This window comes from Bos javanicus, chromosome 19 (assembly GCF_032452875.1).
Source record: "Bos javanicus breed banteng chromosome 19, ARS-OSU_banteng_1.0, whole genome shotgun sequence".
Taxonomy (NCBI): domain Eukaryota; kingdom Metazoa; phylum Chordata; class Mammalia; order Artiodactyla; family Bovidae; genus Bos; species Bos javanicus.
This window is the reverse complement of record NC_083886.1, coordinates 46,266,477-46,406,496: the sequence shown is the minus strand read 5'-3', so window position 1 is coordinate 46,406,496 and position 140,020 is coordinate 46,266,477. Positions and strand designations below refer to the sequence as shown.

The 140,020-nt window shown below is 50.7% G+C and overlaps 4 protein-coding genes and 4 long non-coding RNA genes across 12 annotated transcripts in view; 5 read left to right on the top strand and 3 right to left on the bottom strand.

Moving 5' to 3' along the window:
- Positions 1–34,980: 34,980 nt before the first annotated feature.
- MAP3K14 (mitogen-activated protein kinase kinase kinase 14) lies at positions 34,981–78,599 on the top strand. Its single transcript, XM_061392168.1, has 16 exons — positions 34,981–35,070; positions 57,463–57,738; positions 58,879–58,948; positions 60,819–61,029; positions 61,133–61,744; positions 62,871–63,008; positions 69,288–69,417; positions 69,647–69,778; positions 70,239–70,343; positions 72,076–72,239; positions 72,744–72,894; positions 74,325–74,699; positions 74,863–74,969; positions 75,410–75,554; positions 76,527–76,627; positions 76,998–78,599. The coding sequence occupies exons 2-16, from the start codon at positions 57,483–57,485 to the stop codon at positions 77,160–77,162; spliced, it is 2,862 nt and encodes a 953-aa protein (XP_061248152.1). The 5' UTR covers positions 34,981–35,070; positions 57,463–57,482; the 3' UTR covers positions 77,163–78,599.
- Positions 73,669–76,532, bottom strand: LOC133232577 (uncharacterized). Its single transcript, XR_009731399.1, has 2 exons — positions 75,706–76,532; positions 73,669–74,948 (listed from the first exon to the last, which is right to left on the bottom strand). It is a non-coding gene; the product is annotated as an uncharacterized LOC133232577 (long non-coding RNA).
- Positions 78,600–79,503: 904 nt separating the features above from the next.
- Positions 79,504–92,465, top strand: SPATA32 (spermatogenesis associated 32). 2 transcript variants are annotated; one of them, XM_061392172.1, is made up of 5 exons: positions 79,504–79,646; positions 89,533–89,587; positions 90,454–90,508; positions 90,858–91,747; positions 92,342–92,465. In XM_061392172.1, exons 2-5 carry the CDS (start codon positions 89,577–89,579, stop codon positions 92,424–92,426), a joined length of 1,041 nt encoding a protein of 346 aa, XP_061248156.1. In that variant the 5' UTR covers positions 79,504–79,646; positions 89,533–89,576; the 3' UTR covers positions 92,427–92,465. The 2 variants fall into 2 exon arrangements, with proteins under 2 accessions (XP_061248156.1, XP_061248154.1); XM_061392170.1 differs by having other exon boundaries at positions 79,504–79,665.
- On the top strand, positions 91,772–97,839 carry LOC133232575 (spermatogenesis-associated protein 21-like). Its single transcript, XM_061392169.1, has 10 exons — positions 91,772–91,957; positions 94,288–94,339; positions 94,535–94,759; positions 94,872–94,924; positions 95,737–95,880; positions 96,220–96,291; positions 96,380–96,500; positions 96,734–96,912; positions 97,018–97,176; positions 97,673–97,839. Exons 1-10 carry the CDS (start codon positions 91,951–91,953, stop codon positions 97,813–97,815), a joined length of 1,155 nt encoding a protein of 384 aa, XP_061248153.1. The 5' UTR covers positions 91,772–91,950; the 3' UTR covers positions 97,816–97,839.
- Positions 97,840–97,876: 37 nt separating this feature from the next.
- On the bottom strand, positions 97,877–124,406 carry FMNL1 (formin like 1). Of its 4 annotated transcripts, XM_061392165.1 has the most exons (28): positions 124,020–124,406; positions 114,887–114,970; positions 113,290–113,403; positions 112,496–112,569; positions 112,043–112,126; positions 111,573–111,710; positions 111,226–111,243; positions 108,662–108,770; positions 107,869–107,945; positions 107,583–107,676; positions 106,607–106,681; positions 106,182–106,292; positions 105,060–105,209; positions 104,374–104,475; positions 103,952–104,204; positions 103,392–103,736; positions 103,074–103,198; positions 102,225–102,427; positions 101,538–101,772; positions 101,308–101,376; positions 100,385–100,465; positions 100,167–100,296; positions 99,868–100,031; positions 99,514–99,615; positions 99,271–99,366; positions 98,878–98,998; positions 98,607–98,705; positions 98,274–98,359 (listed from the first exon to the last, which is right to left on the bottom strand). In XM_061392165.1, the coding sequence occupies exons 1-27, from the start codon at positions 124,146–124,148 to the stop codon at positions 98,614–98,616; spliced, it is 3,375 nt and encodes a 1,124-aa protein (XP_061248149.1). In that variant the 5' UTR covers positions 124,149–124,406; the 3' UTR covers positions 98,274–98,359; positions 98,607–98,613. The 4 variants fall into 4 exon arrangements, with proteins under 4 accessions (XP_061248148.1, XP_061248150.1, XP_061248149.1 ...); XM_061392164.1 differs by lacking the exon at positions 98,607–98,705 and having other exon boundaries at positions 97,877–98,359; positions 124,020–124,404; XM_061392167.1 differs by lacking the exon at positions 111,226–111,243 and having other exon boundaries at positions 124,020–124,404.
- LOC133232580 (uncharacterized) lies at positions 107,945–109,000 on the top strand. The gene is made up of 2 exons (XR_009731402.1): positions 107,945–108,045; positions 108,286–109,000. It is a non-coding gene; the product is annotated as an uncharacterized LOC133232580 (long non-coding RNA).
- Positions 124,407–124,533: 127 nt separating the features above from the next.
- On the top strand, positions 124,534–127,526 carry LOC133232578 (uncharacterized). The gene is made up of 2 exons (XR_009731400.1): positions 124,534–125,423; positions 127,230–127,526. It is a non-coding gene; the product is annotated as an uncharacterized LOC133232578 (long non-coding RNA).
- Positions 127,527–139,715: 12,189 nt separating this feature from the next.
- LOC133232579 (uncharacterized) overlaps positions 139,716–140,020 on the bottom strand; it is a 2,779-nt gene continuing 2,474 nt past the window's right edge. Inside the window, exon 2 of the long non-coding RNA XR_009731401.1 lies at positions 139,716–140,020. This exon is cut by the window's right edge and continues 104 nt beyond it. This is a non-coding gene — a long non-coding RNA (uncharacterized LOC133232579).

Below are 140,020 nucleotides of genomic sequence, written 5' to 3'. Positions count from 1 at the left end.
AGTTCCCCAGCCAGGGATCGAATGCAAACCCCTTGCAGAGGAAGTGTGGAGTCTTAACCCCTGGACAGCCAGGGAAGTCCCCGCACTTATTTTGTTAAATTTGTCCCTGAGTAATTTATTCTTTTTTATGCTATTGTCAATGGAATTATATTCTTTACGTTCAAATGGTTCATTACAACTGTATAGAAATACCATTGATTTTTGTATTCTGAAATCTTATCATGCTTGCTTATTAGTTCTACTAGTTTTTTAGTGAATTCCTTAGGATTTTCTATATAAAAGATCATGGTACCTGAGAATAGAGATACTTTTACTCCTTTTTTTCCAATATGGATGCCTTTTGTTTCATTTTCTTCCCTAATTGCCCAGGTTAGAACCTCCAAATCTATGGGGGATTTTTGAACAGATTTTTTGAGGTATAATTGATATACAAAAATCTGCAGATTTTTATTTAATGCATACAGTTTGATGAATTTGGACACATTGATGAATTGCATACACCCATGAAATCATTGCTGCTGCTGCTTCTAAGTCGCTTTAGTCATGTCTGACTCTTTGCTACCCAATGGACCATAGCCCACCAGGCTCCTCTGTCCATGGGATTCTCCAGGCAAGAATACTGGAGTGGGTTGTCATGTCCTCCTCCAGGGGATTTCCCAGACCCAGAATCAAACTTGAGTCTCTTACATCTCCTGCATTGGCAAGCAGGTTCTTCACCACCAGCACCACACAGGAAGCTCAACCATCACTATGGTCAAGGTAATAAATCTCCAAAAGTTCCTTCCTGGATTTTTGTTTTATTTTGTCTGTGTGTGTGTGTGGTAAGGACAGTGAAAATGAATAAAATCTACCCTCTTAACAAAGATTTTAAGCAAACAATGTTGTTGTTTAGCCACTAAGTTGTGTCCAACGTTTTTGCAACCCTGTAGACTAGCTCACCAGACTCCTCTGTCTATGGGATTTTCCAGGACAGAATACTGGAGTGAGTTGCCATTTCCTTCTCCAGGGGATCTTCCCCACCCAGGAATTGAACCTGTGTCTCCTGCATTGGCAGGCGGGTTCTTTACTACTGAGCCATCAGGGAAGCCACATACAATATGTTAACTCCAGGCACCATGTTTGTACAGCAGATCTCTAGAATTTAGTCATCTTGCATAACTGAAACTTTATGCCCATTGAACAACAGCTCCCTATTTCCCCTCCCTCAGCCCCTGGCAACCACCATTCTACACTTTGCTGAGTACAGTGTTGAATAGAAAAGGCAAAAGTAATCATATTTGTTTTGTATTCTGATCTCAGAGGGAAACCATTCAGTCTTTCACCATTAAAAAAACCTACTGTGGGGTTTTCGTAGATTCCTTTTATCAAGTTATGGAAATTCTTTATTATTGCTAGCTTGAGTGTTTTTTCCATGAAGGGATGTTGGATTTTGTCAAATGCTTTTTTTGTATGTATTGACATAATCATATGCTTTTTGTTTTTAATTCTTTTGGTACCATATATTAATTAATTTGGAGATGTTAAACCAATCTTGCATTTTTAGGGTAAATCCCACTTGGTCATGGTGTATAATCCTTTTGACATGTTGCTGGATTTAGTCTGCTAGCATTTGGACGAGGATTTTTTTCATGTATATTCATGATCTATATTGGTCTGCAGTTTTCATGTGGTGTCTTTGCCTGGTTTTGTTATTAGCACAATATTAGCCTTGTAGAATGAGTTGGAATTGTCTAGGTTTCTTTTTCACTCATCTTTTGGTCAAGTTTATCTCTTGATCTTACAGTATTCTGAGAAAATACCCAAGGCCTGGGAAGGTTTATCTGGGGTTCTTAACTTGAGCATGTATCACGATCAACTGGGAGCTTGTTCAAAGCAAATTCCTGGAGCATGGCTCCAGAGACTGACTCAGGAAGTTTGCAGGACAAGTGACTCTGTATTTCTAACAAAGATTCCCCTAGAGCATCTGAGATGAGGCTCTCTCACTTCGATTCAAGAAACACTGATAAAATTGCCCAAGCTGATCCAGTTTAGTAGCCTCAGAGGCTAGGCTAAGAAAGTAATGTTTCCTTTTTCTTGAACTATTTTTTTAAAATATATATTTATTTGTTTTGGCTATGCTAGGTCTTAGTTGCAGCACGTGGGATCTAGTTCCCTGACCAGGAATGGATCCCCCTGCATTGGGAGCACAGAGTCTTAGCCACTGGACCACCAGGGAAGTCCCAAGAAAGCATGTTTCTTTATATAGGAGTCTCAGAGCCTTCAGAGTGTTCATGTCCCTCATGAATATCTAAAGGGGAAGTAAAGTATGCACTGTTTCCCACACTTATTGTCCACAAAACCTTTTATTTGGTGAGGAGCAACACACAGAACTGATGTTCCATAGAGCATTCTCTGGGAAACACTGCCCCCAGAATTACTCAAATGTCCCTCTGAACTCTCAGGGAGCTTTGTTCTAAACACTCACCCCTCTGGCCAGCAGTTGCTTGTATATGTGTGGCTGTGTCAGAGGTCTATCCAAGCTTCAATTAGGGTTAGATAAGTTAGGCATTTGCCTCAAGAGCAAAATTTCAGGAAGTGCCAAAAACTCAATAATCAAGATAAATTATTATTTAGAGGATATTTGGAGGATGGGTCGACCAGATAGCCCATCAGTCAGTCCATGGGATATGGGGGGAATAATAGTGCAGGGGGGCTTAATGATCACTCTGTGTAGGACCAAGAGCCAGGGTCTGTCCAGGTGGAGTCAAGTCCCAGAGCAGCAGAATAGTGGAGCCAGGTCTGTTGTGTGTCTCCCCCATGGACTGTGACCCTTTCCAGAGTTGGAGCAAGTCTTTCTCACCTCTGAACCCCATTCTGAATCCCCAGTGCCCGAAGCACAAACTGGTCCCACTTCCTTACAGGGAGAGCACAAAGATAAGGCTACGTTTCCTCACCTCCAACTCCTCCTTGAGCATCTAACCTAGAGTTCAACACAAGGAGATTCAGCCACTTCATATTCTGAGGTGACTGAAAGCTTCCCCAGGCTATCTGAGCTGTCTTCATTATGGTGCCTCACTTTGGATGGGCTCCCAAATCTGAACTGGGGAGAGAGGGGCTAGGTGCCAGAGAATTTCTGGGAAAAGTCTGTCCTTTCCCAAATACCCTTCCTCTCTGTGTCCAACAGAGCTTGACCTCAATGTGCAAGTTCTAACATTCAAAAAGCTTGGGCTGATTGGGCTGACGCTAGATGTTTGTGATTTGTGCAATCATCATGGCCTGACTGGGCTCTGTGACAGGAAGGCCATCAGCCCTGACCTGGGAAAAAAATCTGAAAGCCAAGAGTGGTTGCCCAGGGGTACCTTCCTGGGGCCATCCTTCAGGCTGATTCCAGGGCATTTCCCTACCTCAACCATACTCACTGTCTCATTAAAATTGCTTTCTAGGGACTTACCTGGTGGTCCAGGGCTAAGACTCTGAGCTCCCAACGCAGGGGCCCAGTTTGGATCCCTGGTCAGGGAACGAGATCCCAAGTGCCACAACTAAAGATCCCGCATGCCGCAATTAAGACCAGATGCGGCCAAATAAATAAATATTTAAAAAATAAAATTGCTTCCTAGGCCTCCTGTCTCTTCCTTGGAATTTCCATTTCTTCTTTCTTCCAAGAACTATACAATCTCGTAAATTAACTGATTACCCCTGGAATAAGAACAGGGTTCCCTTTAAATAACTTTTGTCAAAATCATTACAGGGGCTCCATGTTGACCTGCTCAAGAAGAGAGGAAACATGTTCACTCTCTTAGGCAACATCTAAGTAGATAAGCCTCCAGCTGATTATAGAAGATTCTCATCTATCCCATAAAAAGCTGATCCCCCGTGACCTCTACTTATCAACACCTCATAAGTTTACTATGAGTTGCTTCATAACCTCAAAAGTACACTGATGGCTTCTGGGAATTCAGCTTTATAATAACTCAGTCATGTTAAATAAACTTCAGGAAGCAGAGCAAGCTAGAATCCAGGGGATCTATGTGGGTGAGTGGGTTTTAGGATAGCTGGAAGGCTGGTTCTCAGGGATTGTGGAATTGGACCTAGCTCTAGGATGCTGGCTTTCATAAGAATGTCATTTCATTGAGGGCTTACTGAGACCCAGGTTGGGGGAGAAGAGCAATTTATTCATATTTGCACTGTGGCAAAACTGAGGTTAAGATGTGGGTCTCAGGACTTCCCTGGGAGTCCAGGGGTTAAGACTGTGCCTTCCAATGCAGGAGGCATGGGTTTGATTCCTGGTCAGGGAACTAAGGTCCCATAAACCATGGGGTGTGACCAAAAATTTTTAAAAAAAAGAAAGAAAAAGATGTGAGTCTCCAGACACCAGATTCTCTTTCCCTTTCTCTTTCAACTCCCAAGACCCAGCCCCTCTGCTCAAATCCTCTTCCTGCTAGAAAGGCAGAAAAGAATCTGTCAGCTGACAGAGAGCATGTGTGGGAAAGAGATTCAGACATTTTCTCTCCTCAATTCATCCTCTGTATTTTAAGCCATTTATCTTTATTGTGCCATGAAAGTCTCTGTGCTGTGTCAAATGAACTTTAGGCAGGTGGGAAGATGGCGGTGAGAAGGTAGGGGGCCACTGGAGTCACACCTGGGCTAAGGCAGCAGGTCTCACGTTTGGCTGCATGTTAGAATCACTTGGGGCCATTTTAAAATTCCCGATGTCCAGGCCACACCCCAGATCCACTTCATCAGAATCTCTGGAACTGAAATCAGACATTAGGATTTTTTTTTTTTTAATTTATCTGATGTGGACCATTTTTTAAAAGTCTTTATTGAATTTGCTACAATATTGCTTGTGTTTTATGTTTTGGTTTTTTGGCCACGAGGCTTGTGGGATATATCTCCACACACCCACATAGAGCGGCTTCTCTGGTGGCTTAGTCAGTAAAGAATCTGCCTGCAATGCAAGAGACCACCTACAATGCAGGAGATGGGGGTTTGATCCCTGAATCTAGAAGATTCCCAGAAGAAGGAAATGGCAAACCTCTCCAGTATTCCTGCCTGGGAAATCCCACAGACAGAGGAGCCTAGTGGGCTACAGCCCATGAGGTCGCAAGAGTTGGACATGACCTAGCGACTAAAGCACCACCACCATGGGCAGAGAGGGATAGAGGGGGATTAGTATCTCAACTTTTTTCATTAATGTCTTGTCCAAGGAAAAAATTAAAGTTAAAATTTAAGTAACGACTTACAACAGAACCCAGGTCCGTAGGACTCCTAAGCTTATCTTCCAGCAAATAGTTGTTGATGTCATTATTCTATAGACTAATACTATATGCTTAGGACTTCGCTGGTGGTCCAGTGGATAAGAATCTGCCCCTCAATGCAGGAGACACAAGTTGGATCCCTGGGCTGGGAAGATCCCACATGTCACGAAGTAGCTGAGCCCGAGCACCTCAACTACTGAGCCCGTAAACCTAGAGCCTGTTTTCTTCAACAGGAGGAGCCACCGCAATAAGAAGCCCGCGCACGGCAACGAAGAGTAACCCCCCACTTGCCACAACTAGAGAAAGCCTGCACACAGCAACAAAGACCCAGCACAGCCAAAAATGTTAAGAAAATCACTATATGTGTAAATATAATAATGGTGTCAAGGAATATTTCCCACATGCCTCTTATAGGCTGGTCCTGAGCTGGGAGCTGGGTGTAGAGTGGTGTGCAGGACCAGTCAGGGCCTGGCCGTCAGGGAGCTTACAACCCAGTGAGGCAGATGCACTCAATCCAAAGACTCTACACAAACACTGATGGACAGAAACAGGTCATTTCCAGATGCTGAAGGCTGGGAAGAATGTTGCAAGGAGGCTGGAATGGGAATAACAATCATGCGCCTGCTTCAGCCAGAGGGGCAGGAAGTGAGACACGGTGGAGGAGCCAGCTGGTTCCAGTGCGCAGGGGGCACAGTCCTGCTGCGCTGGGGAGGCACACGAGCCAGAAGGGCCCCTGAGGGTTTCAGGCAGAACAGTGACAGGATCAGATTTGGGTCATTCACCACCACCACCACCACCACCCCCCCCCACCCCACCCCCGCCTCAGCATTTCCTGTAGCTCAGACAGTTAAGAATCTGCTGGCAATGCAGGAGACCTAGGTTTGATTCCTGGGTTGGGAAGGTCCCCTGGAGAAGGAAATGGCAATCCACTCCAGTATTCTTGCCTGGAGAATCCCATGAACAGAGGATCCTGGTGGGCTACAGTCTGTGGGGTCGCAAAGAGTCGGACACGACTGAGCTACTGACACGACTAGAGACCACCCCCCTAGCCAGTGGATTCTCCTCCCATCTCGGCACCCATGAGCTGGGTGACCTGTCATCCCCACTCCCACCCTCTTCCTCTTCTGACAAAGGAGGGGCTAAATCAGTGGCATGTCAGGCCACCAGCCCACAGAGTCCATGGGCAAAGGGGTGAGGAGCACATTCGTCATCCAGCCCCAGCTTAGATTCTTAGGAAACACCAAAATAACAAGAGACCAAAGTGGCCTAATTCCGCTAGAGAAGCTGGGAGGTTTTAATTAGAAACATCACAGAAATAAAAAACCTTAACCCCAACCATCCCTACCAGCTGGCAATTCAGTCTCTGTTTCAAGGACTTTAAAAGGAGCTCTCTTTACACTACGCAGTAGAGAGTTTTTGTACTTAGACAGTATTTATGAGCTGGGAATTCATCTTAGTATTGAGCCTGACTTCTTTACTTAAATCTTACATGAACACCAACTCGCCAATATATTTCTATTTGTGAAATTATGTATGTTTGAAGATAGGAAATTGTTTTTCAATAAAAAAGTTAAAAAATGAATGATCCTAGAGCTCTAACATAAAACAGCGGCTGTTTCTCCCCTGGGTTCTAGACTCAGTAGGTACCTAACTATGTTGCTACTAAAGACACGGGGAATAAAGAGCAGAACACAGGAGGCAGGGAGGGGACAGAGGGGCGAATCCAGAGCAGTACAGCCAAGGGGTTAGTCCTGGCTGAGGCCCCAGGCAGGGCAAAGACAAAAGTCTAGATCCTCAGAGACCCCCGTGGGTGACAGCAAGAGCCAATTACATCTATGAACCCCTGTCAACACATCCCAGGAAGGTCCTGAGCCCTTCCCCAGTCCCTCCAATCCTTGCCACCTACTTTGTCAGAAGAGCCAACACACATATACACAAGTACACTGGTTGCCGTGGACACCTTGGGGTGTCAGGTTTAACAGAGCCAACTGAGGTCAAGGCTGACACATCTAAACCCTTGTCCCAGCTCTGTCCCTGCCAGTGTGACCTTGAACAAGTTACCTAACCTCTCTGATGGTCAGTGTCCACGCTGGGAAAATGGGAGGAATCATCGCATAAGACCTGCCTCCTGGGGCTGTTTTGAGGACTGATGGGGTCATGCGGTAAAGTGGTTTGTGAGCCAGACCCGCACCATTCATTAGGTTCACTGTTACCTGGGGTCTGACTCTGAAGCAGGGGTCCAAGAGGGCCAGACAGGATATGAGGGAGAAGTTAAAGATGTGGGAACCCCGGGAGTGTCCCCAAACCCCTTGGTCTCCCTCAGGCTCTGAGGCTCACGGACACTGTGAAAACAGCAGGGGAGCCTTAGGGCCAGGTCCTGTAGATACTTTTCACAGGATCTGACAATCTCATGCCTCCATTCTACAGAAGAGGAAACTGAGGCTCAGTGAAGTTCTGTTTCTAGGCTAAGCCAGACATTCCCCTCTAAAATCTGAATGCTAATATCTTTGCTATGGGACCACGTGCGGGGAACATGACTTTTTAGGCACAGGACCCATGATACTTTCAGGGGCCCATGTGAATATTTTCATTTTAATTTATCTTAAAACCAAAAGATAAATTGAATAAAATCATTTGATATTTCCTATTCACGTAATCATGAATCCATCTTGGATTATATTCATCTTTATATCAATGTAGGGCTTCCCTGATGGCTCAGTTGGTAAAGAATCCGCCTGCAATTCAGGAGACTCCAGTTCAATTCCTGGGTTGGGAAAATCCCCTGGAGAAGGGATAGGCTACCCACTCCAGTATTCTTGGGCTTCCCTTAGTATTCTTGGGCTTCCCTAAGTATTCTTGGGCTTCCCTTGTGGCTCAGCTGGTAGTCTGCCTGCAATGCGGAAGACCTGGGTTCAATCCCTGGATTGGGAAGATCCCCTGGAGAAGGGAAAAGCTACCCACTCCAGTATTTTGGCCTGGGTCCCAAAGAGTTGGATACAACTGAGAGACTTTTACTTTTCACTTTTATATCAATTCAGTTGTATCTTATATTTTTTAGTATTTTTTTAATGGAAAAAGGGGCTCACAAAGGCAAAAATCATCTGTGGGCCTGGTGCCCCATAATTTTGCTCCCACTGGGAGAGGAAGGCCAGGAGCTCTTCCTCCTGACTCCCCACTTCCTGGTCCCTGGGGGCGCTCAGCAAGGCCAGGCCAGAGCAAGACCAACCTCTGAGGCAAGCCCCTCAGCGGGGCACTGGGGCCCGGGGCACCCTGGCTTGGCCTAGAGCCCCTACCGCACATGCTGTCCCTTCTCCTGTCCCCAGGCTCCCCCTACCATTGCAGCATCCTCCAGCCCAGAGCTGAGGAAGGGTGTGTTCCGATTCCTGGCAGAGCCCAGCTTCCTGTTTTTCTCCAAGTAGACGAGGTCAGGCTGCTGCTGGAAAGAGACACGGGGACCCGTTATGGGCCAGCAGATCCCAGCCACGCGGATGGGCTCGGCAGCCGAGGGAGGAGGGGCAGGCAGGCAGGCACGCTGGGCTCTGGGACCCAGAGGGGGCCCTCTCTTCCTGACACCCCTGTGGACCTCCTCATAGACCTCCACAAGGCCTCCCTGTCCTCTCTGACCTTCTGGGCTTCAATTTGCTCAACTGTGAAACAGACAGGGAGGTCTGCAGTGCCTGCCCGCCTGTCTGCTGAGGATCCAAGTCATGCTGAGACAGCAGCAGAAGGGCCTTTGTCAACCGTAAAGACCCCCTCGGCCATCTGAGCAGTAGGACTAGTGACCAGGAACTGCAGTATAACAGTGTCCATTTATGCCTCCCTGCTCTGTGCAAGGCTTTGCCCCTGTGCAATTTCATGTCCACAAAGACCCTGTGAGGCTGGACTTACTATTCCTAGTTTCTGATGGAAGAGAGTGAAACTAGGTGCCTCGACTCTGGCCCCAGGGTAGGAAATGACCAATGTCAAGCTGTGCCCCCTCCACAGCCTCCTCCCTCCTCACACAGCAGGGGTGGGTCATGGGGACCAAGAACTGGTAAATTCAGATCTCCTGCTGACTGGTGGATTTCAGGGCCCTGATTAAGGTGGCTGAGGAATTACGGGGTGGGGAAGGTAAGATGCTTCACTAGCCAGTGCCAACAGACACCAGGAATTTATATAGTGTCAGTCCACAGCCTTCAGCCTCAACCCCCCTGAATCCCCATCCGTTCAATACTGTTTACTGATCACCGGCTGTACGACAGGCACACGCCCTCCTCCTCGGGATGATGCCCTTGTAGGACGTCTGCACCTTCTCCGCTCTAGGGAGTGGAGTCAGATTCTGAGTTCAAGTTCCAGGGCTGGCACTTACAAGCCATAAGGCTTTGGGCAAGTTTCATAACTCACCTTTGCTTCAGTCTCCTCCCCTGGAAAATGGGGATGATAACCATACTGACTTTCCAGGGCCATTATAGAGACTGAGGCATCAATGCGTTAAATTCATATCAAATGTTGTCATTGGCAACCTTCCTCCCTTCTTCCCTTTCAGCCCTTTTTTGCTTTTGCTTTTGTTTTTGCATGTGGGATCTCGCTTCCCCACACAAGGATTGAACCTGTGCCCCCTGCAGTGGAAGATGGACGTCTTAACCCCTGGACCACCAGAAAGTCTCTTTTACAACCTCTTGCCTCACTTGGCCTCACTTCTTTCTTCCACTTGCTCTGCCCCTTGCTCTCTTTGATTTCCCTCATCCCTTCCAGGGCCTTTCCTGACATCAGGCGAGACATCCAGAAAAAGAAGGCACAGGCCAGAGTACACAAGGCCATGGACAAGGTAGGATCCCCATGAAGAATGCAGTCTCATGAAAGAAGGGGGCTCCATGCTGCAAAGGACTTCCCCTCCCACTGAACCTTCCGGAGTCCAAGAGGAGGGATCTGTGGGGTCCTGCACTATGTTCAGTCTCAGCCAGTAGTAGCTGAGGTCTAAAAGGGAAGACATAGCCTTTCTTTGGGATTGGAATGAAAACTGACCTTTTCCAGTCCTGTGGCCACTGTTGAGTTTTCCAAATTTGCTGACATATTGAGTGCAGCACTTTCACAGCATCATCTTTTAGGATTTGAAATAGCTCAACTGGAATTCCATCACCTCCACTAGCTTTGTTCGTAGTGATGCTTCCTAAGGCCCACTTGACTTCACATTCCAGGATGTCTGGCTCTAGGTGAATGATCACACCATAGTGATTATCTCAGTCATGAAGATCTTTTTTGTACAGTTCTGTGTATTCTTGCCACCTCTTCTTAGCATCTTCTGCTTCTGTTAGGTCCATACCATTTCTGTCCTTTATTGAGTCCATCTTTGCATGAAATTGTTCCCTTGGTATCTTTAATTTTCTTGAAGAGATCTCTAGTCTTTGCCATTCCGTTGTTTTCCTCTTTTCTTTGCATTGATCACTGAGGAAGGCTTTCTTACCTCTCTTGCTATTCTTTGGAAATCTGCATTCAGATGCTTATATCTTTCCTTTTCTCGTTTGCTTTTCACTTCTCTTCTTTTCACAGCTATTTGTAAGGCCTCCTCAGACAGCCATTTTGCTTTTTTGCATTTCTTTTTTTGGTCTTGATTCCTGTCTCCTGTACAATGTCATGACCTCCATCCATAGTTCATCAGGCACTCTGTCTATCAGATCTAGTCCCTTAAATCTGTTTCTCACTTCCACTGTATAGTCATAAGGATTTGATTTAGGTCATACCTGAATGGTCTAGTGGTTTTCCCCACTTTCTTCAATTTAAGTCTGAATTTGGCAATAAGGAGTTCATGATCTGAGCCACGGTCAGTTCCCGGTCTTGTTTTTGCTGACTGTGTAGAGCTTCCCCATCTTTGGCTGCAAAGAATATAATCAATCTGATTTCGGTGTTGACCATCTGGTGATGTCCATATGTAGAGTCGTCTCTTGTGTTGTTGGATGAGGGTGTTTGCTATGACCAGTGCGTTCTCTTGGCAACACTCTATTAGCCTTTGCCCTGCTTCATTCTGTACTCCAAGGCCAAATTTGCCTGTTACTCCAGGTGTTTCTTGACTTCCTACTTTTCCATTTCAGTCCCCTATAATGAAAAGGACATCTTTTGGGGGTGTTAGTTCTAAAAGGTCTTGTCAGTTAGTCAGTTCAATCGCTCATTCGTGTCCGACTCTTTGTGACCCCATGAATCGCAGCACGCCAGGCCTCCCTGTCCATCACCATCTCCCGGAGTTTACTCAAACTCATGTCCATCGAGTCGGTGATGCCATCCAGCCATCTCATCCTCTGTCGTCCCATTCTCCTCCTGCCCCCAATCCCTCCCAGCATCAGGGTCTTTTCCAATGAGTCAACTCTTCACATGAGGTGGCCAAAGTATTGGAGTTTCAGCTTTAGTATCAATCCTTCCAATGAACACCCTGGACTGATATCCTTTAAAATGGACTGGTTGGATCTCCTTGCAGTCCAAGGGACTCTCAAGAGCCTTCTCCAACACCACAGTTCAAAAGCATCAATTCTACGGCACTCAGCTTTCTTCACAGTCCAACTCTCACATCCATACATGACCACAGGTCTTCAAAAAACCGTTCAACTTTAGCTTCTTCAGCATTACTCATCAGGGCATAGACTTGGATTACTGTGATATTGAATGGTTTGCCTTGGAAACGAACAGAGATAATTCTGTCATTTTTGAGATTGCATCCAAGTACTGCATTTCAGACTCTTTTGTTGACTTTGATGGCTACTCCATTTCTTCTAAGGGATTCCTTCCTACAGTAGTAGATATAACGGTCATCTAAGTTAAATTCACCCATTCAAGTCCATCTTAGTTTGCTGATTCCTAGAGTGTCGATGTTCACTCTTGCCATCTCCTGTTTGACCACTTCCAATTTGCCTTGATTCATGGACCTATCATTCCAGGTTCCTATGCAATATTGCCATTAAATTAAAAGACGCTTACTCCTTGGGAGGAAAGTTATGACCAACCTAGACAGCATATTAAAAAGCAGAGACGTTACTTTGTCAACAAAGATCTGTCTAGTCAAGGCTATGGTTTTTCCAGTAGTCATGTATGGATGTGAGAGTTGGACTGTGAAGAAGGCTGAGCACCGAAGAATTGATGCTTTTGAACTGTGGTGTTGGAGAAGACTCTTGAGAGTCCCTTGGACTGCAAGGAGGTCCAACCAGTCCATCCTAAAGGAGATCAGTCCTGGGTGTTCATTGGAAGGACTGACGTTGAGGCTGAAACTCCAATACTTTGGCCACCTGATGTGAAGAGCTGACTCATTGGAAAAGACCCTGATGCTGGGAAAGATTGAGGGCAGGAGGAGAAGGGGACATCAGAGGATGAGATGGTTGGATGGCATCACTGACTCAATGGACATGGGTTTGTGTAGACTCCAGGAGTTGGTGATGGAGGCCTGCTGTGCTGCAGTTCATGGGGTCACAAAGAGTCGGACACGACTGAGCAACTAAACTGAACTGAAAAGGGAGGACAAGAGGTAGCCAGGTCATATAGAAACTGGCTTTACATTTGGGTGACCCTGAGCACAAATAAGAAATGGGGGCTAGGGGAACAGGGCCCCTCATCTCCATGAAACGCAAACCCAAGGCAGGACTTTTGGGATGTTCAAGGATTTGTGGGATGTTCAGGATTTGTGGGATGCAGAAGATTGAAACAATAATTTAGTGCCTGGTACCCTGGGTAGGTACTCAAGAAATATATGTTGAATGGATAAACGAGTCGGGTCATGTGTGTAGGAGACAAGAACAGAAAGGAAAGCAGGACCAAGGAGTACCAACAGCCACATCTGCCATGCTAAATGTGGACCAAGATGGAAGATCCCAGGGTAATACTAATAGCTAACCCTGAAAGAGTACTTCCCACGTGCCCCAAGGACACTGCTCTAAATGTCAAACCCGCAGTTCTGTTACAATTACCTCTGTTGTACAGGGGGCTTCCCAGGTGCTGCTAGTGATAAAGAACCTGACTGCCAGTGCAGGAGACATAAGAGATGCAGGCTCGATCCCTGGGTTGGGAAAACCCCCTAGAGTAAGAATGGCAACCCACTGCAGTATTCTTGCCTAGAGAATGGACAGAGGAGCCTGATGGGCTAGTCTATAGGGTCACAAAGATTCGGACATGACTGAAGCAACTTAGCACGTGTGCACTGTTTTATAGACAAACTGAGACACAGAGAAATCAAGAAGCTGGCTCAAGTTTTCATAAACCTAAGCATTTCAACCTCTGTGGCCATGTCGCTAACCACTGTGATCCCCTGCCTCTCAGTTGACTCTAGAGAGGGAATACCCTCAACTTTCAGGTAATGTGCTGATTTTTTGATCAGGTATTGTGTTTGTGGCTTTTCTGAAGTTTGTTTAGCTCACAGGCTCTCCTTAAGACTCCTTCACTGGTCTCGCCTTTTTGTTGACATTGTCACCTGTCTCTTCAGCAGCTCCAAGCTGTTTGCCAATTTGGTTCAAAATCAAAACAATATCAGCAGTTAGGAAAGAGGCGGAGATGGAGAAACGGAACAGAATGAGGCTCTGTTTTGGAGATCACAGTCAAAGGACTTCCTAATAGTTCAGATGTGGGAGTGAGAATAAAAATTATACCCCCTGGGACTTCCCTGGTGGTTCAATGGTTAAGAGTCCGCCTGCCAATGCAAGACACACGGGTTCAATGCCTAGTCGGGAAGATCCCACATATTGTGGGGCACCTAAGCCCATGCAACCACAACTACTGAGCCAACACTCTAGAGCCCACGCTCTACAAGAGAAGTCACCGCAATGAGAAGCCCATGCACCACAACTAGAGAAAGCCCACGCAGCAATGAAGACCCACTGCAGCCAAAAATAAATAAGTAAATAAATAATTTTTTAAAAAATTACACCCTCCTCACTACAAATCAAATAACGATGTATACAAAGTGAAGGATATAATGACTGCAAAAGCCACCAGTGATGCCCTAAAGCAAAGGAAATAGAGGAAGGGAAGGAAGAGAGCTGGTGATTAAGAGCTTGCAGATTGAACCAGCCCTGAGGTGGTACCTGTTGCCTGGAGCTTCATGCCACCCTGAGCCAGTACAGGGTTCCAGCTGAAACCCCCAGCCGGTGCTCTTGCTGTGGGCACCAGGGACAGCCGGAGTTATGCTTATCACTTGGATAGAGTTGTCATCGAGTCCCTGTGGCAGATGCTGCGAGGTACCATCCAAATCCCCAGCTGTTGGGAAGGCCAACCAGAAGATGCCTTCAGCTGTCAGCCCTCTTTGGGCATCACCTCAACTGAAGGGAACAGTCTCCCCCAAGGTCACACCTCCTTCCAAAGGCCTCCGGTCTCCAGTAACCACTCATCGTTCCACATGATGTTATATAAGCCAGGACCCCTGGCCCGGCTGGCGATGAGGCTGAAGGGCTCTGGGCTCCCTGTGAGGCTGGTTGAGGCTTTCACTGAGACTCTGTCACATCTCAACCTCTCCCTCTGCCCCGTCTGGCTTCTGTTCCTTCCTTTTCACAGGTATTGATCCCCCAAACCCTCCTAATAATCTTTCTGCATGAGATCCAGCCCCTGGCCCCATCTTAGACTCTGCTTCCTGGGGAACTTAACATGCAGCAATCACTTTTACTCTCAGTGGTGTCCTAGTTAGAATACTAAATTGTACGGTCACCCTAGCTCCATGAGACCAACAGGTCACAACTCTTTGTAGTTACTTAATTAGTGACACTAGATTGGAAGCCTCCTGCAGCAGCCAATGTAGAATCATGCAGAATCCAGGACTTGTCATAGCAGGCACTCAATAAGTATTTGTTGAATGGATGGATTAAGGACCTTATCTGAGCGTTTAAAGACCAGGAGAGCTGGGGGGAAGGGGAGGGAGAACGAAGCTGCTCTGAGCCCCTAAAACACAGAGTGGCATCAGAACACATGCATCCACCACCTTCCAACAAAGGTTCATACAGTCAAAGCTTGCTTTTTCCAGTAGTCATGTCATGTAATCATGTAAAGAAGGCTGAGTACTGAAGAAATGATGCTTTTGAACTGTGGTGTTGGAGAAGACTCTTAAGAGTCCCTTGGACTGCAAGGAGATCAAACCAGTCATTCCTAAAGGAAATCAACCCTGAATACTCATTGAAAGGACTGAGGCTGAAGCTGAAGCTCCAGTACTTTGGCCACCTGATGCAAAGAGCCAACTCATTGGAAAAGACCCTGATGTTGGGAAAGATTGAGGGCAGGAGGAGAAGAGAATGACAGAAGATGAGATGGTTGGATGGCATCATTGATTCAATGGACATGAGTCTGAGCAAACCCCAGGAGATTCTGAAGGACAGTGGAAGCCTGGTATGCCGCAGTCCATGGGATCGCAGAGTTGGACACAACTGAGCGACTGAACAACAACAAGATGACAGGTACTGAATCATAAAAGTGGCCCTGGGTTCAGGGGTCCATTGCTTCCTGGGTAAAGGTCATGTTATGAAGCTGACCCTCTAGAGACAGTGGCCTCAGATTGGTAGCCTGTTCCACACCAGGTAGGCAGAGCGCTGGATGCTGGGTCAGAAGAGAACCTGCCTAGTAGATTGCCCCGCCCCTTGCACAGCAGGCAGCCACCCACCCTCCTGGATGTGGTTCTCAGGAAACCCAGGTCTCCAAAGCTGGAGGTGTCCCGGCCAAGCTGCCTCTCCACCCGCCCTGTCGCTTCCCATTCTTATCTCCTGTTAGTCAGAGGGGCCTTGGCAGCCGCGGGAAGCTCACACACAAAGCAGAATTCCAGGAACTCCAGGCTGAGCAGAGTCCTGGCTGTTTTCTCAGTTCCTTTTTGCTTCTTCTTAAAGGTCTCTGGTTAAGCCCTGTGACCTTCCAGGCAGAATCCTGGTTGATGGTCTTTGTGTTGCCTCCCTCCCTCCCCCACAATTACACTTCTCTTCAGCAGCTTCTGAGAATCCTAGAAGGTCACCCTGCTGGAAAGACCGCATATAGATAGTGAAAGAGGAAGCTGAGAGGCTCCTAAGGAGGCGGCCTCCATCTAACTGATTCCCACCTGCCCAGGCTGCATCTCCCCAGCATCCCCAGCCTCCAGAAATGCAGCCACTAATTAGGTACTAAGTAATACTGGGCACTGGAACAAGAACACCTTCACTCTTGCATGCCTGACCCTTTCTATAAGTGATGATGTAAAAAGGTGGGACAGAAAAGGGTAGAGGGGAGGATTGCTGATAACAATAAAAAGGCTGGGATATGAAAGGAAAAGGCAGAGAGGACTTTCCCTGGCGGTCCAGTGGTTAAGAATCTGCCTTCCAATGCAGGGGATGGGAGTTTGATCCCTGGTCTGGGAACTGACATCCTACATACCGTGGAGCAACTTAAGCCCACATGCCACAACTACAGAGAGGCCTTCACTGCAACAAAGAGCCTGCATCCTGCAACTAAAACCCCACATGATGCAACTAAGACCTACCTGATGCAGCCAAAAGTAAATAAATACATATTTTAAAAAAAGAGAGAGTTCCGCAGCCTACCCCAGCAGCACAAAGGAAAATGGAGATTTTTTCCAGAAGGATGAAGACTACCGAAACTGAGGGTATGAGTGCCAAGTGATGGGAAGATTAGGTATAGGTGACTTTGGGCAAAGAGAGAATGACCTGAATTGCTTTGAGGTTTTGCTGCTGCTGCTGCTAAGTCACTTCAGTCCTGTCCGACTCTGTGCGACCCCATAGACGGCAGCCCACCAAGCTCCCCTGTCCCTGGGATTCTCCAGGCAAGAACACTGGAGTAGGTTGCCATTTCCTTCTCCAATGCATGAAAGTGAAAAGTGAAAGTGAAGCCGCTCAGTCATGTCCGACTCCTAGCGACCCCATGGGCTGCAGCTCACCAGGCCCCTCCGTCCATAGGATTTTCCAGGCAAGAGTACTGGAGTGGGTTGCCATTGCCTTCTCCTTGGAGGTTTTAGGCAGAGACAATTCTAGCTTGTGATTCGTCCTATGATTTTGGTGATGCAACAGTTCAGAGCAAGTGTATATACGTGCATTATAACCCCTTTTCCTTGTCCCATCCCTACTCTTCCCTCTCTGGAGCCACAGAAAAAAACTCTGGGTAGGAGGGACTCATCCTGTCTTGGCATGAAATGTCCATATATTTATTGATTCATTTCTTCCTTCAGCAGATTTTTTTTTTTTTTAAGCGACTGTTTCAGATCTTGATGAAACTACTGGAACCAAGGTAGATGCAGTGTCTGCCCTCATGTCCAATGGGGACAATTAAATGATTTCACATGGGACTTTTCAGATGGTCCAGTGATTAAGACTCCACCCTCCAAATGCAGGGGGCTCAGGTTTGATCCATGATCAGGAAACTAGATCCCACATGCTGCAACTAAGAATTCTCATGCTGCAACTAAAGATCCCGAATGCCACAACTAAGACCTGGTGGATCTTCTCACAAAAAAATAAGTAAAAAAATTTAAATACACGTAACATAAAAAGGAGTACGTCAAGGCTGTATATTGTCCCCCTGCTTATTTAACTTATACGCAGAGTACATCATGAGAAACGCTGGGCTGGAAGAAGCACAAGATGGAATCAAGATTGCTGGGAGAAATATCAATAACCTCAGATATGCAGATGACACCACCCTTACGGCAGAAAATGAAGAGGAACGAAAAAGCCTCTTGATGAAAGTGAAAGAGGAGAGAGAAAAGTTGGCTTAAAGCTCAACATTCAGAAAATGAAGATCATGGCATCTGGTCCCATCACTTCATGGGAAATAGATGTGGAAACAGTGTCAGACTTTATTTTTTTGAGCTCCAAAATCACTGCAGATGGTGACTGCAGCCATGAAATTAGAAGATGCTTACTCCTTGGAAGGAAAGTTACGACCAAACTAGATAGCATATTGAAAAGCAGAGACATTACTTTGCAAACAAAGGACTGTCTAGTCCAAGCTATGTTTTTTCCTGTGGTCATGTGTGGACTGTGAAGAAAGCCGAGCGCCAAAGAATTGATGCTTTTGAGCTGTGGTGTTGTAGAAGACTCTTGAGAGTCCCTTGGACTGCAAGGAGATCCAACCAGTCCATTCTGAAAGAGATCAGCCCTGGGTTTTCTTTGGAAGGAATGCTGCTAAAGCTGAAACTCCAGTACTTAGGCCACCTCATGCAAAGAGTTGACTCATTGGAAAAGACTCTGATGCTGGGAGGGATTGGGGGCAGGAGGAGAAGGGGACGACAGAGGATGAGATGGCTGAATGGCATCACTGACTCGATGGACATGAGTCTGAGTGAACTCTGGGAGTTGGTGATGGACAGGGAGGCCTGTCGTGCTGCGATTCACGGGATCGCAAAGAGTCGAACACGACTGAGCGACTGAACTGAACTGAACATAAAATTTAAAACAACAACAACAACAAAAAAATACATTCCACAATAGTGTAGGTTAAAGTGCCATGTGGACAGAAAAAAGAGAGAGTGCTAAGGAAGCACAGATAAGGGAAACATCAGAGGGACCTGTGAGTGAGGGATGAAGTCAAGTCTAACCCAACCTAGGGGATGACAATGAGTTCATCAAATGACAATGCCTCAGACTCAGAGAAACTGTCTCCAAGATCATACATCTAGTGATGCTCCCTAGCTGAATCTCATCTCTATTAACTGTGTTTGAATCCTGACTTTGCCACTTTCTAGCAAAGTGTCCTCAGGTAAGTTACTTAATTCCTCAGTTTCCCCATCTGTAAAATTGGGATAATAAGATCCCTGCCTCATTCGACTGTTTGGAAAATTAAATGTATTAGCAATTCCTAAAGTGTGGTCCAGGGAGCCCTGCAAGTCCTCAGGATTTTGTCTGGGGGTCCAGGAAGTCAAAACTGTTTTCATAGTAATAGTAAAACATTATTTACCTTTATTGCTCTCCAGTGCTTTCCAGAGACCATATTATGTATGACAAGATTGAATGCAGAAGATGTGTGAATTCAGCCATTTTTGATTAAATTAGATGTTACAAAGAATCACAAAAATATTTTTTAGAAAAGAATGTCACCCTTTTTACTAAATAATTTTTTATTTTGGAAAATAACAGTTATTTTTGCAAAGAATGTTATTTATAGCAACATGCAATGGGTTTGTTATTAGTATTTTTAATGAATGCAATTTAAATTTTTCTCAGTTTCAATTTCTAATACCTTGCATGCGTGCTAAATCACTTCAGTCATGTCCAACTCTTTGTGACCCCATGGACTGCAGCCTGCCAGCCTCCTATGTCCACAGGATTCTCTAGGCAAGAATGCTGGAGTGGGTTGCCATTCCCCCCTTGAGGAGATCTTCCTGACCCAGGGAATGAACTCACATCTCCTGCGGCTTCTGCATTGCGGTGAATTCTTTACCGCTGAACAACTAGAGAAGCCCATTATCGGTAAACACTCCAGCGGTGTGCTGGGGTCGGCTTGCACTGGCTTGGGACTGTACTGGGACTTGTTGACTGTGCACATTTCTCCCCATTTCACATTTAGTTATTTCTGGGGGAATCTTAAAACGGGCCACAGTGGAAGAATTTACACCATGGGAATTGGCAAATACTACAAATCAGGATTTTTCTCCCAGAGAACCAGTTATTAAGCATCACACCACGAGATACAATCCACAGAACTAAAAGCTTTTTGGAGGTTCTCAAAAATTTTTGAGTCAGCAAAAAAGCTTGAGAACCACTGAGTTAAGTACTCACAAAATACTTAAATCAGTACCCAGTACAAGATAGGTCTGCAGTAATTAATTATCAATAATTACTCTCCACCAAATCCCAAAGTTCAAGGATTTAAGCGTTAATGGATGGCCTTATTTTTTTGTTTCTTTTTTTTTAACTTTATTTACTGTGACACGCAGACTCACTGGTTGCAGCAGGTTTAGTTGCTCCTCAGCACGTGAGATGCGAGTTCCCCCCTCCAGGGAGTGGACCCGTGTCCCCTGCATCACAAGACGGATTCTTCACCACTGGACAATCAGTTCAGTTTAGTCGCTCAGTCATGTCCGACTCCTTACTATCCCATGAATTGCAGCACAACAGGCCTCCCTGTCCATCACCAACTCCCGGAGTTCACCCAGACTCACTTCCATCGAGTCAGTGATGCCATTCAGCCATCTCATCCCCTGGCGTCCCCTTCTCCTCCTGCCCCAAATCTCTCCCAGCTTCAGAGTCTTTTCCAATGAGTCAACTCGTCGCATGAGGTGGCCAAAGTACTGGAGTTTCAGCTTTAGCATCATTCCTTCCAAAGAAAACCCAGGGCTGATCTCTTTCAGAATGGACTGGTTGGATCTCCTTGCAGTCCAAGGGACTCTCAAGAGTCTTCTCCAACACCACAGCTCAAAAGCATCAACTCTTGGGTGCTCAGCCTTCTTCACAGCCCAACTCTCACATCCACACATGACCACAGGAAAAACCATAGCCTTGACTAGATGAACCTTTTTTGGCAAAGTAATGTCTCTGCTTTTGAATATGCTATTTAGCTTGGTCATAACTTGCCTTCCAAGGAGTAAGTAAATCTTTTAATTTCATGGCTGCAGTCACCACCTGCAGTGATTTTGGAGCCCAAAAAATAAAGTCTGACACTGTTTCCACTGTTTCCCCATCTATTTCCCATGAAGTGATGGGACCAGATGCCATGATCTTCATTTTCTGAATGTTGAGCTTTAAGCCAACTTTTTCTCTCTCCTCTTTCACTTTCATCAAGAGGCTTTTTCATTCCTCTTCACTTTCTGCCCTAAGGGTGGTGTCATCTGCATATCTGAGGTTATTGGTATTTCTCCCAGCAATCTTGATTCCAGCTTGTGCTTCTTCCAGCCCAGCGTTTCTCATGATGTACTCTGCATAGAAGTTAAATAAGCAGGGTGACAATATACACCCTTGACGTACTCCTTTTCCTATTTGGAACCAGTTTGTTGTTTCATGTCTAGTTCTAATTGTTGCTTCCTGACCTGCATATAGGTTTCTCAAGAGGCAGGTCAGGTGCTCTGGTATTCCCATTTCTTTCAGAATTTTCCACAGTTTATTGTGATCCACACAGTCAAAGGCTTTGGCATAGTCAATAAAGCAGAAATAGATGTTTTTCTGGAACTCTCTTGCTTTTTCGATGATGCAGCGGATGTTGGCAATTTGATCTCTGGTTCGTCTGCCTTTTCTAAAACCAGCTTGAACATCTGGAAGTTCACGGTTCACGTATTGCTGAAGCCTGGCTTGGAGAATTTTGAGCATTACTTTACCAGTATGTGAGATGAGTGCAATTGTGCGGTAGTTTGAGCATTCTTTGGCATTGCCTTTCTTTGGGATTGGAATGAAAACTGACCTTTTCCAGTCCTGTGGCCACTGCTGAGTTTTCCAAATTTGCTGGCATATTGAGTGCAGCCCTTTCACAGCATCATCTTTCAGGATTTGAAATAGCTCCACTGGAATTCCATCACAACCAGGGAAGTCCCTTTTGTTTTTCAGTTTCCAAGCTCCTAGATGCTCCTTTGGGGCCCATATCTCTGCTTGCCCCCACCCCCAACCTCACCCCTCCAGGTGACTGTGGCCCCTCTCAGCTCCCTCAAGAAAGGTTCTCTGCTCCAGGGCCTTGAGGCACCACCCACCCTCTGACTACAGCTGACAACTCTGCCAGAAGCTTTCTACCACCTACTCAGCACAGAGAGCCCATTTGTGAAATATACTCTTGTTTACATTTGCAACCACCAAGCTAATTGTCTGTGTCTTTTGCTAACAAACTGTGGGTGATCACAGGCCCACTGGTGTTTGTAGGGATTGTGCAGAAGGTTCTGGCTTTGAGATCTCCTCAAAGGCCTACTTGGGTTTGGTCATTTCCTCATCTTATGCTTTAAGAGCATTATCGAGCAAGTCTCAACCAGATTAAGAAAATCCGACTAAGGGTGCTGTCTGAATCCCCCTGGCAAAGGCATTTCTAAATATCTCCAGAGCAGGCAATGACAAAGAGGCCAGGCATCTGGGGAATTCAAGTGGAAGAGCTTTTGTGAGCGAAAGCAAGTTGGAAACAGTTCATCCAAAAAAAAACAAACAATACAAAACCAAAAACCCTTTCATGACCAGAAGCTCAATGAAATCTAAGCATAAGAATTACCAAGCAGGAACTTCCCAGGTAGTCCAGTGGTTAAGGCTCTGTGCTGCCAATGCAGGGGATGTGGGTTCAATCCCTAGTGGGGGGACTAAGATCCCACATGCCATGATTAAAAAAAAATTACCAAGCAAGTAGTAAATGATAAACAAATAAGCTGTCTAGGAAGAAATATGGAGGCATGACCATTTCAACACCAAAGATGAGTGAGGATACAAAAATAAACATCGAGTACAGTATAGAAAGCCTCATCTTTTCGGCTTGCTTTGTTTCCATCAGTGCTTCCCAACCTGTCATTTGAATATCACCATCATGGTTTCCCTCCCTCCTCTGAAGTCCCACCTATGTTATTATTTATTTAGCATTCTTCTCTAAATTGACTCACCTTTTTTTTTTAACTTAAATTATTTTGAAAGGAACCTTCATACTTTGATTGTAGATGGAAAATATATGTAAAACTATAGCAAATAAGACCAAATATTGTTATTTTAAAATTCTAGCTAAGCTCTGGGATCTGCCAAAGTCTCTAAATCAAGACCAACACTCGCTGTCTTAAAGAGATTAGCAAGTATTAGAGAGTGCATTAAAGACATATTGACACTAAAGTGAGGCTTTCTCACCAAAGTGAGATTCTTCTTGACTTCATTAGAAGAATTGAAAGGAAGTGTGATCCACTTCTAGGAATTTATCCTGTGGCTTTCTGCACTACAGAATGTCACTCCCTGACGCAAGAACTGGATCTGTTATGCTCACTACTCTACACACACACACACACACACACACACACACACACCATGCCAAGAGCTGATCTGGTGCTACAAGAGCTCAGGAAACATTTGTGGAATGCATGGATAGATTAATATGCAAAATGAAATTGGTACAAAGATATTTATTGCAATAATTCTTCTAATAGGAAGTGGGTTGGAAACAAGTAAGTCCATCAATAGGGGGCCAGGTAAATTACATACCAGCTGTACAATAGGATAGAATGAGGCATGTACGATATGGAACTCACTGATATGTGAAGTGAAATAAAGTAAGAGCTGTTGTGTATAGCATGGTTCCATTTATTTTTTAAAAAGAGGACACATGAATTTATGTATTTGTAGATGCATGAAACACATCTGGAAAAATACACAAGAAACTGATTTGGGGAGTTATTTTTGTTTTGTTTTTTTAATATTTTCTTTTTCTTATTCTTTTTTTTTTTTTTTTAGTTTATTTTTTGGCCCTACCACATCAGCATGTGGGATCTTAGTTCCCCAACCAGGGATTGAACCTCAAGCTCCCCGCATTGGAAGTTTGGAGTTTTAACTGCTGGATTGCCAGGGAAGTCCCCAAACTGTGCATTTTTGAATGGTTGCTTCAAAAGAGAGAAATCTGGGGGCAGAGGTGGGAGAAGCACACACTTCTGAAATTTGTACATAGTACACATATCAACTATTCAAGGGATAGATAAACCTGAAGAACGAACTGGAAAGAAAACAGCTTTCTCTGCATGGGATCCAGTGACGCTGAGAGCTGTGAGCCACCATGCATTGTCCAGGTCACCACTGGAGAATCATGTGCCCACTTTGGGTCTATAGGAAAGCTTTACCCGGGTGGCACAGATTTCATGAAAGCACTCTCGTCTGCTCAGACATCTGCCCTAACCTCTGAATCTTAATGCCTGGGTTTCTCCTACACCTAATTTGAGCATATTTTATCTTGATTGGCTAAAGCATATCTTGGCCTTGACTGGTCCATCAGCAATGGAGTCATGCAGTCCTTGACTGACATTTCCAGCATCTTTTCCAGCTCATGAAGTCACTCAACTCCTTTCCAGGCAAGGTTCCCTTTCTCAGGAAATAAGAGTGGCACTCTCGGCTGACTTGGGCTACAGACCTGTCTTTCTTTACTATTTCCATGCATTACACAATCTCTCATAAGCAAATGCTCATCATACATTTAGGCTTTTGACACAGTGTGATTCCAGTCTGGGACTATTTTTCACCATTGGGAATTCTCAAGTGGGATAAATTTTTACCAACCTGGGAAAATGGTTGTAGGACAGTTTCATAAGGTCATCAGGAACTCAAGGCCCACATAGCTTTCAGCTCTCCCATCAGAGAATGGAGTTTTCACGTTTATGCTCAAACTCTGGCTGCTATACCTCCTAGCAGTGAGTATGCATTCTAGACTGAAGAAGAATGATAAAACAAAGGGTATGCGCCAGCTGCCCTGGTCCTCTTTACCAAGTTTTCCCAGGAACCCCACCCAGAGACTTCCATGTACATCTCACTGGCCAGCATTCTGTCGCATGAACTTCCTGGCTGCAAGGGAGTCCAGGAAGCATTTAAAATGAAGCAGGTCGCCACTATGAACAGAATTAGAATTTCAATTTTAAAGAACGACAGACAAGACAACCTGTGAGTGAAAGATAGTGCTATTATTATTATTATTATTTTGACTGTGCTAGGTCTTCATTGCAGTGTGAAGGCTATTAGTTGCATCACATAGGCTTTCTCTGATAGCTCAGTTGGTAAAGAATCCACCTGCAATGCAGGAGACCCCAGTTCAATTCCTGGGTCGGGAAGATTCCCTGGAGAAGGGATAGGCTACCCACTCCAGTATTGGGCTTCCCTTGTGGCTCAGTTGGCAAAGAACCCACCTGCAATGTGGGAGACCTGGGTTCAATCCCTGGGTTGGGAAGATCCCCTGGAGAAGAGAAAGGCTACTCACTCAAGTATTCTGGTCTAGAGAATTTCATGGACTTACTTAACTGCAATAGGCTTTCTCTAGTTGTGGCACACGGGCTCTAGAGCATGTGGGCTCAATGGCACGTGGGCTTAGTTGCCCCACAGCCGGTGGGATCTTAATCTCCTAATCAGGGATCCAACCCATGTCCCCTGCACTGGAAGGCGGATTCTTAACCACTGGACCACCAAGGAAGTCCCTAAAAGGTATCATTTTAAACTGACATTATATTAGTTATTATTTCTTGTGTGGCTCAGATGATAAAGAATCTGCCTGAAATGCGGGAGATCCGGGTTCGATCCCTGGATCAGGAAGATTCCCCTGGAGAAGGGAATAGCTACCCACTCCCGTATTCTTGCCTTGAGAATTCCATGGACAGAGGAGCCGGGCAGGATACAGTCCTTGAGGTTGCAAAGAATCAGACACAACTGAGTGATTAACACACTTCACTGCACTACATTAGTTTATTAGTAGGCTCAGTTTATCCATCCTGGTAGATAAGGGGAGGGAAGGCAGAATGGTATAGAGTCGAAATTGAATAAGGAATATATTGAGGGGAACAGTGGGGGAATAAAGTTAGAAGATGGAACCGGGGAAGCCACTAGGAACAGATTTGAAGTGGTGGACAATGGGGAGTCACAGCAGGTTCCGGATCTGAGGAATGGTTTTTGAGCCAATTCAGTTCAACACATATTTACTGAAGACCAATGCATTGCAGTGATGAAAAGCTGCCCTCTTAACAGACAGCCTCAGGGTGCTGTGTGTTAAGAGATGAGGCAGACACTGAACTGGGAACTGCAGTGAGTGGAGAGGAAGCATTTCATCAGGGCCTTGAAGGATGGGTGTGATTTGACCCACAGAGGCAGGAGAGACGCGTTTCTGTAGGCACAACAGCCTTGGGTCTAGACGCACAAGATGCAGGATGGTCTGGGACAATGGGAGTAGTACAGAAGGGTGTCTGCCGGGAAGTGGGGAAAATTAAGAGCAAAAAAAGTTATGCGGGGGCTGGATTGCAAGGACTGAGAGCCAGATAACACGAGTATACTTATCAGTAGGCAATGGAAAGTTTTGAGCGATAGAGAATCACAATAGACAATAGGAAGGATCATAATAGAAATGACAGGAAGCGAGAGGAAATGGTGGGACATCACGGGGATGCTGGCGGAAAAGGGGGCCGAAGGGAGGCCACAGGCAGGGCATTATGGAGGCAGGATCCACGTGACTCGAGTGAGCAGGCAAGAGGAGGAGAGGACACTCCTGAGAGGGATGGTGATGTCATCAACAGAACAAGATGCACAAGGCCCAGGTTTGGGGGACTACTTACAGGCAGAGCTTCTCTGATAGCTCAGTAGGTAAGGAATCCGCCTGCAATGCAGGAGACCCCAGTTTGATTCCTGGGTCAGGAAGATATGCTGGAGAAGGGATGGACTACCAGAGAAGGGATAGGCTTCCCACTCCAGTATTCTGGCCTGGAGAATTCCATGGACTCCATCGTCCATGCAGTCACAAAGAGTCGGACATGACTGAGTGACTTTCACTTTCTTTCACTTTTAGAGGCAGCAAGAAGTTGGAAATGCTCTCTGGGCCCCTCGAAATTCCAGTTTGCGGCTCAGGATCAAGGTCAGAGCTGAAGGTGTTCATGTGGAAGTGAACAATCAAAAAGGACAGGGCTAGATGCCCCTCAGATAAAATTAACTGGCCAAAGTTAACACTCCTCTTCCTCCCAGACCCTGTCTCCTCCTACGGCTCCTGACTTCAGCAGTATCAGCACGGATTAGCCGCCCCCATCTTCCATCCACACCTGAGGATCCGACTGACATTCTCAATTCTGAATCTCTCTGTATGTTGCTAGTCTCTCCTTACTCCCCATCCCCTTGCATTGTGGGAGTCCAGCCCCCATCGCCTGTCACCTGGTTTATGACAAAGCCTCTCCCACTGGCCTCCTAGTTTGTAGCCTGCTCCACCACCCCAACCCTTTCACACTGCAGAGAAACATCTCTAAAATTGTGTTCCAGAAATGTCTTTTCCCCAGTCCAGCCTAAGGACACATGGCTGTCTGAAGTTCAGATTGCAGTCTGAGGGGCCAGCCTGAGGCTCTCTCTCTCTTCATCCTTTGCATTCCACACCCAATTCCTCAATGCGCCTTGATGTGCCCCTTGGCTCCATGCCTTTGTACTTGTTATTCCTTCCACCTGAATGTTCTTCCCACTTCATTCACCTGGCTCACTGCTAGTGAACTTGGCAGCAGTCAGCTCCAGTGTCACCTCCTCCAGGAAGCTCTCTAAGCCTTCCTTGATCTCTTCTAAATGTTCTTTCTTCACCCAGGACTTCCTCCACCCTCCACATTGTATTGCAACCTTGTCTGTCTCCTCTTTGAGGGCAGGCCTCATGACTCATACATCCCTCACTATCATCAAAGGCTTTAATCAAGTGCCTCGCACACACAAGGCACTCAATTAATGCTTGTGGAATGATGGAATCAAGTCAGGAATAGATGAGATCTCCAAAGGAGAAAGTACAGAGAGGTAGGGGGTTTAGCACTGAAACTTGGGGTGTGTCTCAATCTTTAGGAATGGGAGAAAGAGGGGATTCCACCAGACTGAGATCCTGCGAGCCACAGCACAGCCAAAAAATAAAAGAATGAGAGAAAGAAATAGAGGCAGAAAGTACAGTATCTGTGAAACCTCAGGAAGAGAATGGGCAGAAAAAATACCATTTTTATTGTCTCCATAGTTTTGCCTTTTTCAGAATGTCATATAGTCGGGATCATATAATATGTAATCTTTTCATAGTCTTTCTCTTAATAATATATGCATTTAAGTCTTGTAAGTAATATGCATATAAATACATAAGTAATGTGCATTTAAGTCTTTTCATGTCAGATAGTTCATTTTAGCACTGAATAGTATTTCATTATCTGGATGTATCATAATTATATTTATTTATTACTATGGAGATAGTAAAAACATTAGTGGCTGCCAAGCTTTTGAGGGGTGGTGGGGTGGGAAGAGGGAGGAATGAACAGAGCACAGAGGATTTTTAGGGCAGTAAAAATACTCTGTATGATATAATAATGATGAATCATACACTTGTCCAAACCCACAGAATGTACAACAGCCAGAGTGAACTCTAATGGAAACTGTGGACTTCGGGTCATTACAATGTGTCGTGTAGGTTCATTGACTGTAAGAACAGAGGTACCACTCGGGTGGCTGATGTTGATAACGGGGAGGCTATGCATGTGTGGGGGCAGGAAGTAGATGGGAAATCTCTGCACCTTCTGTTCAGTTTTGCTGTGAACTTCAAATTGTTCTAAAAAATTGAAGTCTTTTTAAAATACCAGTGATTGCTGGGAACATTTTCTCCTCTAACTCCCCTTCACCCTGCAAATCTCAGCTTAGCTTCTCAGGGATGCCTTCTCTGAATCCCTTTCACTAAGTCAGTCCCTACCTCATCGTCTCCCATTCCATCCCTATGGTGGTCTTAGGCTGTTGCCCTCCCAATCCAGTCCTCACCTTCTCTGCTCTGCACTGCAGGTGACTGACCCTTGTAGGGTCTGAGCAGGAGACCAGAGGGTGGAAGGTGAAAGGAAAGGAGAATCTTCGCCTGGCTCAGTCCTGAGCGGTATCTGTGGAAGTGGATTGCATCTCTTCTGTGGTTTCAACTTCTTCCAAGTATCCCTGGCCACCAGCCACTGATTACACTGCTTTCTTTCAAGCCAGGGCTCATAGTGGATTCCTGGTTACCTCGTCATCTCCTCCTGGGCTTCTCAACTCTTCCATTCTCTGTATAACCAATTCCTTGTAGTAAATTCCATGTTTAAAAATTCAGAGTGAGTTCTGCTTCCCTGGCTGGCCCCTACCTGATGCAGTATACTCTGTCCATCCTCTCAACATCCTCATCATCTGAAATGACTTCAGTCCTCATCCGTAGTCACTTGTTCAAGGCCTGCACCCACGCCCCCCCCACACACACACATACACTAGACAGGAAGCTCCCTGAGGGCAGGGCAGGGTCAGGTCTGAAGGTCCCAAACTCCCTCCAGGGCCTGATACAGTAGGTGCTCAGAGCATCACAGCAGCAGCTGGCTGCAGATGGGAGCCACAAGAAGTCATCTAACTCTGATGCAATTAGTGAGGGTCTCTGGTGGCTCAGACAGTAAAGCATCTGCCTACAATGTGGGAGACCTCGGGTTCTATCCCTAGGTCAGGAAGATCCTCTGGAGAAGGAAATGGCAACCCACTCCAGTACTCTTGCCTGGAAAATCCCATGGACGGAGGGGCCTGGTGGGCTACAGTCCACGGGGTCCCAAAGAGTCGGACACAGCTGAGTGACTTCACTCTCTCTCTCCAGACAGAAAGGGTGGTGGGCAGAAAGCAACCCGCAGGCAGTACACGCCTTTGGGAGATGAAGTGGACACCAGGAGTACTGAGAAGTGTGGTGGCTAAGAGGGTAAAGGAGGCTGGGGAAGGTTTTTTTTTTCTTTTTTCTTCTTTGTTGGCCTGTTTTTAGGTTGGGTTGAGAAGAAAAAGCCAAAGGGGAGGAACTGAAGGGAAGGAGGTGCATGGATATTGGGGGTGGCACACATGACCTTCGGGGTCTCTCAGGAGGATTAAATCTACCGGAAGGGTTAAGGGTGATGTTAAGGTGAGTTAGAAGGGGATAACCAATCAGGAAGTGAGAAAAATTTGAGTCAAGCCTTAGCCCAAGGTTCCCGAAGAAGCCTAGGAAGGTTCCAAGTTCAGGAAGGGTCTTGCGGATGCCCAGGACCTGCTCTTGGGGACGTCATTTTTGCCCCGTGTTCGAGAATCCCCCCACCCCAGGCTCCATCCTTCGTGGAAATGGACACTTCTCTCCTCAGCCACGTCGCCAGGGCTCCTCCTCTTGTCCCATAGCTCTATGGCTTGCTGTGCCCTCTTCCATGTCCCCTTTGAAGCAGGATGTTTAAGGGGCAATCAGAGTCCAGAATCCACATACAATGGTGTGCTGGGAAATGTTGAACAGTCAGCTTGGGGGTAGGTAGCCTTGGTTTATATTGTCTGCCAATTCCCAAGGTGTAAATATTTACATCGTGTCTGATTTCAAGCAACGTGAATTCCTGATGGCAGCACAGGAAGAGAGTCCCAGCACAGCACTGTCTGCATCCATTCCCGGTCCTGCCTCCCTGGCCCCCCTTATACCTCTGGACTGTGTGGCAGCGATGGGGCAGATTCACGCCTGGGAGGACGACATCACCATGGCTGCAGCCGCGGCCAGGCCCGATGGCAAAAGAAAACTGCGTCTCCTTCAGGAACATCCACTGCCACCCCCTAGTCCCCTCTGATCTCAGCCTCATATGCGAATTCTTCTCAAGCATAACTTCAGGATCTCCCAAAAATGTGGGGCCTGAGATCCACAGACACACAGATGATTCACTGGCCAGTTTCTCACTAGACGTGGCTGGACACCATGAACTATGCTGACTAAGGCAATAAAAACAAGAATATAATTTCCTTTCTTCCAAAGCAAACAGAAATGGAGAAATGATTCAAGAATGGCACTCTCTCCCTGATGCACAAAATTCACTCAGTCTTCATCACTCTTCTACAGAAATGATTGGGCAATTTACTTCTTAAAGCCCACGGTGTCTTTGTAGAGTCCCGCATGCAGGAGAGCAGGAGCTCTGGGTCGCATATGGCTTGAAAGCCATATCTTCTATTACTGGAGTGTTACTGTTCTCTGAGCCTCAGTTTGTTCATCTGTGAAGTGGGGGTGGTAATAACAATAACCTATTCTATGAGGTTAAGGGTTCTCAACTGGGGCTAATTTTGCTCTCTTTGGGACATTTGTCAATGCCTGAAGACATTTTTTGTTGTCACAACTGGGTGTAGGAGGGTTGTGTTACTGGCATCAAGTGGGCAGAGGCCAGAAGAGCTTTTTTTCTTTTTTTAAACAAGGGATATAATCTCCCTTTTTATTTTTTAATTTATCTATTTTTATTTTAACTGCACTGGGTCTTCACTGAGGTGCATGGGCTCTCTAGCTATGGTGCTATGGCTCAGTAGTTGCTGCAAGTATACCTCTAATTGTGTCATGCAGGCTTAGTTGCCCCACAGCATGTGGGATCTTAGTTCCCTGCTGCTACTGCTAAGTCGCTTCAGTCGTGTCCGACTCTGTGTGACCCCATAGACGGCAGCCCACCAGGCTTCCCCGTCCCTGGGATTCTCCAGGCAAGAACACTGGAGTGGGTTGCCATTTCCTTCTCCAATGCAAGAAAGTGAAAAGTGAAAGTGAAGTTGCTCAGTCGTGTCCAACTCTAGCGACCCCATGGACTGCAGCCCACCAGGCTCCTCTGTCCACGGGATTTTCCAGGCAAGAGTACTGGAGTGGGGTGCCATTGCCTTCTCCCTGACCAGGGATCAAACCTGAGTCCACCTTGCATTGCAAGGTGGATTCTTAATCACTGGCCCTCTGGGGAAGTTCCCAGAAATGCTGTTAAACATCTTATAATATATATGATGCCCCCCTCCACAACAAAGAATTATCCAATCCAAAATGTCAGCAGTGCCAGGTTGGGAAACCCTGGACAGGAGTGAATATTTAGCGAGGTTATTATGCATACAAAGCATTTAGAGGGACTTCCCTGGTGGTCCAGTGGCTAAGACTGCTGCTGCTGCTGCTAAGTCGCTTCAGTCGTGTCCGACTCTGTATGACTCCATAGATGGCAGCCCACCAGGCTCCCCCGTCCCTGGGATTCTCCAGGCAAGAACACTGGAGTGGGTTGCCATTTCCTTCTCCAATGCATGAAAGTGAAAAGTGAAAGTGAAGGCACTCAATCATGTCTGACTCCTAGCGACCCCATGGACTGCAGCCTACCAGGCTTCTCTGTCCATGGGATTTTCCAGGCAAAAGTACTGGAGTGGGGTGCCATTGCCTTTTCCAGTGGCTAAGACTACACACTCCTATTGCAAGGGGCCCGGGTTCAATCCCTGATCAGAGAACTAGATTCCACACACTGCAGCTAAAGATCCTGGCACAATAAAAAAAAAAATTTTTTTTAAGCTTTTTAAAGCACTTATAAATAGCTGGTTTATTTTCTGTAAGCTCTCATAAAACAGAAGCTGTTATTCGTTTTGGAAAAGCAGTCTTGCCCTTCCATTTCCAGACTTGAAACGGAGGTGAGATGTGGAAATCCTTGACTGCTGAGAATCCAGCTCACTGCTCCAGGTGTGAGTCACCCCACAAATACCAGTTTATTTTATTTCGGGCAGAGCTGAGACTACACAAGTGACTTGGGGCTAGAAACCTTCCCAGGTTGTCGTGACTTAGCTGGCTGGGCTGGAAGGAAGTCATTTTACCCTGAAGCACTCCTTCCAAAAGATGCCAGCATTTCAAGGCCTGGAGTCTCTGTGGAGCTCAGAGTGGATGTTAGGCTGTGTCTTACCTCAGCCCACACACAGTGGATCTTGGAAAGGCCTGAGGAAATTAGCTGAAAAAAACCACCAGGCCCTGCTTGCCCCAAATATCTCCCTCACTAGCCTGTAGAGGCTCGCTCTCTCCTGCAACCTAATATGAAATTCCTTCTTGGAAGTTGCAACTCTGGATCAAGACATTCACTCACTCCCACTAATACACATTAGTGTTAGTGGATAGATTTTGCTGTTGTTGTTCAGTTGTGTCCAACTTTTTGCCACTGTTGAGTTTTTCAAAGTTTCTGGATAGATTTAAAGATAGATCATCTTGATTGCGGTGGGCGGTGGGGGGGGGCGATGGCTGGGGGGAGGGCATCCCACCAACCCAGAGAAGTGTCAAGGGAAGCTGGGTAGAGTACATGGGCACTGGGTGTCATAAAGAAGGAACAGTGAAAGAGGCAGAAGGCTAAGGCGGGCCAGGGAATGTCTGCAAACTCTGGCCCTGTGCCCATGTCTTTCCTGAGAAGCGATATGCCCAGAGGCAAACAGGTGGTGGAAGAGGCAAGCTCTGATTCCAGGCTTGCTGATAGCAACCATCTGGCCAAGCTCCGCCTCTCCCCGAGTCACTGAAATGAAAACCTTGGGGTTGGAAGCAGCTTTAAGGGCCCCCCAGCTTCTTCTTTGCCCAACATCTCCCACACCAGTCAGTAGCAGAGCCAGTTTATGCAACAGAGACTATCCAACTCTGAAGCATGGGCTCTATTGGGACCATAACCCCAAATGTCTCAGTAGCCAGGCAGATGACATAGGTTAAGTGGTTGAGAGCAAGACTGGGGGAGGGAGGTGGGGGTGTGCTGTGAGGAACTCCAGGCTCTGCTCTAAGGCATGCAAATTCAATTTTAAGAAAACATTGCACCAGCCAAACAAAACTAATCTATGGCCTGAGTGAGTGGATGAGGCCCTGAGGTTAAGTTTTCTGCCTGAATAAATGGTCTTTCGTATTCCCCACAACCAAGATGTCTGCTAGAGGCAGATCTCCAGAAACATACATCAAGCTATGAACGACTGTCCAAAAAGTGGTCCTGAGACTTCTCTGGCACCTCCATGGTTAAGATTCCGCACTTCCAATGCAGGGGGAGCACGGGTTTGACCCCTGGTCAAGTAACTAAGATACCCCATGCTGCGTGGTACAGGCTAAAAAAGCAAAACCTGAGCAGGTCTTTGCTCCAAGGCTTCCAGAGATGCTGCTGCTGCTGCTGCTGCTAAGTGGCTTCAGTCGTGTCCAACTCTGTGCGACCCCGTAGACGGCAGCCCGTCAGGCTCCACCGACTAGAGATGGGGTAATCCTTATTTCTCCAGGCGGCCTTGAATGGGGCCTGCTTACCTCTACCACTAGAGCCGCTTACCTCACTTGCCTGCCCTAGACCACTGATGGGGGGGAGTGCCCAGGTACCGTCATATCTTTTATTTTGCGAACTATTTTTTAAGTGTGGAATTTTTTTCTTTATCATAAATAAAAACAAGCTCACCGTGGAAACACTGGAAAATTTGGAAATGCAAAAGTTAGAAAATAAAAAATAGCCATACCTCCCTAAACCAACTCCCCAACCCCTTGGCCGCCCCATCCCCATTCAGAGAAGCACTGTTGACACCTTGGTGCATATTCAGACTCCAAGACCTTTTTATGCATAGGTAAAGCTCTAGTCTTCTTTCTGGCTCCATAACCTGTAAACCCAGAGAGGAGAGGCTTCACGCAGCGCTCACACCAGGTTACTTCTCTGACTGTGGGACGGGATTGCACCACGCCAGCCGCACGCTCTCACCAGATAAGGGTTTCAACACACAGGTGTAACCTGTATAAGCCTTTAGCTCCCCAAGCTTCTCGAAGGCAGGCACTAGAACCTATCTTAGCCTCAGAGACGCTACAGTGTCAGGTTCACAGTAAGTGCTCAATAAAATGTTTCTAAATACACAGCCCCGCCCCGCCTCTCTCCCCCCAACAGCCAACACACCTGCCTCAGCCGCCAAGGCTTGGAGCAAAGAGGAAACACAACCAAAACCTGGGGAGACTGCGCCTCGCGGTCTCCTAGGTAACCAGGTCTTAGGCTGGGGAGTGCCCACGCATGCGCACACTGGCCCTTCCTTCCCGTAACCTCCAGAGGAACGCAACCGGTAAGACTGCCAGAAGCCGAGCGCGCATGTGTGGTTCCACCAACACCCCAACCGCCTCCGCCTTCTGTCAGTCCGTCGGCCCAGCCATTTCTTTGCTATAAACACTGTCCGGAAATAGTGCCCATTTCTGGAAACAGGGCCTCGTTAACCAATCGTTGCTTGGGGCGGTAGGAAGGAACTGGATGGGACGCGCCGTCTCATTGGAAGATTGGGGGAGTGGGCGGGGCCAGAAGCTAGGTGCGGCCAAAGCAAGGAGGCGCGAAGCGAGGCAAATTTTCTGCCGCGGGTGGAGGCGTGGCCCCGGGGGTGGCCGGGAAGGCGGCGAGGGGGCGGGGTCCGGGGTGGGGCGGGGCGACCGTGGGCCCAGAGAGCAGCGGTCCGCGACAGGCGGCGGGAGATCGAGGGCGAGGCGAGCGCGACACTCGCTGGTGGGGGAGATCGGCGCTCGGCCGGTAGGTGACTAGAGCGAGTCCCGGGGCGAGGGGCAGAGAGGACGGGTCATTCCTCAACCCGGGGCCGGGCTGCGGCCTGGCTCGCCGCATCGGAATGGTGGGGTTGGCGGCGCGGCCCGGGGACCCACTCGCGCCGGTCCTCGGCTGTGGCAGCTGGCCGCCGGTGCGCCCTCCCTCACGCCGCCAGGGCCACGGTCGCACGCCGGGCTCGCCCTGCACACCCGCAGGCCACACGCTCTCCCGAAGCGCGCTTAAAGGCCCCTTCCTTCCCTTTCCCCGACATCCCCTGTTTCCCCGCTCCAGGCTGCCCCACCGCCCAGGCCTGCCCGTCCTGCTCGGTTCCCTGGATGTTCTCCAGAATGAGGGCTTACTTCGGCACTGTGCTTAAGGTGCCGAACGCCCCAGCTTGCCGGGTCCCTGCGTCCTCCCACCTGTCCAGGCAGTGAAACCCTCAGGTCTTTCCTGGGAAGTTCTCGGGGTCACACCCCGAGCCTGGGAGAAGAGATGGAGCCTCCGATTAGCACCCAGCGGGGCAGTGCTGGCTGGTCGCAGCATCCTTTCTCTCCCTGACCCCTCGATAATTCTTGCCACTCCACTCAGGACTTCCTCTGTCGGCTCAGATAAAATATCCCATCTTGGAAGTCCATCGTGGCCCTGGCAGCCTGCAGCCAGAGGCACCAGGCAGAAGGAGGCCCCTTGTAAAGAGCCCCACTTGCCCAGGATCCTCCTCTGTGCCGGGTAACTTAAGAAAAAGCAGTTTGTTTCCTAATTGAAGTTAAAATGTGGCTCCCAGTCCTAAAGGGTGGACTGGGGAATGAGTGGAGAAAAGAGACAGAAATCTGTGATATAAATTGTTTTAACTGGAGGACAATGAATGCCGTCCCTTGATGATGAATTCAAAAAGCAAGTGAAGTTAAATGGTGAGAGGTGGAATCTGATACAAAATAGCCTTCTGAAGTTTATTCCAGGAATAAATGTTGAAAACCCCCTGACTAGAAACATGGTCTCTCTGAAAGATTAGGAGATAGTATCTTAACATTAGTGATGTGTTTTTTTTTTACTTAGTATCTTCATACCTGTAACCTTTTTCCTTCAGATATGTGTGTAATAAGATAGATAATATTGTCCTGTTTTAGAGGTGAGGCACCTGAGGCAGGTGTGTGTTTGGCAGGGACTGGAGGTGGATAAATGGCTCTACCCAGTGCCTCACAGTTGAGACTCAGGGTGACGACTTTAATCTGGGCCACTGGAGTCTTTCCCCAGCTCCTTCCTTGAAGCAGAACCACGTTATGGAACTTGGTGCAGGACATGGGGAGAAATATTTGGTGTGGTATTTATGCTCTTAACATGAGAGAACAGGTGCTTGTCTCACTTACAAAGTGTTTGGATTTACTCTTGGTGTTTTTTAAGTGATGTCAAAGTCCGTTCCTTTGGTGCAGCGATGCCAGACCTCTGAGATTTTCAGATGCCTTGAGGACATCCTCTTTTATTTTGAAGGGTGTGGTAGTGAACTTCTCAGAAGGCCTCAAAATAAAAGTACTCATCTCTGACTTTAATTTTAGAAATCTATACCCAGGTACGTGTTCCAGCTCTTTGGTGAGACCAGACAGCAGTAAGCCACCAAGCTTCAGTCCCCTTCTGACTGTGTTCAGGTTATAAGGAGTAGTTCTGAAAGGGGGTTTTTCGCCCCTGATGCTGTCTGTTAGAGTTTGTGGGAGCAAGCGGCACCACAGACAGAGACCCTGCCAAATGAACCCTCATCTATTAAACAAAAATGTCTGGTTGGCCATTTCGCCTCCACAGACGGAGGTTTGGTTCCTCATTTTGTTTCTCCTATTGAACACTGACTCCATTGTGATCTGCTTGGAGTGTTTGTGTATCACTGAATGTTGAGAAGCGGGCTTGCCCTGATTGGTTGTCCACCTCCAGGCAACTGTTGTGGGTTTTGTTTGGTGCGTGGTAACGGTTCATCCTGGCCAGCGTCTGGTGTGAGATCTGTAGAGACGGGAGATGGGTAAAGACTGACCCAGGGCTGTTCTCCTCGTTGTTGGCCCCCTCTTAAGAGTGTCCCATCACTTTGGCCTGCGATGTCACTTTTAGTTTCCTATTTTTTTTCCTGTCTCAAGGGACAGCACATGAGCTTTCCTAACAGGCTTGCCTCCCTTGATGAAGAGCTGAGAGATTCATGTTGGTTGACCTAACAGATGGTCTTTCTGGGAGGGTAGTTAAGAAATCTTAAAACCAAGTTCGGCCCTAAATTAAAAGTGTAAGTTAGCTTGATACACACACAGGGAGCCTCTTTCTATCAATGGCTTCCATCATCTGAGAGCTGTTTTTTTTTTTTTTTCCTGGCAAAAGGTTAAAATGCAACTAAAATTCTGCTTTCATGATTAATAAGTCACTACCGCAGTTGTATCTGATGCTTCCTGTTTGCCCCATTTTAGTATTTCAGTTAAACTGGAAACATCTGAGCCTTATGGGCACTTTGGAAGACACCAGTGTGAAAGTGGTGGGGGAACAGTTCCCTGTCAGTGGATTTGGGAAGCTTTAAGGATAAGCCAGCTCCCCCTGGCCTCCACACGCTGAGATCCTTGGGCAGGGAAAGTAGTAGGGGTTGAGCACCTTCAAGGGGAAGGTGAGCTTTTAAATTGATGCACGTGTGAAGGCTCTGCATTTGCTGGGTGGTGCTGACTGAAATGTTGAAAGCAGTCAATTAGAAATGGAAGGCCAAACACAGGGCAGATCAAGTAGTAGAACATTTCAGTCGAGCTGAGCGAAGCACTGAACATCTGTTGGCTTTGGGGTCTTCAGTTCTGGCCTTGTCTTAACTACCTGAGTGACCATGCAGAGAAGAGTCACTTTTCTCAGTGGCCTGTGTGCCCGTCATTGTATTCTAGGTTAAAGGATCCCCTTCTCATGGTGGCCAAGGCAGAGGATGGGGGCAGAGGTGTAGATTGGGAGTTTGGGACCATCAGATACAAACTCTTACATAAAGATTGGATAAACAACAAGGTCCTTCTGTATAGCACAGGGAGCTATATTCAATATGCTGTAATAAATGTTAATGGGAAAAAATACATATATATGTATATATAAAATTGTACCACTTTTCTGTATACTAGAAACTAACACAACATTGTAAATCAACTATACTTCAGTAAAAAGATCCCCTTCTCTTCTTGCTATTTTATATCATTTAATCTCTTATCCTACTGGTGTGAATCCCTTGAGATTATATGGCATTGAGAGTAACGATCCTTGTGGCCATTCTCTGTGTTTCCTCACAGTCTTACAAAGGAAGGCAGGGACCAGGATCAGGAACATGAAGCCTAGTAAGGAGAGAGCAAGTGGACAAGATTACTTAGGAAATCAGTGTCACATCCAGAATCGAAACCCACATTTCTTGACGTCTAGTTCAGTGCTTTTTCTACTAACTTACATATAAAAGGATAAGTTGGGATTTTTTTTTTGTTTGTTTCCAAAACATGTCCATCTTGAATATAACTGAACCAGGGTAGCTGCTTTATTTTTCTATTTATGTACACAAGGATTAACTCAGAAGTGTTATCAAGTAATTAAGAGTTGATACTTATTATCCATAATAATTATTACGAAAAGTCTGAAAGATAAAGAGCACATCCTCTGGTCAAGTCTGCCGATCCCTATTTTACAGATGCAGAAATTAAAGCAGAGGGGTCAAGCAACCTGCCCAGAGCGGTAGAGCCAGTCCATGGCATCTTTGTGCCCTGTGTGGGGGTTCAGGCTGCCGGGTCAGAGAGAGACCCAGGTCGGGTCCAAGTCTGCCGCCGTCTGCCTGTGTGACACCAGGCACATCAGTTCACTTCTCTAAGCGTCCGGCGCCCCATCTGTAAACATTTCGTGGCGTTGTTTTGAGTAGAAAATGAGAGAATATATATAAAGTGCTGAGCTCGGCACGGAATAAGCCAGAGGACACAATGGCTGTAAATGTGGCTGGTGGTTGTAGTGGTAATCGCAGTACTGGTAGTTGGCGATTACCACTTTGACTGGACCTGTTTTCTGGAAGATGATGTCAGGAAGGGTCAGGCTGCCTGACTGGGCCTGTCATTTTCTCAGCAGGACCACCAGTGGGACATTTCTTCCATCTGGAGGTTCTAGCTGTCATGTTCTCCCTGTCTTACACTAAATTCTGCCCTCATCACCCTCCAAAGGAACCTAACAAGGCTCCAGCTCTGCCTGCTCAGAGCTGGTAAGCCTACGCCTGGGGCACCCTCGGCCGCCACCCAGGGGCAGGTACACCTGGGCCTTCTGGGGCCCTCCTGTGTCCCCCATACAGTGAAGCGGGTCTCAGCCTTAACTCTGGAGGGGAAAAAAGGAAAATACTGTGTACAATATAAGTCAACAAACACTTGTTCCTCTCTGTTCGGGAGACTAAAAGGGAAGCCTGGGTCCTGTGGGGCAAGGTTCCCACCACCATGTGGCACCCTGCCCTTTGTCATCTTTTCACTGGTCTGGGGGCCCTCAATCCGCAGTCAGCGACTCTCAGATTTCCCTTTAAATCACCCAAGGGAAAAAAAAAAGCAAAAAAACAGTTTCACATTACATTTTAAATTCTTTTTCTCCCCCCCTTTCTTAATAGAAAACAAAAATGCAAGCTCCCACCAGGCTGACGTTCCCTTTAAATAACATCTTGTTTTCTCTTGGGGAAGCTGTCTTCATGGCCAAAGAGTCATTTCTAAAGTGAACCTAGTTTTTAGAAAAAATAGATCACCGGATGTCAAGCCTCGTGTGGAGCTAACAGTTCAGATGAAAATGAAACCAGCAGGCCTGGAGTGGCAACTCCACACTTGACTTCAGACTGGAGGTGAGAGGCAGAGTGTGTCTGAGCCCAGGTCGGCAACTGGTTGGCCCCACAGACTGCATTTGATAGGTGCCTTAGTCATTTTCCAGGCAGCTTTGCTTAGGTGAGCAGAGCACTTTCTCTGGAAGGTGAGTCACACTTGCAGGGGTGTAGGTGACATGCGATTTATTCCCCAGCTCAGTCACAGGAAGTCTTGAGCAGACCTTGTGGAGAAGCTGTCTGCCAAAGCTCATGTTCATTTCAGTCCAGGGGCTTTGGAGGCAGGGGGGATAAGGAAGCCAGCTAGGGGCTCCCAGGGCTTGCCAAACGACAGAAAAATAGCTCCCCCAGCAGGGGGGTCATGTGGACCCGGCAGAGAGCCCAGATCAGCAGTGTCACCACGCTCTTGAGCCCAACCACCTTGAGGGTGGAAAATGGCCCATTTCCAATGACAGTCAACAAAGAAGCCCTAGGAGAGCTTTGGCTCCAGGGAGCTGGGAAACCCCTTGGCAAAAAGCAGAAAGATACAAACCACAACTTTGGTGTGAAAGGCCTTTCGGGGAACCCTTTTCTACCTGCTTTCCTTTTCACCACCTGAGTTGGAGGCTCTGAAGAGCTCCAGGGATTAGAAAGGCTGGATTGGACCTTGGCTTTCTGGAAACTTGCGAATTCTGAGCCTGCCACACTTCTGGAGCCAGTGTTTGGATTCAGAAAGATGCTGCAAAGGAAACTCCTGAGCCATCTCTTCCACGCAGTTTCTGGTTGCCGGACTTTCTGCCGACCCTCTTACCATTAAAGCCATGACCAGGTATCCTTCAAGGCACGGGGTTTGTTTCAGACTCTCTGTTCTAGACCAATACAGTTGGTGTTGAACTTATTGCTGAGGGTCAGAGACCTCTCAGTGTCCAGGTGGGCTTGACTTTATTGAAACCACAGGGGAAGAGCTAGTGTTACCTTGTTTCATTTATCCATCGCAGACTCCTCTCCAGCCCCCTGCCCACACCTCTTCCATCTAGACTAGCCAGCAGTCACTTTGGGTGGGCATGGCTAAATGACCTTAGGCCTGAACCTCTCTGTCAAGAAAGAGCTGTTGGGCTTCCCTGGTGGCTCAGTGGTAAAGAATGCACCTGCCAATGCAGGAGACATGGGTTTGATCCCTGATTTGGGAAGATCCCACATGCCACATGGCAACTAAGCCTGTGTGCCACAACTATTGAGCCTATGCTCTAGAGCCCAGGAGCCACAATTGCTGAAGCCTGTGCACCCAAGAGCCCATGCTCCATAGCAGGAGAAGCCACTGCAGTGAGAAGCCCGAGCATCACAACCAGATAATAGCCCCTGTTCACCGAAACTAGAGAAAAGCCCATGCAGCAACGAAGACCCAGCACAGCCATATAAATAAATAAAATTATAAAAATGTGTATTTTTTAAAAAAGAAAGAAATGTTTTGAGTTACAGCCTGGAAGTGATCATAACCGTTTACACACTTCTCTGTTTAACAAAAGAGAAAATGGTGAACTCAGGAAGTTAAGTGAGTTGCCCAGGGCCACACAGCTAGTTAATTGCAGGATCTGAGCTAAAGTCCAGGCTCTTTGTGCCGTGCTGTGCTGCCATTGAGCGAAGGAGATACTCCCGGAGCAGGGGTTACTCCTCCTTCATATCCCCACCCAACCCCATCACACTCAGCCTTTCTTCTAGCTCTGCCAGGCCTGGGGAGGGTGGAGCCAGAGCAATAGCCACCCTGAGTCTAAGAAAAAGTAAACAGAAAGCTATTTATTTGACACTCTCTTGTACCATGAGGTTCGTGTAACCACAGGAGGTGAAGGTTGATAAGAAAATACAATTCTGGGCAGGGTTACCTGGAAGTTTCAAAGGTTGTCTCTGCCTGTAGGGCACTGACCTACCTCACCAGGCAGTGTCTTACCCAGAGGTGGGCCTTCAGTAGCTATGAATGATTGATTGTGAGGCTGCAAACCCACCGGGTGCCAAGAAGGTCTTCTGTATCTTTTTCCTGTCATGGCCCATGGCATACAAGTGGCCCAAAGACCCAGAGTAGTTGGGCATCATTCCCTCTGGATCCATCCAGGTCCTCTCAGTGAAGAGGCTCTCCCTTGTCGGCAGAGCTTGATGTCACATCTGACTAATGTCCCCTCTAAGTCCAAAGAGTTGTCCTGTCTGAGATCCACCACCGTGCTCTGCCGTCTTTGACATTTCCTTTTACCAGACCAGAATTAGTCCCGTCACTACTAGGGAGAGCTGGGAGGCTTGGGACAAAGGGAGGCTTTGCCAGCTTCAAATGAGGATGCTCTTGCCAATTAAGATTAGAAATGGACTTCTCTAGCCCAAGAAGTTAGGTTGGATGAACCAGATAACTTGAGCCCATGCTCAGCAGTCCCAATTGGGAGATGCTGTACTTTGAGAGGCAGGAATAGATTTACAAAGATGAATATAAGGGACTTCCCTGGTGGTTCAGTGGTTAAGTTTCCATGCTTCCACTGCAGAGGGCACAGGTTCAATACCTGGTCAAGGAACCAAAATCCTGTACTCCCCGTCATGTGGCCAAAAGAAAAAAAAAAAAGATGAATGTAAAAGGCAGAGATTTGTGTGTGACCTCCCGTCTAACACATGTATGCAAATCTGAGCCCAGATGCATGCCATCCAGTTCAGAAGGGTCATCGTCTCGGGAATTGGAAATCATGTGTTTCTCTCGATGAGCATGTAGGAGTGAGCGTACATTCTCAGTTGCTCAGTTGTGTCTGACTCTTGTGACCCCTTGGACTGTAGCCTGCCAGGCTCCTCCGACCTTGGAGTTTTCCCAGGCAAGAATGCTGGAGTGGGTTGCCATTTCCTTCTCCAGCATTTAGGAGAAAGGATGACAAAGGTGGCTCAGTAGCCAGCTTGCAGGACTCCTCCTTGCTGGGGTGCAGGCATAATACAGCCACCATGCTGTGTGCATGGAGCTGACTTCTTCCCTCCAGCTCACCAGGCGACTGCACCACCTGGGGTCTCAGAGCCTATGGCACCCTCTGTCCTGCAGGAGTACATCAGGGATCCTTTCTCCCAGTCAGAGCTCACCAGGGGGACCAAATCCACTGGCTCTGCTAGGCACTAGCATCTGAAAACAAGGACAGCTGAGATGCTGTCCCTCATCAAGGTCACTGTGGTGGCAGAAAGATGGACATAAAGGCAGATACATTGTATGTGTGTTCAGTCACCAGGTCACGTCCAACTCCTTGCAACCCCATGGACTGCAGCATGAAAGGCCTCCCCATCCCTCACCATCTAGCAGAGTTTGCCCAAGTTCATGTACATTGACTCAGTGATGCCATCCAACCATCTCATTCTCTGTCACCCTTTTCTCCTTCTGCCTTCAGTCTTTCCCAATGTCAGGGTCTTTTTCAGTGAGTTGACTCTTCACTTCAGGTGACCAAAGTATTGGAGCTTCAACTTCAGCATCAGTCCTTCCAATGAGTATTCAGAGTGGATTGACTAGTTTGATCTGCTTGCTGTCCGAGGGACTCTTAAGAGTCTTCTCCAGCACCATAGTTCAAGACTATCAATTCTTTAGCACTCAACCTTCTTTTGTTGAGGTGCTGCCCCTCGACAAGCTTGCCATGGTGGCGGAAAGATGGACATAAAGGCAGACATATTACACGTGCCAAATTACGAACCATGGTTGTGGGAGCTGGAGGGGGCTGAGTAAGTCCCCTCGGATGGTGGCTCCCCTGCCCCAGCTCCCGTGGGGAGGAGCCCTGCCTTCCCATCCAGCATGTCTGGGCAGGCACACCCACAGTATTGCTCTCATCGTGGGCCCTTGTATCTCTTGGAATAGGAGCTTGAGAGCAGTCTGGAAACTTCAGCACTCCAGGGGAAAGGAGCACAATGGTGGAGGTATAGGCTGTCTTGTAGAAATGTGCTGGAATGTAGCTCAGAGCCAAAGCAGACAGCGAGTAAGTAAAAGGTGAAAAGTGAAGTCACTCAGTCATGTCCGACTCTTTGTGACCCCATGGAGTGTAGCCTACCACACTTCTCCGTCCATGGGATTTTCCAGGCAAGGGTACTGGAGTGGGTTGCCATTGCCTTCTCCAGAGGATCTTCCTGACCCAGGGATCGAAACTGGGTCTCCTGCGTTGTAGGCAGACACTTAACCGTCTGAGCCACCAGGAAACAGCAGGCCGTTAAAGACACAGCTGACTTATCCTAGCCTTCCAGGCTGGGGTGGAGAGGACAGTGGCTGCGCTTACCAATCCCATATGCTTGGGGCCACTCAGACAGAGGCGTAGGCAGATGGTCTGAGGCCTGACCCATGACAGTGGGTCTCAGTGACTGGGTTCCAACAGTGAGAACTCGAGACCATTTCTGCCTTGGTCACCCTCGTGTCTGCTCTGGCCAGCGCAGCACCTGGAGCGTGGTAGCCACTGGCTGTTTGTTGTGCGTGGAGGTGCAAAACTAGAATCCACGCTCCTCTTTCTGGGTCGTGCTGGCTGTGCATGGAAGTGCAAAACTAGAATCCACGCTCCTCTTTCTGGGTCGTGCTGGCCTGAGAGAGGCTAAGCCGCCACAGGCTGGCTCCTGGTGCCCCCTCCTTTACCAAGGAATTGATCTGGGATCCGCTGGGAATATTCCCTGTCTTAGTGTGGGTCCCAAGCCCCTTCCTCTGTCCTGGGGGAGGACAAAGAATGTGACCCCGTGTTAGAAAGAGGCATGTCCTCGAGGGACATGTCCATTCAGGCCAGTCTGTCAAAGGATGTGTAGGACAGCATCTGAAACGAGGCCATGGTCAGGGTTCAAGGCCATGGTCTGGTGCCACTGCCAAAGGGACCTTGTCCTTCCTTTCATATACCCCCGTGCGTTGGAAGCCTTCTGTGGAAAGCCAAGTTGTTTGGGTTTCTTGTTTATTCTGAAGTTCCTCAAACTAGTTCCTCAATTTCAGAACCAGTCACCAATAACTACAATGAACTTGAAGCCTCTTCCCTGCCGAAGAGGCTGAGCCCATCTCTTTCCAACTCCCCAACCAAACAGGTAGACCCTGCCTGAAGCCAGTCCCACCTGTGAAAAGCAGAGTTACCAACCAACCGAGGTGGGAGGGGTTGTGTTGCAGTGGGAATTGACCACAGCCCAGGGAACTGCTCCTTTCTCAGAACTCAGTCTGAAAAGTTAAATAACAAGTTTTTCACAAGCAGACCTTGCTCACGGTGATGACCTTAAGGCTTGGCAAGATCCAGAAGTGTGTTTTGACTCATCAAAGAAAGCCGGTTGTGTTTGGTTTGATTTTGGTGTGGAGGGCAGTTTATGGCCCTGTCATCAGAAACTGGTCATGATGGAGTGGTTCACACTGCAGCTGCCACTTCATCAGGGCACTCAGTTACACCAGATATCCCAACCTGCAGATTGCAGTGACTCTATGAAATTTTTTTGACATAACATACATTAAAAATTGCTTCCTACATATTGGATAAAACAAAGTACGCATGTGGTCAGGGTTTTTCTCAATACTACACCCTCCATCCTCCTGCATACCAGTCCCATAATTGTCTCTGGATCAGTGATGCTTCCAGTGGCATCTTTTCTATATGCTGTTGGCTCTCCTCATGCAAAAGATTTGAAAGTTGAATTGAAAATGTCCTTATAATATGTTTAAGGTTTATACAATATCCGATATCAGGAAACTGGGGACCAAGTAATAACCACATTTATGAATTTAGTAATTGATGCTCAAGGCTTTGCTATTAAAAATAAAGACAAACAAATGATAAACTAGGCTCAGGAAACCTGGAGCCAGGCTTTATAAAATGAACGATGAATTTGAACTTTGTCGTAGAATTGGCCCCTGGGATGGGCCCAGCTGAGGTAAGCACGGGTGGGCTAAGGAACACAGGCCTGCCACAAGCTTGGAGTCTTTGTTCCCCATTGCCATTTTAAAGTTGCTTTTTCCAGAACATAGGCCGGCTGTGCTTATGCTTCCTAATTGAGATGCTTCCTCCTGGGTCAGTCCCTGGGTTTCTCACTAACAAACATTTGGCTTGTGGCAGCTTCTCCATTTGGGTCCCGGTTTTTAAAACTTGGATCATTTGAAAGTGGATACAGTGTCATGGTTAAGAATATGGACTTTGACGTGAAAGAGACCCTTGTGCACATCCTGCTTCTGCCACTTCCTTGCAGTGTGACCTTGGGCAGATCACCTGATCTGCTGAGCCTCAGTTTATCCCTCTGTACAAGGGGAATGATAGTAGAGGTATTGTGAGGATTCAAGGAGTAATACACATGCATACATAGCAAACATTACCTAATATACCTAATACATAGCAAGCAATCTTAGCTGCCATTATTATTTTTTTTATTATTGACAACCAGCATGTAATTCTGTGCAGACATACAGCAGCAGGTTGTTGAAAACACCCAAAGATGTCCACAGGAGGACTGATTTCAGCTCTAGCTGCTGAGGAATCCTGGGCTCTGGTTCATCATGCACAGGCAGGTCATTGTTGAGTCCATTCAGAGCCGAGGCCTTGCCAACAGATGTAAGCAGCCAAAGAGGGGCCGGTGTTTTCCTCTCAGGTCCAGTTCTGCGGTTTCCCACTCTTTTTTTTAAATTTTTACTGGGGTATGGCTCATTTACAATGTTGTGTTGGTTCCTGCTGTACAGCAAAGTGAATCAGTTATACATATGCTCTTTTTTTACACGCATATCCACTTTTTTTTCCAATTTTTTTCTCGTATAGATCATTACAGAGTGCTGAGTAGTTCTCTGTGCTATGTAGCAGGTCCTTATTAATTATTCACATTTATAGTGGTGTGTATATGTCAGTCCCAAACTTCCAATTTATCCTTTTCCCCACTGGTAATCATAAGTTTGTTTTTTACATCTGTGACTCTTATTTTTGTTTTGGAAATACGTTCATTTGTACCGTTTGTTTCCCATTCTTTATGGGGCCACACGTGCCCACGAGCATGCCTTACATCTGGCATCTTCACCACTGCGTTAAGCTTGTCATTGGATGGTTATAAAGCAAAAGCAGGGAAGCGCTGGCCATCAGAGCTGGGGACCCATCTGTGAGCATCCTCCTGCTTCTTGAGTCACTGCAAATGAAACTCACAGTCCCCAGGGGAGAACAAGAAAGGGGGTGAAACGAAAACCAAAACCAGGAGGGACGAGCTTACCCATCTCCAGCTTTTGTGTTCACAGCCCTGCAGCCAGAACTCACTGATCAGCCCCAGGGGTTCTGGCAAGGTTTCCTCTGTGTGTGTGTGTGTGGGTGTGTGTGCAGGTGGGGGAAGCAACCATCCAGTACTTATGAAGCCCCAGTTACAAATGTGGACCCGATGCCTCCTAAATTCTCATTCCATATCGAGAGACCCTCTTTTAGTTTTAGCTTGGTTTCACCATAAAAGTAATACCCCAGAGAGAGCATCTCTAGAGGGACATGTAAGAAATAGGTAATGGGATCCCCTCAGAAGAATGGGAGAAGGGTGGGAGGGACTTATATTTCTCATTGTATATCTTTTCTGTATTTTATTTTTGCCACTTGGAAACATCTGTTAAAAAAATGAAGACTGAGGGAATTCCCTGGCAATCTAGTGGTTAGGGCTCTGCACTTTCACTACCAAGGGTCCAGGTTCTATCCCTGGTCAGAAAACTAAGATCCCACAAGCAGCATGGCATGACCAAAAAAGAAAAATGAAGACTGAGAAAAGCAGTACCTACTCACTGCAAAAAAAAAAAAAAGTGAAACTATTAGAAAAGTATAAAGAATATTAAAACACCACCAAGAGAGAACCATTGCTGCATATCTGTGCTAAGTGTCTACATTTTTATAAATGTTGATAAAATATACAGACACATGCTAGGTGGGATCATGTTGTCGTTCAGTCGCTCAGTTGTGTCCAACTCTTTGTGACCCCATGGACTGTAGCACACCAGGCTTCCTTGTCCTTCACCATCTCCCGGAGTTTGCTCAAACTCATGTCCATTGAATCGGTGATGTCATCCAACCATCTCATGCTCTGTCTTCCCCTTCTCTTTCTGCCTTCAATCTTTCCCGGTATCAGGGTCTTTTCCAATGAGTCGGCTCTTCGAATCAGGTGGCCAAAGTATTGGAACTTCAGCTTCAGCATCAGTCCTTCCAATGAATATTCAGGGTTGATTTCCTTTAGGATTGACTAAGGAAATCAGGTTTGATTTCCTTGCTGTCCAAGAGACTTTCAAGAGTTTATAATTCTGTGTCCTTTTTCTGTTAACATTGTATCCCATAAGCATTTTTCCATATAGCCAGATATTATTTGTAGATGTTTTTAATGGCTGTGCCATGACTTATTTAATATTATCCTCTCGTGTAATTAGACATTGTTATCTGAGTGTTTTACTGTTATAAAGATACACTGAACATCTTTGTACATCTTTTCCTGTATTTCTACATACATGCTCCGTACCTCCTAGATTGCAGTTCTGGAGTTGTGTGCACAAATGGCTATCTTCCCTTGGTGTATGATGATTTATCATACTTAGAGTTCTTTTATCTAGATTACTTCATATGATGAGTAAACGGAATAAGGGTGAGGAGAATTAAGGAGGCCGGGTGCCAACGGAAGGGACGCTGGACGTGGAAGGCCTGAGCTTCGCCTGGGAAGGATAAGCAGGATGGGCAGTGCAGTCCACACAAGGACGAGGTGCACACGGAGACTGTAGATCTGAGTAGCCAGCAGGGTCTGGAGAGCTCAGACTGGCCAAAGCCAAACCCTTTGTTTAGGGAAACAGTGGTGAGAGATTATGGACCACAGAGTTGGGACCGGGCCGTAAGCCATGCACAGCCGACAGATGTCTTTCAGCTTGAGGTTATCTTAAGGACATGATGATTTGAGATTAGCTTGGCCTCAGTGTGGGATGGGAGGGGTCAGGGAGAAGCTGAACGTGAGTAAGGCCTGTGGTAATAGAACAGGTGTGCGGTGATTTCGTGCCTTAAACACTGGAAAGGGCCTGGAGACAGCAGTGTTTCAGCACACGTGGGGCTAGTTAACATTGACATGTGGTAGGAACTGGGGATGGGCATAAATATTATTCCACACACTTCATCTACCCGGCAGTGTAACCTATGGAATTGGCAGCGAGACTGAGTTTTGTGGGCATGGCAGATTTCTTTTTCATAACTGACCTGTAAGATTTTAATGATTAATGTACATTCACATTTCATTTCCTCTTTAATGGGAAATGCTTAGGCAGAAATTGCTCTCCTGGGAAGCAGACCGCAAGCTGGCGAGGAGGCAGGTTTTGAGATTCCTGCAGCTGAGTTTCATTCCTTCCTGCAATGTCTTGTTTCTAGGTCCCAGTGCCCACTTCCTCTCTCTGCCAAAGGGAAATTCGCCATCCCTACAGAGGCGTGTAACTTGTGACTATCGGCCCGGGCTGGGCAGGTGAGGGAGTGGGTTCTGTCCCAGTGGAGGGTTTTCATTTAATGCCCAGTCTCCACCATCTGCCCCTACCCTGTAGGCTCCTCCACCTGGAACCCTGCCCCTGAATTAGACTGCTCTCGCTCTGCCGAGAGTTTCACCCCTGGGGGTGGATGAGGATCAAGCACAGTCCTATGGTCTGGTGCCTGAACTCCATCTGCAGCCTCATCTCCTGCAGCTCCCGACAAGCTTTGCTCACCAGTAACCTCAAGCTGTTAACTCCTACAGAGACTCATTTTGTTCCTTAACTTTTGCCGCCCCCTCGATTTGGAATGTTGTTTAGTCACTCAGTCGTGTCAATCTCTTTGTGACCCCATGGACTGTAGCCCACCAGACTCCTCTGTCCATGGGATTTCCAAGGCAAGGATACTGGAGTGGGTTGCCATTTCCTTCTCCACGGAATCTTCCTGACCCAGGGATCAAACCCCCATCTCCTGCTTGGAACACCCACTCCTTTTTCTTGAGAACTTATTGCTCACCCCTTGAGACCCACTCCGGGTATCCCCTGCTTTAGGAAGCCTTTCCTGATCTCCAACAGGCGGGGCTACTGTCTGTCCATGTGTTCCCACTGCATCTCGGTGTGTCCGTGCCCGTCATCGCATCACTGTTGTAAGCAGCTACTTGTCTCTTTCCCCAGGAGACTGTAAGCTCCTCAAGGGGCTGTGTCTTCTTCCTCAGCATACACCCCGCACTCAGCACTGGCTCCACACCCAGCAGACCAGTACATGTTCAAAGAACGCTGTGTCAGAAGATCCTGCAATTCTCTGTAATGTGACAGGACACTCTAAAGGCAAGACCTTCCTCATTCAGAAAGCTTCAACCTGCCTCTGGATTTAGAGGTGCTTTCTTGTGGGCATATAAGTGATTGTTATATCTTTCTGTTTTAAGTATTTTGTCTGCCATTAATAATACATGTTTTATTGAGTATTGGCCTGGCATATCTCTTTTCATCCTTTGTTCGCAATCTTTCTGTATAATTTTGTTTTGTCTCTTTTAGTTAGCATCTAGCTGGATCTTTTAAAATCCCGATTGTCTGACTTTTAATGTGAAGCGATCTTCATCTATGCGTGTGTATTGTGATTAATGATGTATTGATACTTTGGCTTGTTTTTGCCACCATAACTTGTGTTCTCATTTTATACTTACTGTTCTTTTTCTTTGCTTCTTTTTTCCTTCTCTCCCTGCCTTTTGTTAGAGTGATCAAGTTTTCTATTTTTCCTTCTTTACACTTTTGCTTTGGAAACTGACTTGTATTACTATTCTTATAGTTAGTTACTCTTAAATTTTAGCATACATACTTAGTTATAGTTTTTTTCTAATGAAATGTAAAATATTCATATGTAAATTTCACAAAATAGCAAAGCTCATATCACTCTACCCACTGGACAACCCACCCCACACTTCTTTCTTATCTATATTATCTAAAACTTAATGTAGTTTTGTTTTGAAGTAAATAGAACTAGAGAGAAGTTTATGTGTTTTAAAAAAAAAATTTTTTTTTTGTGCCTTGCAGCTTATAGGACCTTGGTTCTTTGACCAGGGATTGAACCTGGGCTGCGACAGTAAAAGCACTGGGTCCTAACTTCTGGACCACCAGGAAATTCCCTAAAACTTAATGTTTTAAAGTGGTTTAAACTGATTTTTTTTAACATTCAATTGTTGATTAAATTGACCAACATCGTATCAATTTCTGTGCCTACCATTGTTTCTTGCATCCCATTTCTTCTCTGGTTTACTTTTCTGCTTCCAAAAGCACATCCTTCAGTGGTTCTTTCAGTGAAGGTGGTACTGTCTTTCCTGGAACTCTTGTTTTTTTGTGCGTGTATTGTGTGGGTTTTTTGTTTTTTTTTTAATCGTTTTAAGAAAATGAAATGACCTGTTAAACCTTATCTAGTTAAAAATGGTAACATTTCCAGGAACATGTACTGGTGTAACTCCACCAGAAGTTTGACCAATTTACTGCTGAGCCAGCCCTTAGTGATGAGATCCCTCATTTTTAGTTCTTGTGCTTCCTGCCTACACAGACTAGTAAATTATTACCAACAGTGAGCAGACCCTGCGGGTAAAATAGGGGTAGTAATATGGACATGGGTAGTAATATTGCTCAATTCCTAGAGTTCCAGGTACCTTTGCCAACAAGTTGTTATCCTGGAAAGGAAATGAGGATGCTTAGGTTCCCGAGGAAGGGCCAGGAGTGTCCTGGTTTTAGCTTTAAAAACATGTTGATGCTCTAGTTGTATAAATTGGGCCTCATTTGTTTCTGCAGGTAGCTTACCTCTCAGAGCCTTAGTTTCGTCTGAAAAATATCATCAACCCTGCAGGGTGGTTGTTCATCAATTACATGGATAAAGCACCTAACACGTGCCCAGCACAGAGACCTTTAATGAATGGTGGTGACTATTACAGCCCTTGACACTTAGGAGACTCTCACTGATGATCTGCTGAGTGAGTGCAGGAGCATGCTAGCAAAGGGTTCGTTGAGGAGACAGGTTATAAAAGGTGAGATCTGGCAGATAGCAGTAATAAAGGAAGAAGATGCTGTTTACAGAAGCAGCAAAGTGAGCAGAGGAAAAATATCAAAGCTTACCCATTGCTGCTGAGGCAAGTGAAAGGATCAGTGTGACTGAAACAGAGACTGAAGGTAGGGGCTTGGAGAGGGTCGGCAGGGCAGGAAGGGGGCCTGGGGAACGCATGGGGATCTCTGGGTCCGCCTGGCCAGATGGCTGTTTTGCCTGGCCAGCTCACTGTGCCTGGCACTTGCCCTTGGTTCCCCTTCCTGCACACCCCTTGTTCTTGATAGGCAGAGGCTGGCCCAGTGTGGCCTAGTAGCCAGGCAAGCTGAAGGCTTAAAAGAGGAAGCAGCAGAAAGAGATTGGTTTTCAACTAATATCTTATTAAGGAAGTTGAGTCATTCTACTTCTGCTATTTGTCTCCTCTGGGCATTCAGAGAAGGACAAGTTTTTGCTTCCAGATGAAATATCATGAGAGGGATTTGCCCTGGTCTGCTCTGGCCCCTCAGTGAACATTTTGTAGATGGCCCTATATTTCTGTTTGATATACAGCAAACCAAGGCTTAAAGTGTTGAATGCCTTAGGTAAGGTTTGATGGCTTGGCTGTATGGTGCTGAAACAGAGAAGTCTCATTGTCTCAGTGATGGTGGTCGTGAGCTTGGTCACGGGTAAGGGAATGAACTTTGATTTAGCATCGTCTCTTGGCCAAGCAAGCTGACTGGAGAGGCAACAGCACGAGTCCAGCTGCACCTCTGCAGTTTGTCACCGTGTGACTGTTTTGGCAGGCTACTGAACTTCTCTAAACCTCAGTTTTCATTCTGAAATTGACACTAATAATGACGGTGCTTAGGAAATATTAACTGTCAGTCTGAATCGAGGTCATCCAGCCGTCAAAAAATCCTGACAAATCAGTGGCATTTGGGGAACTAGAAGGAACCTCGAATGATTTCCTGGGTCAGAGTCTTCAAACTCTTTTCCTTGAAGACCTAGGATGCTGGAGAGGTCCTTGGTGGATGGAGGCAAGCTGAGTGTGTGGGGCCCTTGCCCACCTTCAGCAGAGCAGCTGTCTCTAATTTGAGTTACGTGTCAGTTGCACGTTTCCAGGTCTTTTATATTGTGAAGGTTGAGGTATGATTTCTTTTAATAAAAATGGTCCTGTGGCTTTTTAATAAAAAGCTTCCACAGCTAGAACTCGTATCTTCTGGTCCCCAATCTGGTGTTTTTACTGTCCTTACTAAAACAGGGAACTGAAATATGATACATTTTAGAAAGGTCATCACCACTGAAGATCAAATTTTAAACATTACTCTGTGCCTCCCAGTTTAATCAAGCAATCATTTCATCTAAACCCCATCCCCATCCCAGAATCCTAGGAAGAGAAAGTATGCTGTCAGAGAAAGCATTGCTGTAATGGTCTCAGGCAGGAGCTGTCTAATAGCACTTTCTACAGTGATAGAGGTATTCTGTGTGAACTCTCCTATATGGTAGCTAGGATAACTGAAGAATTGATTTTTAAATTTTAGTTTAAATGAATTGATTTGAATGTCACCCACTGTACAGCACAGGGAACTCTGCCCAATGCTATGTGACAGCCTGAATGGGAAGAAGTTTGTGGGAGAATGGATACATGTATATGTATGGCTGAGTCCCTTTGCTGTCCATGTGAAACTATCACAACATTGTTAATCAGCTATACTCCAATACAAAGAGCCCGCCAGGCTCCTCTGTCCATGGGATTCTCTAGGTAAGAATACTGGAGTGGGTTGCCATTCTCTTCTCCAGGGGATCTTTCCCACCCAGGGATCAAACCCAGGTCTCCTACATTGGAGGCAGATTCTTTACCATCTGAGCCACCAGGAAAGCCTCCAATACAAAATAAAAGAAAAATAAATGTGAATAGCCATGTGGCCAGTGGCTGCCGTATTGACAGCGCAGCCTGACAGTATAGAGCAGGGGTTGGATGGCAGTCCCTGGCCACTGGGCATTAGAGTCATCCAGAGAACTTGTCAGAAGTACAGATTCTGGGCCTAATGCCCACTGACTGACTCAGTAGACATAGGGCAAGTACATTTGAGAACCCATCTAGTTATTGTAACTTAGGTAGGATAGCACTGCCTTGGTGAGCTCTTCCTTGGCATAGAAGAATTGAGCCAGAATCAGGCGTTTAGCCCTGGCCTTGGTCTTCTGGGGAGACTAGAACAACCTTCTGAGGAATGTCAGACCCTTGGGAAATATGGTGAAACCTATGGACCTCTTCCCTGGAGAAACACCAATAAAGTTCCTAGGGTTCCCAGACCTCCCTGAAGCCATCCTTGAACCCACGTTGAGAACTCCTCAGCTTGGACAGAAGATCTTTACTAAGCTGGAGAGGGAACAGAGCTGGAGCCCAGGAGCCTTGTCTACCCAGATGTGTCACACACGTGTGCCCAGGGGTTGACCTGGTGCTCTCCCCATCATTCCTACCCCCAGGCCCCTCCGGGGGGTCATGGAAGCCCCACAGAAGAAAGGACAGGCAGTGTACGTGGATCAGGCCCTACAAGAATACTGACTTAATTCTGCCCCTTTCCCTTCCCCTTGTGTGTTCATGGCCTGTGAGTGAGCTGAGCGGGTGTGGCTGTTGCCACTGCTCACATCCTCGGCTCTGACACATGGAGCAGAGGGAAGAGTACATCTAAGGCCTGAGTGGAGCTGTGGAGAGTGTCCAGCTGAGTAATGAATCAGGATTTTGACTTGCCTTCAAAGGCAGAAACACAGCAGGCTCCCACTTAGTCCTCACTTCCCGCGAGCTGCAGGAGCGAGAGAAGGGGCAGAGCTGCAGGGCTCCGGGCTGGGGCAGCAAGCCGGGACCCAAAGCCCAGAGACGGGCAGGCCCACCCAACCAGCAGTCCCAGGCTTAGTGCAGAACCCCACTTTTTGTAGATCAGAACCCACGTGGAAGTGGGGAGAGAGTGAGGAAACGAGCGTGTGTATATGTCGAGCGCTGCTGTCCGGCCAGAGTGTCCTGAGAATAGCCTCTTGAACTTGGAGACAGTCGATGAGAGTCTGAGTCATGGTCATGTGGCACTGGAAAGGCAGACACAGGAGAAGCTGTACAACTCCCGGGCCATGATTTCGTGCCCCCGGGAGGCGAGGGTCAGCCTGTTTTCCCCGTGCCCTTCACAGGTTCAGCAGCCAGCTGCTGGGTTAGCTTCTCAGGCTCCCTTGTTCCTCTCTCTCCCTGTCAGGCTGCCGGGTGAGTCATCAGGGCACTGCAGAGGAGGCAGCCCCGACCTCGGCTGCCTTGGCCTCGGTTTCTCTGGGACGGGGTGCCTAGAGTGCTCGCAGAGGAAGGACCAGGGCCCCTGGCCAGCTGCCCACCCAGCCACCAAGGTGAAAGGACAGCTTGTTGGGGAGGGGCGCCCCACAGCCTGTCTGGAGGAGCGCCAGCTCCGGGTGAGCCATGTCAGGCAGGAAAGGCCACATGAGCCCGAGTGCAGCTTAGCTCTAAACAGCCGGGTGCCTCAGAACAAGACTGACCACTGGCCATTCCTCTTGCTGTCTGGTGAAACTCTCTCTTCATCCCAAGATGCCCGGCATCATCCTTGATTCCCTCCTGCAGCCAGCACCCCCTGTGCCCTGCTCTGCTGCACACCAGGGACACGACCTCTGCCCTCAGGAGCCTTCTGCCCAGGGAGGCCCATGACATCCCCCCTTGCCTGCAGCCCAGGGACTGGGGAGTGAACAGCACAGCCCAATAGGCCCAGCTCCACACAGCCCCATGCAGACTGGTGATCTCCGGCAAGTCTCCGCCTAATTAAGCCTCCATAAAAATGAGGAGATTGAAGCAGTGTTCCTGTAGGCATACCTCTAATACTGTTAGGTTTGGAGTGCTGGGGGCTGTTTGTAAGGTCTCGTTTCTCTTATAAAGAGGCCCTGGATCAAGTCCTTTTGGAGAGGGACAGGGGCTGCAGGGTTGTGGAGTGGGATGAAAGCACCCTTACAAGTAGAACAGCCAGCTTGGAGGGCTTTCACCTAACTGAAGTCAGAGCACCCCTTAGACTTAAGGTCATCAAGAAACTGAGGCCACCCATTCAGCCGCCGGAGCATCCAGCCTGCAGGACCACACCGGCACCCAGGCTGAAAGCTGGAACCACTCTGAGTTCAAAGCTAGCAGGCCCTTGAAGGCAGAGATGTGGGCATCAAATTCATAGCAACCGACAAACCTTCCCCCACCCCCACACCCCAGTCAAGCTGCCTCAGCCTTTCGTGTCTGCTGTGGTGAGCCAGATGCTGTAGGCAGGAGGTCTCAGCCTAGAGTTTCCCAGTGTCCCACTGTCTCTCGGAAGCTTCCAGCCTGATCAGGCAAAAGGGCAGAAGTATAGAAGCCTGGCTTCCCACGGTCTGTCTTCATCCCTCAAGAGCAGATGGAGGCGTGATTCAGGATGAATGGAGCTACTGCAGAGAAGACCTCATCTGTTAGCAGCAGCTGAGGACCAAGCTGCCATCAAAGAGCATTTATGAAAGTATCTGCAATCAATGCCTTCTTAGGCTTTGTCGCAAACAAGTCATGACCCAGTAGGGCACTGCCCTTGGGAGTTGAGAGCCCCAGTCTTTAAAAAACTTCCCAACTGCTAACAATCTCAGGGCAGCGCTGTTCTCTTTTGTGACCACTCCAGCCCGCGTGCTCTTTGCACAGATTGTCACAACAGTACATTCTCTCTCCCATCTGGCTCTGTGGGAACGCAGAGCTGGGGGAGACGGAGCCCAGAGAGAGATGAATTCTTGTGCTTTGTCCTCATATTTCTAGAGGTGTCAGTTGGTGGTGGGGTGTGTGGGCTGTAATAGAAATTCCATTACTAATGTTGCCTGAAAGAAAAACGATCCCCAAAAGAGGTTTTCAGCAAGTGAGTTTGGACATTACAGAAGGAAGCCTGTCAGTCCCTTCTGGAAAGCCACAAACAGATGCAGCTCAGGAAAGGAGCCAAGTTCTGGTGTTGCTGCTTGCATGGTTTTTAGGTTTTACAAGATTTCATATGTGTCTCTATATAATGTGTACATATATAAATAGACATACACAAATCTATATATATACACGTATGCGTGTATATATATACACACACACACGCACATGCACTCATATGTACATGCATACCTCTACCTGTAACTTGGGAACAAAACTAAACCTCGATTCTCTCCGCTTGGAGAAGAGCCCTCAATGGGTGGCACAGGCATGTCTCTAAGAAGGCAAGGCTTGTGCAGAATCGGTGAGGTGACTAATGGCTTTGGAGTATGGGATCCACCCCCCTGTTCTGCGGAAGCAAAGTTCACCACAAAACAAACAGCAGAAGACGACTCAGCCATTATTTACAAAGGCAAGAAAGAACCAACCCAGACATTGATCCACAGACGTCCCAGAGGAGGCAGACTAGAGTTCTCCTTGTGGAGTGGAGGGGAAGAACTGGTAGGGCCGGGGGGCTCACCCCACATGAGACTGTGGCAAGGTTGCCATTGGGATCATTTGGAGGATAAATACATGTGGCCTGAGGGGGCAAAGGCCCTCTGCCCCCTGCTTTTCTCCTCCCACTGCAGCCTGCCCTGGGGTCTGGGGGTGACCTGCTCTGCGTGTGGTCTCTCTCGCAGGGTGAGCGTGAGCCTGGGAGATGGCAGTGATGGAAATGGCCTGCCCAGGCGCCCCCGGCTCCACGGTCGGGCAGCAGAAGGAGTTCGCCAAAGCCAAGGAGAAGACACAGGCGATGGGGAAGAAGCAGAGCTCCGTCCACAAGCTGGAGGCCGTGGAGAAGAGCCCCGTGTTCTGCGGGAAGTGGGAGATCCTGAACGACGTGATCACCAAAGGCACAGCCAAGGACGGCTCGGAGGCTGGGCCAGCTGCCATCTCCATCATCGCCCAGGCCGAATGTAAGAGCCCCGGGCTTCAGGGCAGGGGTGGGTGGCGGAGAGAGAGGTGGGGCACAGCGTTTGGACAAGGGTGATTCGCCATAGGTAGGGCTTGGCTCAGGGTCCCCTTGTGGAAGAGGGAGGTCAGGGCGACCACCATAGGAGACACTCACAAGATAGGACCGGAGGTTAAGCCAGCAATCAGTGTGCCATGGGAGCCAGGACAGTGCCAGGGAGGGACACACAGGAAGGGAGAGGTGGCCGACGAGGCATTGCCCATGGTGACCAGAGCAGGGGAAGGTAGCTGGGAGGCAGGGATACATGGGCTCCAAGGTGCTAGGGAGTCTGCAGGATCATCAGGCAGTCCCTCTGCCTTCTCCTGGGACCTCGGGCAGCCTGAGCATCTCTGGAGAGGCCCAGACAGGAAAGACCAGGTCTCCCAGAAAGCTGCTCTGGGGCATTAGGCTCTTCACCTCTTCCACCTCAAGGCGGCCCCCACCCCAAAGGATGAACACCTGCCCTCAGGCCTGCAGGGTGGGGTGAGGCCTGGTCTGGTCCTTCTGCTTCCGCTCACAAGACCTCAAGATGGCTCAGAATGATGGCTGCCACCAGAGCCTGAGAAACTCCCAAGGGGGCGGGAAGGGCCAGGAACCCCCTCCCTCCCCACACCTCCACCCCAGGAAGTTTCTGGGGTGGAGCCTGGTGAGACCGACAGCTGGTGACAGTATTTTCCCACGTACATCCATCCTTCCCCGCATCTTCCGCTTCCTTCTGGCTGGTCCTTGACGAGAGATGAGAGAGTAAAAATTAAAGCAAAGTGAGTGGCATGGTTATAGGTAGTTCAACCCACACACGTATGTAATAGTATATACTGAGCCGTGTGCGAGGCACCGTGTCGAGGGTTTTATATGGACCATCTCACTTACACCTCACAGTGTGTGAAGTGGGGTGGGCGCCCTTAAACGATCCCATGTTGTAAGCACATCCAGTGCCCTTGACCCCCAGGCTGGGAGGGCAGGGTGAGGTCACCGCTGTGAGAGGTGGTGAGCCGCGGGAAAGAGGAGTGGCCAGGAGGGCATCTGCAAAGTGCCACTCTCCTAAGTGCCGAATCCTCTTCTTTCTCCTTTCTGCTCGTCCAACCCCTTTTCCTTTAATTAAAAGGTGAGAACAGCCAAGAGTTCAGCCCCACCTTTTCAGAACGGATCTTCATCGCTGGTTCGAAACAGTACAGGTAAGACGGTCAGCCTGAGAGGGGCGCCCCGAGCTGACACAGCAGCAGTGTCCCCACCCCAGCTGCTCGCCCCAGCCGCTCCCAAATGACCTCTGGCTCCTGCCTTCAGCACCTGTGGTTCGGCTCTTGGAACCCACCCAGGCTTCCTGGCTGAGCCGCTCTCCCAGCCAAATAAGCTTTTCAAAAGCTGCTCCCAGCATGTGGATGACTGCCTCTGGGTCACATCAGCTTGACGTTTTATTTGTATTCTCCACGGAGCCCTTGATGCTCCCCTCGGTTCCCATCAGTAGGGAGGTGCTGGGAACAGGAGGCACCTTGCCGCTGGTGCGTGACCACAAGTGCAGGCCCAGAGAAGCCACTTGGTGAGAAACCTCACATGTCCTTCCCTCTATGAGACACACCCAGGGAGGGATGAGGGCTTGGAAACAGGCAGGGGCAGACTCGCAGCTCACTGGCCCTGTGGAAAGGAGGCTGAGTGAGGCTCCCCAGCCCCAAAGACTGGTTCTTGGCAACTGGAGGTTGAACCTGGACATAGGTCCTCCTCTCTCCCCAGGCAGACTTCCTGTATCACTGGAGTTTGGGAACCACTAGTGATGAAAAGGTTCTAGGAGGGCACCGGGCCTTGAACCAAGAAATGCTCCCTGCTTGGTCAGATTCCTTATGCCAGCCCGATGCCTTTTGACCCAGGGTTGGAGGTTTCTGATGGACTCACTTCTTTCCACTGCCTGAGAAACCGCAGGCCCCTAGCAATCCCCAGAACTGGGGTGAGTTGGCCTCCTTCGTGGGGGCAGGAGACGAGGCCATGGGAGAGCAGCTGAGGCCGTGGTTGGCTCCACAGCTGTTTGGCAGCAGCCCTTTCAGAAGGGCCACCGGGACCTTGATATCCAGAGGGGCGAGAGCCGAGTTAGAGCCATGGTGATGCTCAGCCTCCAGCTGTCAGAGCAGGGCGGGTTCCCCTGGTACCCGGGCACTAGCCCGGGCAAGGTGTCTGTTTATGCCGCTCCTCACATTCCTGGGGGAGCCCGGTGGGCCCAGGGCTGGTTGGGGTGGAGGTGACCAACATCAACTGTCCTTGCCCCAGAGGCCACAGAAACCAACTCAGAGCTGAGAATGCCTGCCATGGGGTGTGGCCTTCTGAGCCACATGCCCCCTTCTGGGCCCTCTCCATGGGCAGTCCCCCTAGTCTCTTTCCATCCACATCGAAAGAGCAATGTGCAGCCTCTCACCTTAGTAATAACCACTGTTTATCAGAGGCTTGCCTTGGGACCAGGCACCGAGGTAGCCTTTTTGTTTTTTTTAGTAATTATTTATTTATTTTTGGCTGTGCCGAGTCCTCAATGCTACACGGCCTTTTCTCTAGTTGCAGCAAGCAGGGGGCTGCTCTCTAGTTGCAATGCACAGGCTTCTCATTGCAGCAGCTTCTCCTGGTGTGGAGCACGGGCTCTAGGGCGCTAGGGCTTCAGTAGTTGTGGCCTGTGAGCTCAGTAGCTGTGGTTCCCGGGCTCCAGAGGGCAGGCTCTGTAGTTGCTCTATAGTTGCACTATAGCATGTGGGATCCTCCCGGACCAGGGATCAAACCCACGTCTCCCGCACCAGCAGGTGGACTTTACACCACTCAGCCACCAGGGAATCCCCCCAGGTAGCCTTTTTAAATGAGCTGTTTCATTTAAACCCCATCTCTGCCCCATCTGGCAGAAAAGACTACCTCCTCTTTACCAGTGAGGGCCCGGACCGTCCTTGGGGCTCAGGAACTGTCCCGCGTTCCCGCAAGTCCTGACTAAGCTGGGATGTGACCTCGGGTCTCTGTGAGTCCATCGCAGTTACCGGCACCTCCTCACACCCAGACGGCGTGTCTGTGTCTATCTGACAGCCAGTCCGAGAGTCTTGATCAGATCCCCAACAATGTGGCCCACTCGACTGAGGGCAAAATGGCCCGTGTGTGCTGGAAGGGGAAGCGCCGCAGCAAAGCCCGGAAGAAACGCAAGAAGAAGAGCTCCAAGTCCCCGGCTCAGGCGGGGGTGGCCTTGGCCAAACCCCTCCCCAGGACCCCCGAGCAGGAGAGCTGCACGGTCCCAGTGCAGGTGAGGCCTCCCCCGACCCCAGTCCCCGTGCCCGGCTCAGGGCCTGCAGAAGAACTGCACCATGACCGCAGCTCCGTGTCCTAATGCTGTGTTTCCCCTGCAGGAAGATGAGCCTCCACTGGGTCCCCCATATGTTAGAAATGCCCCGCAGTTCACCAAGCCTCTGAAGGAGCCGGGCCTTGGTCAGCTCTGGTTTAAGAAGCTTGGGGAGGGCCTGCGGCCAACGCTGCCTCGACCAGAACTCCACAAACTGATCAGCCCCCTGCAGTGTCTGAACCACGTGTGGAAAGTCCACCACCCACAGGACGCCAGCCCCCTGCCCCAGCCCTTCCCCTACAGCAGGCTGCCTCACCCCTTCCCATTCCACCCTCTCCAGCCCTGGAAGCCTCACCCACTAGAGTCCTTCTTCCTTGGCAAACTGACAAACTGTGTAGACGACCAGCAGCCCCTGCCTGGCCCTCACCTGGGCAGACTGGCCTGTGCAGATAGCCAGAAGCCCCTGCCCAGCCCTCACCTGAAGCCCAGCTTCCCGTCTCGTGGCTCAAGGGACAAGCTGTCCGTGGAGGAGTACCTGGTACATGCCTTGCAAGGCAGCGTGAGCTCTGGCCAGGCCCACAGCCTGGCCAGCCTGGCCAAGACCTGGTCAGTGGGGGGCTCCAGGCCCCAGGCGCCCAGCCCCGAAACTGAGGACAGCGAGGGGGTCCTACTCATCGAGGCAAGTAGTCCCCAAACACACGGACACATGCCATCACCACCCCCTCCACCTCCGCCTCCAGGGCCGCCCATCTTCTCTTCCCCCTTTCCTTCACCTTCCTCCTCTTGTTGTTCAGTCGCTAAGTCGTGTCTGACTCTTTGTGACCCCATGACTGCAGCACACCAGGCTTCCCTGTCCTTCACCATCTCCCAGAGTTTGCTCAAACTCATGTTCATTGAGTCAATGATGCCATCCAACCATCTCACCCTCTGTCGTCCCCTTCTCCTCCTGCCCTCAATCTTTCCCAGCATCAGGGTCTTTTCTAATGAGTCAGTTCTTTGCATCAGGTGGCCAAAGTATTGGAGCTTCAGCATCAGTCCTTCCAATGAATATTCAGGGTTGATTTCCTGGTATTGACTGGTTTGATCTCTTTCTTGTCCAGAAGACTCACAAAAGTCTTCTCCAACACCACAGTTTGAAAGTATCAATTCTTCGGCTCTCTGCCTTCTTTATGGTCCAGCTCTCACATCCGTATGTGACCACTAGAAAAACCATAGCTTTGACTATATAGGCCTTTGTCGGCAAAGTGATGTCTCTGCTTTTTAACATGCTGTCTAGGTTTGTCATAGCTTTGTTTCTCCCTCTCTAGTTTACTGGATAACTTTGTAACATTACATGATTTTCCCAAACTTAGATTTCTGGCTGTTAATCCCATCCATCTCTGACATTATCCCTTGTCCTCTGCCCCTCTTCATTGTCCTTCCCTTTCTTTTACCTTTTAGCTGAAGTCATGTTTTTTCACGGTCAAGGTCGTTGACAATTTCATTTCTGTCCCACAACCACAAATCTGGGGAGGAGGTTTTTTCATTGCAAGGATCAGATTGCCTCAGGCAGACCATGAAGCTCTCCTTTGCCTTCGCCTGATTCCTATCACCCCCTCTCTGGTAGTCCTGTCCCCCCACACCCCACCCCACCCTCTGCTGACCCCAAGCCCTGCCTGAGACCAGTTGGTGTCTTCTGTTGCGAGGGCTCAGCTCAGCCCAGCAGCCTGGCACGGGCCACCAGCTGGCAAGCCTTCCTCACTGTAACCTTCATCCCTCCACTGCCCTGGCCACTGAAACCGGCCTCTCTCTCCTGCCAACTCCAGAAACTCAAGCCGGTGGATTATGAGTACCGAGAGGAGGTCCACTGGGCCACGCGCCAGCCCTGCCTGGGCAGAGGCTCCTTTGGAGAGGTCCACAGGATGGAGGACAAGCAGACCGGCTTCCAGTGTGCCGTCAAAAAGGTATGCTGGGCTCCGAAGCTGAGGAGGGCAGCGGCCCGAGGCCCATCGTCTTCCCTTTGCCTTCTTTCAGGGTTAGTCACAGGGTGACCGTGGGTCTGACTCTCTTTAACGGAGCCTGGCTATCCTGGCTACCCTGGGTCAGCTGGCACTGGAAGGGGAGACAGTCCTGGTCACATGTCCCCACCTGTGAGCCGCACTTGGTGTGTGTGTGTGTATGTGAGAGGGAGCGTGAGGCTGTGTGTGCAGCCTGGGCCCCTCCTGATGCCAGGCCCCTTGGGCAAGTCAAAACCGGGAAGATCGTTGGATTGTCACAAAATTCATACTGAGCTGAAACTCTTAAACTTCACAGCGGATAGCAAGGTAATAGCAAGAGCACAGCCTCCCCCTAACAGGAGCCTCCCTAAGAGGAGCCCCCTGACAGGAGCCCTTTGGGAGCCAGATCTGACTCTGCCTCCTGTTGACTGGATGTAATCAGTCCTGGGAGATGGACTATATGAGGCAATGAGACTTAGTGAGAGCCCCAGGTAAATGGCAACCCACCCCTGAACTCTTGCCTGGAGAATCCCATGGACAGAGGAGCCTGGTAGGCTGCAGTCCATGGGGTTGCAAAGAGTCAGACACGACTGAGCGACTTCACTTCACTCACTTCATACTTTATCACTGGAGAAGGAAATGGCAACCCACTCCAATATTCTTGCCTGGAGAACCCCATGGACAACAGGGTCGCAGAGAGTCGGACACGACTGAAGTGACTAAGCACGCAAGTTTATCCAACTACAGAGTTTGGCTTTGACCCTCTCCTCAGGAAGGGGCAGGGGAGGAAGACTCGAGCTTCTAGGATTCTAATTAGAGGCAGGGGCCTGAGTCACATCTCCTACTCCCTCATCTCCGTGATGTTAGAACTGGAGACCAGAGAGGGTCTGCACCTTGCCCACAGCCCCACAACCGGGCCTGGACCCGAGGCCTCCTTCTGTCAAATCACACTGTCCAGGCCCAGCAAACCTTGGAGGGTGTCAGCCCTCCTCTCCTTCAGATATCCTTTCTTCTACCCCGACTCTTCCCCTCACCTTAATTGGAAACCACCTTGCCCTTGACCTTAAATTCAGCTAAGAATAAGGGCTAGCCCCAAAGACTTCCTAAGGTGGAAATCAGAAACATTTCTATGGGCCATTTCCTTGGCCCATGGGCAGCGTGAAATAAGCTAATTCAAAGATGGACCTTGTTTTCAGATGGCTTTTTTTCAGCACACTCTGATTCCCCAAAGGAAGGGGACCAAATAGCCAGAACAGGCAGGTACAGCCTGCTCGGGCCCCATGCAGAGTGGACACTGCTGGCACCACTGTCTTGGGTGCCTGCGACTTTAAGGGGTGAGGGGATTGCGATGTGAACAGGGCTGGCTTCCATGGCTGGTGCATGACCAGGTGTTACAGCTGGAGAGTCTGGGCCTCGGGGCAATGGGTTGAGAGAGGGGACTATCCTTAGGTATTACCCCAAACTTCAGACACACTGTGTCAAATAAGCCGGCTCCACCCCTGCCCACCCCACCACTGACCGAAGCACGTGCTTAGTTCTTGCCAGCATGGGTCATCATCTCCCGCTGGGATGCCAGGGCCACGTGCCTGACCGCCTCAGCTGCAGTCCCCTCCCCAGGCCACCAGAGAAGGCTCAGCTGTCCCTCCTGAGAGGCGGGTGGGAGGAGGGCAAGAGAGTGTGAAGTATCCTGGAGATGAACGCCTGTGCTGGGGAGCTTAGTCACCAGGCTTCTCAGCTGTTGCGCTGCTGAGGTTCTCAGAGTCCCAGGCAACAAGGTAAACAACCCTAATATAGTAGAAGAGGACAGGGACTCCACTCCTCACCTCCCCAGGGCAGCCAGACAAGCTCCAAGCACAACGCACGGACTTGCCAGGCCCAGACCTGCTGCTCAAGCCCCCCAAAGCCGGCCCCTCGGACCTCTGCCTCCCCCCAATCCAGGACCTCAGCAGGGTTGGCTTTGGGTGGCCCACACAGCTGCCTTTGGTCAGGCACACCACCCCTCCTTTCTCTCCAGGGGAGGGGAGTAAGGAAGGTTTCCTTTAGCATTTTCATCTGGAAGATCTGAGAAACAGATCTCTGCCAGGAGGGTAGGGGTGGAGGGTGAGGGCCAAGGATCAGAGGTCAAAGTGCACACAGGGTCAGAGCAAGTCTGCATACCCTCTGATGCTCCCCAGGGAGGATCCAGGATGTGGAGCATCACATGATGATGTCAGCACCCCGCTGGCCCCAGGTCAGATGCTAATTGGTTGCACACCCAGGCTTTAATGTCGAGTTTTGGGGGTTTTTTTAAGATTTTTTTTTATCTTACTTTTACTTTCAAATTAATAGAAACTCATTATAAAAGAATGGTACCCCAAAAACCAAAAGTCTCTCTGTCCCCCAGTCCTCTTCTGAGGTAACCACCCTTTGATACGCGGATATAAACATGTAGTTATGACTTTTATTAAAATGAGGCTGCGCTCATGTGTTCTGTACCATGTTTTTCCATGCAGCAGTGGATCATGGACAGATTTCCTCACTGGTCATATACACCTGTCTAGTGCCTTTTAACAGTCAGTGTAGAAGCTCTAATCCTAGTCGGTTCATTCATAAGACCCATGACCTCCTGGAACTGTATCCCACAAGTGGCGCGGGTGGGCCCACACACACTTTTTATTTACCAGATTTTCACAGGGCTCTGTGGCCCACAGAGGGTTAAGAACTGTTCGTTTGAGCACATCTGGCTGGAGTGTGGAGCTCTAGGAGCCTTTTGTTGCTCTGCCCTGATCTGGATTAGAGTGGCTTTGGCCAAGTCCAGCCAGCTGTTGTTACCAAGCCCCTGCTCTGTGCCGGATGCTAGGCCCAGGCTGGGGACAGAGGTGTGGGGCCCACACGCCTGACCTGAAGGAGCTCGGATTGTAATGGGGGTGGACACTCACATGGTGGAAGGATGGTAGAAGCAGCCATCAGCCGAGCACGTGGGTAAAGTCAGCCAGGACGAGTGTTGAGGAAATCAGGACAAGGACCAAGAGGAGACTGTCTCCATGATGATGAGGAAGTAAAGGACAAGACTGTATGCCTCTCACATATTATTGTTCCTGAGATCTTTAAAAGAACTTATAGAATTGCTTTTATTCCCTATATTTACTGATGAAATGAATATGAATACTAAAGAAAACAAGAGGGAGTGTTCCAAGAAGGAAAGAGAGACCCCTGGTATAAAGCGTGTGGGCAGTTAAGCAGAGGGAAATGGCCTGTGGATTTGGCGGTTAGGTGACTGCTGACCATGCTTCCACCTGGGCATGCATGGTCTTGAACTTCAGTAAAAAAAAAATGTCCAGGATGTAAAAGCTAATACCCCTAGAACGGCCTTCAGCAAGGTAGGGAGCTGGCAGCTCTGCAGTGAGGCTTACCCCCCCAAGACCCCAGCTCTGCCCCTTCTTATCCCGTGACCTTGAACAGGTCACCGGTCTGATCTTCAGCTTCTTTGTCTATAAAATGAGATGATATCACCGCCGAAGCTATTGTAAGATGCAAACAATGAATAAAGTTCTGAGCATAGTCCCTGGAATCTGTTAAGTGGGCATTAAATATTAGTTCTCATTAACATCCTCATCAGAGTCCAGCCCTCACTGCACAGATGAGGACACTGAAGTCCAGAGAGAAAAGGTGGCCAGATGGGCAGCTGGCCTGGATTAGAAGGGCAACCTTTCTCCCTTGAGAGCATCCTTTCAGCCTGCTCTCCCTGGGGCTGGCCCAGACTTCTAACACACCTTGTGTTTTGAAGTGTCCCTTCCAACTCCCTTTGATCAGAGTGGTTGGGAAGGGTTTTAATATCACTGGGGTGCTCTGAAAGACTTACGGATTTCTTCAGAATTAAAGCCTAAGCTTCCAGACTTCCTTGGTTCACAGCCCTTCATGTCATTTTTTCAAGGTGCCCCTAAAGCAAGTTTCATCTGTTAAATAATTGGGTCAAGTAATAAGTCTTTATCCTAACAATCTAGTAACTATTTGCATAACAACACACATAAATTGAAAGATAAATTTCCTTCTTAAACAACCATAATTACTAATGGAATGTGTATCCTGTTGGGCACGCACTTCTCCACCTTTGAAATCACTGGACACCATCCCCTTCACATCCTGCTCCACACTATCCCCCTAAAGAACCTTTTTGTCACAGCAGCCTCCAAAAACCCACCTTCCTAAAGATACATCCTCAAAAGAATGCAGTGCAGCTATTGAAACCGAAGTATCTTAAGCTAGTAGTCTAGGTGGCGTCCCCAGATGTCACCATCACTGCTCGCCTTGTGAGTTCTCTGCGGTGCGCGCTTCACCTCACAGTTTGGGAACAACAAGGTGAGAGACATTTGCTAATACAAGTCCTGTCGACAAATTAGTCCCAATTCAGGTTCAGAGCTGGAAACACTGACAGAGAGTCAAAGTTCGTGCAAGATGATCAACCAGATATTCTGCAAGTAATCAGAAGAGAGATTTTTCCACTGATAGGCAAAAGTCCAAAAGCCCAGGAGTCAGCAGGTCTCCGAAGACTGCCAGACCCTGACCGACTGCTTCCTGGCTAGTGTTGTTAGCACTCGCGCCCCCTGGTGGCACTTCTCAGGGCTAACAGGCAAGCCAACTGCAGCCGAAAGGAAAAACAAGTGTCTATTATAGGAAGTATAAGCATTTATTTTTTGGGCTCCAAAATCACTGCAGATAGTGACTGCAGCCATGAAATTAAAAGACGCTTACTCCTTGGAAGGAAAATTATGACCAACCTAGATAGCATATTCAAAAGCAGAGACATTACTTTGCCAACAAAGGTCCGTCTAGTCAAGCCTATGGTTTTTCCAGTGCCTTTGCCAACAAAGGTCCATCTAGTCAAGCCTATGGTTTTTCCAGTGGTCATGTATGGATGTGAGAGTTGGACTGTGAAGAAGGCTGAGCGCCCAAGAATTGATGCTTTTGAGCTGTGGTGAAGACTTCTTGAGAGTCCCTTGGACTGCAAGGAGATCCAACCAATCCATTCTAAAGGAGATCAGCCCTGGGTGTTCTTTGGAAGGAATGATGCTAAAGCTGAAACTCCAGTACTTTGGCCACCTCATGCGAAGAGTTGACTCATTGGAAAAGACTCTGATGCTGGGAGGGATTGGGGGCAGGAGGAAAAGGGGACAACAGAGGATGAGATGGCTGGATGGCATCACTGACTCGATGGACATGAGTTTGAATGAACTCCAGGAGTTGGTGAGGGACAGGGAGGCCTGGCATGCTGTGATTCATGGGGTCGCAAAGAGTCGGACACGACTGAGCAACTGAACTGAACTGAACTGAAGCATTTATTGAGCGGCTCTCATTTGAGCTGGAGGGAGAAGGCAGGAGCTGCCATACCTGAGCACCCACTGAGGCCTAGTGCTGGTTATCACCCCTCCAAACTCCTACCCTACACAGGAGCAGAGGCCACTGCCCCCACTATTCACATATGGAGACACATAGCTTAGAGGAAGTGATCCACCTTTGGAAACGGCCGAGCCAGGGTCTCAGCCCAGGATGCTTGTATCTAAGGCCTATTTCTTCCCTCCATGTCACGCTGGTCCCTGCAGAGGAGTGGGTGGTCCCCAGCCTGCCAGTCCATTGCAGACAGGGCCTGGGCCAAGCCCCCTCCCCGTAGGAGAATCCTCTCCTATGCCCAGATCCTGGGGAAACAGCTGCAAACAGAATAAACAAGCACTGTCGCATCTACATGGACATTTTAGCCTCAGGGGGAAAGGCAAACAATTATCAGCAAATAATAAGTGCTTAGAAGGATGCTGAGGATCCAGAGGCACTGACAGAGCCAGAATCTTGGCTCTACCAGCTCTGGGTACAGAAACATTTTAAGACGTGGATGTTGATAAACAAAAGGTCCCATAACCTAGAAACTGTCCAGACATTTGAGCTGGGGGAAAGAAAGTTCTGTGTTCAGCAGATCTGAGGGTGAGCAGCATGCCAGGGGCCTGGATAAGGATTGTCGTTTTTGTATGACTGTTTCCATAAACATCAGCACTGTAGAACTTTAGTCAAGTACTAGGCATTGACCCTGAGCGCCCCAGGGTTCACGCTTTAGTTTCTAAGTGTCCAGCAGGCCCTTCAGGGCCCTGCCTGGCCTCGGAATCATCACCGGGCCCATCCATGGTCTCCATGTAGGGAGCTCCAAGGGTCCAGATAGGAACCCAGGGAACCAGCCCTGGACCTTCAACTTGACTCCCACCCACCGCTGGGCCCTTCCAGGTGCGAGTTGAAGTATTTCGGGCAGAGGAGTTGATGGCATGTGCGGGACTGACCTCCCCCAGAATCGTCCCTTTGTATGGAGCTGTGAAGGAAGGGCCTTGGGTCAACATCTTCATGGAACTGCTGGAAGGTAAGGAGCCAGGGGCCACTCTTTCTACCTCCAAAGTCAGAGCCAAGGGTTTCTCCAAGTCTTGCCCAGGTTAATCTTGGTCCCCAGTCAATCCATTTTTAAACTCTTGACCTCATGACATCAGCAAGAAAGGCCTGCTTTCTACCACCTGCCGTTTGAAGTCTCTTGCCCTTGGCTGACTTGGAGGCCTGGAAAAGCTCCATGTAAAGACCAGCCATTGATCTCCTAGGTGGTTCGCTAGGCCAGCTCATAAAGCAGAAAGGCTGTCTGCCAGAGGACCGGGCCCTTTACTACCTGGGCCAGGCGCTGGAAGGGCTGGAATACCTCCATACCCGCAGGATTCTACATGGAGATGTGAAAGGTAAGGCTCAGGGCACGCATGGCCCTGGTCCCTATTGGGCTCTTTCCTCACCCCATCATGCCTGCTTCCTCCCAGATCTTCTGTACCTCTGTCAAGGTGGGTGGGCTGAGCCAGCAGGAGAGGAGAATGTGTTCTCCCAGCCCTCAGCCTGGCACTGTGATTTCCAGTGGGTGATGCCCACAGAAAACACTAATCAAGCTCCTACTTACTGGTGACCATGGGAGGGAAGGGCAGCAAGGCTGAGTGGCCATATCCCCCTACCCTCTAAGAGCCTGCCTGCTGCCTGCCTCCAGCCTGAACTGATCCCCGCCTCCCCCCTCCCTCCATGACTAATGAAACTAATCAGAAGCTGCAGCTGCCACGTAGGGTCAGCCAGAAAACTGCCCCGCCGGAGGTTCATATTGGGCTGGGGCCCTCGGTGACTCACCTGTTCCTCTTCTTCCCCGGGGTGGCCTGGCAGCCGACAACGTTCTCCTGTCCAGCGATGGGAGCCGCGCAGCCCTCTGCGACTTTGGCCACGCTGTGTGCCTTCAGCCCAACGGCCTGGGGAAGTCTTTGCTCACAGGTATGCCCTGCCCGCTACCCCTTCCCCCAAAGATAACAGCTGGGCAGCCTTCACGAAGCGTTAGCCCTGCGCCTCTTCCTGTACCTTCCTTAATGGCAATCAGAGATGTGAGCACTTTATGTCCATGAAGATTCTTAAGCCCCACAACCACCCTAGGTTATGAGGCTTTTGTTGTTAAGCTTAAATGCAATCATGCATGTCAGGTGCTTGCTTCTGATGTTCTTGTTACACAGAGGAGGGAACAAAAGAGGCTGGGTGCCACACCCAAGGTCCAAGGTCTGCTGTCCCCAAACCCCCGGGGCTCCAGGCCCCTTGGCCAGCCTTTCCCGGGGAGCTGTGCTCCAAGCCTGTGAGCTCAGCCCTCCCTCGCCTCTGAGAGCACGGTTTTGCAAAGCAGAATGAGATGGCTGACCAAAGGGCCTATGCTTTCTAGCTGGAGAAATGCCTGTTTTTAACTTATACTTTTCTGATTATTAATCTGTGTCTGCAGTAAAATATTGGATAACTACAGTGTTAAGTGGTTTGGAAGGGGAGTAAAAGGTCTTACCATTCCTCTTGCCCAGAGAGATAATCATGAATATTTTAGATAATTCCCTCCAGGTCTTTCCTTATTCATAATTTTTTTGATACTTTTCTGTATATAGTTAAGGTCATCATAACACACTTTTTGTGCCCTGCTTTTTTATTTATAGCGTTAGCATAAAATTATTTCATTTTGACCAAAGGAAAAGCAATCTTTAGAAGTGATTCTTGGTTGTCAAAGGACTCTTGATAATTCTGAAGATGTAATTTGAACACAGATACCTGTTTTCCACTTTGAAATAACTATAGTGTTATTATTATATTATAAAATATCTTTTATATCTTATATATATTATATTATACATAAATATCATATATTAACATTAGTATATTATTAATATTATACAATATATAATTATATAATATATTAATATAATATATATTATTATATAATATATACATTTATATCTTTTCTAATACCTTTCACAGAAAGTAGAGCTAAACAAAAATAAGAAACACAAACCACCAGAAAAATAATACTCTTCACATCTGGCATCAGTCTTTCTAGTCTTTTATGCATATGTTTTTTTTCCTTTTTTTTTTAAGTTACTAAAATTTCAGGAACATCATACTATTAATCCCTCCCCCCTTTTAGAAGGCATTTTGAGAGTTTGATCCAAAGGGCAGAGCCAGTGGGTTTTTTAATTAATTAATTTGTTTGTTTATTTTTTGGCTGTGCTGGGTTTTCGTCACTGCATAGACTTTCTCCATTTGCAATGAGCAGGAGCCACTCTTCTTAGCTGTGCGCGGGCTGGGCTTCCCATTGTGGTGACATCTCTTGTGGAGCACAGGCGCCGAAGTGCAGGCTTCTATAATTGTGGTGCACAGGCTTAGTTGCTCCATGGTCTATGGAATCTTCCTGGACTGGGGATCAAACTGTGTCCCCCGCACTGGTAGGCAGACTCTCAACCACTGGACCACTACAGACGTCCAGAGCCCTTGTTTTAGATGATATATTCTTTGTTCCCGTCCCCAGCACAATCCCCACCTTGGCTTATCCCCAGCAAGTTGGACCTGGAGGCTATATCTCTACTTACAGTACTTTGAGACAGAGTCAAGGTATATCAGGAACTGATTGGGGTGGTCATAGCCGAGGCTTCCGCCCATCAGAGCTCACAGTTGCCTTTTCTGCCTCACCTCACCTCTGCAGGGGACTACATCCCCGGGACAGAGACCCACATGGCGCCAGAGGTGGTGATGGGCAAGCCCTGCGATGCCAAGGTGGACGTCTGGAGCAGCTGTTGTATGATGCTGCACATGCTCAACGGCTGCCACCCCTGGACCCAGTACTTCCGAGGACCGCTCTGCCTCAAGGTCCGTGAGAGCCCCTGGGACGGCCAGCAGGCCACGGGCCCAGGCTGCGGGCTTGGTGGCGCCTCCCGTGTTGGCCGCTCTTTAGTGGCGGCAGGAGCAAGCAAGGGCCTCAGCAGAAATGTGGGATCCTGACTTAAATACTTGGCTACCCAAATTTAGGGTCCGAGGGCAGATCCTGGGTGAAGGGTCTTCTTGAGTTCATGGTTCAGGGCTCTCTTGTGTCCACACCCCAGGCCACCCCCGCCTGTCCTCCTGAGGGTTGTGGGGGTTGTGGGTGCCTGGGGGTTATGGGCGCCTCGCCTCCTGCTCTGTTCTGCCCTACCTAACCCCCTTTTCCCTTCTTCTTGGAAAAGTCCCAGCCCTCACTCTAGACCAGGCCATTCTAGTCCTTTTGACTGACCCCAGCACAGCAGGACAGGGGAGAGTGGGGAGGAGCAAGAAAAGGAAGTGAGGGGCAGGAAGTGATGGGGAGGCGAGTCTCATATGTTGCCTTTTGACTCCCAGATTGCCAGTGAGCCTCCACCTGTGAGGGAGATCCCGCCCTCCTGTGCCCCGCTCACGGCCCAGGCCATCCAGGAGGGGCTCAGGAAAGAGCCGGTCCACCGAGCATCTGCAGTGGAGCTGGGGGGGAAGGTCAGCCTGGCACTGCAGCACGGTAAGAGCCCCGCGCTGGCTGCAGGGAGTGAGAGGCGGTGGGGTCGTGTGGTGGTCAAGAACAAGATACTCAACATCTCAGAGCCTTGGCTTCCCCATCTAGAGCATGGGCATGACACCAACCTCAGGCCTGTTAGGAAGACTGAGGTCATGTGAGCCCAAGTGCTTAGTACTGTACCTTGATGCAGAGGCCATGCTCAGGAGATGGGGGAAAGAACTCACAACATAGAAAGGGGGCTTGAACTCATTAGTATCAGAGAGTGTGAAATAAAGCCAGGTATCACTTTCTAGCCATTTGTGTGGGAGAAAGTCAGAAAGCTGGCGGTGCCAACTATAGGTGGGGATATGGGACAGTGGCCCATAGGCTCTGCTGGAGGGCACCCGGCAGCACTCAGACAGATGTCTGCAGACCTGGGACCCTGCACCCTACTCCAGGGCACACTGCCAAAGAAACTCTGCCCAGATCCATGAGGGACGCACCTGGGGGTGTACACTGCAGTGTCATTTGTGAGAGGGGAGATGGGCGCAGTTGGGTGTCGCTCCTTGGGAACACGAAGAGGCCAGTGGTGGGAGTGGGATGGGGTCGGGTGGGGTGCGGGATGCTCCACGCAGCACCCACAGCAGTACAAGCGCCTCAGTGTTCACAGGGCAGCCTGGCTGGATCTTAAAACTGTAGTGCCTGGTGAAGCAGGGACCCACAGAGCAAGGCCTAGAATACAGTGCCGTTGTGTAAATTAAAAATCGATAAATAAAAACAACACACACTTAGCAAGAATTCAGTGAAACCTAAAGTGACATATTGCACTTTTGATGTCTACTGAAGATAGAACATCAGCGGGGTGCGAGGGAGGGAAGTGGCAGGGCTTGAAAGGCAGTGGTGAGGAGAACGAATAGGGATTGAGTAAAACAGGAGAGAGGCCTTGCCTGGCCCGCACCCCAAACGTAGATGGTAGTTAAATGGCCCCCCCATTTAAAATGGCTGAACTTCCTCCCCACTCCCGAGAAATAGTGCCCCCTCAGGAAGCACTGACTGTCAAGAAGGGAAGGGTAAGATACAGAGGGTCAGCGAGGCCCATTCTCCTGGAAGCTATGAGTGGGCATTACCCCAGAGCTATTTTTAAATCTTCCCTTTGTAATATTAACATTACAATTAATATTAACAAAGCCCTTCTCTGGAGCCAATTCTATAATTTTTAAATTTGCAACTGTTACCTGGAAGGAAAATAGAATAAAAGAAATACTGTTCTATTTTCATGAGAGGACCCCCCTTAAGGAAGAAGCCTCCTGTGAAGACCACGCAGCGCCCTCTGAAATCGTGTCCTGGCTGGGCGAGGGACCACCCTCCCTGCCCACTTCTGCCACTCCTCTGCTCAGAAAAGGCCACCGGCCTGGCCTGTTCCCTCCTCACCGCGTGTGCTCTCTGTTTTGTAGTGGGAGGTCTGAGGAGTCCCTGGAGAGGAGAGTACAAAGAACCAAGACATCCACTGCCACTCCAAGACCACCCACCGCCAAGCCAAGGCCACCCTCAGCGGACCCTGCATGCCCCACCAGGGGAGCTCTCACCAGGGGCCCCAGGGCTGCAGCCAGCTAAGGACGCAGCAGGCGGGGCCCCTAAGCTCCAGCCTCCTCCACCTCCAGACCCCCCAGAGCAGAGCAAGTCTCCCAGCCTGCACTGGGGCAAGGAGGAGTCTGGGACATGGGACCCACTGCCCCTGTCCTCCCTGGATCCTGCCCCCGCCAGGAACCCCACCTCACCCGAGCGAAAGGCAACCTTTCCTGAACAGGAGCTACAGCAGCTGGAGATAGGTATGGGCAGCTGCGGCCTCCAGGGCCTTGGACACAGGCCTGGGCGCTGCCCCAAGGCCTTGGCTTCATCCTCTCCATAGCCAGCCCCCACCCTGGGCTCAGCGATCTGTGCAGCGAGCCCAGACCCCTCCGGTTCACAGCCATCTTCTGCTTCTCTCTGCAGAGTTATTTCTGAACAGCCTGTCCCAGCCGTTCTCCCTGGAGGAGCAGGAGCAGATCCTCTCGTGCCTCAGCGTCGACAGCCTCTCCCTGTCAGATGACAGTGAGAAGGTGAGTGGGCCACAGACCAGGAGCCCGGGCACAGGGCTGGTGGCTTTGTGTCCACCCCGTGGAGGTGTTCAGTGCAGGCAGAGGGTAAAGGGCAGGTGATAGGGTCGCCCCTTTCTTATGGGAGGGGTCCTCGTTGGGGCTGGGGGGTCCTGGTTTCTCAGAATGAAACAGTCCATCTCCAGCACACCTGGGAATGCAGGACTGGTTTGGCGACTAAGATAGTGAGGGGAAAGGCTGGTCTTTAGTCCCCATAGAGAATAATCGTCACCTTCCTCCAGCCCTGGGGCCCCTCAAGAATTCAGCCCCGTGCTGAGTCCCAGCAGTGACCAGTAGAGCCACGCTCCAGCCCAAGCCAGGAGCACTCCCTCACCAAAGCAGACCAAGGCCAGAGAAGGTTCCCTGAGCCCAGGGACCTGAGTCTGTGCCCACTCTCGTTTCAGAACCCGTCCAAGGCTTCTCAGAGCTCGCGGGACACACTGAGTTCCGGCGTGCATTCGTGGAGCAGCCAGGCAGAGGCCCGCAGCTCCAGCTGGAACATGGTGCTGGCCCGGGGGCGGCCCACTGACACACCAAGCTATTTCAACGGTACAGTCCCCTGACCTCTGCCTGGGACTGGGGAGTCTGAGGGGCGGGCACAGTGGGGAAGGGAGAGGAGGAAGCTACCTGGCACCCAGAATTTGAGGTGCCTGGCCACTGAGTCAGTTTAGAGTAAACTAAACTCGGAGCCTGTCCTTACCGAGCAGTGAAGGACCATGGCCCCTCATGGGCAGCTGATGGAGTCCCAGAAGCCTCGCTGCGGGTGGAGAGCAGTCTCTCCTGGCTTGGAGTAAAAGCCTGAATTTCTGAAGGGAAAGGGAAGAACAGGAGCCCATGAGCATTTTAATCAAGAACGCAGCAAGAGGTACTTGCCCAGTGGTCCAGAGGTTAAGACTGCCTTCCATGCGGGGGGTGCAGGTTCAATCCCTGGGCAGGAAACTGGGATCTCACGTGCCGTGGGGTGTGGCCAAAAAATAGAAGAAAAAAGAGCTTAGCAATAGGTTTCCTGGGATCCTCCTCTGGGATTTGAAGTCAGAGGGTAAGAAAGACAGCACATGTGGAACTTCTTTGTTTTCAAGTGTGGTTGCAGAGGTCATTCTGTGATTTTAATAGCACAAGGGTTTAATTAGCACACAGTTCCCTGGCCTTTCCAGGGCCAGTGTGACTCATGGCATCAAGCCCCATGCCTGGCCAGAGGCTGTCCCACCTCAGGGAACATTACCATCTAAGTTGCCCACAAACCAATTTAAGAATCTTTGTTTCCAGTTCCTTTCTGCTTTTTGTGTGTAAGTTGGAATACTGCTTCCACACAGGAGCCAAGCTTAGCCCTTTGCATTGTGCAGGCCAGATTTCCGGTACTGACAGAACATGGCCATGAAGAGCTAGCAGGGGTATAACATTACAGCCCTTCCATCCTAAAGCCATCTCTGCAGCTTCTTCAGCCACCCTGCTTCCCCCTCCCTAGGGCACCTTAGGGAGCTTGCAGCCACTCTCCTTATGGTCACCTTGCCTGACTTCTAGGTGTGAAAGTCCAAATACAGTCTCTCAATGGCGAACACCTGCACATCCGGGAGTTCCACCGGGTCAAGGTGGGAGACATCGCAACAGGCATCAGCAGCCAGGTGAGGGGGCGGGTACCTGCTGAGGGGCAGACTCTCAGAATCCAGTGTGCCCAGCTCAGTCCTCCGGGAAGGAAGCTTTTGAATAAGTAGAAATGGCACCAGAGGGAATAGTTGGCCCTGTAATGTCTGCCCCCCAGGGTCCCAGGGCAAGACTGGCAGTGGTGACTGAGGGGTCCTCAGGATCCCCACCCACTTGGGCTGGGTGAGATTCTTCAAGTCTTCCAGAATGAAAGGCAGGTAATACTCCAAGGCTGCCCGCTGCGTTGTAGGGAAGTGTCTCCCAGTGCAGCAGGAAGCCATCAGCTCTGCTCTGCTGGGACCCTTCAGCACCCCAGCCGCTCTCAGGCCCCCTGGTTTGCTCTGCCCCCAGATCCCAGCTGCAGCCTTCAGCTTGGTGACCAAGGACGGGCAGCCCGTGCGCTACGACATGGAGGTGCCGGACTCAGGCATCGACCTGCAGTGCACCCTGGCCCCAGACGGCAGCTTCGCTTGGAGCTGGAGGGTCAAGCACGGCCAGCTGGAGAACAGGCCCTAAGCAGCCTTCCACCACTGGCTCCAGTCGGCCAGAAGTGGCCTTCCTTCTCGGTGCTCAGTGCTGCTCTGAGACACAGGCTCTGCCTGCTCCCGGAGCTCTGCCAGCCCGTGGCTCAGTGGTGGGACCAGGGGCTGGCAGCAGTAAGGTGGCGCCAGCAGGACACCTCCCAGGATCTTCCACCCGGGTCCTGCCTGAGCCCACCGGAGAGGAGGAGGAAGAAAGGAGGCCTCTTCCCACGAGGAACAAAGAGGGTCTTCTCTGCCTCGGTCCCGACAAGCTGGCCTGACCCAGTTAGGATCAGTGACCACCTGCTGGCAGTCAGGGGAGAGCGGCTTCCGGCCCAGGTCAGGAGAGGTGGGTGAGCTGTCCCTCAGTTTCCAGGCAGGTGTGAGCATCTAACGACCCCCGAACCAGGCCCAGGCCAGGACTGGGGCGGCCAGTGTGCCTCCCCTCGCGTTCATGGAGGGGCCCCTCTGACCCCCTTGTCCAGCTTTGCCTGGCCATCAACCCCTCTTCTAGCACTAGGAGCTTTTCAGGCCAGGGAGGGAGAGACGCCTGACATGGGGGTCTCCCTGGGAGAGAATGCCACTTCTCAGGGTGCCACAACTCAGGCCCTAAGCTGAGGTCAGCTTCAGAAGAACCAGAGAAGGCATTCAAGTGACACGGTTCTCAGCCCCCAAGCACGTGCCCCTTTGCCACCAGCCACCAGTCTGCCCCAGAGCAGCAGGCCCTGAGCCCAGCCGCAGGCCCAGCACTGCCCCTGCCCAGCTGGCACTCAGCTCGCTCAGCTGTGGAAGTGGAGGGTGACATGAGACCTACCTGACAGGAACGCTCTGAGGACAGAGCACGATCGACTCCGCAGAAAGCACCCGACGCAGGCGCTCCTGTTACCAGGCCCCGGCCCTCCACACCCTCACACAAGCCGCCCGGGACACTCACTCACCCTGCCAGCCCTGGTCTCCAGGGCACCGCCTGCTGCACTTTGCACTCTGATGACCTCAAAGCACTTTCATGGCTGCCCTTCAGGAGGGCAGGCCAGCGGTTCTGCATGGGCACAAGCAAGCCAGGAGATGGGGGGAAGGGACTGAGCTCTTGACCCTTCTTCATGCATGTGACCCCTCAAACGTCCTCCAGATTTCCTTAAGATGTGCCCCCCGAGGCCAGCCTCTTCTTTCGGGGGGCAGCTGATCAGGACTCATGTAGCATTAATCAACTGTGAATTGCTGTGGGGTAAGGGGGTATCCCTGAGATCCCACCTGGGGAGAAGCTCATCCCCACGTTTTGCCAGGTGACCTTTGCCCAGCTATCCACAATTTAGCCATTACTCCTCCCCAAGGAGAGACTCCCGGCCCCAGGATGTGAAGAACTGCAGCCTTTGCACTGCAGAGTTGACATGGTAGAAAACTTTGCAAGCAATAAAGTTTGAGATAATGACAAGTGTGTTTGGGCTGTGGTTGTCTCCACTCCCGCCTGCCTGTGCCTGAACCTCACATCCTACCAGCTGCTTCCCTCTGGCTTCTTGATGGGATCTTATCCAGTCTTGCCCCACCCTGGACAAAGACTGTTTTCAGCCCTTTCCCACCACTCCTCCCAGTGACACTTCCAGTCCTACCTCTGGGCTATCCATTCAGACCAGTTAGACAAGATGCCCCACGTGGTGACAGCTGGGAAGTCCCTGGCCGAACAGTGCCAGACTGAGGGGAGAAGGAGCAGGGTGCCAAGGGCTGGGTACTGACCAAGCAGGGGTAGTGGAGGCAAACTGCATGCCCAGAACCAAGACTGTCCCAGTCACTCCTCTGTCCCTGAGGCCTGGCTCCCAGGGAACTGGACTGGGAGTGGGCCTGAACTGCCAGCCTTTCCAGCCACCTGGGTGTCTGCACATGCTCAGAGATGACTTTCCCAAAGTACATTCCCTCGCGCTGGGACAGAACCTGAGGATGGACGTCGTTGGCACACAGGGTGCCTCGTCTAACCTGGCTCTACAACAGGAATCTATGTCCAAGTTCGGATGCACAGATACATGTGTACACTTTGGGGCAAAGGTGGCAAGCTCAGCAGGTTCTTGGAGGATCCTGGGCACGCAGAAGGTGCAGCGGCCTTCTGCCAGTATGCGCAGGGCAGATCAAAGCTCAGCCCAGCAGACCTCAGGCTTACCAGTCTCCATCGTCTACCCATCTGGGCCGGCAGCAGAGAGCAGCGCCTCCTGGATGTCTCTCAAGGAGGAGCTCCGGCTGCGGGGCAAGGAGGAGCCCCCTTCTCTGGAAGACTCCTCCACCAACTGCCAAGCCCAGCCACACGCCGGGGGGTAGCGTCACAGAGGCCGCGACATCACAGGCACCGGCGCCCCCCACCCCACCCCACCGCACTCCCCGCATCTCTCCCGCTCCCCACAGCCTGTCACCAAAGAGCGCACTGGAGGCGGAGGGGCAGCAGCCACCAGCCCGCTCCCCGCCTCCCGTACAGAGTCCAGAGTCCAGAGTCTCGGTCAGCATGGGGGTGACAGGTGGGAGCGGGCGGGCGCGCGGCGGGGCAGGGGCGGGGCCGGGCGGGAAAAATGAAAGTGAGGTAGGGGCTCGGGGGGCGGGGATCGGCCGAGGCGGGCGGGCGCCGGAGAGGAAGGTCGACCCCCAGCCAGACCCCCGCGGTCCCCGCGGATGATGGGCGGTGCTACCCTGGCCACCACGCCCAGCGTTGGCCCTGCGCGGCGCACGACTCTGTGTGTGTGTGTGTGTGTGTGTGTGTGTGTGTGTGTACAGATACACGTGCACACTGAGGGGTAAGGGCGTTCTGGACACACAGAGTAGAGGCCCCGTGCCCAGGAAGCGATATATGAATTACCCCAAACTGCAGAGGAAACACCCCCGCTCCAAATCAAATCAAGTGTTTCCGTGGTTGGTGCTTGAGGCTTTTGAAGAGAAAAGCAGTGTGCTTCAACAGGTATTTACTGATCCTCTTCGTCGTGCTTTGCACTTCTCTCTGTGCCCTTGAACAAAGATGGTTTCCCTTCAGGGCCCTGGATCTCCCAGGTGTCTAACAAGGGGGCCCAGATTTCCCCCACCCCCGGACTGGCGGCTTTCTTCTCAGAACTTTCTCTCCCAGGACGACTTGGGCCAGCCTTCAAAACGTGCCAAAAATCAACAACCAGAGAACAGCTTTCCCCTCAACAAACAAACGGATGCAGAGATCTTAAATCACTCCTGCAATGTTTATTGCATCCCCTTCTCTTTTTTCTTTTTTTTTATCTTAGAGAACTGTATTTTATTGTATTTTTAATTGAAGTATTGTTGATTTACAATGTGTTAATTTCAGGTGTACAACACAATGATTCAGTAAGATAGATAGATAGATAGATAGATAGATAGATATTCTTTTTCAGATCCTTTTATAGGTTATTGCAAAATATTGAGTATAGTTCCCTGTGCTCTACAGCTGCTTGGTTATCTATTTTAATATATAGCAGTGTGCATGTTATTCCTACCCACCCACCCCCTTGAAACTGAAAGTGTTAGTTGCTCAGTCCTTTTCAGTTCTTTGCAACCCCGTGGACTGTAGCCTACCAGGTTCCTCTGTCCATTGGATTCTCCAAGCCAGAATACTGGAATGGGCTGCCATTTCCTTCTCCAGGGCATCTTCCCAACCCAGGAATCAAACTCAGGTTTCTTGCATTGCAGGCAGGCTTTTTACCACCTGAGCCATCAGGGAAGTTGCTTTCCCCTTTGGTAACTATGCGTTTTCTGTGTCTGAGAGTCTCTGTTTTGTAAATAAGTTCGTTTGTTTGTTTTTAGTTTCCACATATAAGTCATATCATATTTGTCTTCCTCCGTCTGGCTTCTTCAGTAGTATAATAATCTCTAGGTCCATCCATGTTCCCTGGAGAAGGGAACGACTAAGAATACTGGAGTGGTCCAGTATTCTGGCCTGGAGAATTCCATGGACTGTATAGTCCATGGGGTCGTGAAGAGTCGGACACGACTAAGAGATTTTCACTCACTCACTTCATCCATGTTACTGTGAATGGTATTATTTCATTCTTTTTTATGACTGAATAATATTCCAGTGTGTGTGTGTGTATCACACCATCTTTATCCATTCATCTGTTGATGAACATTTAGGTTGCATCCATGTCTTGACTATTGTGAATGCTGTAATGAACATTGGGGTGCAGGTATCATTTCAAAATAGAGTTTTCTCCAGACATTCTCCAGTGGAATTGTAAGATCTTGTGGTAACTCTGTTTAGTTTTTAAAGGGATCTCCATACTGGTCTCAATGGGGACTGCACCAATTTACATTCCCACAAACAGCATAGGAGGGGTTTTTTTTTCTTCACACTCTCTCTAGCGTTTATTATTTGTCAGCACTTACTCTTACTCTGTGCTAGGCCCTGAGTCTAATGAGTCAACTAAAAATTAAAATTTGGGTTAGACAGCCAGGTATGTCACAGAGATAATGACAATGGAGATTTGAGTTGGGCTGTCAGGCATGAGTAGGATTTTTATCAGGAGAGAGACTTTCTGAGTATCAGAAACAGCATGTGCAAAGGCACTGAGGCACAAAAGTTCCCTCCACGCTCCAGGGCCTCTTGAGCTTGGGGCAAGGCAGGGAACTGGATACCCGGAGATGAAAAAAGGCAGAGATCAGACTATGCAGGATCTTTGAGGCCACCCTAGAGTCTGGATGTGAGCAGGTGTGATGCAACAGGCTTGTTCTGCAGTCATTGAAATGCCCGGGTTGGAGCCGGGGTCAGGGTGAATGTGGATCAGTAGCCTATGTTGTATTACATCAGCTAAAGGCCTAGAGAAATTTCAGCCAGCACAGTGGGTAGCACCATGGGGTTTGGAGCCGATCTGACTTGTGTTCAGGTCGTGGTGCTATTCTTAAGAGCTGTGTGACTTGAGCAAACTTCCTCATATATGAGAGGAGAGTCATGGCCACCTGTGCAGTGTGTGGCCCTGAGGGTTGAATGCATGCAAAGCACTCAAGCACCGAGTGTTGAGGGGATCATGAGTCCTGGGTTTGTATTGACTTTGGTGTCGGAAGAGGGGAGAGGCAGTGGGGATGGAGAAACGATGTGCACTGGGTCATTAATAGTGGTGGGAAGGTCAGGAGCTGGGGACATGAGGAGGTTGCAAGTGACCCAGGTCTCTAACTGGGATGATAGGATAAATGAAGAAACCAGGGAGAGGAGTTTATTAAGAGATGAGAGATTGGAAAGGAAGATGGGTCAAACATGCAGAACTGTGTTGGCCATCCTAGAGTCTGGACACCAAGGTATGAACTTGATGCCCAAAATGGGAGATAATCTGAAGGGTTTCGCGGGGTGAGAGGAATAAGGAAACCATTCTCTTTTTTTAAATAATTTTGTTTATGTATTTATTTTTGGCTGCACCGAGTCTTCATTGCTATGCAGAGACTTTCTCTAACTGTGGCAAGCAGGGGCTACTCTCCAGTGGTGGTACACGGGCTTCCCCTTGTGGCGGCTTCTCTTGTTGCAGAGCATGGTCTCCAGAGCGTGGGCTCAGTAGTTGTGGCGCATGGGCTTTGTTGCTCCATGGCAGATGGGATCTTCCCAGACCAGGGATCGAACTTATATCCCCTGCATTGACAGGCAGATTCTTAACCACTGGACCACCAGCGAAATCCCAGGAAACCATTCTTTGCACAGACTTTTGCTGAGAATCCACCTTGTGCCTGACTCTGTGTAGAGGATCAGAGATTCAAAGTAAGCAAACCACACACCCAACCCACCTCTAACTGAAGCTGTGCACTTAGATAGAGGTCTGCTGTGGGGGGGCCTGGGGGTAGAGAGGAAGGGAGCAACTGGAGGAAGACTCCTCAGCTTAGTGCCTTGAGGTAGAGTCTGGGAGGTCTTTAGGAAGAGGTGAGCCCCTAGCTCACCTAGTCATGACAATAGGAAAGGGGAATTCTATTCAAACTACTCAACTCAGGCTTTGACAAGGAATCCATAGGGTTTTAAACAAAGTGAAGTTGAGGCCTCCTGAGGGGAAAATGTGTAATCAGTGACTGCAGTTTAAGTCTAGAACTCAGGAGAAGTGGGAGTAAGAAATAGAAATTGGAGGGTCAAGTGAGAGTATGAAATAGAGATTGGAGGGTCTCCTGTGGTACAGCCACAGGCTTGAAAGCTCCAAGGGGCAGAGATTGTGTATGTTCATCACTGTGTCCTCTGCCCTTAGCACAATCCCTGGACAATAGCTGGCCTCGGCATTTTTAAAATATATTTATTTGGCTACACCAGGCCTTCAATCTTCACAAAGACCTTCAATCTTTGTCGTGGCATGTGGAATCTTTAGTTGCAGCATGCCAACTCTGAGTTGTGGCAATGTGGGATCTAGTTCCCTGACCCCTGGAGCTCCACATTTCTTTTTAACTTTATCCAAGAAGTACATGCATATGGTTAAACAGTACTGAAGAGCTTATTCAGTGATTGAAAAGCAAGAATCCCCTATACCACATCCCCAGCCTCACTCCTCAGAGCAACCACCACTATTCCATTTGAACTATTTTTCTGCCTGGTTACCATTTCATCTTTCCACAAGCCCACAGGCTTCTTCTTGGACCACCTACCCACTGTAATGGAACCACCCTGCCCCATCTTCCCAATATCAATTATTTTTAGATCTGCTAATGCCTTTGTAAATTTATTTATTTTTTCATCAACTTTAGAGAGTATCTTTTGACACACATATAGTAAGATGTTTTAGTGACCTTTGTAAATTTAATATATTTATTTTTTCATCAACTTTAGAGAGTATCTTTTGACACACATATAGTAAGATGTTTTAGTGACCCTACCTTTTCCTTCAACTTTCCTTCCTGCCTTGTAGCTCCCAAAGACTCTAACATGTATGTTTATTTTTTAATATCACGGTGGATAGCATTCACATTGTCCCATAACCATAATTATGTTTTCCAAATTTTGCCTATATATTGATTCTAAATGTTGAAAGTTAATAAATAGGATTATCATGACTACATGAAAACTGTTCACTGCAGAGCCATAAAAGGTACCACAATTACCTTTTCTTTCTCATACAGCTTTTTGTTTTTCCGTTTTTTTTTTAGTGGCCTTTTACTTATACTCTTTGCTTTTATCATAGTCTTTGTTTTCTTCAACCTCTACATCTAGTTAACTATTCTGTTAGGTTTTCTTTATTTCAGAGACCTATTGCCCAGGAGCCTTCATCCTATTGCACCAATGTGTAGGCCTCTATACAGTTAACATCTGGGATTCAGCTGCTCTCCTGGGTTGGATATGCTCTTTCATCCCTGACTCTCTTGTTTTACACCTTTATTTTGCATTAGCACATCCTCAAATAACTTCCCAAAAATAAGGAATAAACTTTCTTACTTTTCCATGTCTGAAATGATAGTTTTGCTGGATATAAAATTCTAGGTTAAAAACCATTTCCCTCAGAATGTTAAAAGCAACTGTACTGCTAACTCCACCGCCAGTATGATTCTCCTTCCCTTGTTGTTAACTTGTTTCTCACTTAGAAGTATTTAGGAATCCTTTGTTCCTGGTGCAATTAACTTTTAGAGCAAAGATCTTTTGGCATCTATAGTGTTGGGTATTCAGCAAACATTTTTAAGCTAATGACATCCTTCAGCTCAGGGAAATACTGATTTTGCTTTTCTTCTCCATGGTCTCCATTCTTTCTGAATCTCCTTTCTATAACCCAGCACTGGATTTCCTTTTGATCCTTTTCTCTCACATCATCTTGATATTTTAATTCTACCTTCTAGGAATAGTCTCTGTATTTTATTTTTTAATTGTTTGCTAGAAAGCTCTTTCCTTTCATAGTTCTTTTTAAAATAGTATCCTGTTCTTGTTCTTTGGATGCAATATATATGTTGCTGAATATCTTAAACTCTGAGTCTCTGAAGATGATTAGAATTTTTCAGTTCCCTTGTTTCTCTTCTGGTGTTCTGGAGTAGTCTTTTCTCTCAGTCTAGCTCTCCTATGTTAGCAGTTTTCTCAAATGCCTAGTGATGCTTGGTTGTCCACATATAAGAGTGAAATCATAAAAAGCTGATTGGGAGCCTATGACTGCAGGAGCCTATTGCTTTGCAGATATTACTTTAATGTGACCACTCAGGAGTCAGACATATCTCTGGCAGGTTTGAGAAGACCCACACAACTGATACATCTACAGCCAAACTGGACAAGGGAAAAAAAAAAAGACCAAAATTACCAGCATGAGGAATGAAAGAGGTAACATCACTACAGACTCTGCAGATGTGAAAAAATGATTAGAGAATATTAGGAACAATTTATGCCAATAAACTTGACAGCTTAGATGAGATGGATAAATTCCTTTAAAAAAAATACAAACTCCAAAACCTCACTCAAGAAGAAATAGATATTCTGGGAATAGATAGTGGTGATTGGCTGCATGATAATATACTTAATACCACTGAACTGCATACTTAAAAATAATTTTAAAAGAGCAATTTATGATATGTGTATTTTATCATAATAAAAAAGAAAGAAATAGGTAGGCTAAATAACCTTGTATCTATTTTTTAAGTTGAATTTGTAATTAAAAATCTCCTCACAAGGAAACTCCAGGTCCAGGTCCACAGGCTTCATTTGTGAATTCTACCAAACATAATCAATAAATAATAAAAATTTTACACAAACTCAGAAAATTGAAGATGGGACGTTCCTCAACTCATTCTATGAGGCCAGCATTACTCTACTGTCAAAACCTTACATCCTAGACATTATAAAAAGAAAGACATTATAAGAATAGAAAATTGCATACCAATAGACCTTATGAACATATATGTGAAAATTCATCTTAAAAGTTAGAAAATAAAATTTGACAATGTATAAAAAGGTAGTACATTGTGATCAAGTGAGATTTATCCCAGGAATACAAGATCTCACCATAAACAAATTATAATAGAATTATTAGCAGAATAATATGTAATATATTTAGCACATGCTATATATAACTTCCCTGGCTTCCCTGGTGGCTCAGGCAGTAAAGAATCTGCCTACAATGCTGGAGACCTGGGTTCCATCCCTGGGTTGGGAAGATCCCCTGAAGGCAGGCATGGCAACCCACTCCAGTATTCTTGCCCAGAGAATCTCATGGACAGAGGAGCCTAGTGGACTTTAGTCCATGGGATCACAAAGAGTCAGACATGACTGAGCGACTGAGCACATACAGCCATACATACATAACTTATAGTAACAGAATATAAGAAAAACATGATAATCTCAATAAATTCAGGAAAAGCATCAGATAAAACCCAACATCCTTTCCTATTTAAAAATTAAGTAGGAGTAGAAGGAAACTTCTTCAACCTGATAAATAGCATCTATGAGAAAAACTATAACATATTTCATAATGAAATACTGGATACTTTTCCCCTAAGCTCACTAGCAAAGCAAGAATATCTACTCTCAATTCTGTTCCACATTGTTCCAGAGATTATTCTCAGTGCAATAAGGCAAGAAAAAGAACTTGGAGACATCCAGGTTGAAAAGAAAGAAGACTATGTTGAGTCACAAATATTATTGTTTATGTAGAAAACCCCATGGAATCTTAAAAAAGCTACTTTAGAAAAAAACAAAAAAAGCTACTAGAACCAATAAGATTTTAGGATGATTGCAGGATACAAAATCAATGCCTTTCTATATAAAGCAATCCACAGTTGGAAGTCAATATTATTTCATACACTATCAAATGTCACTTGAATCCCTAATAGAACATTCCCAGGTTGAATATAGAGGCCCCAAGTTGAGTCAACCTCAGATTTTTTGCTTCTAAACCCCAGTGCTGCAGTGAGGTGCATACCATAATAATTTTTCCTTCTATCCATATCCAGTTGCTTTTTATGGAAGAGTTAAGGCTTTAGGTGTTGATTAAACTTCCCAGAGAAATTTTTTAAAACAAGCAAAGGAAACTAAGACCATGACATCCAGTCCCATCACTTTATGGCAAATAGATGGGGAAACAATGGAAACAGTGATAGATTTTATCTTCTTGAGCTCAAAAATCACTTCAGATGGTGATTTCAGCCATGAAATTAAAAGACACTTGTTGCTTGGAAAAAAAGCTATGAGAAAGCTAGACAGAATATTAAAAAGCAGAGATATTACTTTGCCAACAAAGATCCATCTAGTCAAAGCTATATTTTTTCCAGTAGTCATGTATGAATGTAAGAGTTGGACCATATAGAAGGCTGAGTGCCAAAGAATTGATGCTTTTGGCCTGTGGTGTTGGAGAAGACTCTTGAGAGTCCCTTGGACAGCAAGATCAAACCAGTCAATCCTAAAGAAATCAATACTGAATATTCCTTGGAAGGACTGATGCTGAAGCTGAAGCTCCAAAATTTTGGCCACCTGACACGAAGGGAGACTCATCAGAAAAGACACTGATGCTGGTAAAGATTGAAGGCAGGAGGAGAAGGGGATGACAGAGGACAAGCTGGTTGGATGGCATCACCTACTCAATGGACATGAGTTTGAGCAAGCTCTGGGAGATGGTGAAGGACAGGGAAGCCTGGTGTGCTGTAGTCCACGGGGTCACAAAGAGTTGAACACAACTTAGCAAATGAACAACCACAAAGCAAAAGAAAGCTGTGGGGTCAGAAGCCTGAGGCACAGTAGCAGTTGGGGCAGGTAGAAATGGAGCAGAAGAGATGTGAGGAGGAAGTTGAGGGATGGTCAAAGAAAGCATGGTGTTCAAAAGTGATGAGTTCTGAAGAGACCACTGAGCCGGCCACTGGGAGCCTACCCCTGGTGCACTCTTAGCCCAGTCACCCAGCTGATCCAGGATCCCAGGCCCAGGCTGAACCTGTGGGTGCATGCTTGCTAAGTCACTTCAATCCTGTCTGACTCTTTGCGACCTTATGGACAGTAGCCTACCAGGCTCCTCCATCCATGGGATTCTCCAGGCAAAAATACTGGAGTGTGTTGCCATTTCCTCCTCCAGGGGAACTTCCTGATCCAGAGATTGAACCCATGTCTCTCACATCTCCTACATTGGCAGGTGGGTTCTTTACCACTAGCATCAGCTAGGAAGTGCATGGAGCAACCCAAAGCCCAGGACCCAATATCAGCCATGCAAGGACCCTCCCCAACCTCTCCACCTCTAGGAAGAGGCCACAGCAACATTCTAATCCTTCTAGTCTAATCCTGGGAGCAATTTTTCTCAGCCAGAGCTAAGGTTGTCACTTCCTGTCACACTGCAGGCTCATAGGGATCCTGGCTTGCTCATTGCCATAATGGCCCCACCATCAACCCCTATCCACCACCCTGGGGCTCAGAGAATGGGACAGCCTGGTGGCCCCTATCACCAAAGGATGAAAGAGAAGCTTCTGCAATAAAAGATACAAGCTTCTAGGAAAGGGGACTGTGAGAGGGGACGTACTCCAAGAAGCCAATCTCCTTTGCAAAGGATGTTTCATGTTCCGAAATAAACAGATAGGCTTCCCACCTGGCACTAGTGGTAAAGAATATTCCTGCCACTGCAGGAGGCCTAAGGGATGCAGGTTCGATCTTTTAGTTGGTAAGATCCCCTGGAGGAGGGCATGGCAACCCACTACAGTATTGTTGCCTTGGAGAATCCCATGGATAGAGGAGCCTGGTAGACTACAGTCCATGGGTCACACAGTCAGTCACAACTGAAGCAACTTAGCAAGCACACGTCACCTCAAATCAACCACCTGGGGTGAGAATTCTGGCCCAGCGTTGGAAATAGATGATCCCAGGATGTGAAATGGCATGAGAAGCCGGGGGAAGAGAGGACAGGATAAGAGTGGCTAGGATGAGAGTGAGTGGCAGATCTGAAGCCTGGCCAGACAGAGTGGAGAAAGGGGAGCAGGGGCAGGAATGGAAAAGATGAAGAAAGTTCACCTGGGGTGCGACAGAGAACCCCGCACAGTTACAGGCTCCAGGATAGGATGACATTCAGGGCAGGGCAGTAAAGAGCTCCTTAAGTGAAGCCTGCATCTAAGTCCTGACTTCCTGAGTGATCAGCTGAGGGACCTTGGGCAAATGAACCTCTTCTCATGTGTTCAATCAAAGAACTAAAGCCTATAAAGTGCTCAACACAATCCCTGGGCTAGTTTCTAGCACTCAGTGAACAGAAGTGACCGCTATTCGTATTGCCCTAATGGAAGACAGTGATGGATCACGAAAGGTGGAAGGGAGCAGACGTGGAGGATGGGGTGCTGGTGATGCTGGCAAGGGGCAGGATGGGCAAGGGGATGGCACATGGGCTTAGGTAAGGGACAGGGAAGGAGGGGGGTGGCTGCAGCAGTGCCACCAGCCTGGGCTCCAGACTCGCTCAGGGACACGTGCAGGTCCCCTGCCCTCACGTCCTTCTCCCTGCCAGGTGCCAATGGATTTCCCTGCTGTGGCAAAGAGTCGGTGGACATTATGGATTCACAGTGAGAACCAGTTCCCCATCACCGTAGGACTTCTCCCCAACCCCCGAAATCACCCACCCTCACCCAGGATCTCCCTCTATCTTGCTTATTTCCAAAATCTCCCCTAGGCCAGTATCCAGGCCAAAAGGCAGCAGGGGTGGGGATGGAGGCCATCCCCTGCTCTGCTTCCGCCCCCAATTCCTCACATTGGAGGAGGACCGAAGGGTGGTGGGGTACATCCAGGACATGGATGGAGCCTGACCCCTTAGCATTGCCTTTCTCTGAGATCAGAACTGTCCAAGGGGAGGGTGGGCAGGTGCCTAAAGTAAGAGAAAGGTTACAATGACTGAGGGCAGTGGTCGAGATGGCAGCCAACTAGCAGTAAGAACCAAGGGTACCCTCCACACACACCCTTGTACTTCAGATTTGCTGAGCTGAGAGCGGGCAGGTTCTGGAGAGGGTGTCCCTCTGGTTTTCTCCCTCTGTGATGAGCCGCTTGCAAGACACTGGCCCACTGGAATGCTAGATTAAAATGCAGATTCCTGGGCTTCAACCGCCAACTGAAATAAAAGACACAAGCTTCTAGGAAGGGGACTGTTGGATCGGGGGACCTCCCCCAAGGAGTCAGTCTCCTCTGCAGAGATTGTAGGGGGAGGCGAGCAACTTGGCAAGCTCTCTAGGCGCTTTCTGAACTCACTGAAGTTTGAGAATATGAGTCTGCCATGGGATTTTCAGTGGGAGAGGGTGCCACCAGGGGAGTGAGCTTGGAGCATCTTGCCAGTCCTTGCACAAGGCAGGAGACTTTAAGGGCACCAGAGACCCTCCCCAGAAGCTACTCTCCCTACCGCACGGAGGCCTGTCACCCACTCTGTCTCCTTCTGTCTTAGGGGTGACATAAACCAAAACCAGTTCCAGCCAATACAAGAGGAAGATGACATGGAGGTAACAGCAGACTGTATCACCTCCTAGGGGGAGGCGGGAGGCCAGGGGCAGGGGTCTTTGAGGCTCATCTTGTCTAAAGCCTGATAAGCCCCCACCCTGGACAATTACAGGACCAACCCTAGCACCAGGCCAGGGTTGGCACACACATGCACACCCACCCTCACCAGCTGCCCCCACTGCCTCCCTGCCCCAAGCAGGTCACTTGGAGGAGGCAAGTGTCAGGGAGGAAGTGAGCAGAAGGACAGTGGCGGGGGGGTGGGGCAGGGCAGAGAATGGGGGATGGGGAGAACCGCGGAGGTTGGGATGGGGGGGCCAGGCGCAGCCTCAGCTTCCTGTTGAAACCTTTCAGCTGGAGAATGAATTGCTAGAGCCGGGGCTTCCCGAAGAAAAGCTCCCTCAAGTGGAGCCAGAACAGAAGCCCAAACCCTTCCCACAGACAGAGCCCGAGGCCAAACAGGAAGACCCCAAGCCCCAGGGGTACAGGGAAGAGTCCCCCCAACCCTATGGAGACGGGCTAACGAAGCCAGACATCAGACAGCTGAGCATGAGGTCCAACTCCAGCTACGTGAGTTCCATGGACGAGGACTACCGCTCCATCCATGTGCAGACCTCCAGGCACCTCTTCTGGGTAGACAGGCTCATCCAGGTGTCAGAACACAGCCTGCAACCAGTGATCAGCACGCAGCCCTTCCAGAAGAGCACAAAAAAGACCACCATATGCCCTGCCCAACAGACGGTCCCCAAGGACACTGAGAGCTCCAAGAAGCAGAGCCAGAACCCCAGCGCCCAGCAAGGCCCTCTAGACAAAGCCTCCCAGAAGACTCTAAGCCCCGAGCCGTCCTTCTGCACACCCACCATGGGCCTGGAAGAGCTGATCAATTTCGCATCAACCCTGGCCATGGCCTCCTCCAGCAGGATGGACCTGCCCAGATTGCAGCACATGATCAAGACCACACCCCAGAAGGCCATGCCACCTCCCACAGAGCCTGCCGTGGATCATGCTGCCCAGCCCACCACGGACGAGCCAGAGCAGGGAAAACTCACGAAGGATGAGAAGCCGCCAGAGGAACCAGGAGAAGCCAGGAAACCACAGGATGCCCCAAAGCAAGAAGATGAGGACGTCCCTCACCCTTACCTTGACCTCAGAAAGCCAGGGTTCAAGAGGGCCACCATTGAAGGGGAGCTGAAGTTTCTCCAGTCCCCGACCACGTCCCCTCAGCCAAAAGGAGCTGCAAAAGAGTAAGTGAGGCTGCCCCACGGCTCCCCCTAGGATGTGCAGGCGGGCCCACTCCTCACACAGCCAAGGGGGAGCTGGGGACAATGGAATGAGGGGCTGGCTGAGTGATGTCTCCACCTCAGTGACCTCATAAAGGCTGCTGGAAACAAAGTTCCGGTGGGCTGAGGTGCAGTGCCAAGGCCAGGCTGACAGAGGCCTGGGGACCATGGAGGGTAAGCGCTCCAGGGTGGGGGCAGGGACTTGGGTTCGAAGCCGGAACTAGAATGCCATTCTAGCATTAGGAGGTCTCTCACCATGAGTGTAGACGGCCTCACCCTCACTGGAAACACTCACGCTCTTTCCTACTGAGAACCCCTAGGTCTCAGCCCTGGGCCCTTGATATGCCCAGCGAGGCAGGACTGAGGACTCTGGGTTCTCCAGCACCCCGCGCTTCCTGGTGATGAATGAACATGATGGAGGGGCAGCTGCCCATCCACATCACACAGCAGGAAGAGGCCGTCTGAGCCCCTGCGCCCTCCTCAGAAAGGCCTCCGGGCTCACCCCTCCTTTGTCCTTCCCACCAGGGCCTAAGTGACACTCTCTCTTTTGCGTTGCAGCTCGGTGCCGGGAACCATGAAAGGGAATCCATTATTCCTGAAAATCCATTTTAAGCTGTCATCCCCCTCCTCCCCAGAGAAATGACTAGACAAAACCAGTAAAGCCTCCAGTGCTGGCCCCCTGGCTCAGACTTTTTGTGCAAATGCTCCTGGACCAGTGAGCTCCTCTGGCTTCAGCATCCTGGTCTCCAATGCTTAGAGATGCCACCTGCACTGTTAGCCACCCCAGCACCCCCTTGCCCCCCACGGGCTCCATCAGCCCTGTGTGGTCCCTGCTTACTCCCCCCGCACCGCTCCAGACCTCTAGGCCAGCATCAGAGAGTCATGACTTGTCTTGGCAAGACCTCACTTGTGCCCTGTCTGAGGCTTCTTAGATGTAAAAGAGACATTTGGGGATCATCTGAGGCGAGAGCCTCCTGGAGGTGGGACTGGGCAGGCGAGAAGGCTTCTGGAAGGAGTTCTTCCCACTTCTCTCATGGTGAAGGCCTGGAATGGGGAAAGGATGGTGTTCAGGGCTTGAAGAAGGAAATGGCAACCCACTCCAGTGTACTTGCCTGGAGAATCCCATGGACGGAGAAGCCTGGTAGGCTGCAGTCCATGGGGTCGCACAGAGTCGGACACGACTGAAGCGACTTAGCAGCAGCAGCAGCAGCAGCAGGGCTTGAAGGAAGGGAAGAATGAAGCCGAGGGACTGGTCCTCCAGGGGCCACCACCTCCACTCAGAGGTACCTCCAGTGTAGGGGAGAGTCCATGGGTCACGATGCACTCCTGCAGGCAGCACACACACACACACACACCAGCTGCTGACCAGCACGTGACACAGACATTCATGTGACACAGCCACACGCAGGTTGAAGAAGCATGTTCCACACATACCAGGCACATGGGCATGCACACACACAGTGCCTGTGACCCAGATGCACGCACCCGGATGCATGAGCCTCTCCACCGTGGGGAAGAAGGGACAGTGTGGGGAAGCTTCTGGAAGAGGAGATGGCAACAAGAGGGAAGAGAACTTGGAGTGTGGGGATGGAAGTGGGTAGGAAGAGGGAAGTCAGGGAGAAAGAGAAGGGGAGACAGCACCGAGGCTTGGGGCCTAATGAGACTCAAGACCTCCTCCGGACCAAGGCTCCCCTTCAAGTGAAAGCCCTACCTTGCAGACCCTTAGAACTCTGCCCTGCCTTGAGAGGGGGCTGAGGAGGGAGGTGCCCAGGGTCAGGGAGAATGGGATTAGGAAGGGGTGGGTTTCCCAGGTGGCACTGATGGTAAAGAACCCGCCTCCCAGTACCGGAGACATGGGTTCAATCCCTGGGTCAGGAAAATCCCCTGGAGGAGGGCATGGCAACCCACTCCAGTATTCTTGCCTGGAGAATCTCTGTGGACAGAGGAGCCTGGCGGGCCTCAGTCCATGGAGTCGCAAAGAGTCAGACGTGACTGAAGCGACTAAGAAACATGCATGAGCACTCAAGAATGGGCCAGGGCCAGAGAAGGGGGCAGGTGGCTGGAAGGAGGGATGAAGAAGAGATGCAGAGGTGAGTGTCTGGGGAGGGACTAGGCCAGCACTGGCATCTGGCTACTGGGACACATCTTCCCAGAGGAAGGGCTCCTTCCCGCCCAGGGGGCCTCGGGTAAGGTGAGCCACAGTCCCGTCTTGGCTGGACCCCACCTTCCCATGCCTTGACCTGGGGCCTCTGGGGCCTACTTCTCTCCTGCACCTCAGCCTTCCTGTTAGCTTCTGGCATGGAGTCACAAAATTTAGATGCCTTAAGGGAGCAGAAACTCAAAAGACTAAAAGTGCAGGTTCCCCAGCAGAGAGGAGCAGGCCTGTGGTGAGGGTGGAGCGCACATCCTGCTGACAGTTGTTCAGATCCACCCCAAACCCAGCCTGGGGGACTGCAGGCCTGGAGGACAGGCCCAGCCTCCAAGCATGCAACTCTGCCTTTCAGGCAGCAGAGGGCGGAAGACCAAGCGATCACCATCGGCAAAGAGAACATCCAGGTGACCAGGGCGGAGGTTACTCCTCCAAGCTAGTGCTTCCAGAATCCCCCAGAGAGAGGGCTGTGGGAACAGGCTGGCAGGGGGCCGGTCCTGGGAGGTGAAGCTGTGCACCCACAGGTCTGGTCCTGGGTGCCCTGGAGTCAAAACACTCAAATGGGCTGGACCCCTCAGCCCTGTCTTCTCCTCACCTCCAAGGCCTCCACAGAAGCCTCAAAGACTGCTCACGCAAGACCCAGGAGAGGAGCAGGCCAGCAGAACCCAGAAGGGAAGGTTGCAACAATGTGCTACCTTCCTAACCCGGAAGGAACCAGCTGCCGCCTTGACCACAGGGGCTGAGCAGGCTTCCCAGAGGACCAGACAGCTCAAGGGCCTTGAGGCCACCCACACAGTACAGTCAGACCCTCAGACCCGGTCTCAGAGGTGAGGGCAGGGACCAGGGCCAGGGCTGGGGTGCTGGGTCGAAAAGCCTGCCTGACTCTGGCATCGCTCAGCGGCAGATGCAAAGAACTTTCCACTCTCTTCCCCCTAACAGAGGCAGCTTTGCAGACAAGAACCTGCTTCCCCTGACAGCACGGCAGCTGGCAGGTGAGGGCCTCAGGACTGGGAGCAGGGAGGAAAACTAGGGTGTGCTCAGAGTAGAAGAGGTTGGAGACACAGCAGAAACCAGTGACTGTACTGTAACCTCTCCATGCCGGTCTAATTTGCTCATTTCTGCAATCCCAGGGATTATGGCTCTGTGCATGTGTGTGCGTGTGTGTATGTGTGTGTGTGTGTGTGTGTGTGTGTATGTGAAGAAGGGAGGGAGGGGTTGTTGGATAGCAAGGTATGTGGATAGTGGATGGAGAGATGGTAGATGGATGAACAGGATGAAAGGAATAAGGGAAACTGGAAGAAACAATGGGAAAAAAGGATTTGAAGTCCCTGCCCCTCTGGGGTTCAGGGCTGTGGGAGTAGAGGTGGAAGGAAATACTTCTACATTTGGGGGCCCCAGTGTCCCTACAAAGATCATGCTCTGATATTGCCAGGGGTCCCTCAAAACAGAATCATTCTATTCATCAATAGTTGTCAGTGCCTGCTACAGGCCAGGTTGCCAGCAGGGCTCCTGAAGCCTCCAGACATTGGAGCTATAGAGCCAGACCACCCGAATCGAAAGCCCAGCATGGCCCCTATGGGTGGTGTGGTCTTGGACATAGAGTTTTTAACACTTTTTGGACATGAGAACCGAACAGACACTTAACAGGTACCAACACACAGCAACCACTGTTCTTTACCTGAAGTTATAATGCCCAGGGAATCCATGAACCCAAGTCTTCAGTCTCATCTGAGCTAGAGTGGGTGAATCTCAGGGTTCCTGTGCATGGGTTCACCTTGCCCGCCTGCCCCCTCCCCACCCCCAGCATTCCAGGATGTCTTCAAACTGTTCAGCTCCAGCCCAACAGGCTCCGTGGACATGCGCAGTATAAAAGCTGCCCTGTCCAATGTGGGTGTCCAGCTGAGCCCTCAGGAGATGTGTGAGGCTCTGCGGCAGGCGGACTTGGATGGTGGGTGACCCTGTCCCTACCCTCATGACCTCTCCCACCTCTAGCCTTGAAGAATGCCTCCACTGCCCACAAAATCCCTGGTCTCGTCCTTTTCTAAAGTCCCCTCTTGCCGGAAGCCTGCCCTGATCACCACACCTAGCCCCTCACCCCTAAACATTTCTGCAGTGATAATCCTCATCCTGACTTGGGGCTCCCACACAGCAAGGGCTATTTCTCCCTGACTTGACCTCAGAAAATGCTTGGCCAGAGGCAGGACTGGACATTCTGATGCCTAGAACTGCTGGCAAGCCTTCTACAAGGGGTCAGGCACCTACAGCACCCCCTCCTCTCTCTTCCCAGGTGATGGAACTGTAAGCTTCAAAGACTTCCTGGGTGTCCTCACTGACAGCCACCGCCTGGCTCAGTGCTTGGGTGAGGGGCAAGGCTGGTGGGGCAGGAGTGGGTGGGCCTGGCCTGGGGAAGGCTCCTCCTTACCTTTCCCCATGTTCTCTACCCCTAGGCAAGGTGAGGAACAGCTGGGCCTATGACCCCCAGGGCTTGCAAACCCTCTTCTTAGAGATGCTGTTCAAGCTGATGAGTCTGGGCTATGTGCCCTTCAAGTCGGTACGGGAGGTGATGAGGTGGGCACAACTGGACCCAGCTTCGAGGCCCAAGATAGGGGGAGCAGACTGCCCGGTGCAGGAGTCCCCAGATGTCCCTGCCCCAGAGAGGAGAGCCTGAATTTTGGGTCAGTTTCCTGGGTGCCGAGTTGCCCCCGATCAGATTCCTGTCCCACTTTAGTTTCCTCGCGGGTGAGATGAAGAGGACTGGGGGAGACGCTGTCTGAGGCGGCTGCCCACTTTTCTCCTTCAAGCTACTACTCCAAGAAGCAGCGGTCTCTGCGGCTCAACTCAAGCTGGAAAGGTCGGTCCCGCAGCCACGGCCGCAGCGGGCGCTCTCACGCGGGCCTCGCGTTCTTCTGCCAGGCCGCGCGCCTCATCGGCCTCTCCAATGCCGAGCTGGCGCGTTCGCTGCACGGACTGCACAAAGCGGGTGCGCCCGGGGCTGGGCGGGGACCCGCGGGACTGGGGACTCTCTCTCACAACCGGTTTTCAGGAAGGGCCCCTCCTTTTCCTTCTACCCGCTTCCTCGCCCCAGGAGCGTGCAGCCCCTACTCCCAGATACCTAGCCTGAACGGGGGGACGCAGCCAGAATCCCACACGCAGAGCCGAACTCCGCGGCCAGACGTCCGACTTCCCAAGTCGTACCAGCCCAGTCGCCCCAAGCGCGCGCCCAAGAGTGGGCGGCTCAGCCAAGGTGAAAGTCGACACAGGCAGGGCCAGCGGGCGGGGCCGGGTTATGTAGATAAGGGGCAGGGCATGTGATGGTGGGGCGGGACCGAGAGGATAGAGGCGGGGCAGACAGAGCTGGGACCCGACAGATAAATGGGACAGACGGGCGGGGAGAGGAGGGACGGGCAGAGTGGAAGCAGAACTACAAGAAATTGGGACCTGACCGGGAGAGATGCAATAAGAGATCACTCTTATTGCCATCTCCTGCTTGACCACTTCCAATTTACCTTGATTCACGGATCTAACATTGCAGGTTCCTATGCGATATTGTTCTTTACAGCACGACTAAGGATCGACTAAGGATAGGGCGGGGCATAAGAAAAAGGGGCGGGGGACCCAGGTAGGAGGCAGGACTGGTGGAAATGGGCCGGCAGAAAGGCGGACTCAGGTGGAACTAACCCTGCGTCTCTAATCCGAGCCGCAAGCTTGACCCTCCGTACGCCCCCTCCGCGCTTCCGCAGGGTTCGCCAGCCAGCTACTAGGGTGTATGTGCCCTTCGAAACTGGCTCCCTCTCCCCCAACTCTGATCCAGAAGCAACCCTTCTCCCCTTCTCCGGCCTATTTGCAGAGACCTGCTACGAAGAAATTATACAAATACAAATAAAGTGTTTGCTGAGCCAAACAGGCAGCTCGTAGTGGGGGCGGGCATGGAGCGGACACGGATCTTTTGCAAACGTCTTTATTCATCTTGTATAAAAATAAGGTCCATGGAGAGTCCTCGGAGCTGGGTCGGGGTGGGCAGAGTGGAAGGGGAGCGAGGTTACCCTTTACATAAGTTACAGGCTGGGCTCCCGCTCAGGCTAAGTATGGCTGTTGGGGGAAGACGGGGTGCTGCAAGCAGCATTTGGGGGGAGGGGCCAGAGATCCTCTCCCTGTGGCAAGATGAGGGGTGCCCCTGCCCATTCGAGGGGCGCCCAGGGATGGGGACCTTGGCGAAGGAGGCTGCCCGGCCCAGCCGAGCTGAGTCCCACCTTCCTTGAGTCCCGGATTGCCCCTCCCCGCCCCCTGCTCCCAGGCCTCGCAGTCCATCTGCAGAAATAGTGACTACAGCGAGAGGTCAGAAGTGACCTGCAGCGGGGGTCCCGGTGGGCGCCGACGAGCGCTTCGCCGGCCTGTGTCTGCGCGGATGTAGGGCTGGTTCCGTAGATCTGGCGGTGGAGAGGAGAGACATTTACTTTTCAGGGGGTCTGCCCAGGCTTGGGACACCACTCAAGGGCACGGGCCTCACCCCTCCAGGTTGTGCGCATGTGGGAGGGAGCCTGTTTGTTTATCAGACCTCCTTCCAACACACCCCAGCCCGGTGCCTGGCCCAGGGGAGGGCAGATGACTCAGACCCCCCAGGAGCCCGCAGGGCTGTGAGCAGCCACTGGGATCCGAGGCCGGGCTGGTGGGTACCTGGGGGCTAGAGGGGGATCTCCTCTCCCAGGCTGGCCTCATAGAGGAGCCTGGACGTCCTCTTGCCGGTGCGAGCAGTGAAGGGCACCGTCTTGAGCACTGAGGGTTGGAAGGAAGGAGCCAGGAGAGAAAGGAAAAAGGGGAAAAGACAGAAAAAGTAGCAAAGAGGTAGTGAGGCAGACAGATCCTGACCGCCCCCCCGGGGTTGGGGGGTGGATGGAAGACAGTGTAGGACAGACCCAGGACAGGACAGCGCCTGCTAAGCCCCCACCTGTGATGATATCTTCAATGGCCCCATCACGATCACCCTCATAGATGAGTGGCTCTTTCTGCTGCTTCCGTTTTAGCTCAGAGATGAGGTCCATCTGTTGCCGCCGGACCTTGGGAGGGGACTGGGGGGAGGGCAAGGGTATATAACTCCAGCTCCAGGATCCTCTGTCCCCCTGTGCCACTAAACCCTAAACCACCTGCCTGGTCCCCCACAATAACAGCTGGCATGAGGAAAAGGAACCCATTCCCCACCACAGGCTACAGAGGCATCCTGGCCTTGAGTAGGGTCAGTCCATAAAAACGAGGATGCAGAGGAGGACCAGATCTTTGGGATGAAGATACCAAGCATCAGCATCGCTGGATCCCAGTACCAAATTCAGCAATAGTTGCCTACCTTGGGTGCTTGGGGCTCCCCTTTCCCTGCAGTGTCAGTGCCTGCCTCCTGGGCAGCTGCTTCCTTCTTCCACTGTTCCACCTCCTGCTCAGCTTTCTGAGGAACCAAGGTGGGTCTGCATGAGGGGAGTCATCCCTTCCCTAGTCCACCCCCAGCAGAAATAGCCCCCACCCCTCCCACTGCCCATGTGGAGAGGCTGCAATGCCCCGCATGGGTCCCAGCCTGCCCATCAAACAAACATACCTTATAGGCTTTGATGAAGCGACTAAAGAGGGAGAAGAACATGGAGGGGGATGTGGTCTTGGGGTTCTCTCCGAAGTACTCCACCACAGACTCGTAGGCTTCCTGTGGGCACAGGCTGTCAGCCTCACCAGCCCAGACCCCTAAGGCCCTGACCACTGCTCTCTACCCGCTAGGACACTGGCCACTTCATCTCTCCTCCTCCAGGCAGGTGGCTGCCACCTCCTGTGCCATCCCCTAAGGCGTTCTTGCCGGGTCACAGGGCTCCAGGCCTTGGCTACACAACCCTACCTAGGTGGTCCTTCACCCCCACCACAGCCTCCCCACCTCCCTGGCCCGGGGCCAGCCCCAGCCCACCTGAGCTGTCTTGCTGTCTGCCAGCAGTTTATCCATGACAGGTGAGTTGACCCTCAGGAACTCCTTGAGCACCACGCAGTCATCCTGCCTCACAAACTCCCGCTGGGTCAACTCCAGGCCTCGCTGCAGGGAGCGGACATCCCCCAGCACGCTGTCCAGGGACACTGAGTGGGAGGTGGGACAGTAGAGAAGCAAAGAATCAGAGAGGCAGCATTCCCATCCCATTATGTCCTGAGCTCCCCTGGCTCTCTCCCAACCTGTATCCATCCCCAGGGCTGAACCCCACCCCCCACCCATACCTGAGCCGGCCTTGTCCAGAAAGTGCAGGTCGCTGTGGAAACCTGTGAGCTGTGGGTACTTTTCAGCAATGACCTTCACCAGGTAATGCAGCAGCGTCTGCTTTCGGTCAGTCGACTTCATCTCCAACAGCTGCAATGAGGACCTGCTGTAAGCCACATACCCCCAGCCATCCCCCATCCCGCAGGTCAGGGGGCCCCCTCCTTCCCCGCTTCCTTACCGCATCCAGACTCTGAAGCCGGAAGCCATAGGCTGCTCCACGCTTGCTGCTGTTCATGTAGTTGCCAAAAGCCAGGACGATCTGCAAGAGGTGGGACAGGTGGGTGGTGGGGAGCTCAGCCGGGTGCCGGGGCTGAGGAAACCCCCTAAAGTATAAATTACACAAGAAGACAAGGGGGCTAGGAACAAGCCACTCAGCAGCCACCACACCCCTGCATGGATGCCTCAGGTCCGTGAGGCACACATACACGTGTTTAACACATGTGCACAGCTAACACCATGGCACACCCAATTTGGTCATCTGCTGTGCTGTGCTCGGTCACTCAGTCATGTCTGACTCTTTTCGACCCCATGGACTATAGCCCCCCAGGCTCCTCTGCCCATGGAATTTTCCCAGGCAAGAACATTGGAGGGGGTTGCCATTTCCTACTCCAGGGGATCTTCCTGGCTCAGGGATCAAACCCACGTCTCTTGCATTTCCTGCATTGGCAGGCAGATTCTTTACCACCTAGCCACCTATTCCTACTCAAGTCTGTGCTGCTCACACCTCATCTGAAGCTGTGGGGTCAATGCCCCTCTCAGCCATTTCTATTGGTTCTCAGACAATAGAGGCTGTGCTAATGAACCCTCAGGCAGGGTGTGAGGTGGGCTGTTGGAATGTGGCCCTCAACCCCACCTTTGCATTGTCGTCCTGAGCCTGGACGCAGCACCACCAAAAACTATGTAAACACAAATGACAACAAAATCAACAACAACAAAGCTACTGTGACCGCGGCGACCACCACAAGTGAGAAGTGAGACCCCTACAGTGGGTGCAGCCCAGGGTCACAGGGCAGGGCCTGGGTCTCCCTCTCACACAACCCAGAACACACAAGCCATCATGGGTGGTCTCTTGCCTCCTAGGCCCTTGCCCTAGGGTCTCACCTCCAGGATCTGGCGGAGTTTGTCCGAGGACTTGATGGACATTGAGGCTGCAATGATGGCATTCAGTTGCTGGGGGAGGGATGGGGGAGGCATGGTAAGTTGGGGCAGGAGCAAGGGGGAAGCTGGTAGGAGGCTCCAGAACTCTCAGATGCCCTCTCGGAGACCAGGCTGCCAACTGCCTCCTCCCCCATCCCAGCCCAGGCCACACCACCCTGCCAGCCCGCGCACACCGGCATGAGCATCTGGGCAGTGTCTGGGAAGTTGCCCAGGAAGGTGAGTGTGTTCATGCGCTCTGGCAGGCGGGGGATGCGGCTGAAGCGCAGCATGAAGCGGTCCTCCTCTGACAGCTCCTCTATCGGTCGCTGCTCCCGCTCGAAACGAGTGATGAGGCTGCGCTCATACTCTGTGGGCAGGAAGCGGGTCAGCAGCTCCAAGAAGTCCAGGCCAAGGGTCTGCAGGTCATACCTGTGAGGGGAGGGGCCGGCATCACTCCACACCCACCAGTTCTTGAGAGCAGGACTACCCCTACCCCATCACTTGATCGAATAAATGAACTTAAGTATTTGCTGTTACCAACAGCTTAAGAGAATAAGAGAGTCAGAGGAAGTTGGAAGCTAGGAAGCCTAGAATCCCAGACATATATCAGTGAGATACCCAAGCTGTAAATGCCTGAGCCTGAGTGCAAGGAAGCAAGAAGACAAAAGGAACATCTCCACCTGGGCATGGAATCACAGCATGACCTCAGTTTTCTTAACCTGAAATTGGGAACACAGTTTCCTCCTCTACCCTCTGACCAGCGTTGGTATGAAACTTGATAGATACTGTCCCATAGCTGGACTCTTTTACTAGGATCTGCCCAACAACCCCATCCTAGCGAAGGGCTGGACTGCCCACAAGCCCAGGGCAGAGGCACTCACGTCTCGATGGCCTGGCAGATGCGATCTGCCCCCAGGTTGCCCTTGCGCAGAGTGATGGCCAGGTTCTTGGCCCGGTTGGCCTCGATGAGCGTGGCTTTGCTGGGGGCCTTCTGGGCTGCCTTACTCTTGAGAGCACTAAGGTCTACGCTGGGACCTTGGGACTTAGTCTTGAACTGCTCCTCGAAGTCACTCATGTCCAGCTCCTAGGGACGCAGGGAAAGGAGGTGGCGCTGGGTGGGGCCGGAGTCTGGTGCGATCCTGGCTGAACATTGTGCTCTGTGCTAGAGCCATCTACCCAGCCCTGACCAAACCATCAGCAGAGAGACAAAACAGTCAGTACTCGACCTGATCACAGGCCTTAATGGGGAAATGGGGGAAGCAGATGAAGCAAGAGCAGCACCCCACCCAGGGGACCTAGACTCTAAGCTGTTTCAGCTGAAGGAAGAGCTCAACTCGCCAGGGTTAAAAAGAGAAAAAGGACATTCCAGGCAGAGGGACAGCATGAGCAACAGCCTGGAGGCAATAGAACACATCCCTTTTAGAAAACTGAAAGTGAGGCCCTGGGTGTCTGAGGAAAGGTGGTGAGCGAGGCGCCTTCGAGGAGGAGAGGCCAGGCTTAGGGGAGGTTGAGCCCCTCTACAGGGATGCAGGGAAAGCCTCCAGGGGAATCAGGACACACTGCCTACTAGATGCACTAAACCAGTTTGGTTTAACCCCCATTCCTGGGCCTCCATGCCCTTCTCTGTAAAATGGGTAGAGGAGGTGACCACCCCCCATGCCCAGCATGATCCAGGAAGGTCCCCTCCTCCTCCGGTGCCCACACTGGCAGCAAGGCAGAGCCACACTCACCTGCAGCACCTTCTCATCATTGAGCTCAGTGAAGACAGTGCCTGTGATCTGGTTGGGTTTCAGGGCTACCCAGTTTAAGAGTGGCATTCTGAACTTGGTCTGGATGGGTTTCTTGGCCTTCACTCCTGAGACAGAGGGAGTGAGTGATCACTGAGGCAGTAGGTGGTGGGATGGCTGGAAGGAACCCTACCCGGGTCCAGCGAGGACAGACAAGGCAAGCTGGAGGCCCACAGACAGAAGGTCCTGGAGGACAGTGAAACCAGAGCCCCTCCCTCCATCCTCCCTTCCCTTCCCCTCTGCCCTGAGCAGTCTACTCACCTGGGCCCATCTCTGAGTCAGGCCCTGCTTGAGCATCAGTGGGACCTCCCGGAGGCGGCGGGGGCGGCGGCGGAACCTGCCCGTCCGCGCCGGGAGGCGGCGGGGGCGGCGGGGGCGGGGGCGGCTGGTCGCCTGGCAGCGGCGGCGGGGGCGGGGGCTCGGGGCTGCCCGGGAGGGGCGGGGCCAGAGGGGGAGCCAGGGGTGGGGCTTCCTGCTGGGAGGGGAGACCAGGCAGTGGGGGCAGTGGCGGTGGGGGTGGAGGTGGCGGGGGCGGGGGCGGTGCCGCTCCAGGAGCGGGCTCTGCTGCTCCAGGAGCCGGCTCTGCTACAGGTGGGAGTTCCGAGGCTAGAACCGTGGACCGAGCGGGAAGAAGGTGGTATCAATTTCGCCTCCCCGCCCTGCGCATGCGCACTGGGCCCCCCGCGGCCCATCCGCACCTGAGCCACGCCCGCAACCAAAACCTACTTCTTCCACCTCTCCCGGCCTGAGACGTCCCCAGGCTCCCCCTGCAGCCCCCCATTCCTACTCGCCTCCCCCGCCAGCCTGAAGCTCCTGCACACCTGGGCTGGGGGAGCCGGTAGGCGCCCCCGGAGTCGGGGCATCACTGCCGCTCGGAGTTGCCACAGAGACCGGGAGAATCTCGATGGAGACCGCATCCCCGGGCCCTCTCAGGATACGGATTAACCCCTTCTCCTCCAGCTCCTCCACCTTCAGCTCTAGGGCCGACGGCCGCGCCGGGACAGGGGCAGGCACTTTCTCGGGCTCAGAGGGACGTCTAGAGGTGCCCATAGGGGTCGACTCGCTGAAGCGCTCCTGCGAGCCCCGGGGGAGGGGTTAGGAACCGCCGGCAAGCCTGGCACGGAGCCCCCATTCTCTTGCCGGGGTGGAGGGACGTGTCAAGCCTAGAAGCCCCCAGATGGTCTGTTCTTGGGAGTCCGGCCCACCCCTTGTTCCCGCCCAACCCACTTCCCCGCGACCTCACCCGCAAGGTCTCCAACTCCTTTCGGGCCTGGCTTAGCTGCTTCTCCAGCTCCGCGATCTTGGCCATGGATTCGTTCTCCGCGTCCCGAAGCCGCTCTGTGAGCTGTGGCACCAGCACATGGTGAGCTCCCACCCGCAGCCGGGCACTGGCACGGCCGCTGAGGGGGTGGCACCAGGCATGCCTGCCTGCAGGGCTGGGGGAGGCTTCCGGATGTGCTTAGCCCTGGGGGAGCCTGGCACTTGAACCCAAGTAGGGGAAGTCCTGAGAGCACTAAAGTTCTCTCAGGAGGGGGAGCCAAGACACCACTGATGAAGGAGGGAGATGGAGAGGAGACTGGGCTGGCAGGGGGCCCCAGGCACCCAACTCCACCCAAATCAGGGCCTGCTGTCTGAGCCCCTGGAGGAGAGGGGACCTGCCTTCCTCAGAGGTCCAGCCCAGGGGAGAAGCTCAATGAACATTCATTCAGCTGCTGCTGCTGCTGCTGCTAAGTCGCTCCAGTCGTGCCCAGGCACCCAAAAGATTCAGGTTAAACCCAGGGGAGGAGCTCAATGAACATTCATTGAGAGAGACACCCAAAGGATTCAGGTCAAACTCAGGGGGCCCCCATTCACACCTAGAACCGGTGCCTGATATCAGCGTGGGGGGCTCTGTGGGGTGCTCTCTGCCGGTTCAGGGGCAGCTCTCACCAGGGCCACCTGCTCCTGCAGCTCCTCCATGTGCTCCAGCACAGCATTCTTGGTCTCAGTGTCCTCCAGCAGCGCACCCACGTCAAAGATGTTGTCCAGGTAGGCCTGAATCTGCACCTGCAGCTTGTCGCTCTCCGTGAGCCGAAGCCTCTGTCCCCGAGACGGAAGGTGCAGGGTAAGGCCTGGTGTGAGGGATCTTTCCAATACCCCTCCCCATCACCACCAGAGCCAAGACAAAGGGGCCTGAGCCGTAGCCCACTTTGGGGTTTTTTTTTAATTGAGATGTAATTTATATACCATAAAATTCACTCTTTTAAAGTGTACAGTAGTTTTTAGTATATTCACAAGGTTGTGCAAACCTTCACCACTACCTCATTCCAGAACATCACCCCCAAAAGAAACCTTGTCCCCATTAGCAGCCACTCCCCCATCCTCTCCTCTTCTAGCCCCTGGCAACCACCAATCTCTCTCTACTGGACTTACCTATTACAGACATTTCATTTTAGGGAATCATACACTATATGGCTTTTGTGTCTGGCTTCTTTCACTGAGCATAATAGCATAAAGTTTTCAAGGCCCATTCCTACTGTACCATGTATCAGTACTTTGTTCTTTTTTGTGGCTGAATAATATTCCATGGAATGGACATATCACCCTCGCCTGCTTTTCACTTTTTGTTGATTCTGGGTTTCAAAAATCCAGTTCTAAAGGCCCTGCTCATCTTGGGAAGCCTCACAAAGAAATCAGAAGAAAGCTACAGCTTGTCTGCTCAGGCCAAACCAGGAAGAACCAAACCCCTCTGCCCACTTTCCCCAGAGCAAGGAACTCTCCCATGACCCAGACCCATACAGCAAGAGCCAGTTCCTGCTTTGGCTCAGACTTTGTGCTCCCCATTGTGTCCCAGAGCCAGACCCAGGGCCTCCCAGAGCCTGTTCTAGAGCCGACAACAACCGCTCCGTGATCTGGGTGCCTATTTTGCAGCAGGAACGTCCCTACACATTTATAGTCTTTATTATTTCTGTGGTTCTCCTATTTTACAGATGCTAACCACTGAGGCATACTCTGCAGCAGGCAAGTGGTTAAGTCCCGGGGTTGGGGTTGGGGTGGGGGTGCAGGGCTAACCTCCAAGTACAGGTCCAGGCCCAGGTGCGTGAACTCGTATTGCAGGAAGACACGGAAGTTCATGTTCTCCACTGAATGTACCACAATGTTGATGAACTGCATGCAGGCCACCTGCGGGGGTGGGGGGGGGGGGGCAGTGAGCAGGTCTATGATCCTCTTGGTGGGGGGTTCTCAGTGACTTCCACCCCCTAATTTATCCCCAAGTCCCCCACCCTTGCTCTATTTCTCACCCCACTAATCAGGCTGTGTTCCATACGTATTTTCCCTCACACGCCTTCCTCCCAGCCTCCCTCTTGCTGACATCCACCCCTCCTCCACCAACCACTCAGTCCTCATACTTGGCAGGAGCTTAGCCCAGATCCCAGATACCAGGCTCTTAGTTGCTCCTGGCACCCGAGGGTAGCCCAGCCCAGGCCTGAGCTCACCATGAAGTCGATGTTGCTGTCCTCGTTCCGGAAATATTCCATTAGCTTTTCAAAGCGGTGCTGCTCTCCACATACCTGGGTGGGAGGAATGGCTGTCACTGAGGTCCCAGGGACATACCACCTAAGCCGTCTTCCAGCTGCCCACCCCCTTATGCCTCTATGGGCTCCTCTCAAATTAAATCTAAGTCAGGCCACATCATTCTTCTGCTCAAAACCTCTCGCCCCTCTTGATCTCTCACAGCCCTCCCCAACACTGACTCCATTCTGGCCACTCTGGCATCCTAGTACATTCCTACCTCAGGGCCTTTGCACTTGCTATTCCACCTGCCTGATGAGCTCTTACTGAAGACAGCCACCACACAAATCCCTCACTCCCCTCCCAGCTTTGCTCACATCTCACCTTCTCCATGAGGCTTCCCTGACTACCCGGCAACCTCCCAGTTCCCCCTCCCTCTACAGCCTCCCTGGCTTTTTTCCCCCAGAATATTTATCATTCTCTGACACTGTATAATTTGCTTATTTATTGTATCTGTCTTCCCCTGCCTCCTTTGTTTCTTTTGTTCACTGATGTACCCCAACTGCCCACTCTGTGCCCAACACATAGCGGGCCCTCGATAAATATCCATTCAAGGAATGCATGACCGTATGCTGCCTTATGCATCACACTCTCATGCAGCTACTTCTCATGAGCCTGTTAACCAGAGTCGGTGACTCTGAGATGTATGGATCAAGGCCAGTTTGGATCTGGCAAAACTGAAGGTCAGAGGTTCAGCAAGTCCCCGTAGTTGTCCCTGTCACCCTGGACAGTGCCCGTGTGACCCTGTACCTTCCCTTTAGATGAGGAAACCACCCCCCCAAATACCTACCCAGCACCCCCCCCAAAACCTACCCAGCATCTCTAGCTGCCCCCAGCAGAGGCTATACCTGCCACCAACAGGGCTCCACGCAAGTACATGTTAGGTGGGGGCTCCATTACCTCCTTGAAGTTGTCAAAGGCGGAAAGGATGATATCATGTCCTCCCCGCACCAGGCAAACAGCCGCCAGCAGCTCCAACACCAGAGCCTTGGTTCTGGGGAGAGAAGAGGCAGGTGGTCCCTGGAGAACAGGCAGGCCCCACAGCAAAGGTGGACGTGGGCCTGGCTAGGGAGGAGGACAGGGAAGCTGATGGGTAGTGGTCCTGAGAACTGGGGGACTGAGTAGGCAAGGGGTTAAGTAGGAGGAGAATCTAGACACGGAGAAAGATTAGGGGCCGGGACCTCACCTGGGGTTCTTGTTGTTGAGACTCAGAGCAATCTCATTGACACAGGCTGGGTGGTTCATGACGAGGCTGAAGCCAGACTAGGAAGAAAGGAGAGGTCAGCTCCTCTGGGCAGACCCCTAGGACTGCCAGCACCCTCCTGTCCCGTGCCTCCAGCATGGTGAGCGCCATGCCATCCAGGTATCTCAGTGCCCTGGGAAGTTCTTTGTTGTTTTTTTTTTCGCCTGTGCCGGTGGTTTGTAGGATCTTGGTTTCCTGACCAGGGGTGGAACCTGGGGCCCCAGAACTAAGAGCATGGATTCCTAACCACTGAAGCATCAGGGAATTCCCAGGAAGTTCTTTATATCCAACCACAGCCTCTTCAGTGGCAGCCAAAGCCTGGCCCCTTTTTTAAAATACCTTTGTCTGTTCAAAACCCAGTGTCAAGACTCAGCATTTTGGACACAGTGAGTCCGGAGAGGCCCGCTGAGTGAGGAAGGACTCAGTTCACCAATCACCCCTCCAAGCGAAATAACCCAGACACTGCTCTCCCGCGGATGGCTAGCCTTTCTTGATGGGGGTGCCTATGCCCCCATGTAGGGTATGTCCACACCCCTAGCCATGTCCAGGGTATTCTAGGCGACCTGGCTAAGAGGCGACAGAAATCTGTGCTTCTCCTCTTAAGACTCAAGCTAACAGCCTGTCCCCAGGATTCCACTGGGGGCAGGGTGGGGGACAGTTGGTTCCAGAACCCCAGCAGTTTAGGCAGTCCCCAGGGAGGACAGTCAGTGCCCATGCCCCAGGCCCACTGGCCAACCTGGTAGTTCATGATGGCACGCAGACACATGATGCAGACGTGGACGTCGTCCTTCTGGCTGACGATGCGGGAATTCCTCAGGGCCTTCTTGCTGTGAGCCGGGGTCAACCTGGGTGGGTGGGGAGGAGGCAGCAAGGGTCAGAATCCCAAACCCTTCCTGTTCCCCCACCACTCAGATGGCTTCCTGCCCACCCAACCAAAGAGGCTGGCTGAGGGCAGGAAGTCCTCCTCAGTCCTTAGGCCTGGCACTTGGTATTTTGGGGGCAGTTTAAGGAGAGAGTCAGGGAAATAGACTCCTAACAGTGACTTGGTGGCATTAAAAAGAGTTGCTGTATCATACTACTACTACTAAGTCACTTCAGTCACGTCCAACTCTGTGTGACCCCATAGACGGCAGCCCACCAGGCTGCCTCGTCCCTGGGATTCTCCAGGCAAGAACACTGGAGTGGGTTGCCATTTCCTCCTCCAATGCATGAAAGTGAAAAGTGAAAGTGAAGTCGCTCAGTCGTATCCAACTCTTAGCAACCCCATGGACTGCAGCCTACCAGGCTCCTCCGTCCATGGGATTTTCCAGGCAAGAGTACTGGAGTGGGTTGCCATTGCCTTCTCCGAGATTACCTATAAATCCTATCTAAAGAAAATTTTAAAGTGGCTTTCCTCTACCTTCAGGTGCTCAAAAGTTACATTTTAAAATTTATTACTTAATCTAAACCTTCAAACTGTTGTTAGCAGAAAATCTTCAGAGAAATCTGTGAAGCTGTTTTGGTGGTAAGGGACCTAGAGCCCTGAAGCCTCCTTTCCCAACAGACCCCGCTGCTGCTGCTAAGTCGCGTCAGTCGTGTCCGACTCTGTGCGACCCCATAGACGGCAGCCCACCAGGCTCCCCCGTCCCTGGGATTCTCCAGGCAAGAACACTGGAGTGGGTTGCCATTATCATGCTGCTGCTGCTAAGTCACTTCAGTCGTGTCCGACTCTGTGTGACCCCATAGACGTCAGCCCACCAGGCTCTCCTGCCCCTGGGATTCTATGGAGAGCTTATAGAAGGCAAGGACCTCCAAAGCTTGTAAACTGCAATGAAAATGATCTCCACAAGGTGGCGCTCATAGCCACAAAGGGTTTATCTTCCATCTTGCGAATTCAGACTGTCTTGGGTCAAATCCCAGCTCAGGGTTTGCAAGGTAAATTACTTAATCTCCATGGGCCTGTTTCCTCTTTTGTAAAATAATAATGGTAATAACAGCACCTTCCTGATAAGGTTATTGGGTCTATGAAATGAGTTTAGAACAGTGCCTGGCACAAAATAAGTGCTATATGAATGTGCTCACTGATTTCTTTGATAAGAGGTAATTTTTTTCCCTTGTCACAACCACCAAACTTCCACATTGGGTCCTCAGGACAATTCTATCCCATTTCCAACATCTGGGAGACCCCACTCCTCCCTCTGCCTGCCACATTCCCGTCACCGCTCAAATGCCTCTGAGTCTTTGCTCATGCTATTCCTTCTGCCTGGAATCCCCTTCCCCATGCCCACCACTGCCTGGAAAGCCTGCAAGACACAGTTCCAGTGTCATCTCTTCTGGGATGTCTTCCTCATGGCCCAGGCAGTGGCCACTTCCCTACTTAGAGTTCACAGTCGTACCTCCATGACAGCCTATCACACACTGTCCCCTACTAGATGGAAGGCTCCCAAGGGCAGTGTCATCTGTCACCTGAGCACCTCCCACCATGCCTGGTACATAGTAAATGCTAAAAAAATGTTTGTTGAATGAATGAATGAACAAAGAAATTAGGGAGGGCTTCCCTAGTGGCTCAGTGGTAAAGAATCATCTGCCTGCCAGTGCAAGAGACAAAGGAGACTTGAGTTCGATCTCTGGTCTGGGAAGATCCCACGTGCTGTGGAGCAACTAAGCCACAGTGCTACAACTATTGAACCTGTGCTCTAGAGCCCAGGAGTCAACAACTACTGAGCCCAAGAGCCCCAGAGTTCGTGCTCTGCAACAAGAGACGCCACTGCAATGAGAACCCCACACTGCAGCCAAGAATAGCACCAATTCTCATCAACCAGAGAAAAGCCCATGCAGCAACAAAGACCCAGCACAGCCAAAAATAAATAAAAGCTATTAAAAATAAAAAATTGGGGAGCAGGGGTGGACTTCCTTGCTGGTCCAGTGGTTGAGACTCTGTGCTCCTAAGGCAAGGGGCCCGGGTTCAACTCCTGGTCAGGGAACTAGATCCCACATGCTATAACTAAGACCTGCCACAGCCAAATAAATAAAAATTTTTTAAAAGAAGAAGAAAGAAAGAAATATATTGTGAGAGTTTGGGTCTTAAGACGAAGTTGGTTTCCTGTCCCAGAGAGGGAAGGGAGGCACCCGGGGTCCACACGAGGGTTCAGGGCCATCTCCCCTCTCCTGCCCTCCCAGCTGGATGTCTTAAGTTAGGGTAGGCTGATGTATCTGAAGCAGCTGAATCCAGGGGTGTCACCTGAGTTGAACACCTCACCCAATCCCACCACCACCCTGGGAGCTGACCAGGCATGCACCAGCCCCTAGGCAGCTACGTACCGGGGAGAAGGGGGGCACCTGGAGGCCGCATGGGAGAAAACAGGGGGTTAGATGAATACAAGAGGGATCCCCCTGACCCAGAAACCCCCTCCTTATCCCAGACCCCCCCTCAAGTTCCAGCCTCTAAGTGCTCACCTCAAAGGCTTCTTAAAACACCCATCTCCTGAGCCCTGTGTGAGGCCCTTACTCTGATCCCCGATGCCAGGCAGTCCTCCCACCACCCCCAGGGCCCAGGTGGAGTACAGCGGAGCAGGCTGAGTACAGCGGTCAGGGGTGAAATCTCCATTCACCCCGCCCCCTGCCACCCCACCCGAGGCGGGGTGGGGGGTGGGGGGGGGCCCACTTACTTGATGGTCAGGTGGCGACTCTTGGGCGGGGGCGGCAAGGATGAGGGCGGACCCTTGCTCAGATCTTCCACCGACTGCTCCAGCGGCTTGCTCTTCTCGGAGCCTGGGGCCCCGTTGTCTGTAGTCTCCATATTGTACCTGCGGGGGTTAGAGTGTAGATGGAGGCCAGCCCACCAGGGCCCTTAAAAGAGGGGTGGGGGGCACCGGGGGAGACTGCAGGAGAGACTAGGGGCTGGGGGAGCAACAGCGTGTGTTCTTGACGCAGGGCTGGCCCTTGTAGGTCCCAGCTGGCCGTCACAGGCCCTGTCCCTCCCCGTCCACAGTGGGCCTTCAGGAAGGGGCCTTGCTCAGGGTCCACTGCACGGCTCCAGACTGGGCCCAGTCTGCGCTGTCTGGAAGTGGCCAAGGAGTGGGCGAGAGGCAGGAAGGTGTGGACTCTGAGGGAAGGCATCAGGGCGGGGCCGGCTTACGCGACGGAGCACTGTGCGAAGGCCAGGTAATCAAGCAGCACATCCAGGCCGCGGTTCTCCTCGTTGAGGAACTCCTGCACCCATCTGCAGGACACAGGGCTCCCTGAGGGTCGGCCAGGAGGGGGTGCCGACCCGAGTGGGCACAGCAAGGGGCCCCAGGGCCCTTTCCCCGGAAGACAGCAACCATCCCCCGCCTCAGAAGACCCGGTGACACCACGGGAGGATGCTAGGACTCAGACAGGACCCACGGCCCAGCCACGCCTCAAGGGACCAGCCAAGGGCGGGTGGGAGAGGAGGCAGGGAAGCTGTTCTGGACCCCCATCCTGGAGGGGGGCTCACAGGCACAGCCTGGAGTGGGCATGGGGAGGATAATAAGGGGCCCCCAGGAGCTCCCTGCTGGCAGAGCTCTCTCCCTCCCCCATCCTCCCCGCAGAAATCCAAGCCCTCACTCACCCAATGTGGTTGGTCCTCAGAGAGATCTCCAATTCCCGGAGCACCTGCGTGGACTCCTGAACTCGCCTCTTAAACTGGGAGCCAAACACAGGGGGACTCTGGTGGGTGGGGCCCGGGCCTCAGCCAACAGGGCCTGCCCGCCCCCGACAACTGGCCTTTCACGCTCAGCCACCCCCACCACCTCCACACAACTGCCTGGCAGAATAAGCATTCTCAGGCCACACGTACTCTCCCTACACACACACACAGGGTGTACGCCACACGGCCATGGGCAGACACAAAAGAGGCACACCAATGCCTCCTTACACACACACACACACACATACATGCGGACAAAGGATATGCACACATTCAAACATGAACACCCTGGGTATCCACGCACATGTGCACACCCATACACAAGTACAGGGAGTACACAGACATAAGATACAAATCCACATACAGACACACGAGGTACACACACACACACCCCTGTTTAAGGACTCGATACACATACATCCATATGTGGACACAAAAGGGCACACATAATACACACACACACATCCACGCCTGCGCACATAGTGTGCACACGTGTACATATACACTACACAAATACATACAAGTGTATACATCAGAGCACAAACAGGAACTGCAGAGGAACCCATAAAAGTCGACACCCAGGGCACTTGCATACACACCCTCATCCGTGTACCCACACAGGCCTGCAGAAGAGTTCACACGCACAGTTCCTCCAGCTGCCCCAGGGCTTGCAAAGTGCGGGGGAAAGGGACAGAGAGAAAGAGGGGGACAAATACCCCGAGGTTGGGCATCCAGTCTGCTGCTACTTTTCGGCTGACCCCACCGGTTTCCAGGTAGCTCTTCAGCTTCTGGATATAGGCTGCTGGGGGGTTCTTGACTTGAAACCGCTCCTGCAGAGATGGAGTGGGATGTACAGGGTACCAACCAGGGCCACCCCAGGGCAAATGGCCAGCCCTTGTCCCAGAGCCTCTTTCTCAGCTCGGATCCAAGGTCCCAGGCTGTCTTAAACTCCTCCCCCCCAACCTTGAATATCAAAGGCACAAACCCAAACAATCCACCGGGCCACTTTAAGAGATCCCTGGTCCTGAGCCAGGCCATCCCTTCCCTTCATGGTCACAGCCTGGGTGGAGTGTGGAGGGGTCAGTCCTACCACACACCCTACCCTGGCAAGGGAGACTCAGGCAGGCCAGTAGGTGGTACCCTCGCAGCCCACTGCCCTCCCTGGGCCTCACCCCGGCCCAGAGCTGGGATTCCAAAGCAGAAGAACAATCTGGAGGGCCCTAAGGAGGGGCCAGCACCTGGCAGGCTGGGGTTCCCTGCCCCAGGGCTCTGCCCCAGCTGTCCTGTAGGGACCTCTGTGTGCGAGTGTCCAGTGCTCAACCCAGCGGCCCCACCCAGGGCTCTAGGAGCCACTCAGACAAGAGGTGGAGGCCACACCAGAGCCCCCTGCCCAAAGGAGCTCCCTCCCTTCCCAACCCAGACCCCTCACATATGCCCGCCACCACCCTCAACCTCTCACTTCTCCCAGGCCTTTATGTGCCCAACCTGAGATGCCAAAGAACAAAGGCCCCTACCCCAGCCCCGAAACCTTCAGAGGCAGCTCCCCGCCCTCACCTCCCAGACTCCTGCCCTGTCAGCTCCTCCCATCCCAATCCATTAGCTGGAGCCAAAGGCCCAGCCCTGGCTCCCAGGGGAGGCTCCCTGCTCCCCAACTCCCCAACCCCCAGCCTCCCTCCCTTGCTGAATCACGGCAGCAGCCAGGCCCCACCCTGCCCTGGCTGTACAAGAGGGGTCCTCGCTGCTACCATGGACAGCGGCCCCACAGCCAGAGGGCCCAGGCAGCCAGCATGAGCCAAGAAGGCAGCAAACCCAGACACCTGACTGAGCACCAGGAGCCAACAGCTCTGGTCCCTGCTCTGTCATCTGGAAGCTGGCTGACTTGGGAAGGGGCTTGCTTGACTGCAGGTCCTCTGGACCCAAGGTCAAAGGAGGACAGGGATTCCTGACCCTCCTCCCTACCCCTCAGTGGGTGGAACAAAGATGTCCAACCCTGGAACTGTGCCTGCTCTTTCCCAGCCCAGCGGCTGCTCCTCTGGGCTCCCAGAGCTGCACTGGCCAGTGCCCTGGGCCAGCCCCTGCCCCAGCTCTTCAGAGGGCAGACCCAGCCTGGTTCATGTCTCATCAGGTCCCTGGGGAGGCTCATGCCCAAGAGAAGGGGATTTCAGAGTCCAGCATACGCCCTCAGCACCCTCCCAGATGCTATGCTGGCCCCAGGGCAGGGTCGTGGTCCCGTGGCAGCGTGGCAGCGTCCCTTCCCTGCCTGTCCCAGCCTGGAGGGCAGGGCACCAGATGACGGGCGGGGCCTGTGCCCACCTGGTCACATATGAGCTCCCACTTCTTCTCGTTGTCATACTGGCTCAGCAGCTGGACCTTGTCCGGGGGCAAGTTCATGCAGTTCTGGGGAGGAAGACAACCAGGTAAAGAGTCTGAGTCTGGGGATCCAACATTCAGGGGAGGGGAGTCTGGGCATCTTCAGGGGACCCCCTAGAGGCCAGCTCCCTATGGGTCCCTGTCCCCATCGCACCCCTGGAGATAAGGAGCATTAGCCAAGGAGAACACCGAGGCCCAGTCATGGAACACCTCTCCAAAGGCCCAACAGCTGGAAAGTGACACTGGGATTTGAATCTGAGCCTGCCTGACTCTGAGGCCTGGGCTCTGTCTGTCACCCCTGGCATGGAAGCAGGAGCATGGGTTCTCAGCCTGATTTCTGGGGGTCTCAGGCCCCTCTGGGCTCGTTTCCCCATGTGTGATAAGCGCGTATCATCTCTTCTCCCATTTGGGTGGGAAGCTAACAGGGACCCGTCTTCACTCAAGCCCAAGTATGGCCAGGTGTGCGCCATGCTCCATTCCCATGTGCTAGCAGACACCACGTGTGTTTGGTCCCAGCTCAGGGTGCCTGTGTCTCATGAGTACCACAAAACCTCTTACAGGACAGCCCCCAACAGCCCCCAGCCCTTCCCAGCCCCCTCCTGACTCATCACTTCGGGATAGAAGGAGTTGGGGACAGGCCGAGGGGGATGAGGTCAGACAGGCAGGGAGTTCCGAGCAGGTGATCACTGCTGCAGGGCCCAGGGAGATTCCAGGGGAAGGCCACTCCGTCACAGGAACCGGGGAGAGCAGGCAGCCCGCTGGGTCTGTGGCTCTGGTGGCCCAGGCTGGGACTCCCCTCCAGAATTAAGAAAGGTCAGCGTTGCTCTGCCTGGGCCCTCCTCCCCCAGCCACAGATGACAAGGCTACAAGGTGGCTGCCAAGCCTCTCCCCACAGACAAGCTTAGGGTCCCACCTAGGGCTATGGAATCACCAGGTGCCACCAGCACTAGGGTCTTCCTGGGCACCCCACCTCCCCGGACTTCGAGTGTCCCCCTAATAGAACCAGGACATGATGCCAGTTCACCTCATTTCAGTAAAACTCAGGTTTATTGAGGGTCTACTAGGTGTCAGGTCCCAAAAACAGTTCTGGCCCTCAAGGAGCTCAGAATCTGAGTGGTGATGTGGGAACCCTGGAGAGACCCAGCCCAGGATGGAGGACCCACCCCCACCCCCCCCACTGTCCACGCTGATGGCTCAGACTACACATCCTCGGTCACGTGGCCCTGAGCGGAGGCCACAGCTGGAGCAGAGACGGGGCCACACCCACACCCGAGGCTTCTCAGCCAGCTTCCTCTCTGGGGTTCTGCGTCTAATTCTGGGGCTCTGGCCAGATCTCACCCCCAAAATCACAGCTTTCGGTCAGCCCCAGACAACAGGAAACTGGGTGCCCTCGGCCCCTGGTTGCCCAAGTTTTCCGGCTAGGGCCCTACTTGAGAGGTGAAACAGCATGTCCACCAGGCCCCCTCCCCGAGCGGGAGTCTGGGGATGGGACTACGTCATCCCTCTCCCCCGTTGCGAAAGTGAGCCTGGATTGAGGAAACTGCCTCCGTCTCATCTATCACCCTCCCCCAACCTGGCACCAGGGGCCTGGACCGCTCCTGCCCTCTGGAAGGGACAGCCCATGAAGGGGCCCTGGAGCCCAGAGCAGGGTCCTATTGGCTGCAAGTCCTCCCTGGGGCCATCCTCTGTCTCTGTCCCTGTCTCTTTCTCCCTGGGCTCTCGTGATCCATCCTTCCACCCTACAGAGACCCAGGGTGGGGCAGGGCTGAGGTGGAGGGGGTGGGGGAGCCAAGACTGGGCAGGAGGAGGAAGCAGAGAGAAGAAGGCAGGCAACATCAGGGAACCTGGACTGGTGGGCAGCACAGAGGAAGGAGTTGGAGGGGGAAGGGGAAGGGCGCAGAGGAGTGGGGGAGGGCTCAGCAGCTTAGCCTTAGAGGGGATCGCTGCTTCCTAATAGGGGTCTTCGGGGCCCTCTCCCACCCGGGGACTTATTGGCTCCTAGAGTGGCCCCAGCCGCACTTCTAGAGGCAGCAACTAATCCTCATAATGACTCCAACAATTGTGATGCCAGCTTTGCCTGAGGGCTGACCAGCCCTGCTCACAGAGGGCCACCTCCCCCCATCCCCACCATTACTGGCCTCACCGTCACCCATACACTACAGGTTCAAGCACAGGTTGATGACCTCCCCAAGGTTAGGAAGCCAGGACGAAGGGAGCCAGGCTGGCTTTGAGCCCCAGCTGACTGGGAATCAGCGCCCAGGTCCACCCCCCCACTTCCACCCCATGGCTATTACTGGGGAGGGGGAGGCCCCTGCTGGCCAGCACGCCTGTCCAGTGGTGGTGGAGGGGAGGGCACCCCTTTGCCCCTTCCCCACCTGGGCCTCCTCAGGCCCCCGGGCCTGCATTCCAGCCTGCCAGACAGGCTAAATTTAGGCTCGGAAATCAGAAATAGCTCTGACAGCGCTGAGCGCTAATTAGCAGCTGTTCCTTGGAGGTGCCCACCAAAAGAGACAGGTCCCCTGGGGAGCAGGAGAGGGACAGGTGATGCCACTCGCTCTGAGTGGGGTGAGGCCACCCTGGAAACATCCACAGACCACCAGACTTGGGGCCCTTAGTGAGGAGGCAGCACCCAGGGGCTGGGGTCTGAGAGACAAGCAGGAGTTGGCTGACGGTGCTCAAATGAGATAGGAGAGGATTGTGAAGTCCAGATGTCTGTGTGTCGGGGGAGACACCCACCTCCTGCAAGGGGAGGAGGGGGAGGCGGCTGTGACGTGGAGGACCTGAGCTGGATTCAGGGGACCCACCTAGCCTAACTACTTCTCTGCCTCCTTCAGCCTCACTTTCCTCTTCCATAAAATGGGCACATTTCCCTTCTGCCTCAGACTCAGGGCTCCCAGGACCACCCAGTGAGGTGCCGTGCTTTGATGTAACAATACTCTTCAGGGGCAAACCACAATGAAGAGACATGTCACAGGTTGGGGGAGTCCACTGAAGCCCCCAAGGCGAGGGATGTGTGGCGGACAGAAGTTTGTGAGAAGAGCCGGATAAAGCAGACCTGTCTCCAAAGCTCGGCCAAAAAAAATGAACTGAGCCTTCACCCCCTCCCCCGCTGCCCTTCATGCTGTGAGGGCGACTCATCTCTCAGGGCGTGACTGTGACCCTGATTGAGAGAAGAAGCTTCCATTAGAATGTATGGGGGATCACTCTGCCTCCTCCCTGCTCCCCTCTCTGGGTGTCAGAGGGGCCTCCAGCCCTGCACACTCAAGACCAGCCCCTTGCAAGCCGTCCCCCCCTCCACCTCCCTGACATCTTGGCAGGTGTCCCTGGAAACTGAAGGGGCTCCAGCTACATCTGGACACAGCCACACCCTCCGGTTTCACTTTCAGTTTGAGCTGAGACTCTGTCCCGACACACCTGCCCACCCTTTCCCTAGGACGTCTAGCCCTTCAAGCCCCAGGATGCCCTTGAACTTGGGCACCAGCCCAAATTCTCAGACCAGCCCTACAGGGATTCCACAGCCTGATGGGATCCAGAAGCAAGTCCCCACTTCCCTATCCATCTCCCAAGCCCCCCTCTATGTAGCCTCAACCTTGGTCTTAGAGCTCTCAGTGCAGCTCCAGAAACAATCGATTTTATCCACTTTTCAAAATTCTGGTACATAGATTTTCTAAGGCTCTTATAAGCAATCCAAGATGTAGAGGAGGATGTGGGGTGACCTGGCCTTAGAATCAGGTGCTGAGAACCCCACAAAGCTAACAGCTTCTTCCATCGGGGTTGAAGGGTCCCCATGGCAGGACCAAGGGCAAGCAGGGTAGAAGCCAGGGCAGCAGGCACCGCCCTTATCATCCAAGCTGGTAGGAGACTAACAACGGTGATGACAACAATAATTAATATGGCAACCCACTCCAGCGTTCTTGCCTGGAGAATCCCAGGGACGGGGGAGCCTGGTGGGCTGCCGTCTATGGGGTCGCACAGAGTCGGACACGACTGAAGTGACTTAGCATAGCATCACAAAGCACTCATACTCCGATTAAAAAAATGATAATAATGAATATTCCTTCCCAACGTTCACCCTATGCCATGTGACTTATATCTCAACAACAAGCCTACAAAGAATCAGGTTGGACAAAAAGTTCATCCAGGTTTTCCATAGCAACTTACAGGAAAGCTCGAACAAACTTTTTGGCCAACCACAATAGATACTAGCCTAATCCCCATTTCACAAATGGGAAACTGAGGCCTGGAGCCATCAGGCCGCTTGCCCAAGGTGACCTCGAAGCCAACTGGTTAAGAAGCCTCAGTTTCCTCGAAGAAGGAGCGCTCAGAGCAACGAGAAACGTGGGTCCCGGGCCCCCAAGGGTCTTCCTCAGACAGCCTGGCCCCAGGGGCCTGTCTGAGGAACCAGGAACAGCCAGCCCCGTTTCCTGCCACCCAGCACCCTGCGTTTCCTGTTGTTGCCCACACCGAGCTCTTACTCACTGGGGAACCCCCCCCAGCACACCCTCTCTCAGAGGGAAGTGGAGGCCTCCCACCCCCTCTCTGCGCACACAGCTACCGTTAGCACCACGCTGCCCCACCCTCCAGGAGGGCTGGGCCCGCCTCTCCGTGGTTTCCGGCCACCAGTAGCTTTCGCCAAGGCCCCACTGTGCCTGACCTGTGCAATGGCAGGGAGGACAGCCTGGCCTGTGACAGTCAAAGACTAAAGTTGGCACCTGTGGTTGGTCTTGAAGCTGGAGATGGGGGAGGGAGGAGGCAGGGTCTGGGCTCCTTCCTCCTCGAAGGGCCCCCAGATGAAGAGGAGCAAATGGGTTCCAACATCCTCCTGTCCTCAAGGCGGACAGAGCACTTGCTCTGTGTCAGGCATCGTGCTAAGCACTCTTTAATCCCCTCGATTCTATCTAATCCCTTCAACGATCCTAGCAGGCACACGTAGGCTTTTGATTTTTTGGTCGCACCGCATGGAGTGTGGGATCTTAGTTCTCCAACCAGGGATAGACCCCACGCCCACTGCAGTGGAAACGCAGAGTCTTAACCACCAGGGAAGTCCTTGACATATAACCATTTTTCTTATCTTTTTTACACATGAGGAAAACTGAAACTCAGAGCATGTGGGTAACTTGCTCAAGGTCACAGAGGTAGTAAGTGGCCAGGACAAAGCTCAAATCCTCAACTTCATGACCCCAAAGCCCAAGGAAGCTCCTCCGCCTTTCCCATGAGTAACCCCTGCCCTTCTTAGAGGCTGGGAAGCCTAAGCCACCTCCCAGGGCCCCGTGTTCCCAGGAAAAATGCAGAGGTGGCCCGAGAGCAGCCCCACCTGTTCCTGCCCTTCTCCCCCTTCCAGCTCTTTGCCAACTGGTCCCAGATGTCACTGTGAATCACGCCGACCACATCCCCGGATCTCCAGGGGCAGCATGTGCCAGGCCTGCTTGTTGGGAATGGCATCCCACGGCCTCTGCCCAGCCCAGCCCAGCCTCTGACCACAGGGCCACAGCCCCACTGAGACTCTCCACGTGAGACCCCAGAGGCAGGAGACACAGGGTCAGAATGACCGCACAGCTCCATGCGCCAAACTTCGTCTGGCCCACCCCAGAGGAGGGACCAGTAGAGAAGGCAGAGACCTGGTTGCAGTCGACAGAATGAAACACCCACGCTTGCTCTTCATCTCCAGTCCCAATCCCCATGGGGAAGGGGTCCAGCTAAAAGCAGGACTCCCAGCAGCCACACCCTGCTTGGGACCGTCCTGACCTTCCCATACAGCCTGGCCAGGTGCATACCACCTTGGGCACATGCTAAGGGCACCCTGGGTGCCAGGCCCATCCGGTGAATTCCTCCCTTCTCAGACGCCAGCATCACTTGGCCTCCAGCACATCACAGCGCCTTCCCTTGATCCCTTTGCCCCAAGGCTATAGGCTCCTCCCCACCCAGACAGATTCAGGGGTATCCTAGGCCAGACCGTAAGCCTGGCACTTCCGGCAGGCCTTAGAAAGAGTGCCCTACCATCCCAAACCCTGACCCCTGCAGGGGAAGGCCTGAAGGGGCTGGAAGACACCTAGCGTTCAGCAGGGCGTAGGAGAGGCGAGAGCACAGAGCTTGGCGGGCTGGTTTCCCACTATCGCAGCAGGCCCGTGTCTCTGGGCAGCCATCGCTCCTCTGCTGTTGCTAAGGCAGCAGGCGGAAACCCTGGCGCAACCTGCTCTTTCTCCCCACCCCCATTTTAAGCCGGGGCACCCCTCTCTCTCACAGCCTCCTCGGAAAAAGTGCCCCCATCACCCATTCTTGCCTGGGAGAAAGGCTGCCCCCAGGGAAAGGGAAAACAAGCACCCTCACCTCCTGTCTAGCAGTGGGTCTGGTCGGGGCACCCTGACCCACAAGAGGGGTCCCACTGCCAGAAGCCAAGCAGTGGTTTTGTATGGGATCCTACTCCCCACCGGGAGGAAAGGGCTGAGCTTCAGTGAAAGAGAGGTTCCCTGGGGACATGTGACTAAATCCCAAGGGGAGGGCTGCTGTGCTTCCCCCATCCAGACTGGAGGATCCCTGGATGTGTGAGGCCCACCCCCTCAGCAGTCTGAGGTTCTCCTCTTAGATATTCACTGAGGACAGGACTCAGCTCTGGCCAAGGAGGCAGCATTCAGATGGAGGGTGTGCAGTGCTCAGTCGCTCAGTCGTGTCTGACTCTTTGTGACCCCATGGACTGTAGCCCACCAGGCAAATTGTTCCATAGAATCTTCCAGGCAAGAATACTGGACTGGGTTGCCATTTCCTACTCCAGTGGACATCTATCCGACCAAGGGGTCGAAGCCACGTCTCCTGCATTGGCAGGTGGATTTTTTACTACTGCACCATGGAGGCACCTCCTGTAATCCTGTTACTGACCCTATGTGTGTGTAATCCTGTTACTGACCCTACGTGAGCGACGTGAGGTCGCTCAGTCATATCTGACTCTTTACGACCCGATGGACTGTAGCCCGCCAGGCTCCTCTGTCCATGGAATTCTCCAGGCAAGAATACTGGAGTGGGTAGCCATTCCCTTCTCCAGGGCATCTTCCCAACACAGGGATCAAACCTGGGTTTCCCCCATTGCAGGCAGATTCTTTACCCTCTGGGCCACACTAGGTTTAGCCAAATCCACAGCCCCAGCCAGCCTCAGGCAGGAGCCAAGGGTGTCACCCCAAGACATGGTGAGGAGTTAGAGAAACCAGGTTCTTAGCCAAGAGACCTTGGGTTGGGTGTGTTCTGCTCATGCAAGACATGGGACAGGCTGATCCCTCCCAGGAAGAAGGGGGAAGTGTAAACACACTAAGGTTCCTGGGGGTTGGGAGGGGTGAGACCCAGTGGGTGCCGCTGCCCTAGATTTCCACCCAGCCACTACCGCTATCTCCACCAAGACACCCTCAGACCCCTCTCTGGGCCTCCACCCTCCACGCCCCGGTTCTCAGGCACCCCTAGTGGCATTCAGTGTCAGACTCGGCCAATCGAAGCAAAGGCCAAAAAAAAAAAAAAAACGCAAGCAGGGCAATCAAGTCCTACACAGGCATTACCCTTGACTTTTGGATTTTCCAGGGGTCTGAATTATTCACACAGCTCCTCCCCGTTTCTTCCTAACAGAGAACGTGGACTGGGGCCTGGGCCTCACCCCAAAAGCCCAACCCCCCCATCCATAGACACTTAAGGGGAAAGACAGAATGGTGTCCCCCCATTCAGGCTGGCTGGGGTCCAGGGATCCACCACTAACTCAGGCTCCCCCGATGGCCCCTTCTCCCCCTTCCAACTCTGTTCCACCCTGTTCACTTTGTGCAGCCATGGGTTTGGGGAAAGGGAAGCAGGTGGAGAGGTAGGGTACTAGGGGCCTAGCCTGTGTGAGGTATCCTCCCCCTCCCCGCCTCCCTTTCCCAGAATCAAGCAAGGTGGATAGATCAGAGCCCACCCCCACCCCACAGCTCCTCCAATCCCTCCTAGGCTTTCTCCTGGGAGGGGGCAGCAGCCAAGATTTCCAGGAACTGTTAGGAGGGGCCATGCAGAGGATCTGGCAAGTAGGGCCTCACGGCAGGCCAGGGGAGGGGAAGTGATGTCAAGGAGGTGGAGGGGACGGCCACCGGCCTCCATGGCTCTGCTGCCTGTAGCACCCTCGGGCCCCCACCCTCAGACCTGCAGTGCCAGCCTGCTCAGACTTGGAAGTGCCTCTGGGGAAAAGCACAGCCTTATTTGCCTGTCACCCAGGGTCTGGAGAGGGAGCTGACAGCAGACAGGCCACCAGGCAATTAGTTAGAGAAGGGAGCCTGGGACAGGGCTGAGGTAGGGAGAGGGAAGTGAGAATGAGGGGCCTTTGGCCCTCCCTTCTTCCACCAAGTCTTAGGGTACCCTGACTTAGCTCTGGATCCCCCACCCACCAACTGCCTCCAGGTTCAGTCTGAGCTGGTAGTTTCCTCTCCGGTTGCCTAGTCCCCAAGGCCCCCCAATTCCCTGGAGCAGGTGACAGTGCGGATGGGGGGCTTTCAGACTTTTGCTCCACCCCAAGCCAGAGCGACCAACCCATCCTGACCCCGCCCTTCCTAACCTGAATCCCTCCAGTGGGTGTGAGGGGAGGCCCAAGATCAGGACCCACAGACAAGCACTCCCTGACACAGAAGGAGGGAGAAACACAGCCAGCCCCTCTGCATGACCTGACAACCCAGGTCCCAGCAGCTCAGACACCAGCAGATCAGGACCCCAAACACAAGCAGATGCTCCATACTTGCACCCGGCAGCTGGGCCTGCGTGCAGAGGGAGAGGAGGTGCCCCCGGGACCCCACAGCACCGTCGCGCTCCCAACTTCCTCACAGGACATTTTTGTTTGGACCTTTAGACCCATAAGCTCTGGGGGAGGGGGTGTTTTGGGAGGGAGTCTGGGCGATCGCAGAAGAAAGTTTTGGGGGGAGAGTGCTAAGTCACTCTGAAAGAAACCACTGTCACTCCCACCCCCCGCCCTGGAGGGGCCGCCGGGGATCTCCAAGCGGTACCTGAGCCCCCGGGGGCGGGGACGCCTGATGAGCCCCTGTTACCCCACGCCCGAGCCGCGCGCACCGCGGGTCATACTCACCAGGACCCGGTTAAACCTCTCCTCCAGCTCTCCGGCCGCGGGCATGGGCTGCTTGGGCGCCGCGGGCTGCTTGGGGGCCAACGCGGCGGGGCTCGCGGGCTGCTCCGCGCTGCCGGCCGCGTTCCCCATGGTGGTCCCCACCCAGTCGGCCAGGCGCCTCCAGCCTCGGAAATCCAGCTTTCCCGGGGAGGGCGGTCAAGGCTCCTGGCCTGGGGGGGCAAAATGGGCAGCGGCTCTCGGCGGCGGCGGGGGCTCGGCGACGCGGGCGCTCGGATCAGCGGCGCGCAGGGACCGGGGCGCGGCGTCCCATCGGGGCGGCCCCGTCCGAGGAGCCAGGCAGCGAGCTGCGGGGTTGGGGGAGGAAGTCAGGCTGCAGGCCGCCGGGGCCAGAGGGCTGGGCCGGGGGCAGGAAGCTGCGGCGCGGGCTCCCCCCTCGGCGATCTTCTAACTTCTGCTGTCTCTCCCGGTGCGCGCAAACCGCATTTCGGCGCCGCCGCTACGCACCCAGCCCCAGGGGGGCGGGCTGGAGGGAGGGGGCGGGCGCCGGGCGCCTGCCGGGGGTCCGCCGCAGCCATCGCGCTGCAGAGAGGGGGCTACCGACCCGCTTCACCTGCCGCAGAGGGGGCGGCGGGCGCCTCTTCACCTGCCGGAGCTGGAGCGACAGAAGCGAGGCAGAGGCGGCGGCGCGCTCGGCGGCGCCTCCGGGTCCTAGAACCGCAGGCTCCTGCTAGCTCGGAACCGGGGGTACCTGCGGGGTCTGGGTGAAGGGGATCACAGCACGGGGGACGAAGGGGGCAATCCTCAGAGTTGAGGACCGCCAGCACCTACGTGGGCGGCTTGGAAACCCATGACGCGGCGGCGCTGGGGCGCAAGGGCTGCGTCCTTCTCTCTGGTTCCCGCCGAGGAAGGTGGGAACCCCCTTCCAGGCCCCCCACCCCTTGTTTCTGTCCTTCTCTGTTTAGCCCAGGACCGAGCTGAAGACCAGAGGGAACCATCTGCAAATAAGAACCCCAAAGCAGAGGTAGGGGGCGCAGATCCAGGCCAGTGGAGACCCCCGCGACCTGTTCCACTCTGGACCGACTCTGCGCCCGTGCCAGCATCCTCAGGGCTTTTAGAATGGAGGTGCCCATGGAAAAAGGCAGGCAGGCAGAGTCTGGAGACCATCAAGGCGGTCTCAAGGAGAAGCGCAGGGTTGGGGAACAGGAGGATTAAGGCCAGCATCCACGCTGGGAAAGAAGCAGGCACTGCGGAGAGGTGGGGGTGGGAAATCTTGACGCTGTCACCTCCAGGGATCTAACTAAAGTGGCCTCTCACTCACCTTGGCGAATGAGTCTCTGAAGTCTGGCAATTACAGCAGTACTTCCAAAGGTCTTCTTTCTGTCATCCTGACAATGACCAGGGAAGGTAGGTATTGATATCCTCATTTTAGAGGGGGAAATTGAGGCTCAATGTGACTTGCCCAAGGGCCCACAGTTAATAAAGAGCAGAAACAGGCCTCCTTTCTGTCCACCTGCAAAATCTCCAGTGCCTTGGCCTGGCCTCCTACCAGCCCTCTCATTCAGGATGGACCAGAGGATAAGAGAGTGTTCGGAGGTGGAGGGTAGAACCCCAGGTCTGGGCACAATCTCCAGCCTGAATGTGAGGCTTTTCTCTTTCAGGGGTTCCTCCTTCTCCCCATCTAATTTGTGGGGATCCTCAGTTGGTCCTTCCTTGCACTGTCAAGGCATTGAGGACCGAGGACCCACTAATGAACCCTGGCTTTTCTCTAGGCCAGGCAGGAGCCATATATGTCCCCTCCCCTATAGCTTCCTCTTCCTTCTGCCCTCCTTCTCAGATTCAGAACCACTGAAGTTTAAGCAGGAGCTGGAAAATTTATCTAATCTGAAGGAAGGCCCTGGAATGAACCAGCCCCTTCCCCCAGGCTGACTCGATTTAAACCTCTCTTCTGCCAAGGTCACAAGCACCTCTGGTGGGTGAGAGATGTGATCACTTATTTCATGTCCCAGCCAGGGACCCATAAGGTCAGACAAAACAAGATGCTCCTTGGGCGTGTTAAGAAGGTGACACTGTGTGCCCACTGCCCTCCGCTCCAGCCAGAGCAAACCACAGTCTTGCCCTTGGGTCCTTGCCCTTGAGATTACCTAGGACCTCTCTTTTTCTTTTCTTCTTCCTTCCTTCCTCTCTTTCTTTCACTCTGTCTCTCTATTTAAAGAATATAGTCCCCGATGTCTTCAGTGGCTCTCTTTCCATTTAACAAGCCTTTACTTAGCACTAGCTCTGTGCTGGGGACTGTGCTCACTCCTGAAGGTTCTGAGGCTGATGAGAAGAGTCTCTGTCCTCAGGCTGCTCACAGCCTAGCAAGGAAGGAACACACTGTCAACACATCTGGGAGAGTGGCTTGTGGGAGCTGTTTCCCCGTAGCTGGAAATCCCATCAGGGTGGGGAGCCTCTAATGTAATAGTTGCCAGCCTGTGCTCTCAGTCCCTAGGAGTGGTCAGGTCATTGCCAACCACCGCCCACCCAAGGCCTAATGGAAATAAGCCTGGGCTAAGCAGGACCTCTGGTGTGGAAAATGATCAGCCCAACAAACCTACGTTATCTCTCTCTCATGCTGATCAGAACTGTAAGGTGCCAAAAAAAAAAAAAAAAAAGAATTTTAATCAATTGTTACCTAATACATTTGGTTTGCTTGGCAGGAAGTATCTTTCCTATGTGGTCCACAGAGGAGGAAATCCTAGAAAGGATGCTTGAAGTTTAGGACCAATGCTTTGGTGGGTCTGTGCTTCCCCCTGCTGGGCACAGGAGGTATGACAGCCAAGACAGGGTGAGGCCTCCAGTGGTGATGGAGATGGAATCACAGCATAGATGACATTTCTAAATTGTTGTCGCCTTGTCACCTCCGATGGAATGATTGTGTAGCCTTTGGGCACACTTGGAGCTCAGGTGACTGAGCAGGTTTCCCCAGGAATCTCCTCCCTCCCCATCCCTGCTCACCATTACTCAGTTGGTGCCTCATTTTTTCTAAGGTGATACATGTGCACAATTTAAAAGAAAAGCAGGTTTAATGTATCTTTCCAGAGATACTTTGGATACTTACAAGCAATGCATGTGTGTGTGTGTGTGTGTGATAGCACACATTCCACACTGTTTGACACCTTGTTATTTTCACTTAATAACATTTCTGCCTCTGGGACTTCCCTGGTGATTCAGTGGTAAAGAATGTGCCTGCCAACACAGCAGACATGGGTTCGATCCCTGGTCCAAAAGGATCCCACATGCAACTAAGTCCAAGCGCACCACAACTGCAGAGCCTGCCCTCTAGAGCCTGGGAGCCCCAACTACTGAATCCATGTGCAGCAACTACTGACTCCTGCATACCCTCGATCCCGCCCATGTTCTGCAATAAGATAGTAGCCCCAACTCGTAGCAACTAGAGAAAATGTGCCTGCAGCAACAAAGACCTACCACAGCCAAAAATGAAAAAATAAAATTATTTTTAAATAATAATTATTTTAATTAATTAATATTATAAAAATAATTATTTAATTATTATTTATTTCTGCCTCTACAAAAGCTACCTAGGCTTTCGGCACATAGAATGTGTCACAATTTATTTCACTCTTCTCTTCCTAATGGGTATTTAGCTTGTGTCAGCCTTTTGTTACTGTAAACAATGGTGCCTATAGGCAAACATCTTTGGTACATATAATTATTTGCACTTAGGTGTGTATCTGTAAGACACACTTATAAATATGACATTGCAGGGTCAGAGGTTATATGCTTTTAAATGTCAGATAGATTTTCACTGAAATTTGGATAGATTTGAAATTGCCTTTCAAAAAGTCTGCACCAATTTGCAACCTCCAGCAAGGAGTGAGATCACCTATTTCAACCATCCTAACTAACAGGATATTTTCAGGCCTTTGGGATTAGTTTTGTGGGTTTTTTTAATATTTGTTTATTTGACTGCACCAGGTCTTAGTTGCAGCACATGGGACCGTTAGTCATGGCAAGAGAACACTTAGCAGCAACATGTGGGTTCTAATTCCCTGACCAGGGATCAAACCTGGGCCCCATACACTGGGACCATGGACTGTTAGCCACGGACCACCAGGGAAGTCCCAGCCTTTTGGTTTTTGATGAAGCCTCTTTGAAAGTCTTTGTGACAAGGCAGGTGATGATCTTTCTCTTTCTTCAAGGCAGAGACTGTCTCTTCTGGCCCGGTCTCCCCATCACAGGACTTAAATATTAAATGAAAGAAAATAAGACTGCATTTTGGTAGACCTAGAGGGGAGTCGGAGAAGGCAATGGCACCCCACTCCAGTACTCTTGCCTGGAAAATCCCATGGATGGAGGAGCCTGGTGGGCTGCAGTCCACGGGGTCGCTAAGAGTCGGACACGACTGAGTGACTTCACTTTCACTTCTCTCTTTCATGCATTGGAGAAGGAAATGAAAACCCACTCCAGTGTTCTTGCCTGGAGAATCCCAGGGAAGGGGGAGCCTGGTGGGCTGCCGTCTATGGGGTCACACAGAGTCAGACACAACTGAAGCGACTTAGCAGCAGCAGCAGCAGAGAGGGAAGTAGAGGGTTAGGGTTAAGCATGAACCCTGTCCTTAAGGGTCACTCTTGTTTCCAGGCCCTGGTCAAGCCTCTGCCTCAAACCCAAAAGCCGTCCTTTTGAGAATTCCCTGGCAGTGGGAAGAGTTAAGAGTCTGTGCTTCCATTGCAGGGGGGCATGGGTTCAATCCCTGGTTGGTGAACTAAGATCCCAAAAGCCAGGCAACTTGGCCAAAAAGCAAAAGCTTTCCTCTTGCAAGCACCTCTCAGATTTTAAGATCTGATATTGAAGCATTTCCTAGGCAGCTCTCACTCAGCTCTCTTATATCCCAGGGATGGGCCTCATCATCCTAAAGGATGCCTAAAGGAAATAAGCCAGATGTTCACCAACTGAGGATCAGTTAAACCAGCAATCCAGTACAACTTTCTGTGATGGTGGAAATGTCCCTGTGCTGTCCAATACAGTAGCTACTAACTACATGTCACCACTAAGTATTTGAGATGTGCAACTGAGAAAATAAATGGCAAAAACAAGTAAATTAAATTTAAATTTTTAAAAAGAAAAGAAATTTCACTGTTCTCTCTTCCCCCCTCCCTCCCACAACACCGACAGCTTGTAGGATCTTGGTTCAAAAACCAGGGACCGGGGATTGAACTTGTACTCTCCACTGTGAAAGTTGTTTGGAGTCCTAACCACTGGACCACCAGGGAATTCCCAGAAATGAATATCAAATTTCACTTCACTGCAATTAAGTTCAGTGTAAATAGCCACATGTAGCTACTCTACTGAACGATGAAGGGTTAAATAAACGTATAAAGGTATATCCCCATGACAGGAAACTATGCCACTATAAAAAAAAAAAAAAAGAGAATGCCAGGTACTGATATGGAAAGATCTCCAGGATATATTTTGAAGCAAAAATATGGTGCAGAACAGTATATATAGTATGCTAACTTTTGTATAAGAAAGGGAGGTGAGAAGAAGAATAAATGTTTACATTTGCTTGAATTTACATAGGGAACATAATAAAAGTGGTGACCTGTAAGATTCTGGGGAAACAGAGTGGATAAGGCAGAGGTGGGAGCAGGACTTTTCAATCCATTTCTTTTTTTTTAATTTTTATTTTATTTATTTTTGACTGTACTGGGTCTTCGTTGCTGTGTTGGCTTTTCTCTAGTTCTGGCGAGTGGGGCCTATTCTTCCTTGGGATGTGTGGTCTTCTCATTGTGGTGGCTTCTCTTGTTGGAGAACACCGGCTCCAGAGCACAGGTTCAACAATTATGGCTCATGGGCTTGGTTGCTCCACAGTATGTAGGATCTTCCCAGACCAGGGAGTTTAACCCGTGTCTCCTGCATTAGCAGGCAGATTCTTTACCACTGAGCCACCACAATATATTTCTTCCTATACTGTTTTGATTTTTAAACCATATGCATTTATTACATCTTCACAAAGTTCAAGTAAATAAAAGCAAGTTGCTCGTTATCTAACTAAGGATGGGCTGCTCCATCCCTCTTGTTGTGTTCAAAACTGACTGTCACTCAGATTCAGAATCTCGGGAGAGGTGGGATCAGGGATCTATGTCTTTTAGGATCCACCAGGCAACAACTGTGGCTCAGTGGTAGAGAATCTGCCTGCCAATGCAGAAGACTCGGGTTCAGTCCCTGGGTCAGGAAGATCCTCTGGAAGAGGAAGTGACAACCCACTCCAATATTCTTGCCTGGGAAATCCAGTGGATGGAGGAGCCTGGCGGGCTACAGTCCATGGGGTTGCGAAGAGTCAGACGCGACTGAGCAAGCAACTCAACAGCAACAAAGGCAGCTGTCAGCAGCCACTGAACTATCTTTGTCAGCGCCTGCAGTGAGGAGGGGAGGCCAAGCACCAGGCACATGTCCCTTCCCTGGAGACTGCAGTGGTCACGATGTCTTCTGAGCACCAGCACGAGACGGCAGATGCAGGGGCAGGCGCTTTCCATGTGCCATTCAAAACTGAACAGCAGCCCTGCAAGGCAGACCTCTTTCTTTTCTGTGCTCTCTGAGCTCAGTGTTCTCCTGAGTAACTGATTTACCCAAGGTCACAGAACTGGTAATGTCAGAGCTAAGATCTGAAACTGTCAGAAATCCCTGAGCCTGTTTTCTGGTCTTGAAAATCAGTGATAGGATTTCATAGAACTATTTTGAATATTAATTAAAATTTCAAGTAAAGGGATAACATAGACCTTTTAAATTTTTTTATTTATTTGTTTTAAATTTTTGTCTGTGCTGGCTCTTCGTTGCTGTGTGGGCCTTCTAGAGTTGCAGCAATCGGGGGCTACTCTTGGTGTGGGGGCTTCTCAGTGCAATGGCTTCTCTTGTTGCAGAGCACTGGCTTTAGGGTGTGAGGGCTCGGTAGTTGTGGTGCCCTGGCTCAGTTGTGCCACGGCATGTAGAATCTTCCTGGACCAGGGATCAAGCGCATGTCCCCTGCATTGGCAGATGGACTCTTAATCATTGGACCACCAGGGAAGTCCAACATAGACTTTTATTTCCAGCAATAGGGTGGATTATATGTCCAGAGAAACCTTCCTCATATAAAACAACTAGAAATGCTAGATAAAAGATAACTCTGCATGTGTGTGTATGTTATTTTCAGTGCGAGGCTGAGCTGGCAAGAAAAGAAAAATCCCCAAAAGTCACAAATTGAAAAAGGAACAAGACAAAACCTGGGGTCTCATAAGGTAGGAGACTGGATCAGAGATGATCATCTGCCCCTTGCAAGAAGTCAAGGGTGCTGCAAAGGTGACATCCTTGGATAAACTTGATTTTAACAAATCCACCCTGCTGAGAGAGATGGACATGTGCTTGCCTCAATTTATCAAGACAATATAACCATTCTACAGTTGTATGCACATAATAATATAGCTTCATATGCTGAAGCTGAAACTCCTATTCTTTGGCCACCTGATGCGAAGAGCTGACTCACTGGAAAAGACCCTGATGCTGGGAAAGATTGAAGGCGAGAGGAGAAGGGGACGACAGAGGATGAGAAGGTTGGATGGCATCACCGACGCAATGGACATGAGTTTGAGTAGGATCTGGGAATTGGTGATGGACAGGGAAGCCTGGCCTGCTGCAGTCCATGGGGTTGCAAAGAGTCAGACATGACTGAGGGACTGAACTGAACTGAACTGAAAATCATAAAGCAGAAAATAGAGGGATAGACAAGTCCATCAGTGTAAAGGGAGATTCAAATTACTTCCCTTTAGTAGGTAGTTTTGGAGTAGGCAATGGCAACCCACTCCAGTATTCTTGTCTGGGAAATCCCATGGACACAGGAGCCTGGTGGGCTACAGTCCATGGGGTCTCAAAGAGTCGGACACGACTGAGTGACTAAATACAGCACACAGCATTGGTAGTTTAAGCAGATAAAAAATTCAGTAAAGATGTACAAGGTTTGAATAATACAATTGACTGGTTCAATCTAATTGAATATTTTGAATACTCCAGTTGACTATTGGAGAACACACAATTGCTTTCAGTCACACATTTACAAAAGTGACCACATATCAGACCATAAGGCAAGTCTCCACCAGTTCAAAAAAAGCCATTCAGACTTCATTATCTGACAACAATATAATTCAATTGGGAATTGAATCAATTGGGAATTCCCTGGCCATCCAGTGGTTAGGATTCCCCACTTCCATTGCAGGGGTCCTAATTTCTAGTTGGGGAACTAAGATCCCACAAACCACAGCAACCTTAAAAAAAAAAAAAAAAAGGAAATCAATAATCAAAAGACAACATAAATAGAAAGACCACTCCATGCAATTGAAAATGTCAAAATGCACAAATAGTTCATGGGTTGAAGAACTCATAAAAGAAATTAGAAAATATCTAGGATTTCCTCCGTGGTCCAGTGGTTAAGAAGTCACCTGTCAATGCGGGGGACACACTGTATTGTGTGGGTTCAGTCCCTGGTCAGGGAAGACTCCATGTGCCTGGAGGGCAACTAAGCCCATGCGCCACAACTACATCAAGAGAAACAAACCACCACAGCGGGAAGCCCGCACACGTCGACAAAGAGTAGACCCCACACGCCACAGAGAAAACCCTCACGCAGCAACAAAGATTCAGTGCAGCCAAAAATAAATAAATAAATAAATGTCAAAGGAAATTAGAAAATATCTAGAATAGAATATCAAAAGTATTAGGTATAAAGTTCTTAGCACATAATTCCCTAAAAATGGAAGTGAGGAGGAGGAGGAGGATGAAGAGGCAGCAGTAGCTTGTGCGGCAGCGGGATGGTGTCTTGACTTGGCCATAGTCAGTCATGAGGTCAAAGGCAGAGGGGCAAATGGTGAAGGGCTGAGTTTGAAGGTAAGCGCTGAGTCTGGGAAGGAAGGACCCAAAGGATGTCACAAACAATGACCCTGTGAGTTGGGGATTACTTTAGTGCCATTTTCCTAATGAGACCCCCGAGTCTGCTATCCACAAGGGAGCCCAAGTCACCTAGTCAGAAAATGGCGCCGCCAGGATACAGACCAAGTTGGCCCTTTCACTTCCATGGTACCCCTGAAGGGGCAGCTGAGCCGGGCAGGGATGTGCTTTTTGGTTAACAATAAATCTTAATCTCAGATCAAGTGTCTTAATCTCAGAAACGGTCTGCCATGGTGGCATTTGCTCGCCTCTCAAGCTCCGGTATATCTGGCTGAGCGGACAGGCCACAAACCACAACCGTCACCATCATAGATCTGTCTGCCTGTCGATTAGTATGTCTCAACCAGCTCTGCTAGCCCATCTGGAAGTGAAAAACGCAGTCTTTCATGCAGGGCCCTGAAGTCCACACAAACTAGGAAGGGTGAGCCCCCATCCAACCAGTGGCCAAATGAAGGGGGGCACACGGGTGCCCAGCGGCTTCCCAGGTGGCTCAGTGGTAAAGAATCTGCCTGCCAAAGCAGGAGACACAAGAGACACAGTTTCAATCCCCGGGTTGGGAAGGTATCCTAGAGTAGGAAATGACAACCCCATCCAGTATGCTTGCCTGGGAAATCCCATGGACACAGGAGCCTGGTGGGCTACAGTCCATGGGGTCGCAAAGAGTCAGATATGACTGAGAACACAAGCATACAGGTGCCCAGAGAGGAGAGGGCAGGCTAGCAGAGCAACCAGGAGCACCCAAACCCACCCTCCAGGCTAGAGGTCACCTCACCTATGATGGGGAACAAAGCCTTGTGCCTGGCACACAGTCAGCGTAGGAATGAATGCTGATTTAAGGGACATTTATGGAAGGCCTGTTGAATACAGGCACTGTGTCTGTGAAACAGTTTCATTTAGTTTAGTTTGATCCTCGTTGTAACACTAAGGTTGGTGTTATTATCCCTTTTTTTTTACAGATGAAGGGAGTGGGGTTCAGAGAGATTATGTGACTTGTTCAAAGTTAAAAAAAAAAAAGTGGTAGAGCAGATACCCAGGTCTGGGAGCCCAGCTCTCCCTACCATGTCCCCCAACCCAGGGACAACTTGTTTTCAAGGAGGTCTTCCTCTCGGCCAGCCAGCCAACCACTGTGATGAAAGTCAAGATCAGGGCAAGGCCTTGGCAAGCAGCTGAATCGCTTTACTTGATAACAATCTCTGGTGAGTCAACAGCCTGCCAGGAACCGGGGAAGAGAGAAGAATTAGACCCAGCCTGACCCAGAAGAGCTCACAGCTGGGTGCTGGGGGGCATGGGAGGAGGTTCTGTGTGCCTCAGGGGCCACGAAAGAAAAAACTAACCCCAGCCCCACTCCTGACACTTGTGGGTTCAGGACAAGCAGAAGGGGGTGACAGAGGATGAGATGGTTGGATGGCATCACTGACTCAATGGACATGAGTCTGAGCAAACTCTGGGAGATAGTGAAGGACAGGGAAGCCTGGCGTGCTGCAGTCCATGGGGTCGCAAAGAGTCAGACACAACTGAGCGACTGAACAACAAAATATTCAACTGTTATAAGGCAAGCCAACTCAGATAAATATATTCTATCTTCTTACCCTTGTAACTGTACCTTAAAGAGAACCAGGAAAGCCAGGTATAAAAATAAATCCTCAGGGAACTTCCTTGGTGGTCTGGTGGTTAAGACTCTGCACTGTCGATGCAGTGGGTGTGGGTTTGATCCCTGGTCAGGGAACTTAGATCCTACATGCCACACAGCACGGCCAAAAGAAAAAAATCCTAAAATTCTCAGACTACAGCTCTGCTGTAGTACACCCCTGGCTCTTTCCTGCACTAAAAGGAGTCACAATCTTACATACACAAACACACGCCCCAGGCTGTATAGCCAAGCCCCTTCCACACCCACACTGACACCCTTCCAAGCAGCCTTACCCACCTCTGCACCTAGGGCCGTGCAGGAGAATAAAACCTGAGGAGAATAAACCTGAGGATGGCCTGTGTAGGCCCTGGAAGCAGCTTTGGGACCTTGTGAGCAGGGAACCAGCAATACCAGGTCCCTAAGACATGGTGAAAAACAGCTGTGAAAAGAAGAGAAGCGAAAAGCAAAGGAGAAAAGGAAAGATATAAGCATCTGAATGCAGAGTTCCAAAGAATAGCAAGAAGAGATAAGAAAGCCTTCTTCAGTGATCAATGCAAAGAAATAGAAGAAAACAACAGAATGGGAAAGACTAGAGATCTCTTCAAGAAAATTAGATATACCAAGGGAACATTTCATGCAAAGATGGGCTCGATAAAGGACAGAAATGGTATGGACCTAACAGAAGCAGAAGATATTAAGAAGAGGTGGCAAGAATACACAGAAGAACTGTACAAAAAAGATCTTCAAGACCCAGATAATCACAATGGTGCAATCACTGACCTAGAGCCAGACATCTTAGAATGTGAAGTCAAGTGGGCCTTAGAAAGCATCACTACGAACAAAGCTAGTAGAGGTGATGGAATTCCAGTTGAGCTATTTCAAATCCTGAAAGATGATGCTGTGAAAGTGCTGCACTCAATATACCAGCAAATTTGGAAAACTCAGCAGTGGCCACAGGACTGGAAAAGGTCAGTTTTCATTCCAATCCCAAAGAAAGGCAATGCCAAAGAATGCTCAAACTACCACACAATTGCACTCACCTCACATGCTAGTAAAGTAATGCTCAAAATTCTCCAAGCCAGGCTTCAGCAATATGTGAACCATGAACTTCCTGACAAGCTGGTTTTAGAAAAGGCAGAGGAACCAGAGATCAAATTGCCAACATCCACTGGATCATGGAAAAAGCAAGAGAGTTCCAGAAAAACATCTATTTCTGCTTTATTGACTATGCCAAAGCCTTTGACTGCGTGGATCACAATAAACTGTGGAAAATTCTGAAAGAGATGGGAATACCAGACCACCTGATCTGCCTCTTGAGAAATCTGTATGCAGGTCAGGAAGCAAGTTAGAACTGGATATGGAACAACAGACTGGTTCCAAATAGGAAAAGGAGTACGTCAAGGCTATATATTGTCACCCTGCTTATTTAACTTACATGCAGAGTACATCATGAGAAATGCTGGGCTGGAAGAAGCACAAGCTGGAATCAAGATTGCCGGGAGAAATATCAATAACCTCAGATATGCAGATGACACCACCCTTATGGCAGAAAGTGAAGAGGAACAAAAAAGCCTCTTGATGAAAGTGAAAGAGGAGAGAGAAAAAGTTGGCTTAAAGCTCAACATTCAGAAAATGAAGATCATGGCATCTGGTCCCATCACTTCATGGGAAATAGATGGGGAAACAGTGTCAGACTTTATTTTTGGGGCTCCAAAATCATTACAGATAGTGAGTGCAGCCATGAAATTAAAAGACGCTTACTCCTTGGAAGGAAAGTTATGACCAACCTAAATAGCATATTCAAAAGCAGAGACATTACTTTGCCAACAAAGGTCCGTCCAGTAAAGCTATGGTTTTTCCTGTGGTCATGTATGGATGTGAGAGTTGGACTGTGAAGAAGGCTGAGCACTGAAGAATTGATGCTTTTGAACTGTGGTGTTGGAGAAGACTCTTGAGAGTCCCTTGGACTGCAAGGAGATCCAACCAGTCCATTCTGAAGGAGATCAGCCCTGGGTGTTCTTTGGAAGGAATGATGCTAAAGCTGAAACTCCAGTACTTTGGCCACCTCATGTGAAGAGTTGACTCACTGGAAAAGACTCTGATGCTGCGAAGGATTGGGGGCAGGAGGAGAAGGGGATGACAGAGGATGAGATGGTTGGATGGCATCACTGACTCGATGGACGTGAGTCTGAGTGAACTCCAGGAGTTGGTGATGGACAGGGAGGCCTGCTGCAATTCATGGGGTCGCAGAGTCGGACACGACTGAGCGACTGAACTGAACTGAACTGAAGACATGGTCTAGCCCTAGGCTATCCAATATAGTAGCCACTAGCCACACATAGTGCATAGCCACGCTATATGCATTTTGAGTTAAATGATTTAAAAGTAAACAAAATACCTCAGTCCCACTGAGCCACAAATCAATCAAGTGAACCACAGTCAAGTGCTCAGCCACATGTGGCTGGTGGCCACCACACTGGACAGCACAGATAGAGGATATACTTCTATTACCGCAGAAAGTTCTACTGGATGGCACTGGTCTAGATGGTGAGGCAGGTCTCCCAGTGGGCTCCTCACCCTGGGGGGAGTCATAGAGCTGGAGGCGCCAGAGATGCACCCCTCTTCCCAGATATAAAGGTAGAACAGCCTAAGGATGTCAGGAAGTCCTCACAAAAAGGGTCTCATTTGAACACCAGACCAAATTAGTGGGAAAAGGTGGAGAAAGGAATGTGAGTGGCCATTCATGTGCATATGCAAAGGCCCAGTGGCCACCGGAATGAGGGGGGGTGGACTAGAGGGGGGAGGAGGGGAGTCTGGAAGGATCCACAGGCCCAATCCTCAAAGTCCTAGAGGACAGGATAGGGACAGAGTAAAGGGCCAAAGTAGGCAATTAACCAGTTATCGCACTAGGGGATTAGAAGTAGAAAAAGTATAGGAGACCCCTGTAAGTTAATGATTACTCAAGAAAGCAGGTTTGCTTAACCACAAAACCAAGCCAGCTCGCTTAGCAACAAAACCATGCAACAGAAGCACAAGACCTGCCCCCAAACAATAAAACAATGGTAGCCTGAGACCCACATCCTGCCCAGTGAGCTCTGTAAGTTAATGATCTCTAGGACATACTCTCCACACACATAGAAAACAATAATTTGTGGACTTAACTAGACCAAGAAGGGACAAGAAAATTCCACTGTTCAACCTGGAGGAGAAGCTGATGATGGAAGCATGACATCCACCCAAGAAAGACAAAGAAGGTCTTCTCCCCTGGCCCCCACTTTTCCTTTGGTTATAAAACTGTAGCCCAATAAGTTCTCAGGGCTTGGCACCCCCTCACCCACCTGCTTGTAAACCTCATAAGCATCCTATTCCAATGAATCACCTCTTATCTATCACTTTGCCTCTCACTGAATTCTTGTCTGCACTGAGACATAAAGAACTGTGGTGCTGGAGCTCTTCAGAGCCCCCAAACAACACCTCACTGTTTCAGATATACTAGGCTTCCCTGGTGGCTCAGACGGTAAAGCGTCTGCCTGCAATGCGGGAGACCCGGGTTCGATTCCTGGGTCGGGAAGATCCCTGGAGAAGGAAATGGCAATCCACTCCGGCACTCTTGCCTGGAAAATCCCATGGACGGAGGAGCCTGATAGGCTACAGTCCATGGGGTTGCAAAGAGTCGGACACGACTGAGCATCATACTAAGGATATGACACGAGCTGGGGGCAGGAGAGGCAAGAGGAACATGGTCAGATGGACACAACAGAAAGAAAAGGAAGAACTGAAGACCGGTTAGGGATTTCAAAAAACAACAGAAATCACATCGAAGATCTCACGTGCCACAACTGAGACCCAATGCAGCCAAATCCGACTCTTTGCGACCCCATGGACTATATAGTCTGTGGGATTCTCCAGGCCAGAATACTGGAATGGGTAGCCTTTCCCTTCTCCAGGGGAATCTTCCCAACCCAGAGATCGAACCCAGGTCTCCCACATTTCAGGCAGATTCTTTCTCAACTGAGCCACCAGGGGAGCCCAAATAAATATTAAAAACAGACAAGCAAGGCTTCCCTCGTGGTACTGTGGATGAGAATTCACCTGACAATACAGGGGACATGGGTTCAATCCCTGGTCTGGGAAGATTCCACACGCCACGAGGCATCTAAACCTGCCTGCCACAACTACTGAGCCTGTAACTACTGAAGCCCGTTCACCTAGAGCCTGTGCTCCCAAACAAGAGAAGCCACCGCCATGAGAAGCCTGCACGCGGCAACAGAGAGCATCTCCTATTCACTGCAACTGGAGAAAGCCCACTTGAAGCAACAAAGACCCAGAACAACCAAAATTACATAAATAAATAAACAAACAAAGCAGAACAGACCAGGAGAGAGAAGCAGAGAGGAGGAGAGACAGAAGATGCGGCTTTGATGTAAGGGTGAAAAAAAGTTCATGTTTGGGGAGCAGGTGATGGGGAGATAATGAATCACAACAAGGACAAAGATGAGGGAAGAGTTACAGATTGGGAGAGAAGAGTTCCGTTTGGGATTCCTGGAATCTGAGGGGCATCCACGAGGCTGGTCCATACAAGGGTGTGGGCCCTGGGCCATTCCTGCCTTCCTACATTGCTGAAGAAGAAAGGGGTTGTAGAAGCCACACACAAGGAGGCGTGGCTTCCCCCAGGGGAGACTCATCTCCGGGTGAGAACTGGGAAGCTGTCTCCACTGGGGTGTGGTGAGGCTAGACAAAGACCAAGCCCTTTGGATTTCCCCGGATGAACCACAGGTGCAAGGCTGACTCCCAGAGCAGCCAGCAGGGCCAACCAGCACTTCATTATTTGTGGATGAGGAGGATGGGCGGAGACTGAGAAAGCAGAGCCTGGGAGGTTTCACAAAGGAGGGCCTGGGAGGAGGTCAAAAGGGTAAGGACTATGAAGACGACTGAGTTGGCAATCAGGGTGTCCCTGATGACCTTCAAATAGAATAATGCTTTCAACAGATCACTGAACTTCAAGGGCAAGTTTGGCAGCAGGAGGGACAGAAAGGGAGAACAGAGAGTCAAAATCTGAGCCAGCCATCAGCAGACAGAAAACAGACGCATAATTAGTGATGCCATTCTTTTCTAAAAAATAATTTTATTTCTTTATTTTTGGTTGTGTTAGTCGAGGAAAGGAGGGACTACTCTTCGTTGTGGGGCTTAGGATTCTCACTGCGGTGGCTTCTCTTCCTGCAGTTCGTGGCCTCTAGAGCACAGGCTCAGTAATTGCGGTGAATGGGCTTAGTTGCTCCTCTGCATGTGGGATCCTCCTGGACCAAGGACTGAACCCATGTCTTCTGCATTAGGCAGATTCTTTACCACTGAGCCCCCAGGGAAACCTACTGGTCCCATTCTTAACTTGTGTTGAAAA

Excerpts from the sequence above, each read along its gene's own strand:
- LOC133232575 (XM_061392169.1), top strand. Across the intron at positions 94,925-95,736 it reads GACAGCACGGCAGCTGGCAG|CATTCCAGGATGTCTTCAAA; the intron begins GTGAGGGCCTCA and ends CCCCACCCCCAG. Across the intron at positions 97,177-97,672 it reads GAGTGGGCGGCTCAGCCAAG|GGTTCGCCAGCCAGCTACTA; the intron begins GTGAAAGTCGAC and ends GCGCTTCCGCAG.
- FMNL1 (XM_061392164.1), bottom strand. The coding sequence starts at position 124,148 with ATGGGGAACGCGGCCGGCAGCGCGGAGCAGCCCGCGAGCCCCGCCGCG. Across the intron at positions 107,677-107,868 it reads CTCAACAACAAGAACCCCAG|AACCAAGGCTCTGGTGTTGG; the intron begins GTGAGGTCCCGG and ends TTCTCTCCCCAG. Across the intron at positions 103,199-103,391 it reads TGACTCAGAGATGGGCCCAG|GAGTGAAGGCCAAGAAACCC; the intron begins GTGAGTAGACTG and ends CCTCTGTCTCAG.
- MAP3K14 (XM_061392168.1), top strand. The coding sequence starts at position 57,483 with ATGGCAGTGATGGAAATGGCCTGCCCAGGCGCCCCCGGCTCCACGGTC. Across the intron at positions 58,949-60,818 it reads GCTGGTTCGAAACAGTACAG|CCAGTCCGAGAGTCTTGATC; the intron begins GTAAGACGGTCA and ends TCTATCTGACAG. Across the intron at positions 72,240-72,743 it reads GAGGACCGCTCTGCCTCAAG|ATTGCCAGTGAGCCTCCACC; the intron begins GTCCGTGAGAGC and ends TTTGACTCCCAG.
- SPATA32 (XM_061392170.1), top strand. Across the intron at positions 90,509-90,857 it reads AAGAGGAAGATGACATGGAG|CTGGAGAATGAATTGCTAGA; the intron begins GTAACAGCAGAC and ends GAAACCTTTCAG. Across the intron at positions 91,748-92,341 it reads CCAAAAGGAGCTGCAAAAGA|CTCGGTGCCGGGAACCATGA; the intron begins GTAAGTGAGGCT and ends TTTGCGTTGCAG.